This window comes from Pongo abelii, chromosome 11, assembly GCF_028885655.2.
Source record: "Pongo abelii isolate AG06213 chromosome 11, NHGRI_mPonAbe1-v2.0_pri, whole genome shotgun sequence".
Lineage (NCBI taxonomy): Eukaryota > Metazoa > Chordata > Mammalia > Primates > Hominidae > Pongo > Pongo abelii.
The window spans coordinates 19,528,905-19,672,481 of record NC_071996.2 but is presented as its reverse complement, the minus strand read 5'-3'; the positions used below and the strand labels follow the sequence as shown (position 1 = coordinate 19,672,481).

The window sequence follows — 143,577 nt, the reverse complement described above, 5'->3', positions numbered from 1 at the left end:
TTACAAGTAGTTAGACAGGCATGGGTGAGGCAGGAGAGGACTCTTTTCCCCCACCCACTAGAAATGTCAGGTGATGGTTTGACAATATTCACAATGCTTCTTTAAAAATAATTCGGCAGCCAGCACCAAAAAGAGACAATCTCCTGCTGATCCACAGCTGTTAACCTTAAAGTGTTAATTGAATGCAGGCGCTAGGGAGAAGCAAAAAGGGCTTCCAATAAAATCTCAGGGATTGGGCGAGTGAGCCTGGGCATAAGCATTAAGAGACAAGATGGCAGAGTATGACTTTCCAGGGGCCCTCTGCCAGAAAAGGGAAGAAAGCCTCAGATGGTCATGCATACAACTTGCTACTAAACCCACTGGTGAGGAGGGCACTGCATGTGGGCAGCCCACCCTGAGGGAAGAATCATGGGAAAGGGGCGCAGGATGCTGGAGGTGGGCCAGCCTATAAAGTCCCAGCTGCAAGGTTCGGCACTGCACTTGTTCTTCAAGCTGCCTGTCTGGGTCTCTTCCAAGCATACCTTCCTTTCTTTCCTGTTCTAAAGCCTTTTCAATAAACTTCCACTCCTGCTCTGAAACTTGCCTCGGTCTCTTTTTCTGCCTTATGTTCCTCAGTTGAATTCTTTCTTCTGAGGAGGCAAGAATTGAGGTTGCTGCAGACCCGTCAGGATTCGCCGTTGGTAACTCAGATACCGGCCGCCGGTAACACCACCACAGCTGGCTAATTTTTGGTATTTTTTGTAGAGATGGGGTTTGCCATGTTGCCCAGGCTTGTCTCCAATCCCTGAGCTCAAGTGAACTTCTCGTCTCAGCCTCCCAAAGTGCTGGATTACAGGCATGAGCTACTGTGCCCAGCCTTATCCAGAGATTTTTAAACCATTCACCTATTGAAGGAATTTTTGGTTGTTTTTTCGGTTTCTGAATATTATTGTTGACAAAGAAAGTCGAACTCCATAAAGTATTTGAAGACTTTTATTCTGAGCCAAATGTGAGTGACCATGGTCTGCAACACAGCCGCAGGAGATCCTGAGAACGTGGTCAGGCTACAGGTTGGTTTTATACGTTTTAGGGAGACTTCAGACATCAATTAATACATGTAAGATGTACATTGGTTGGGAAAGACGGGACAACTGGAAGTGGAGGTGGGTGGGATGGAGTGGGGTTCTGGGTCATAGGCCGATTGAAGGATTTTCTGATTGGCAATTGGTTGAGAGTTTATCTAAAGCCTTGGAATCAGTAGAAGGGAGTGACCACTGCACTCCCATGATTGCCTGAACTAGTGTTTCAGGTTTATTTTAGAAAGCCCTTGGCCGATAGGAGGGTCCATTCAGTTGGTTGAGGGGCTTAGAATTTGATTTTTGGTTTACATTATGAATAAGGTTGGAAGAACGTTCGTGCACAGGTTTTTTGTTTGTTTGAGACAGGTTCTGGCTCTGTGGCCCAGGCTGGAGTGCAACGGCATGATCACAGCTCACTACAACCTCTGCCTCCCAGGCTCAAGCAATCCTCCCACCTCAGCCCTAAGTAGCTGGGACTACAGGTGTGTGCCACCATGCCTGGCTATTTTTTTTTTTTCTTTTGTATTTTTAGTAGCGACGGGGTTTCACCATGTTGACCAGGCTGGTCTCAAACTCCTGAGCTCAAAGCGATCTGCCTACCTCGGCTTCCCAAAGTGTTGGGATTACAGGTGTGAGCCAGCACACCTGGCCCTGTGCACAGGTTTTTGTGTGAGCATGAGTTTTCATTTCTTTGGGATAAATGTCCAAGAGTGTGAGTGCTGGTTGTTTTATAGGTACATGTTTAGTTTATAATGTAAACCAAAAATAAAATTCTAAGGCCCCCAACCATCAAAGGGACTTCCTTCTCAGCCAGAGCACTCTAAAATTTAATCTGAGAGACTGGTCATGATAGGAAGTGGGAGTCAGACATGCTTCATTATACCTCTCTGGCATTCACATCAACACAGACCTTAAGTCTGATAAGAAACATTTACAATCTATTATCTCTGAAGCCTGTTAACCTGGAGACTTCATCTGTGTGATAAAACCTTGGTCTCCACAACTCCTCATCTTAACCCAGACATTCCTTTCTAGTGATAACTCTTTCAACCAATTGCTAATTAGAAAAATTTTAAATTTACCTATAACCTGGAATTCCACTTCCACACTTCACGTTGTCCTTCCTTTCTGGACCGAACCAATGTTATTTCCTAAATGTATTTGATTGAAGTTTCATGTCTCCCTAAAATGTATAAAACCAACCTACATCCCGGCTCCCTTAGGGAACATGTTCAGGACCTCCTGAGGGCCGTGTCATGGGCCATGGTCACTCATATTTGGCTCAGAATAAATCTCTTCAAACATTTTACAGAGTTTGACTCTTTGTTGACAATAAGAAACCATCGAATTATTTTGCAGACTGGCTGTACCATTTTCCATTCCAGTTTATTTGCTTCTGTGCCAGCATTTAGTATTATCCCTATTTTTTATTTGAACTATTCTAATAAATGTGTAGTGACATTTTATTCTGGTCTCCATTTGCATTTTTCTTTCTTTCTTTGTTTTTCGAGAAGAATTTCACTCTATCACCGAGGCTGGAGTGCAGTGGTGCGATCTCGGCTTACTGCAACCTCTGCCTCCTGGGTTCAAGCGATTCTCCTACCTCAGCCTTCCAGGTAGCTGGGATTGCAGGTGTGCACCACCACGCCTGGCTAATTTTTGTATTTTTAGTAGAGATGGGGGTTTTATCATGTTGGCCAGGCTGGTCTCAAACTCCTGACCTCAGGTGATCTGCCCGCCTCTGCCTCCCAAAGTGCTGGGATTACAGGCGTGAGCCACTGTGCTCAGCCTGTTCGCATTTTTCTAATGGCTGATGGTGTTGAACATCTTTTCATGTGCCTATATTCCATCTCTATCTCCCAGACTAGTCCATTTTCTGTTGCTTTAACAGTGTAGGGGAGCCAAGGGGAAACATCCCCTTTGCCCTCTGAAGGTTTGCTGAACAATCACTGATATGAGGCAGATTAATAGGAGAAAAGGCACACACATTTAATCAATGTGTATCCATGGGAGCCTTCAGAATGAAGACTCAACCTCCCAATAAGGTATAGAAGCTTTCATACCATCTTGCAGTTACAATAAGATTGGGAGCTTGGATCTTGGCAAAAACAGGTCCTGGGAGGGAGAAAGGAAGAGGCCTGGCTGGCAGAGGTGGCCTTGTTATGCCGACAAAGCCTTACAGGTAGCAGAAGTCAGAGAGAATAGATGGTAAATGGCTCTGTTCAGACCTTTAAAGGCGTCAGAGTGAATTAATCTCTCTTTGATCCAGGAAAGGGCTAGAAAGGGAAGACCTGGCATTTAGGAAGATTTTCTTTTTTTTCTTTTGTTTTCTTTTTTTTTTTGAGATGGAATTTCGCTTTTGTTGCCCAGGCTGGAGTGCAATGGCGCAAACTTGGCTCACTGCAACCTCTGCCTCCTGGGTTTATGCGATTCTCCTATCTCAGCCTCCTGAGTAGCTGGGATTACAGGTGCATACCACCGCGCCTGGCTAATTTTTGTATTTTTAGTAGAGATGGGGTTTTATCATATTGGTCAGGCTGGTCTCAAACTCCTGACCTCAGGTGATCCGCCCACCTCGGCCTCCCAAAGTGCTGGGATTACAGGCATGAGCCACTGCACCCGGCCTTAGGGAGATTTTCTACAGATGCAAGAGTTGCCCCCAAAAGACAGCTTTGCAAGGCCACCTCAGTCTGCTGGCCCTGAGGCAGCCATTTCAAAATACGGCAAACATATATATCTGGGGTAAAATATTTTGATTTCCTTCTACCTGAAACTGGGTAATTTATGAAGAAAAGGAACTTGTATCTTACATTTACAGAGACTGAGAAGTCCAAGTTCGAGGGGTTGCGTTTGGTGGGCGCCTTCTGGCTGGTGGGGGAATTTTGTGTCTAAGTTTATAAGATATTGGCCTATAGTTTTAGTTTTATTTATTTATGTTTTAGTACTGTATTTGTCTGTTTGTGATTTCAGGGTCTCATAAAATGAGTTTGGAAGTGTTCCCAACTCTTCTGTTTTCTGGAAGAAATTGTATAAAATTGGTGTTAATTCTTTAAATGTTTTGGAGAATGCTCTAGTGAAACTATCTGGACATGGAGACTGTTTTTTTTTTTTTTTTTTGAGACAAGATTTTGCTCTGTCACCCAGGCTTGAGTGCTGTGGAATGATCTTGGCTCACTGCAGCCTTGACCTCCTGGGTTCAAGTGATCCTCCCTCCTTAGCCTCCCGAGTAGTTGGGACTACAGGCACATGCCATCATGTCCAGCTAATTTTTGTATTTTTTGTAGAGATGGGGTTTTGCCATGTTGCCTAGGCTGGTCTTGGACTCTTGGGCTCAAGTGATCCACATGCCTTGGCCTCCCAAAGTGCTGGGATTATGAGCATGAGCTATTGTGCCTGGCCCCCTTTTCAACTTCATTGAATTCTGCTTTTTTTTTTTTTTTGAGACAGAGTCTTTCTCTGTCACTGAGGCTGGAGTGCAATGGGTGTGATCTTGGCTCTGCCTTGGCCTCCCAAAGTGCTGGGATTACAGGCGTGAGCCACCACGCCCAGCCTCTGCTCTTATTTTTATTTCCTTCCTTCTTCTTGCTTTGAGATTATTTTGCTCTTCTTCTCCTAGTTTCTTGAGGTTAGAGCTTAGATTATTGATATAAATCCTATCATGCTTTCTAATGTAAGCATTTAATGCTATAACTTTTCTTCTCAGCCGGGCGCAGTAGTTCACGCCTATAATCCCAGCACTTTGGGAGGCCGAGGCAGGCGGATTGCCTGAGCTCAGGAGATCGAAACCAGAATGGGCAACATGGTGAAACCCTATCTCTACTAAAAATACAAAAAATTAGCTGGGCGTGGTGATGGGTGCCTATAGTCCCAGCTACTCAGGAGGCTGAGGCAGGAGAATCACTTGAACCCAGCAGGTGGAGGTTGCAGTGAGCTGAGATCACGCCACTGCACTCCAGCCTGGGCAACAGAGTGAGACTCCATCTAAAAAAACAAAATAAAAATTTCTTCTCAGCAGTGCTTTAGAGGTATCCCACCAATTTTGATATGTTGTATTTTCATTTGCATTTAGTTCTATGTTTTTGTTTTTGTTTTTTTTTTTTTCTGAGACAGAGTCTCGCTCTGTTGCCCAGGCTGGAGTGCAATGGCACGATCTTGGCTCACTGCAACCTCCACCTCCCACGTTGAAGTGATTCTCCTGCCTCAGCCTCCTGAGTAGCTGGGATTACAGGGGCTGCCACCAAGCCCAGCTAATTTTTGTATTTTTAATAGAGATGGGGTTTCACCATGTTGGCCAGGCTGGTCGCGAACTCCTGATGTCAGGTGATCCACCCACCTCGGCCTCCCAAAGTGTTGGGATTATAGGCATGAGCCACTGTGCCCGGCTATGTATGTTTTATTTTATTTGAGGCTTTCTGTTTTACTCATGAATTATTTAGAAGTGTGTTGGTTAATTCCCAAGCATTTGGAGATTTTTCCTGTTTTTTTTCTGTTATTGATTTCTAGTTTAAGTCTATTATGGTCAGGGAATATACTCTACATGATTTTAATTATTTTAAGTTTGTTAAGGTTTGCTTTATGACCCAAGATATGTTCTATCTTGATTAATATTATATAGGCACTTAAAAAGACTGTATTCTGCTGTTGTTGGCTAGGCTGTCTGATAAACGTCAATTAAATCCTGTTTGATAGTGTTGCTCAGCTTTTCCATGTCTGATATTGTTTGGATGTTTGTTTCCTCCAAATCTCACGTTGAAACGTAATTTCCAATGTTGGAAGTGGGGTCTGGTGGGAGGCGAATTGGATCATGGGAGCAGATCCCTCATGAATGGTTTAGCACCATCCCCTTGGTGATGAGTGAGTTCTCAATTAGTTCACATGAAATCTAGTTATTTAAAAGTTTGTGGCATTGGCTGGACATGGTGGCTCATGCCTGTAATCCCAGCACTTTGGGAGGCTACGGCAGGAGGATCACTTGAGCTCAGGAGTTTGAGACCAGCCTGGGCAACATACCGAGACCTCGTCTTTACTAGAAATCAAAAACACTAGCTGGGCGTGGTGGTGTGTGCTTATAGTCCCAGCCACTTGGGAGGCTGAGGTGGGAGAATTACTTGAGCCCGGGAGGTAGAGGCTGCAATGAGCTGTGATCGTGCCACTGCACTCCAGCCTGGGCAACAGAGTGAGACCCTGTCTCAAGCAAAAAAAGTGTGTGGCATCTCCCTCCTCTCTTTCTTGCTCCTGCTCTTGCTGTGTGATACACTAGCTCCTCCTTTGCCTTCTGCCATGATTGGAAGCCTCTTGAGGCCCTTACCACAAGCAGATGCTGGCACCATGTTTCCTGTACAGCCTACAGAACTGTGAGCCAATTAAACATTTTTTAAAATAAATTACATAGTCTCAGCTATTTCTTTATAGCAATACAAAAATGGCCTAATACAATGTCCTTACTGATTTTCTATCTAATTTCTATGTATTTCCAACTGTAACTGTGGATTTGTCTACTCCTTTCAGCTCAGTTTTTGCTTCATGTATTTTGGGGCTCTGTTGTTTGGTGCGTATATATTTGGGATTGTTATCTTCCGGGTGGATTGATTCTTTTATCATTATACAATATCCCTCTTTGTTTCTAGTAATTTTTTCTCTGAAGTCTACTTTATGTGATATTAATATAGTGACTCCTGATTTTTCAAAAATTAATGTTTGTATGCTGTTATGATTTGAACGTCTCCTTCAAAACTGATGTTGAAATGTAATTCCCAATGTGGCAGTATTGAGTGGTGGGACCTTTAAGAGGTGACTGGATCATGAGGCCTCTGCCTTAATGAGTGGATTAATGGGTTAATGGATTAATGGTTTATCATGGGAGGGAAACTGGTGGCTTTACAGGAAGAGGAAGAGAAACCTGAGCAAGCACATTAGCACCTCAGCCCCTCACCATGTGATACACTGCATTGCCTTGGGGATCCATAGAGAGTCCCCACCAGCCAGAATGCTCTCACCAGATGTGTCCTCTTGACCTTGGGCTTCCCAGCCTCCAGAGCTATAAGAAATAAGTTTTATTTATTATAAATTAGTCAGTTTCAGATATCCCATTATAAGCAACAGACAATGGATCAAAATGCATATATCTTTTTTCCTCCTTTTTCAACCTACCTATGTAGTTATGTTTGAAGTCAGTAGGTAGCACATAGTTGGGTTGTGTTTTAAAAATCCCCTTTGCAATCTTTGTCTTAATTGGTGTATTTAAACTATTTACACTTAAAAATAATTACTAATAGGAGTTTTTGTTGGTTTTTTTTTTTTTTTTTTTGAGACAGAGTCTCGCTCTGTCACCCAGGCTGGAGGGCAGTGGCGCAATCTTGGCTCACTGCAACCTCTGCCTCTCAGGTTCAAGCAATTCTCCTGCCTCAGCCTCCCGAGTAGCTGGGACTACAGGCATGCACCACCATGTTCAGTTAATTTTTGTATTTTTAGTAGAGATGGGGTTTCACCACGTTGGCCAGGGTGGTCTCGAACTCCTGACTTCAGGTGATCCATCTGCCTCGGCCTCCGAAAGTGCTGAAATTCCATCTACTTTGGAGGCTGAGGCATGAGAATTGCTTGAACCCATGATACAGAGGTTGCAATGAGCCAAGATCATGCCACTGCACTCCAGCCTAAGCAACAGAGCCAGAATCAGTCTCAAAATAAATAAATAAATAAATAATAAAAATAAATAAATAAATGAAGTTTAGTGTTCAAGAAGTTTGGTCCAAAAGAGGTTATTATTATGTACATATTCGGATAAGAGAGTTAGGGATCATCTATATTTCTAATATTTCAATATTTCCAATATTTTTGTAGTTTTTTTTTCTGTGTCTTTTCCTGTTTCCTTTTCTTGCTCTCCTCTGGGCTACTTAGAGGAATGGTCTACATTACAGTTTCTCTATTTTTTTTTTTTTTTTTTTTTTAGGAGTTTGGGAGGGGAGGTTCAATAGGCAAGAGAGAGAGAAAGAAAGAGAAAGGAAAAAGAGAGAGTGGGCCGGGTGCAATGGCTCAAACCTGTAATCCCAGCACTTTGGGAGGCTGAGGTGGGCGGATCACGAGGTCAGGAGATCGAGACCATCCTGGCTAACACGGTGAAAGCCCGTCTCTACTAGAAAAAAAAAAAAAATTAGTTGGGCATGGTGGCTGGCACCTGCAGTCCCAGTTACTTGGGAGGCTGAGGCAGGAGAATGGTGTGAACCCAGGAGGCAGAGCTTGCAGTAAGCTGAGATTGTGCCACTGCACTCCAGCCTGGACGACAGAGCAAGACTCCATCTCAAACAAGAAAAAAAGAGAGAGAGGGGACTTCCAAGAGGAAAGGGCCGTATAGTTTTTTTTTTTTTAATTAGCTTTCTATGTATACTTTTTGTGTATGTGTTTGCTCTAGGTATGACAATATACATATGCAACTTATCACAGTTGACTGGTACTGATATTTTACCATTGCAAGTAAAATGTAGAAAGCTTATTCCCATTTATGTTTTTTTCCTCCTCACTTTAAAAATATAATTGTATTAGTGTCACATAATCACATTTAGGTCAACAAATGACCACATATATAACAGCTGTCCCATAAGATTATAGTACCTCTTCTATGTTTAGATATGTTTAAATAAACAAATGCTTACCATTGTGTTACAATTGCCTATAATATTCAGTATAATCACATGCCATTATACTCTATGATGTTTGCACAATGACTGAATTGCCTAATGACTCATTTCTGAGAATGTATCCCTGTCATTAAGTGACACATGACTATGTTTCCTGTACATATATTGAGCATCACGTTAGACCATTTTTAAAATCAAACATGATTTTAAAAACTATAAGGACAGCTTATTATATTTAACCCTATTTTTTAAACCAATTTCTTTGTTCTTTCTTTTCTTTTACTTTTTTTTTTTTTGAGACAGGGTCTCACTCGGTCACCTAAGTTGGAGTACAGTGGTGCAATCTCGGTTCACTGTAACCTCTGCCTCTTGGGCTCAAGCGATTCTCCCACTTCAGCCTCCCGAGTAGCTGGGACTACAGGCATGTGCCACCACATCTGGCTAACTTTTGTATTTTTTGTAGAGGTAGGGTTTTGCCAAGTTCCCCAGTCTGGTCTCAAATTCCTGACCTCAAGTGATCTGCCCGCCTTGACTTCTGAAAGTGCTGGGATTACAGGTGTGAGCCACTGTGCCCCACCTTTCTTTTCTTTTTGATGTTCCAGGATTCCTTTTGTTACACTTACTTTTTGTTCAGAAAATAACTTTTGTTGTTGTTGTTGTTGTTTTGAAATGGAGCCTCGCTCTGTTGCTCAGGCTGGAATGCAGTGGCGCGATCTTGGCTCACTGTAACCTCCGCCTCCCAAGTTCAAGCGATTCTCTTGCCTCAGCCTCCTGAGTAGCTAGGATCACAGGTGCATGCCACCACACATGGCTAAGTTTTTGTATTTCTAGTAGAGACAGGGTTTCACCATGTTAGCCAGGATGGTCTCGATCTCCTGACCTCGTGATCTGCCCACCTCAGCCTCCCAAAGTGCTGGGATTACAGGCGTGAGCCACTGTCCCATGCCCAGAGAATGGCTTTTAAGCGTTCTTTAGGAGTAGGTCAGCTGGTGACAAACTCGCTTGTGCTCCTCTGCCTGACAGACTTAATATCTCCTCATTCCTAATGGAAATTTTTATTCACCATGGAGTTGACATTGATAGTTTTTTCACTCAGCACTGGAAAATGGTTGTGCCACTTCCTCCGTGCCTCCATAGTTTCAGATAAGAAATCTGCTGTTGTTTGACTTTTTTATATTTTTTTGAGACGGAGTCTCGCTCTGTTGCCCAGGCTGGAGCGCAATGGCACAATCTCGGCTCACTGCAACCTCCGTCTCCCAGGTTCAAGCAATTCTCCTGCCTCAGCCAACTGAGTAGCTGGGATTACAGGTGCAAGCCATCACTGCGCCCAGCTAATTTTTGTATTTTTAGTAGAGACGGGGTTTCACCCTGTTGTTCAGGCTGGTCTTAAACTCCTGACCTCGTGATCCCCCCCACCCCTGCCTTGGCCTCCCAAAATGCTGGGATTACAGGCGTGAGCCACTGTACCTGGCCGATTTTTTTTTTTTTTTTTAAGACGGAGTCTTGCTCTGTTGCCCATGCTGGAGTGCAGTGGTACCTCTGCCTCCTGGGTTCAAGCAATTCTCCTGCCTCAGCCTCCCAAGTAGCTGGGATTACAGGGATGCACCACCATGTCTGGCTAATTTTTTATTTTTAGTAGAGATGGGGTTTCTCTATGTTGGTCAGGCTGGTCTCGAACTCCTGACCTCAGGTGATCTGCCCACCTCGGCCTCCCAAAGTGCTGGGATTACAGGAGTGAGCCACCACGCCCCGCTTAATTTTCTGTATTTTTAGTAGAGATGGGGTTTCACCATGTTAGCCAGAATGATCTCGATCTCGTGACTTGGCAATCTACCCACCTCGTCCTCCCAAAGTGCTGGGATTACAGGTGTGAGGGAGGTGATTTTTTGAAAGGTTGAGAAACATTGGTTTAACCTAATTATTACTTACTATTACCTGTTTTTTGAATCGTATATAACTGGAGTCCTCTGCAGCAGGCAGTTTTGAGGGTCATGCATGCCTGTGCATTCATTCCTTTTCCTTGCTGTCTACTTACCAGTTTCTTATCTGCTCCCTCCAGTGAATAGCCACTTGGATTGTTTTCAGGTTTCTGCTTTACAGATAAGGCTCCTGCACACATTCTTCTATGTGGGTCCCGGCCCACGTGTGCCGGGGTCTCCCGGGTGTATACACTCAGAGGAGTGGGCTTGCAGGGCCCTAGGAAAGCAGCTTTACTGGTTGCCCACTTTTACTGGGTCCTGCCAATCTGTGTTTCAAAGTCAGTGCACAGTTTACATTCCCGCCAGTTGTGTATGCAAGTTCCTTTTTCTCTAAGTCTTCCCCAACACTTTATGTTGACAAGAGATTTTAAATTTTGCTGATTTAGTGGGTGTGGAATAGCATGTCCTTGTTTTAATTTACATTTCCTTGATAACAAATGAGGTTGGACATCTTTTCACACATTTAATGGGCCTCCTGGTTGGTCTCTAGGAAGATCTGTTCTGGGTTTTAATTCTTTGAGTTGTGCCTTTTTCCTCTTAGTTAATAAACCAAAAACAAACAAATAAAAAATATATATTCTGGATATGATTGCTTTTCAGTTATATGTATTGCCAATAATACCTTTTTTCCAGTTTGTTGCTTTCTTTTTATTCTCTTTGTGGTGTCTTTTTTTTTTTTTTCTTTTTTTTTTGAGATGAGCCTCTCTGTGTCACCCAGGCTGGAGTGCAGTGGCGCTATCTTGGCTCACTGCAACCTCTGCCTCCTGGGTCAAGCTATTCTCCTGCCTCAGCCTCCCGAGTAGCTGGGTTTACAGGCACCCGCCACAGCACCCAGCTAATTTTTGTATTTTTAGTAGACACAGGGTTTCACCAGGTTGGCCAGGATGATCTCGATCTCCTGACCTCGTAATGTGCCCGCCTCGGCCTCCCAAAATGCTGGAATTACAGGCGTGAGCCACCACACCCGGCCTGTGGTGTCTTTTTTTTTGAAACGGAGTCTTGTTCTGTCGCCAGGCTGGAGTGCAGTGGCACGATCTTGGCTCACTGCCACCTCTGCCTCCCAGGTTCAAGCTATTCTTCTGCCTCAGCCTCCCGAGTAGCTGGGACTACAGGCTCACGCCACCAAACCCGACTAATTCTTGTATTTTTAGCAGAGACCAGGTTTCACCATATTGGCCAGGCTGGTCTCCAACCTCCTGACCTCGTGATCCGTCCGCCTAGGCCTCCCAAAGTGCTGGGATTACAGATGTTCGCCACCGTGCCCGGCCCTGTGGTATCTTTTTTTTTTTTTTTTTTTGAGATGGAGTCTCGCTTTGTCGCTCAGCCTGGAGTGCAGTGGCGTGATCTCGGCTCACTGCAACCTCCGCCTCCCGGGTTCAAGCTATTCTACCTTAGCCTCCCGAGTAGCTGGGACTACAGGCGTGCACCACCATGCCCGGCTAATTCTTGTATTTTTAGTAGAGACCGGCTTTCACCATATTGGCCAGGCTGGTCTGGAACTCCTGACCTCGTGATCCACCGGCCTTGGCCTCCCAAAGTGCTGGGATTACAAATGTGCCCCACCGCACCCGGCCCGGTGGTGTCTTTTTAAACAACAGAACTTGGGGCCAGGTGTGGTGGCTCATGCTTGTAATCTCAGGACTTTGGGAGACCGGGGCAGGAGGAATGCTTGAGCCCAGGAGTTGGAGACCAGCATGGGCGCTCTCACAGCTCACTGCAGCCTCGACCTCCTGGGCTCAAGTGATCCTCCCGCCACAGCGCCTCCCAAAGTGCTGGGATTACAGGCGTGGGCCACCGCGCCCGGCTAAAAATCAGTCTTTTCCTTTGGCTTCTGGTCTCTTCACCTCGTTTAAGAACTCCTAGCTGCGGCCTTCCGGACTCTCCCTGCTGCTGGTGGAAGTTTCTTGGGCGCACTCCCATGTTGCTGCCGGGGGAGTCTTGCACCCCACAAGTGCGCCCCTCTCCTCCAGCGTGACACTGCGGGGCCGGCTTGGTTGCACAGGGGAGAGGAGGCCCAAGGGGCTGTGCCCTGTCACCCGCGCGACCACCACGGGCAGAGGCGGGAGCGCGGCGGCGGCTGTGGCGGAGTCACCTTGCGCTCTGCCTCCCTGCTCTTCCCTTCCAGGCGAGCCTGGGGACGAGGAAGGCCGAGCCCGGCGGCGCGGCCCGAGAGACCGCTTCCTCGCCAGCGCTGGGCTCCCTGAGGGGCCGCCCTGCCCTGCGCCCGCCTCTGCAGCCTCCAGCCTTCCCGGGGAGCACAGCGGGGCGCTGGAAGCCCCACTGCCTTAGGAGGCCGTTCTCGGGAGGGCCGCCCCGTTTAGAAGATGGGAAAGGTGCAGAGAAAGAAGACCAATAGACGATGTCCCCACTCGCACACAGGGCCAGGGTCCCTGCCCGCCCTGCCCTTCGCGCTCCCGGGGGCGACGGCCGGGCGACCTTTCCGGAGACGGTCTCGGGAGTGCCATGGGGTCCCTGGGGGCTGGGATCCCGGCGCCCGCGCCTCCGCCGGGGGCGACCCCACAGCCAGGATCCTGCTTCGGCACATGACCCGCCTCGGCTGCGGGCCTCCAGCCCCCTTTCTAAATTCCTGCGGGCCTCGGGGTTCGGGTGACAGGGCCCGGGGACTGGGTGGAGGGGAGAGAGGCCAGGCTTCCTCCGGTGGGGCGGGGTGGCGCGGCTGCGCGAGGGGTTCTGTTTGGAGGGCAGCGCGGAGCCCTCTGCTGGCCGCGGTGGGGACCGCTGGCTCCCCTGCAGTTACCAGGCCGGCGACGCTGCAGCCAGCCCTTCCTCGTCCTCCTTCCTCCCTGTGCAAAGGTGGGCTCAGTACCAGGTGGAAATCACCGTGGGACAGGCACCAGGTGGGTGGGTTTGAGAAGCTGTGCAGTGTCCAACATCCTGTTACAAAGGAATTGCAGATATTTAAGAATTAAAGAAAAACGATTCTCTTTTCTACTTACGTGTATCACTTTCTCAAACGCCAGCTGAGTAATTAGCATATACGTGCTTGTTGGGTGGCTTGGACCTAACTACTTAATAAATGCACCTGCCAGGTGTCGCCTGCACCTAGGAGGCCCTGAAAATTTTTGGAGACACGGAGGGCTCCATGAACTGAAGTTGGGAACTAGAGGTTCCCAAATTTAAACATTAACATCTTCCTCAGGAGGGTGGCCACAGGTGCATTTTGGCAGTTCCCTTTGGTCAGGTGGGACACCAGAGGGGCCTGATGTCAGGCAGGAACTGGCAGGGGTGGATGTCTAAGCTTGCCCTGCTGAACCCTGATGGGCAGCATTTATTTTCTGAAAGCAAAACTCAGAAGAAGAATTCAGGCAGGGTGTGAGCTCACCCCTGTAATCCCAGCACTTTGGGAGGCCGATGCAGACAGATCACTTGAGGTCAGGAGTTCAAGACCAGCCTGTCCAACATGGTGAAACCCTGTCTCTACAAAAATACAAAAATTAGCCAGGCATGATGGCAGGTTCCTGTAATCCCAGCTACTCGGTAGGCTGTGGTGGGAGAATTGCTGGAACCCAGGAGGTGGAGGTGGCAGTGAGCTGAGATGGCGCCATTGCCCTCCAGCCTGGGCAACAGAGCAAGACTGTCTCTAAAAAAAAAAAAAAGAGGAATTCAGGTGTGCATTTTGTCTATACCCACGTGGTGTTGACCAGCCCGTGAAGGTTACTTGGGCCTGAGAAAAATTGGAGAAACAACAGGACATGGATTTGCTGAAGGCTTCACACTGAGCTGTGTTGATTGGGTGGGGACTCCATGCGGCCGGTGATAGCCTGGCACAGCTGGAAGGCCCTGTGTCCACAGCACGAAAAACCTCAGGTCTTCCAGGGCTGGACATCAGGCCATGTGGAAAGCAGCCGGGCAGCATCTGTTAAAATTTAACATGCCTCTGTCTTCGGGCCAGCAACCCCACTCTGGGCAACCAGACGTAGAAATAAAGCACAAGTGAGTGAGGCTGTGTGCAGGGACTTTACCATGGGGCCCCAAATTGGTAACAAAGTGACTGTTTTTCACTCAGGGCTGGGTGAGTGAATTAGTCACCCACAGCATGGAATATTGTGCAGCCACAAAAAGGATCCAGTGAGGCTGTGAGCAGTAGATGTCACAGGGATTTCTACAAGGCATGATTGACTGAGAAAATCATGATACAGAAAAATGTGTGAAACAAAATGCCACTGTGCAACGAATTAACCGAATACCTCTATGCATGCATATGTGTAGAGGTATATACGCATCAATATGCACATGTGTGCTTGATTATTATATATAAGGAAAAAGGAAAAATACAGAGAATAGATGGAATACAAATTAGGTTATTGACATAGGGTATCTGGGTGGTAAGACAGAACTGGGAGATTAAAGGGAAGTATACAGCCAAGAAAAGAAGGAAAAGAAGACTAATTAAAGTAAATTAAAGCAAAGTTCTTGCTTATGTATTTCTATAAGGTGTTACACACATACGCACATATATATGCACACATATATACACACTTACATGTGTATATAGATATGTTTGTGACAGAGGGAGATTACATACAGTTCTGTGGCAAGACATAGTGGCAAGAGAAAAAAACCATTATTTTTGTTTCAAAATAAATGTATGATGGCCATGGAGTCTGTGGGTCAGGCGCTGGGGAAAGGTTCAGCTGGAGTTTCCACTTGGAGTGAGATGCCATCCAAAGGCTCGCCTGTGCTGTGGACCCCCATTCCAAGGTGGAGCCTCACACAGCTGGCAGCGTGGTGTTAACTGCTGGCCTCTTCGTGGGGCTACTTGATGTCTTCGTGGCGGTGTTGGGCAGCCGCAGGTGAACCATGGTAGACAGACAGTAGCCATAGATACGGCAATCGAATGCATGCGGCTGTGGGCTGTAGTTTGCTGACCCCTGACATAGCCTTGGAGCCATGGTTAAGGCTTCGACTTTTTCTTTGAGAGACATGGAGAGGCGCTGGGGAGCTTGAGCAAAGAAATAACCTGGCTTGGCTCAGTTTTTTTTTTTTTTTTTTGAGACAGAGTTTCACTCTTGTTTCCTAGGCTGGAGTACAATGGCGCGATCTCGGCTCACTGCAGTCTGCGTCTCCTGGGTTCAAGCGATTCTCCTGCCCTAGCCTCCCGAGTAGCCGTGCACCACCACGCCCGGCTAATTTTATATTTTTAGTAGATACAGGGTTTCTTCATGTCGGTCAGGTTGGTCTCGAATTCCCGACCTCAGGTGATTCACTCGCCTCAGCCTCCCAAAGTGCTGGGATTACAGGCGTGAGCCACTGCACCTAGGCCTGGCTCAGTTTTAAGAGGGGCACTCTGGCTGCTGTGTGGGGGTCACACAGAGGGGCCAAGAGGGAAGCCAGAAGACCGGGGCGAGTGTGATCTTGCTGTGATCTTGGGGGACAAGGGTGGTGAAGATGGGGTGAGAAGGGGCTCCTGGATGTACTTTGAGGGTAGACTCGGATTGGTTGATTAATTCATTTACTCAGGAAGAAACACAAATCAAAATGCTCTGTTACAGTTGGCGCCATGTGATCATCCTGAACTCCGTGCAGATGGCCAAGAAGCTCAGGGGGTGAGTGTGAGGTGGCCGCTCGTGAGTGGGGCGGGGCAGCTGCAGCCAGGGAGATGGAGTGAGGTGGAGCAATTCTACCCAACAGGGAGGCCGGTGTCTGGGGAGAGGGCCTGCGGCCAGGCTGCCCTAGTGCTGAGGCTGGTTTGCCAGCTGTGTGGGGTCCAAGGAGCGGGCAGCCATTCTGGCAAGGGCTGGCCATCTGTGGCCATGGAGCACAGTGGCAGGGCTGTCCAGCTTGGACAAGCCACAGTTGGCTGATCCCCGACTCTTGGGCACTGCTCTGTACAAAGAAATATGTAGACACATAAATTAAAATGAAGCTGTGGGTTTTGTGATTCAAGCTGGTGATTCATATTGTGCAACTGCTGGTCAGTGCTGTGTTTAAGTAAAAATGCAGGTCCAGCATTTTTTCCCAACTTCTTATCCTGACAATTTTCTGACATGGATAAAAGTTGAGAAAATAGTTTAACACCCATACACCCACAACCTAGATTCAGCACCTAACTTTTGCCATATTTGATTCATCTATATATTTTTTAACCCAATCCCAGATATAATGAGGAGGTTGAACAAGAACTATTGCTCAACAGATGTCAGCTTTCCCTCACTTATCTAATAAAAAAAGTTATTGGTGAAAATAAGATGTGACATAGTTACTTTAGGATTTTGCTCTTGGTATTTATATAACAGTCTGAGGCCTTGATTTGAACCTTCCTGGTGAGAGATTGAATGAATATACAAACAGACAATGGCCAGGGCATGTATAAAAATAGAACTCAGACCCACAATCTGCAGCAACCAGGACGGGAAACTGACCCATTATCTGCAGGAGCCAGCCCAGGAAGCCAGCCTGCTGCCTGTATGTCAGTCTGATGGAAAGTTGGCCCACCATCTCTAGCAAACAGTCCAGGAAGCTACACAATGACACCTGTGACAATCAGCCCCAAATGGCCAGGATTAATGACTGCCTGCCTCTGTAATTTAATTTTTTTTTTTGAGATATAGTCTCATTCCGTCGCCCCAGCTATAATGCGGTGGCATGATCTTGGCTCACTGTAACCTCCACCTCCTGGGTTCAAGCAATTTTTCTGCCTCAGCCTCCCAAGTAGCCGGGATTACAGGCACACGCCACCACACCCGGGAAATTTTGTATTTTTAATAGAGATGGGGTTTCGCCATGTTGGCCAGGCTGGTCTTGAACTTCTGACCTCAAGTGATCCACCCACCTTGGCCTCCCAAAGTGCTGGGATTACAGCATGCCACCACACCTGGCTAATTTTTGTATTTTTAGTAGAGACAGGGTTTTGCTATGTTGGCCAGGCTAGTCTTGAACTCCTGACTTCAAGTGATCCACCTGCCTCGGCCTCAGCCTCTGTAACTTTTGTCCCCACTTTTAACTTAGGACCAACCAAAGAAAGCCAAGTATTTGCCCCTAACCAAAATCCCATAAAATGCCCTCTTCTAGTTAGCTGCCTCCAGTTTCTCCATGCCAGCAGCCTCCATCAGGGCACCCCTGAAGCCTCCCGTTTTCCACCACGAGGCTTCCCCTCCTCAGCCTGCCTTTGAGTCTCTGCCAAACAAAAGTGACGATGGCTAACTCCCTTGCTAGAGCAAGCTCTGAATCAATAGCCTTGCTGTTCTCATTTGGCTGGTCTTTGTATATTTCCACAATGGGATTATAATTTTCTTCTGCATGAAATTTTCTGAGTAAATCTACCTTTTAAAGCCAGGGAAAAAATGGTGGTTTCCAAATTGGATCTAGAGGCCTGGAAGATAAGCAGATGTGGGCAGGGTGGGGTGGGAAGGAACTGGATTTGGAGATGGGGGTTCAGAAGGGACCTCACTCTCCCAGGCCAGGGGCAGAGGGACGACCTGTTTGAGAGGAACATGGAGCATAGAGTCAGGTTGGGGAGGCCAGGCCCTGTGGACGCAACACTCTCCTGCATTCCAGCTTCCCACCCTCGATCCTAGCCATTCAGAGCAAACCTCAGGCTGCATGGGCACTAAAGTTAGTCTGCTCAGGCTGCCAGAACTAAGACCATAGACTGGGTGGCTTCAACAACAGGAGTTTATTTCCCCAAAGCTCTGGAGACTGGAAGTCCAAGATCAAGGCGTGAGCAGGTTTGGTTTCTCCGGCGCCCTCCTTCTTTGGCTGGTAGACAGCCATCTTCCCACTGTGTCCGCACGTGGTCTTTTCTCTGTGCACACCCCTCCCTGCTGTCTCTTTCTCTTCTTATAAGGACATCAGTCCTGTTGAATTAGGGCCCCATCTTATGACTTCATTTAACCTTAATTACCTCTTTTTTTTTTTCTTTTTTTTTAAGATGGAGTCTCGCTCTGTCGCCCAGGCTGGAGTGCAGTGGTGTGATCTTGGCTCACTGCAGGCTCTGCCTCCCGGGTTCAAGCGATTCCCCTGCCTCAGCCTCCCGAGTAGCTGGGATTACAGGCACCCACCACCACATCCGGCTAATTTTAATTACTTCTTTAAAGGCCCTATCTTTGAATGCTATTACATTCTAAAATACTGGGGAATAGAGCTTCACCACAGGAATTTTGGGGAAACAGAATTCGGTCCATAACAGGCGGTCAGAGACATCTGCCCAAGGTGTCCATGAGCAATCCCGGTTCCTTTTTTATTTCTTATTTTGAGACAGAGTCTCACTCTGTCACTTAGGTGGAGTGCCATGGTGCAATCAGGGCTCACAGCAGCCTTGAACTCCTGGGCTCAAGTGATCCTCCAGCCTCAGTCTCCTGAGTAGCTGGGCCTACGGGCGTGCGCCACCACACCTGGCTAATTTTCAAATTTTTTTGTAGAGATGAGGCCACTCTATGTTCCTCAGGCTGGTCGTGACCTTCTGGCCTCAAGTGATCCTCCCACCTGGCCTCCCAAAGTGTCAGGATTACAAACGTGAGCTACCATGACTAGCTAGCAGTCCCAGTTCTGAGGACTTGGCACTCACGGGTTTATGCTCTGCCACCTTCTAGTTAGCAGATTGTCCCACTGCCTGGAGTGGCTGCTCTCTCTCTGGTCCTAGTGGAGTGGTATACTATAGAACCAGTGTCCTTACTTTAGGTCCCTAGTGGGCTTCCTGACTATAGTGAACCCCAGGCTGTGGCATATTTTGTGGACAAGTGAGTCTATGCCTTTTGCACTTTTTGGGGAGAAGATGAACGATGTTCACTTTATTCTCCAAGGGAAAATCGATAGGGACCATTGCTCCAGGTGGCTGGGGCCGGTGAGTCGACATGAAGCCCTGGAAGGAGTAAGGCTGTGCGTATGGTCCTTTAGAACGCTGCATGGAGGACAGAATCTCTGACATGCCTGTGGTACAGAGATGTCAGAAACATACCTGGGCGTTATACACAAGGCACTTTAAAAACCATTATTTTAGGCTGGGCACAGTGGCTCACACCTGTAATCCCAGTACTTTGGTAGGCCAATGTGGGCGGATCGTTTGAGGTCAGGAGTTTAAGACCAGCCTGGCCAACATGGTGAAACCCCATCTCTACTAAAAATACAAAGACTAGCCGGGCGAGGTTGGCTCAAGCCTGTAGTCCCAGACACTTGGGAGGCTGAGGCTGGAGAATTGCTTGAACCTGGGAGGTGGAGGTTGCAGCGAGGCGAGATGGTGCCATTGCACTCCAGCCTGGGTGACAAGACGAAACTCTGTCTCAAAAAAAAAAAAAAAAAAATCCATTACTTTATATGATCCTCACAACAATCCAGGGTGAGGCAGGCAGCTGTTGTTATTGACAGACCCCTGAGACCCCTATTTCAAAGGAGGAAGTAGGCTCACAGAGGTTATAATTGGCCCAGGGTCATCCCACCAGGAGTCTAGAGCTGCTGGCTGCCGATCCCAGGGCTCCACGGCCTCACACTGCCTGTGCACTCTAAGTAAGCTGATGTGCTTGTGTGGCTGGCTCATGCCTATATTTCAAGGCATGAGTTAGGACCCATGAGTTCAATTCTATTTGTGCTTCATAAATCTCTGTATGTTGGTTCTTTTCCCACCAGAGGCCAAAGCACAGACACCTAGACCACTGTGTGCTCACACTTCCATGCCGAGAGCAGAGCATCTACTCGAAGCACCAATTCTCAACCTTGATAATCCATGTAGAGTCCCTTGGGGAGACTGAAAACTAGGAAGCCTGGACCTCCTCACTCAGGCCCAACCTGACTCAGGGCTTTCCCCAACCACTTTTTTTTTTTTTTTGAGATGGAGTTTCGCTCACAGGTGTGAGCCACTGTGCCCAACTGCTTTTCCACTTTTTATAGGCTCACTAGGTAACTGTGATGGACATGGAGGATTAAAACCCACTGATTTAGAGAAAGTTTTGAAACTGAACTGGAAACAGAAGAGTAACTAGTGAGTTTGCTAACTGATCTTTCTTTATACATCAGTTATGATTAGGTTCAGCTGTGAGGAACAAAGTCCTGAATAATAGAGGTTTACACAAGATAGAAGTTTATTCTGGTGGGGTACGGTGGCTCGCACCTGTAATCCCAACACTTTGGGAGACTGAGGCAGGCAGATCACCTGAGGTCAGGAGTTCCAGACCAGCCTGACCAATATGGTGAAACCCCGTCTCTACTAAAAATACAAAAATTAGCCAGGCATGGTGGTGCGCGCCTGTAATTCCAGCTACTCAGGAGGCTGAGGCAGGAGAATCGCTTGAACCTGGAAGGCAGAGGTGACATTGAGCCGAGATTGAGCCACTGCACTCCAGCTTGGGTGACAGAGGGAGACCTTGTCTCAAAAAAAAAAAAAAAAAAAAAAAAAAAAAAGATGTTTATTCTGTCCTATCTAAAGAAGTCTGGAAGTAGACAGTTTCAGGGCTAGTATAGCATCTTCATGATGTCTTAGGCTTCTTTGATCTTGTGACTTCTATTCCCAAGATCACCTCCTTCTCAAGGTCTAACATGGGTGCCAGTGCTCCAGCTATCATATGTGTGCTCCAGGCAGCAGGACACGGGAAAGAAGGATGAAGGGCATGCCTTTTTTTTTTTAAGGAGGCTTCCTAGAAGTATAAAAATGTTTAAAGAATTCCTACAAATGAATAAGAAAAAGCCAAATGATCCAATTTTTTAAAATGAGCAGAAGAGGAAATGGGGACTTTTTATTTCCAGTTCCTCATGTAAGGAGGTTAGAAGCCACCACTCCATCCTAGCAACAAGTACACAGTTGAACAGACTGAAGAATCAAAGAACTCTTCTTGGATGCTTAAGAAAGGTGAGGACACAGGGTAGAGCATCATCCCCAGCACTGGAGGGACTGACAGGCAGACACAGGGAGTCATAGCTGACTGGAGTGGAGACTGTGGGCAGAAACCACCACGGGAACCAATGCCGGGAGGAAACCTGAACTGCCAGTGGCCAATTGCTCGAGGCTAATGGGGATGAATCTGAGAGTTCAGAACTCCAGGGGACCCATTCACGGGATGAGGGGAAGAATATTGTGAGATTTATCTCCAGGACCTTGAACAGATTCCCACAGTGGGTATCAGAGAAAAACTTGTGTTTCTAGCAGGAGGAGGGGAAAAGGAACAATTTTGAAATAAGCCATAGCACTCTGTTCTTCTTAACAGACCTGCCATCAGGAGAACTATTTAGCCAGAGTCTGCCTGCCGGGTTATTTTATTTTCAATTTTTTTTGAGACAAGGTCTTGCTCTACTGTCCAGGCTGAAGTGCAGTGGCATGATCATGGCTCACTGTAGCCTTGGCCTCCCAGACTCAAGCAGTCCTCCTATCTCAGCCTCCCTCGTAGCTGTGACTACAGGTCACGCTTCCACATTGGACTAATTAAAAAACAAATTATTGTAGAGATATGGTTTCACTATGTTGCCCAGGCTGGTCTCGAACTCCTGTGCTCAAATGATCCTTCTGCCTTGACTTCCCAAAGTGCTGAGATTACAGGCATGAGGCACCACGCCCGGCCCTAATTTTTTTTAATGATACCTTATGTTTGTACATATTTAAGGGGTATATGTGATATTTTGTTACATGCACAGAATGTGTAATGATCAAGTCAGGGTATTTGGGGTGCCCATCACCTGGAATATTTATCATTTCTTTGTGTTGGGAACATTTCAAGTTCTCTCTTCTAGCTGTTTTGAAATACGCAACACACTGTTGTTGACTCGTCACTCTACTCTGCTATTGAACATTGAAACTTATTCCTTCTATATAACTGTATGTTTCCATGCATTAATCAACCTTTCTTCATCCCCCTCACCCACCTGCCACACACACACACACCTTCACCTGCTGGGGTATTATTAGAGCTTAACTGACTTGGAGGAAGGGAAGTAGCAACTCCAGCCCACAGTAGCTATTCTGCCCCACTTAAGGGGGAAGACAAGAACCTGTGAAGTTCATGGTACAGAGCGATAGACTCACAAAAAGTCCTAATCACAGTAGGACACGTCCTCTCCCCCCAGCATTACCACATCACTAAAGGCTGAGCAGTTCCTTTTACTCAGCACCCTGTGTACACCATCAAGAAAAATATACAAGGCATACCACAAGGCAAAAAACACAATTTGAAGAGACAGAGCATTAGAATGAGACGTGGCAGGAATGTTAGAATTATCAGACCAGGAATTTAAAACAACTATGATTAATATGCTAAGGGCTCTAATGGATAAAGCAGACAGCGTGCAAGAACAGATGAGTAATATAAGTAGAGAGACGAAAATCCTAAGAAAGAACCAAAAAGAAATGCTATAGATTAGAAAAAACAAAAACAAAAAACAAAAAACCACACCACTGTAACAGGAATGAAGAATGCCTTGATAAGCTCATTAGTAGACCAGACACAGCTGAGGAAAGAATCTCTCAGCTTAAGGATATGTCAATAGAAACTTTCTAAACTGCGAAGCAAAGAGAACAAAGACTGAAAAAAGAAAAAAAGAAAAGAAAAAAAAAAACACGCCTCAAACCAAATCAGAACAGAATATCCAAGGACTACGGGGCCAACTATAGAAAGGTGTAACATATGTGTAATGAGAATACCAGAAAGAGAAGAAAGAAGAAATATCTGAAACAATAATGACAGGATTTCCCCAGATTAATGTCAGACATCAAACCACAGATCCAGGAAGCTCAGAGAACACCAGCCAGGATAAATGCCCCCCAAACCCCTACACCTAGGCATATCATTTAGAACATACAGAAAATCAAATATAGAGGAAAATTCTTGAAAGAAGCCAGAGGAAAGTGCCATACCTACAAGGAACAAAGATAATAATTACATCTGACTTCTCTTTAAAAACAATGCAAGCAAGAGGAGAGTGGAGTGAAATATTTAAAATGTTGAGAGAAAAAAAGCACCAACCTAGAATTCTTCGTGCTGTGAAATTGTGCTTCAAAAGTAAAGGAAAAACGAAAACTTTCTCAGACAAACAAAAAGCGAAGGATTATGTTGCTGGTAGAACTGACTTGCAGAAATGTTAAAAGAAGTCTTAAGAAGAAAAATAATACAGATCAGAAACTCAAGCTCTACATAAAGAAAGGAAGAGGGCTGGGTGCAGTGGCTCATGCCTGTAATCCCAGCACTTTGGGAGATCAAGGCAGGCAGATCACCTGAGGTCAGGAGTTTGAGACCAGCCTGGCCAACATGGCAAAACCCAGTCTGGGTGACACAGCGAGATTCCATCTAAAAAAAAAAACAACCTTTAATTTTTCTTATTCTTAATTGATCTAACAGATCAATACAGCTACCTACTGTAAGTTTACATCCATAAGTAAAATGAATGACAGCAATGACACAAAGCTCAGGAGAGAAGAGTTAGTATTATTTTGTTACAAGGTACTCATGCTGACTGTGAGGTGGTACAGTGTTATTTGAAGGTAGACTTGGATTAGTTATAAATGTATATTGCAAACTGTAGGGCAACCACTAAAAAAAGTTTAAAAAGGAGATAACTGAAATGCTAACAGTCTAGAGAAAACAGAATCATATATGATCTCTTTTTTCTTTTTTTTTTGAGATGGAGTCTCACTCTGTTGCCCAGGCTGGAGTGCAATGGCGCAATCTCTGCTCACTGCAGCCTCTGCCTCCCGAATTCAAGGGATTCTCCTGCCTCAACCTCCTGAGTAGCTGGGATTACAGGCACCCACCATCATGCCTGGCTAATTTTTGTATTTTTGTAGAGACAGGGTTTCACCATGTTGGCCAGGCTGGTCTAGAACTCCTGACCTTATATGATCTGCCCACCTTGGCCTCCCAAAGTGCTGGGATTACAAGCGTGGGTCACTGCACCCAGCCTACAATCTCAATTAAAACCTCAAAAGGCAGAAAAAGAGTGGTAGACAAAAATAGGAATGAAGAACATGGCAACTAATAGAAAATAGTAAAAAATATATGGTAAATATTAATCTAACTATATCAATATTCACTTTGAACATCAGTGGTTTAAATACACCAATTAAAATATAGAGATTGTTGTCCAGGTGCAGAGGCTCATGCCTGTAATCCCAGCACTTTGGGAGGCCAAGGTGGGCGGATCACCTGAGGTCAGGAGTTCGAGACCAGCCTGATCAACATGGAGAAACCCCGTCTCTACTAAAAATACAAAATTAGCCAGGCGTGGTGGCACATGCCTGTAATCCCAGATACTAGGGAGGCTGAGGCAGGAGAATTACTTGAACCTGGGAGGTGAAGGTTGCAGTGAGCTGAGATCGTGCCATTACACTCCAGCCCGGGCAACAACAGCGAAACACTGTCTCAAAAAATATATATATATATATATACACATATATATACACATATATATACACCTATATATGTGTGTGTATATATATATATAGAGAGAGAGAGAGAGAGAGATTGTCAGAGTGGATCAAGGAACAAGATCCAGCTGTATGTTGTCTACAAGAAACTCACTTAAAACATAAAGACACACATAGATTAAAAGTAAATGGGCCGGGTGCAGTGGCTCACACCTGTAATCCTAGAACTTTGGGAGGCCGAGGTGGGTGGATCACGAGGTCAGGAGTTCGAGACCAGCCTGGCCAACATGGTGAAACCCCATCTCTACTAAAAATACAAAAATTAGCTGGGTGTGGTGGTGGGCGCCTGTAATCCCAGCTACTCAGGAGGCTGAGGCAGAAGAATTGCTTGAACCCAGGAGACGGAGGTTGCAGTGAGCCGAGATTGCGCCACTGCACTCCAGCCTGGGTGACAGAGCGAGACTCCATCTCAAAAAAAAAAAGTAAATGGATGAAGAGAAATACACCATGCTAACACTGATCAAAAGAGATCACTAGTAGCTCTATTAATTTGAGACCGAGCAGACTCAAAGCAAGGAAAGTTATCAAGGATAAAGAAGGGCAATACATAATGACAAAGGGGGTCATTTGTCCCTTGGTCATTATGTAATACCCTCTTTTATCCACTGAGGTTCTCCAATCCTTAACATGTATACAACTGACAAAGAGCAAAAACATGAGGCAGAAACTAATAAAACTGAAAGGAAAATTGATAAATCCATGAACACAGTTGAACACTTTAACCACATTTTATCAGAAATGGCCAGATCCAGCAGGCAGAAAATCAGTAAAGGTGTAGTTGAACTCAAAACACCATCAGTCATTAGATGTAATTAACATCTCTAGACTACTTCCTTCAACAACAGCAAAATACTGTCAAGCTCACATAGAACATTCAGCAAGACAGACTGCATTTCACGCCATAAAGCATTCCTTAACAACTTTAAAAGAATAGTAATCATGTAGTGTTTGCTTTCAGACCACAATGGAATCAAACTACAAATCTGTAACAGAAAGATAGCTGGAAAATGCCAAAATACATGGAAATTAAAAACAACATGCTTCCTTAGGAACCAACAAACACATGGATTAAAGGAGAAATCTCAAGATAAATTTTAAAATATTTTGAGCCAAATGAAAATGAAAATACAATTTGTCTTAGCCCGTTTTATGTTGCTATGATAGAATACCACAGACTGGGTAATTTATAATGAACAGAAATTTATTTGACTCACAATTCTGGAGACTAAGAAGTCCAAGAGTATGGTGATGGTGTCTGGCAAAGGCCTTTGTGCTGTGTCATCCCGTGGCAGAAGGTAGAAGGGCAAGAGAAGGTAAGAGCAAGAGCAAGAGAGCAAGAGGGGGGCCAAACTCACTTTTATGACAAACCTACTTTTGAGGTAACTGCTAGCCCATCCCCGTGATCATGACATTAATCCATTAATGAGAGCAGAGCCCTCAGGACCGAATCATCTCTTATTAGGCTCCAGCTCCCAAAACTGTCACATTGGGGATTGTTTCCAGCACATGACCTTTGAGGTATATATTCAAACCATTGCACAATTTATCCAAGATTGTGGGATGCAGCAAAAGCAGTACATAAAGGGAATTTATAGCATTGGATGCATACATCAGGAAAGAAGAAAAATCTAAAATCAATAATCTAAATTTCCACAGTAGAAAACTAGAGAAAGAAGAGCAAATTAATTCCAAAGTAATCAGAAGAAAAGAAATAAAATAATTCGAGCAGAAAGCAATGAAATTGAACACAGGAAATCAGTAGAGGAAATCTGCTAAAGCAAAAGTAGTTCTTTGAAGAGATTAATAATATCAATAAGTCTCTAGCCAGGCTAAGAAAAAAAGAGAGAATGTAAATTACTAACATCAGAAATGAAAGATACTATAGACATTATAAGGTTAATAAAGGAATACTATGAAGAACTCTGTCCACAAATTTGATAACACAGATGAAATGAACCAATTCATTGAAAGACACAATCTGTCAAAACTCACCAAGAAAAAAATAGACATTCTGAATAGGCCTATAGCTATTCAAGTAATTGAATCAATAATTAATAACCTTCTAAAAAATAAAGCACTAGGCCCAGATAAGTGCAACTTCTACCAAACATTTTTTTTTTTTTTTTTTTTTTTTGAGATAGAGTCTTGCTATGTCACCCAGGCTGGAGTGCAGTGGCATGATCTCGGTTCACTGCAACCTCCACCTCCCAGATTCAAATGATCCTCATGCCTCAGCCTCCTGAGTAGCTAAACTACAGGCATGTGCCACCATACCTGGCTAATATTTGTATTTTTTTTTTTTTGAGAAGGAGTTTTGCTCTTGTTGCCCAGGCTGGAGTGCAATGGCGCAATGTCGGCTCACCACAACCTCCACCTCCCGGATTCAGGTGATTCTCCTGCCTTAGCCATCTAAGTAGCTGGGATTACGGGCATGTGCCACCATGCCCGGCAAATTTTGTATTTTTAGTAGAGACGGGGTTTCTCCATGTTGATCAGGCTAGTCTCTAACTCCTGACCTCAGGTAATCCACCCGCCACGGCCTCCCAAAGTACTAGGATTACAGGTGTGAACCACTGTTCCTGGCCTTAATATTTGTATTTTTAGTAGAGATGGGGTTCTGCCATGTTGGCCAGGTTGGTCTCAAACTCCTGGCCTCAACTGATCTGCCCACCTCAACCACCCAAAGTACTGGGATGACAGGTGTAAGCCACCTCACCCAGCCTGTAACACACATTTAAGGAAGAAATTATACAGATTGTCTACAATGTCTTTCAGAGAATAGAAACAGAGAGAATACTTCCTAACTCTTTCTATGAGGACAGCATTACCACAATATCAAAACCAGACAAAGATAATACAAGAAAAGAAAACTAATATCCCTCATTAACAAAGAGGCAAAAACTCTCAACAAAATATTAGTAAATTAAATCCAACAATGTATACAAAGAATTATTTACCAAACCCACTGAGGTTTATCCTAGGTATACAAGGCTGGTTTGACATTTGAAAATTAATTAATGTAATGCATCATATCAACAGGCTAAGAAAAAATTATGATCATATCTATACAGAAAAAACATTTGACAAAATGCTGTTTATAGTAGCTTTACCTATAATTACTAAGACTTGGAAGCAACCAAGATGTCTTTCAGTAGGTGATTGGATAACATGGTGGTACATGCATAATAATGGAATATTATTTAGCACTAAAAAGATTTTAGCTATCAAGCCACAAAAGCACATAGAAAATCCTTTTTTTTTTTTGAGGTGGAGTCTGGCTCTGTCATTCAAGCTGGAGTGTAGTGGCACGATCTCGGCTCACTGCAACCTCTGCCTCCCGGGTTCAAGCGATTCTCCTGCCTCAGCCTCCGGAGTAGCTGGGATTACAGGCGCCCACCACCATGCCCAGCTAATTTTTGTACTATTAGTAGAGAAGGAGGTTTCACCATGTTGGGCAGGCTAGTCTCGAACTCCTGACCTCAGGTGATCCGCCCACCTTGGCCTCCCAAAGTGCTGGGATTACAGGCATGAGCTACCGCGCCCAGCCGAGGATCCTTAAATGCATCTTACTAAGTGAAAGAAGCTAATTTGAAAAGGCTGCCTACTGTATGATTCCAGCACCCTGCAGAAGGCAGAGCGATGGAGACAGTGAAAAGAGCAGTGGTTGTCAGGCATTAGTGGGGAGGGAAAGATGAGTAGGCAGAGCAGAGGAGATTTTTAAGGCAGTGAAAATACTCTGTGTGATGCTCTAATGGTGGATCCATGTCATTATGCATTTGTCCAACCCATAGAATATCCAACACCAAGAGTGAGCCCTCAGGTAAACCGTGAACTTTGGAGGCTAATGATGTCACCGTAGGGTCATCAACTGTAACAAATGTACCACACTGTTTGGGGATGTGGATGATGGCCAGCGTGGTGGCAGGGGTTATATGAGAAATCTCTGTGCCTTCCTCTTAATTTTGCTATGACATCCAAAGATATCCAGATGGCCCACAGCATATGAAAAAGTGTTCAATATCATTACTTATTTGAGTAATAAAAATTAAAAACTAGAATGAAATTCCACTATGAAATTAGAATGACTAAAATGGAAAAGATTGCCATCAACAAAGGTTGGCAAGGATGTGGAGCAATGGAAACTCTCATCCACTGTCTACACAGGTAAATCAGTTCCAACACTTTGGAAAACTACAAATTTGGTATAAAGTTAAAATTCACTTTTATATGGCCCAGAAATCGTATTCTTTGGTATTTACACAAAAGGAATAAAAAGATAGGTCTACAGAGAAAATTTAATATCAACTTTATTTATAAATAGGTAAAAACTCAAAACAACCCTATGTCCAATAACAGGAGAATGGGTAAACAAATTATGGTACATTCATATATGACACAGATTAAAAAAACAGCAAAGGTCCCTTGCTGCTAGCCAGGGCCTGGCCAGGCCCAGCTAGTAGCACCAGCTGTCCTGACCCCTGAAAGGCTCTGGGCCTGGCCAAGGATCTTGTAGCAGCATCTTGGCAGGCAGAGTTGAGCCCAGAGGGAGCTCAGAGTTGGAGATGGTGCAGCCTGTAGCAGCCAATGGCACCTCTTCTAGGGAGACTGGACTTAGCCAGCTAGCGTCTGTGAGGAGTCATATGTAATACACATGGTGCCCAACATGAATAGCATGAAACATATATAGCATGTAATATATACTGCATATAACATATATAGCATGCATACATGCATAGCATGTAACACACATATGTGTGCAACACTAGTACACAATATGCACAGCATATATAACACAAGCTGCATGACATGTAACAGACATAGCATGTGTACATGTATGGCATGCAACATGCATAGTAAACAACATGTATACTACATAACTCATAGCATACATATAGAATGCATAACAGACACATGCATGTTTAACATATAACACACAAGCATATAATATGTATAGCAAGTAATACACATACTGCATAATAGGTATAACATGTATATAGCGTGCACCATATGCAGCAGATACCATGTATAGCATGTCACAGATATAGCACGTATACATGGATGGCACATACCATGCATAGCATGGAACCTTGGCCTGTGGTTTGTCCGTCCACGAGGAACGTCCCCTCCCCTGGTTGGACTGGCCTGAGGGTGGGAATAGCTCTTCCCAGCAGGCATAATTAGGCTTGTTTTGCCCCACCCTTCAGCCTCCACCCTTTATTTCCTTCTTGGGACATGGCCTGAATAAGCTGGGATAAAGAAGGGGCCTTTTGTAATGTGGCTGTGAGTGGAGAACAGCCCAGGAGGCTCTTTTCTATACTGGCCCCTGGAGTCACTAGAAGAGGTCACTTGGCTGCACCAGGCCTCTGGCTGCCTTGCAGCCAGGCCCCCAGGCTGAGGGTGTGAAGAAGGCTGGCTTCCTTCTCAGTCCTGCCATGCTTCTGTCAAGGGAGAAGCAACTTGGCAAGAGGGCTTCTGGTGACTGCCCTGAAATCAGAGTGTCTTGGTTTGTGTTCCCCCAGGAGCAGACTCAGCAAGGCTTCAATTGCAGGTGGCTTATTCAGGAGGTCATCTCAGGAACCTCCAGTATGCAAACAGGGAAGTGAGGGAGGACAAAGCAGGCGTCTTATCACGCAGGCTCCACCTGGCAAGTGGGGTCAATCCCTACGGGGATCCTGGAGACTTATCCTCGTCTGTCGTGGAGCCACCAGTTCTCAAGGAGTGATCTACTCCCAGCCCTGATTTTACAGTATAAAGTTTTGATGAAAAGAGCCAAACTCAGCAGGGTGTAGCGGCTCAAGCCTGTAATCCCAGCATTTTGGGAGGCCAAGGCAGGTGGATCACCTGAGGTCAGGAGTTCAAGACCAGCCTGGCCAATATGGTGAAATCCCATCTCTACTAAAAATACAAAAATTAGCTGGGTGTGGTGGCGGGCACCTGTAATCCCAGCTACTCAGGAGGCTGAGGCAGGAGAATCACTTGAACCCAGGAGGCAGAAGTTGCAGTGAGCCGAGATTGTACCATTGCACTCCAGCTCAGGCAACAAGAGCAAAACTCCATCTCAAAAAAAAAAAAAAAAAAAAAGAGTCAAACTCTGAACTCTGTAAAATATTTGAAGACATTTATATAAGCAGAGCCAAATATGAGTGACCATGGCCCATGACACAGCCCTCAGGAGGTCCTGAGAGCATGTGCTCAAGGTGGTCGGAGCGCAGCTTGGTTTTATACATTTTAGGGAGGCATGAGACATCAATCGAATACATTTAAGAATTACATTGGTTTGGTCCAGAAAGGTGGGACAATTCCGAATGAGGGGGCTTCCAGGCTATAGGTAATTTTTTTTTTTTTTTTTTTTTTTGAGACGGAGTCTCACTCTGTCACCCAGGCTGGAGTGCTGTGGCTTGATCTTGGCTCACTGCAACCTCTGCCTCCCAGGTTCAAGCGATTCTCCTGCCTCAGCCACCCTAGCTGGGATTACAGGTGCCTGCCACCACGTCTGGCTAATTTTTGTATTTTTAGTAGAGATGGGTTTCACCATGTTGGACAGGCTGGTCTCGAACTCCTGGCCTCAAGTGATCCACCTACCTCAGCCTCCCAAAGTGCTGGGATTACAGGTGTGAGCCACTGTGCCCAGCCGGCTATAGGTAAATTTAAACATTTTCTGGATGACAATTGGTTGAGTTTGTCTAAAGACCTGGGATCAGTAGAAAGGAATGTCTGGGTTGCCATAAGAGGTGGTGGAGAGCAAAGTTTTACTATGCAAATGAGACTTTTTTTTTTTTGAGATAGAGTCTGACTGTGTCGTCCAGGCTGGAGTGCAGCGGCACGAACTCGGCTCGCTGCAACCTCCGCCTCCTCAGTTCAAGCAATTCTCCTTCCTCAGCCTCCTGAGTAGCTGGGATTAAAAGTGCGGACAACCACGCCCAGCTAATCTTTGTATTTTCAGTAGAGATGGGGTTTCACTATGTTGGCCAGGCTGGTCTTGAACTCCTGACCTCAGGTGATTCTCCCGCCTTGGCCTCCCAAAGTCCTGGGATTACAGGCGTGAGCCACCACGCCCGGCCTGTAAAATGTTTTTTATCAGACTTAAGGTCTGTATTGATGTTAATGCTGGAGAGGGGTAATGAAGTGTGTTCGGCCCCACTTGTGCCTTCACGGCCTGAACCAGTTTCTCAGGTTACATTTTAAGAGCCCTGGCTGAGGAGGAAGTTCATTCAGATGGTTGTGGGGCGGTCTTAGAATTTTATTTTTGGTTTACAAAACACATGATCAGGGAGAATAAGTGTTTTACCCACAAAGCTGGAAAGTGGAGGAGGTGGAGGTAGAATTTCCTCACATAGGTTCAGGGCTGGAGTGATTGAGGTGAGTGTGAAGGACAGCAGATAAGGGCTGGGCTCAGGCAGTGGGAACATCCATGCAGGGGCCTTTCCTTTCTGACCCATGAGAATGTGGGCAGTGGGGCCTGGGGCATCAGCCGTGGTGCCCCTGCTTCTGCTCAGTGCCACCTCCTGGAACTGGCTCCTACCTAACCTGACCCCATATGACAAGGCCCTGCAGTGTGTCAGCCCCGAAGAGAGGGCAGGCCCCCATGCAGGAGAAGCCAGTGCTTAAAAGCTCATGTGGCTTTCCAAGGAATAGGTCCTCTAAATGAGCTGAGAAAAGAAGCAAAAAGATTGTGGCAGAGGGAAGATGGTGGCATCTGGCCCCTTGCCTGATCTCAAACAGATGCCACAGTTCTCCTTGCTGGGGAAGATCGGACATGGTCAGCATATGAGGAGGGCCCGGCCAGACGGTGGGATGCTACAGCCAATGGTTGCTGCACGCGCTGTCCTGAGGCAGGGTTTGTGGACTGAAGGTGGGAGCAGCAAAGACCTGACGTTGTTTATGGCCTCACAGCCACTTTCTCAGTGACTGTGAGAAAGGGCCTTCTGAATGGAGCCTCCCTGAATTGACTGAAGGAAATGTGGATGCCTGTCCTGGGTTGAGAATAGGCATGTCCCAGGCCAGGTGCGGTGGCTCATGCCTGTAATCCCAGCACTTTGGGAGGCTGAGGCAGGTGGATCACCTGAGGCCAAGAGTTTGAGACCAGCCTGGACAACATGGCAACACCCCGTCTCTACTAAAAATACAAAAAATATTAGCCGGGTGTGGTAGCGCATGCCTGCAATCCCAGCTACTCAGGAGACTGAGGCAGGAGAATCGCTTGAACACGGGAGGCAGAGGCTGCAGTGAGCCGAGATCACACTCTAGCCTGGGCAACAAGAGCAAGACTCCGTCTCAAAAAAAAAAAAAAAAAAAAAAGCAAACAAAACAAAACAAAAAAAAACCAAAACAAACAAACAAACAAAAAAAACCAGTCATGTCCTAAAGGTGGGTTGATTAAAAGTCTTCTAGATAGGAAACTTACACCTCTGGTAATATGGGAATATGGAGTAGACAAGCTTTTCCCTCCCCCTGCTAAGTAAAACTAAAACCTCTGTCCATCATATATATACTCTGAAAGGTGGAGAGAAGACAGATCAGCTAGGGACCTTGAGACCCAAGGAATGATGTAGTAATCCATTCTCATGCTGCGAATAAAGACATACCCAAGACAGGGTCATTTACAAAGGAAAGACATTTAATTGACTCAGTTCTTCAGGGCTGGGGAGGCCTCAGGAAACTTACAATCATGGCAGAGGGGAAGCAAACACATCCTTCTTCACATGATGGTAGGAAAGAGAAGTGCTGAGCAAAAGTGGGAAAGCCCCATATATATATATATATATATATATATATATTTTTTTTTTTTTTTTTTGAGACTGAGTTTCGCTCTTGTTGAGTAGGCTGGAGTGCAATGGCGTGATCTCGGCTCACCGCAACCTCCACCTCCCATGTTCAAGTGATTCTGCTGCCTCAGCCTCCCTAGTAGCTGGGATTACAGGCATGTGCCACCACGCCCGACTAATTTTGTATTTTTAGTAGAGACGGGGTTTCTCCATGTTGGTCAGCCTGGTCTCGAACTCCCAACCTCAGGTGATCCACCTGCCTCGGCCTCCCAAAGTGCTGGGGTGACAGGCGTGAGCCACCATGCCTGGCCAAGGAAAAGCCCCTTAAATTAATAAAACCATCAGATCTCGTGAGAACTCACTATCACAAGAACAGCATGACGGTAACTGCCCCTGTGATTAAGTTACCTCCCACTGGGTCCCTCCCACAACACATGGGGATTATGGGAACTACAATTCAAGGTGAGAGTTGATGTGGACACAGAGTCAAGTCATATCAAATGAAATAATGGTGAGTCCCTGAGTTTTCTTTTTGGCCTCATGTGTCCCAGACTTGGAGGAGAAGCAGCTGGCAACCCAGAAATGCTCATGGGCATAGAAAAAACAAAAGCCCCAAGAAAGTCTGCTATCTTAGTCCAAAGACCAGGAAAGGTGTAGCTTACCAGAACAGAAAACTCTCAGGCAATAATCACTCTACCCCAGCTGAACACCACAGAAAAATCTGTGGTCCCCCTAACCCCCACCAGCAAAGGCCAAGGTGAGATCCTAAACTATAAAAAAGCACCGCAATGTCTGCTGGGATGGTGTCAGAGAAGGCCAGGTAGGGGGCTGGGACTTCTATCCCCAGTGGCTGGTTATGAGCCCCTCCCAGGTTTCAGTAACATTAAGCCCCCTCACCTCAGGTGTCAGGAGAACCAAGCGAGGAACCTGCATCTGCACCTGGAAGTGCCAGGACAGCATCAGCACCTCCCCTGCTTCCCCGCCAGAGCCATGTCAGTGACTGGAAGCTGAAACAGAAGGATTCAGTAAGACCCAGAGTCTTATACGGAAAAATGTCCATATTTCAAGAGAAAATCACTCATCGTATCAAGAACCAGGAAAATCTCAAGCTGAATGAAAAAAGACAATCAGTAGATGCCAATACCAAGATGACAGGGACGTTAGAATTATTTGAGAAGTTTGACCATAATTCTTAAAACAGCCATGATAAAAATGCTTCACTGAATAATTACAAGCACTCCTGAAACACGGGATAAAATAGAATGTCTCAGCAAAGAAATAGAAGCTATAAAGAAGAACCAGGCTGGGTGCGGTGGCTCACATCTGTAATCCCAGTGCTTTGGGAGGCCGAGGCAGGTGGATCGCTTGAGGCCAGGAGTTTGAGACCAGCCTGGGAAATACAGCAAGACCCTGTCTCTACTGAAAATACAAAAATTAGCCAGGTGTGGTGGCACATGCCGGTAGTCCCAGCTACTTGGGAGGCATGAGAATTGCTTGAAGCTGGGAGACAGGGGTTGCATGAGCCAAGATCATACCACTGCACTCCAGCTTGCACTACAGAGCAAGACTCTGTTTCTCAAAAAACAAAAACAAACAAACAAACTAGAACCAAATGGAAATTTCAGAGTTGAAAACACAATGACTGAGATAAAAATTTCAGCAGATGGTCTCAATAGCAAATGGAGGGGACAGAGGAAAGAACTAATGAACCTTTTGTTCTGGAAGCCAGAACAAAAGGAATTACCCAATCTGAAAACAGAGATAAAAAGCAGATTTAAAAAAATGAGCAGAACCTTGTGGGCCTATAACAAGATCTTACATTAATGCCATCCAAGTCCTGGAAGGAGAGAAGAAAGAGGGTGGAGCTGGCAAACTATGCGATGAAATAATGGCTGAAAACTTCTCAAATTTGGCAAGAGACATAAACTTATGTATTCAAGAAGCTGAATGAATGCCCAACAGGATAAGTTTAGAGAAATCCACTCCAACATACATCATAATTAAACTCCTGAAAATGAAAGATAAAAAAAATCTTAATAAGTAGCCAGAGAAAACAATACATTACCCCTAGAGGAAGAAACAATTGAAATGACAGTGTATTTCTCATCAGAAACCATGGAAGCCAGGAGCAAGTGGCATAATTTTTTTTCAAGTGCTGAAAGAAAGCAATTGTCAACCCAAAATCTCATTACTACCCTCGCTTCCCAAATCTTTCAGGAATAAAACAAGACATTCTCAGATGAAGGAAAACCAAGAGAGGTGGTCACGAGCACACCTACCCTAAAAGAGTGGCTAAAGGAAAGTCTCTAAACATGAAAGGAAACAATAAAATAAGGAACCCTGAAACACTAGGAAGGAAGGAAGAACATGGTAAGCAGAAATATGGGTGACTACAATAGGCTTTTCTCTTCTTGAGTTTTCCAAATTGTATCTGATGGTTGAAGCAAAAATTGTAACATTGATGTGGTTCTAAGTGTATGTAGAAGTATTTATTAAGATAATAATAAATGGGGGAGAAAAAAGGGATATAAAAAAGGGAGGTAAGTTTTCTATACTTTATGCAAACTGGTAAAATGATGACACTACTAGACTGTGATAAATTGTGTATACTTATGTAATACTAGAGCACCCACTAAAAAAGCTATATCTAGAGATACACTCAGAAACACTACAGATAAATGAAAATAGAATTCTAAAGAATTGTTCAGCCAAACCACACCAAGGCAAGAAAAAGAAAATAGAAAAATGAAAAAAGAGAGGACAAACAGAAAACAAAATATGAAATGTCAGACTTAAGCCCTACCTAACATATCAATAATTATATTAAGTGTAAGTGGTATAAATATACGAATTAAAAGACAAAAGAAAAATGGATTAAAAAACATGCCCCAATTCTATGTTGCTTACAAGAAACTAACTTCAAATAAAACAATATAGGCTGGCCAGGTGTGGTAGCTTACACCTGTAATCACAGCACTTTGGGAGGCTGAGGCAGAAGGATTGCTTGAGGCCAGGGGTTTGAGACCAGCCTTGGCAACATGGTGAAACCCCATCTCTACAAAAAATGCAAAAATTAGCCAAGTGTAGCAGCATGTGCCTGTGGTCCCACGTACTTGGGAGGCTGAGGTGGGAGGCTGAGGTGGGAGGATCACTTGAGCCCTGGAGGTAGAGGCTGCAGTGAGCTATGATTGTGCCACTGCACTCTAGCCTGGGAGAGAAAACGAGACCATGTCTCAAAAAGCAAAAAACCAACCTAACAAAACCAATCAACCAAACAAAAAAACCCCAAAACAACAACAACAAAACAATATAGGCAAGTTGAGAGTAAAAGGATGAAAAATGATATATCATGTGAAGATTAATCAAAAGAAAGCAGGAGTGACAATATTAATATCAGAAGGCAAACTTCAGAGCAAAGACAATTACCAGAGATAGTGTGGGACAGTATATAATGCTAAACTGGTCAAAATCCACCAGGAAGGCATTGTAATTTTAAATGTGTATGCACCAGACAAGACAGTTACAAAATATGTGAAACAAAACTGAGAAAGGAGAAATAGATAAATCCACAATTATAGTTAGAATCTTTAATATCCCTCTCTCAAAAATTGATAGAACAGCTAGACAGAAATTGGCAAGGATATAGAAGAATTCAACAATGAACAGACTTAATTGGCATTTATAAAACACTCCACGCAACAACAGAAGTATATATACCTTCTTTTCAAGTGTCCATGGAATATATACCAAGACAGACCATATACTGGATGATAAATCTCAACAAGTTTAAAAGAATTGAAATCATACAGAGCATGTTCTCTGACGACAATGGAATAAAACTAGAAATCAATAACAGAAAGATAACAGAAAAATCTCCTAATATTTGGGAACTGAACAATGTCGTTGTAAGTATTGCATGAGTTAAAGAGGAAGCCTTAAAGTGAAATTTAAACATTGAACTAAGAATAAAAATGTAACATTAAAATTTATAGACGGCAGCTTAAGCAGTGTTGAGAGGCAAATGTACAGCAAGAAATGTTTCCATTAGAGAAGAGGAAAAGATTCAAAACAAGAATCTAAACTCCCGGGCCAGGCACGGTGGCTCACGCCTGTAATCCCAGCACTTTGGGAGGCCAAGGTGGGTGGATCACCTGAGGTCAGGGGTTCAAGACCAGCCTGGCCAACATAGCCAAACTTTATCTCTACTAAAAATACCAAAAAAAAAAAAAAAAAAAAAAAAAAAAAATTAGCTGGGCTTGGTAGTGCACCTGTGATCCCAGCTACTTGGGAGGCTGAAGCATGAGAATTGCTTGAACCCAGGTGGTGGAGGTTGCAGAGAGCCGAGATCATGCCACAGCACTCCAGCCTGGGGGCAGACCAAGACTCCATCTGAAAAAAATAAAAATCCTAAATAAGAAATCCTGGGCAGTGATCTGATTGGTTCTGTTTGTGTCATGTGACCACAACAAGGCCACAGGGATTGGCCAGGAGGCAGGGCCCTTTCCACGAAGGTGTCCCCCTCAGCGTTGCTGTCTCAGTGGATATCCCCTCACCCAGGCAGCGCTGTGTGCGGTGGGGCTGTGGCAGCCGGTCTTGGGGGTTCTTGTGAAAGGGGACAAAACAGATGTGTGGGGGAAGGTGGCCCACCCCGGGGGAACCAGGACCGGTGTCACCATTGCTCTATGATTAATCCAGCAACATGATGTGCAACGGCTTAAAGCCCGTGTCCCTCGGCTCCCCTGACTTCATGGCACCTGGCCACCCAGGAGGTGCCAACCAGCCTGGTCCTCTGTCCATGTCTTAGGAGTGCTTGGACCTGGCTTTGGGTGCCAGGTCCCTTCCTGTTTCGGGAGCTGGTAGCCTGAGGTAGCCCAGGCTTCTGCACTGACCTCACAGGCAGGCTTGTTCAAATTATGACTTTATTTTGAGACACATAACCACACAGGAAAGTCCAAAGAACAACGTGTATCCTTAGTATGTATTTATGCTTTATTATATGTATTTATATTGTTAATATATACTATTGTTATATAAGATATATACACATTTATATGATTCAAATATTTATACATATTGATTAATAGATTTATAAATTTATAAATTTTTATATATAAATGTACCTATCACTCAGAGGTGACGATTGTTCTTCTTGTCTTATTTTCTAATGAAAATATGTAAAGTGTTACAGATAAAGTTGATGTTTCCTTATTCCTCCAGCCTGAGAAGTCCCCATTTTGCAATTTTGAGAAAATTCCTGTCACGAATTTGTGTTTATCTTCCCTTGCATTTTGCTTTTGTTTTTATTTCCAGCTATTTATGTTTTGAATGGGTAATTCATGCACGTTTCATTGTCTTCATCTTTCCTTTCCTTTTCTTTCTTTCTCTTTTCTTTTTCTTTCTTTCTTTTCTTTCTTTCTTTCCTTTCTTTCTTTCTTTTTCTTTCTTTCTTTCTCTTTCTTTCTCTTTCTCTCTCTTTTCTTTTCTTTTCCTTCTCCTCCCCCTACCCTCCCATTCTTTTCCCTTCCTTTCTTTTCTGTGAGACAGGGTCTCATTCTGTCGCCCAGGCTGGAATGAAGTGGCTCACGACTTCATTTGTGAGCCGAATGATCTCGGCTCACGACAACCTCCAACTCCTCAGCTCAATTGATCCTCCCACCTCAGCCTCCCAAGTAGCTGGGATTACAGGCATGCAGCACCACTGCTGTCTAGTTTTATTTTATTTTTTTGTAGAGACATGGTCTTGCTATGTTGCCCAGGTTGGTCTGGAACTCTTGGCTTCAAGCAATCCTCCCGCCTCAGCCTCCCAAAGTGCAGGGATTATAGGTGTGAGCCACTGCATCCGGCCTCATTCACATGTTTCAAAAATCAAAAGGTACAAAAGGAAAAAGCTCCTTTTCCCTCTCTGGGCCTTTTAACACTTCCACATAAATGAAGCCAGGAACGGCAGCAGTGTCTTGAGTAGTTGGTGGAAAGAAGGTGTTGTTACATGGGCTGCAGCCTCCAGCTATGCTCTTTGCAGGAATTTGATCTTTAGTGGCTGGACCATTGTTAGCATTAGGTTCAGTTGAGAGTGACAGAAACCCCAAGCAACAGTGGCCTTGACAAGGTACACATTTCTTTCTTTCTTTTTTTTTTTTAGACGGAGTCTCACTCTGTTACCCAGGCTGGAGTGCAGTGGCGCAATCTTGGCTTACTGCAAACTCTGCCTCCCAAGTTCAAGCGATTCTCCTGCCTCAGCCTCCTGAGTAGCTGGGACTACAGGCGCCTGCCACCACGCCCAGCTAATTTTTGTAGTTTTAGTAGAGATGGGGTTTCACCATATTGGTCAGGCTGGTCTTGAACTCCTGATCTCAGGTGATCCACCTGCCTTGGCCTCCCAAAGTGCTGGGATTACAGATGTGAGCCACTGTGCCCGGCCAGAACACACTTATTTCTATTTTACATGGATAAAGTCTTAAGGTAGGCATCCCAAAGCTATTAGGGTGGTTCCACAATCATCAAGGACCTATCTTGTTGCTCGACCACCCTCACCACATGGCATCTACTTCATGGTCCAGCATGGCTGCTTGAGCTCCAGCCATTACATCCTCATTGTAGCCATTCAGTAGGAGAAAGGGAGGAAGTTGCTTCTGTTTCGGGATTGTCTCCCAAAGCTGCAAGGAACATTTCCTCTTGCAAACTGTTGACCACAGGGTGTAGTGACAGCACATGCCATTGTAAAGGGGGCTGGGAAGTGTAGTCTTGATCCTGGCTGGCTGTGTCACCGCTGATATGTAGTGGTTCTGCTACTAAGGAAGGAGGGGAGAACAACTACCAAGGCACAGCGAGCAGGCTCTGCCACGATGCCTGAGTTTCAGATCTTCCAGGTAGAAAAACCCCTGCCCTCATGGAGTGCCCGCTGGAAAGGTACCGACTTCAGGCCACTTCCCGAGAGGCACTTCTCGGCAAATCCCAGAAGCAGCAGCCAGGCTGCACAGGGCCGCTTCCTAAGCAAGCGCATGAGTCACACAAGCGGCCTTTGTTAGCTCAGCCAGCTCTCCTGGAAGTCCTTCTCCCAGAGCGGAGGGCCCCTTCCAGCTCTTCCTGTGCCTGAGGCATCGTCAGGCGGTGCTGACCGGAGAGGACGCTGTGCAGCAGTGGGCCCACCCGCTCAGCCTTCATGAACAGCGTTGCCTGGTGCTGCCCGGTTGGGACCCGGGCCTTCGCGGCTTCTGGGGCTGGGCGGGCACCCCGGGGAACAAAGAAGCATTCCTGAGCCTGAGCCACACGGCTCCAGGCCGACTCCCTGGAGTCTTGGAGAGGCTTGTCTTGAATGCCTGGCTTTTTGTTTGAGAAAGAAAAGTGTTTTCCAAAGTCTCCAGGCTTCCTCTTGCATAGAAATCACAGGGCTCCGAGGGGCCAGAGTGGGGTGGGAGGACAGGGCAGTGAGGACGCCCTGTCGCAGGGGACAGTGAGGAGGTGCAAGGGGTGGGGAAGTCTGAGGGCACAGGTGAAAGGGAAGACACCTCAGCCCTCCATGGCTGTGGCCTCTGCTGGGACCGGGCCCTGGGAGATGGGCTGTGGCGCCCGCCTGGAATCCTGTGAGGGGCGTCTGGCAGGCCTGGCCGGGTGCAGTGCAGTAGACACGGCAGTGAGCGCTCAGACACGGTTGGGGTGCGAGGGGGACCTGGGGCTGAGGTGGGGGCTCAGAGCAGGACATCCATCAGAGGGGACAGACTGGGCCCCAGAAGGGGTCTCTGTGTCTTGCCCGAGCCAAGAGACTAGACTCTGAGTTCCTGCCGTCCTGGACACCCCTGCAGTGGAGCTGCTGAAGGCAGAGGCTGGCGGTCCTGGCGAGACCAATGATCCCTCTACAAGGCGGGGTGAGGGGGACCATGTGTGAGCGCCCTGTCCCTGCTAGGGGACGAGTGGCTTAACAGGATGTAGGTAGTTTCTTTAAAGAGGCCACGTTTTGGGCAAGTCTGGGCAGTGCTGAATGAATTCAGACCCTCCTCTGGGTCTGCCCCAGGAGCCCGGGTCCCACCTGAAGCCCGAGGCCCGGGGCTGAGCTGGGAGCGTTCGTGCAGACAGAGCTGGAGGCCAGTGAAAGGCAGCAGGGAGCAGGGCCGGCAGGAGGGAGGCAGACAGGTGTCCTCTCAGCGTGGGGCTGGGAGGAGGATGGCAGGGCTGGGCAGGGCTACATAGAAAACTGTCATGGCCCTTTGGGGGAAAGAAAGGGGAGAGAGAGGGACAGTGTGTGGGTGTGCCCACAGGAGAGGCTGGGCCCACATGGTTTTGCTTGGCATCAGGAAGGCAGTAGGTGGGGCCAGGATTCCATGCTTTCAACAAGCCCCCCAGGTGGCTCATTTGTGGTCAGTGTTTTGTCCACCTTTGTGGGCAGGTGTGGGGCCAGGCCTAGCTCCCCTGATGCAGCCGGATCCTCACAGCAGCCTTCCCATTTCTTTCTTTCTTTTTTTTTTTTTTTCTGAGACGGAGTCTGTTGCCAGGCTGGAGTGCAGTGGCATGATCTTGGCTCACTGCAACCTCCACCTCCTGGGTTCAAGTGATTCTCCTGCCTCAGCCTCCTGAGTAGCTGGTATGACAGGCACCCGCCACCACTCCTGACTAATTTTTTATATTTTTAGTAGAGACGGGGTTTTGCCATGTTGGCCAGGCTGGTTTCGAACTCCTGGCCTCAGGTGACCCGCCTGCCTCAGCCTCCCAAAGTGCTGAGATTACAGGCGTGAACCACCACACCTGGCCCAGCCTTCCCATTTCACAGAGAAGGAAATGGAGGCACAGGAGCAAACAGCAGCCAGCGGTCCACTTGGAACTCAAGACCTCATCTGACAAAGCGACTCCTGCAGGTTTCTCTGCTGCTGCTGCTACATGTCAGGGGAGTCAGACCCAGGCTCTACCCGCAGGGGTGTCCTTGGAGCCCTGAGGTGAGGCCCTCCTAGGAAGGTGTCCTCATTTCATGAATACACTGTTTGCCCCCCGAGTCCTCCTAGTCTGGAAGCTCCCCGAGTCCAGGTGTACACTCCCAGGAGAGGACTTGGGGCTCCCACCTTTGCAAGGGTGGCCTGAGGATGGGCTCCTCTCTGTGCCAAAATGAAGGGGACCAGGGGCCCCAAGCCAGGCACCTGGGAGACCACGTCTAGGTAGGGGTAGTTGGTGCCCAGCTTCCCTGAGGAAGAGAACCCAGCGCTGTGTGCAGAGGTGCCCCCAGCTGAGCAGGGTGTGAGGACTGATGCTGGCCTGATGGCTTTGGCATGAAGCCCAAGGGGAGCAGTGGGGAGCAGGCCCAGCAGGCCCATCCAGGGACGGGGCCGTGGCTGGCCATGGCTGGAGCAACTGGTGTGAAGACAGAATGCCGGACGGGAGGGATGAGGCATGTGGCGCTGGCCACGAGGCTGGGTGGTGGAGGAGCTGCCTTTGTCCAAACCCACAGGCCCGGGAGCAAGGACAGATGTGGGTTTCCCTGGCAGGATAGAAGGGGGCAGGGGACCTTGGAGGATCGGGTGAGCCTGACGCTTACAGTGGGGACTCTGTGGCAGTGAGCAGGAAGTGGGGATGAGGGCTGGGCAGGGGGCGGGCCTGAGCCTTCTGGGTCTTTGGCCCAGGTGGACCTCATTTATTTATTTATTTTTTGAGACAGAGTCTTGCTCTGTTGCCCAGGCTGGAGTGCAGTGGCAGGATCTCGGCTCACTGCAACCTCTGCCACCCGGGTTCAAGCGATTCTCCTGCCTCAGCCTCTCCAGTAGCTAGGATTACAGGCGCATGCCACCACGCCCGGCTATATATTTTTGGTTAGAGACAGGGTTTTACCATGTTGGCCAGGCTGGTCTCAAACTCCTGACCTCAAGTGATCTGCCTACCTCGGCCTCCCAAAGTGCTGGGATTACAGGCGTGAGCCACCGCACCCGGCCTCAGGTGGACTTTAATAAAGTGGCCTTCGGCCAGGTAACAGAACAAGACTCTGTCTTTAAAAAAAAAAAAAAAAAAAAAAAAAAAAAAAAAAAAAAAAAAAGGGTGGCCTTCAACTCTAAAGAGAAGCAGGAAGAGGAAAACCCCCCTTTTGGGTGAAGTATTTTCAGGTCTGATTTCACCTTTGATCATGACACTGGCCCTACAGAGCCCAGTGGTACCATCAGAAGGTGGAGGAAGCTTCCATCATGGCTCCCCCGAGGGAGGAGCCAGGCTGAGGGCTGGTCCACACCCCAAATAAACCTCCGCATGAAGTGTCCGGGAAGGACCCGGGAGTTCCTCTTGGCGTCTGGCCTCTGCTCCTCCCTTCCGCACTCTACCGAGGCATGAGCAGGTGTTGATGTGGAGTCTGAGACTGGGGTTTTAAGAAGGCAGCTACGTTCTGACTCCTGCCCTACTTGTGCCGTGACCCTCCCAGAAACACCTTGGTGACCTTTGTCACTGGGATGGTGGCAGGTAGAAGCTGTGACCCTCCCAGAAACACCCCAGTGACCTTTGTCACTGGGATGGTGGCAGGTACGAGCTGGCAGGTGACCACTATGGCTGGGTTTCCCCAGGGGCCCAGTGGGGAGGCTGGACTTCCCTCATCCAGGGAGCAGAGCCACAGGACACCTGGGCTGATGGCAGGTGCCTTGCCCGAGGGCCTTCCTACCCAATTTCACCGAATCTGACCACTAGGAAACTGACATCTGCAGACTTTTTTTTTTTTTTTTTTTTTTTAGGAATCTTGCTCTGTCGCCCAGGCTGGAGTGCAGGGGCTCAATCTCGGCTCACTGCAAGCTCCGCCTCCCACGTTCATGCCATTCTCCTGCCATTCTCCTGAGTAGCTGAGACTACAAGCACCCACCACCACGCCTGGCTAATTTTTTGTATTTTTAGTAGAGATTGGGTTTCACTGCATTAGCCAGGATGGTCTCGATCTCTTGACCTCGTGATCCGCCCGCCTCAGCCTCCCAAAGTGCCGGGATTACAGGTGTGAGCCACCACGCCCGGCCAACATCAGCAGAGGTTTCAAGACAACTGGTCTGTATTAGTCAAATATGTCAATCCTAAGACAGACGGAAAAAAGAAGGGGTGGCTGGGACCCTCTCCTCCATTCAAGGAGACAGGAGAGGCACATGGAGCACTGTGTGGTCCTGGGGCTACGAAATCCTCTGAAGACAACTCTAGGACAATCGGAGGATCTGGATATTGGAAAATACTGTATTGTTATACAATTTGGGGGCGGGGGGCGCTGGAATAACAGGGTTGAGTTTTGTGGCAGAACGTCCTTAGGAGACACGAGCTGATGGATTTAGGAGTGCAGTATTCTGATGATCACAACCTACTTTCAGATGTTTCAGAAAAGCATGCGCGTGTGTGCGTGTATGAGAAAGTGTGGGCACAGGATAAGAGAAGATGAAAAATTTAGGCCAAGAGCACGTGGGTGTCCATGAACTATTCCTCCACTGTCTTTGTCATTTGAAATCTTTCAAAATTTCCAAAGACAGGGAGGGAAGAGGTTAATGAGAATGTAACTCAGTGGCGCCTACCTCCCTTTCAACTGGTGTCATCTTCCCAAATACTATGACTAATGATTAATAAATGGTTACTCTTTATGTTGATGACAAAGTCCCATTTTTTCTTTCAGAATGCCTTACTTAATGGGACTTTCCTCACTGAGCCTCATGCACCTGTGCAAAGCACCCCGCCCTTGGGACTCGGTGTGAGACCCCACTGGGAGGGGCAGCTATGCCCGCAGAGACCACAGCACACCTGCCACTCCTTGTCAGGGTTTATTTCATCGGCTAACATTCATTCTCGACCTAGACAAAAACAATTAGATGATTATGACTTGCTTTTCCATCATCAACTCATTTTTTTTTGTATGAATAACCAAAAAATTTCTTCAACACTTTTTTTTAAGAAGAAGCTATAAATAAATAAAGCTTTAAACGATCCTGGGTTCAAGTTAAACAGTTCCAGTTCCCGAAAAGTTCACAGCCTTGTTTTGTGGGCAGTTCTGCTGTTCCTGCCTTCCCCCTCCAGGAGGGGACGTTTGCAGGTCTGGGGGTCCTGGTGACTAAGCTGTTAGCTCCACTGCCTGCCTGCTTCCATCCTTGCAGCCCTGGGAGGGCCCTGAGTGGACAGAGTCCTTACAATTTAGGAGATGCTGCTGGCAAAGGAACCATTGACCCAAAGCAGGTGGCCTGAATGGGAAGTGCCAGGCTGGACACTCAGGGTCTGAGGGCACTGCCAGCTGCCGCCGCCTCTGGACACCTCAGCCCGGCGCTGGCCCGAGAGGAGACTGCTTTCCAAATGCAGTGAAGAGACCGAGACAAGACCCGTGCTTCCGTGTGAGTCGGGATGCGGGGCATAAGTTAACACATATTCCAATATGTACAAAACAACCTGCGCTCGGGCCCGCGCACCCAGGAAGCCCATGGTGAAGGTGAGGCCACCTCGAGCCAGGCCTCTGGCTGGGTGTCCACCTCCTGCCGGGAGGCCAAGGTGCCCCACGTGGCTTGTGCAAGACCTCACGATCCCCTTAACACGTTCCTCCTCCTCCAAGGAGTGCATCCACTCCAATGTTGAGTGTCCGAGCAGATTCCCATTGACCCTGACCTCCCTTTGAAAGAACCACAGCACTAGATCCCCTTGGCACTTGCTTCCTTAGTGTGATGCATCCACCCAGGGAGGTGGCCCTGCGCGACGCTGGCACACTGTCCACCCTGCCCTGTTGACCATCCTGTCCTTCGACCCCAAAGTAAAATGGGGCCAGTGTAGGAGGCCTGAGGGTGGGGCCCTTATGCCAGACCTCCAGGGGTAGCAACCTCATCTGACCCCAGCTTTGCCTTCCTGTGCTGCAGAAGGTGCTTGCTCCCAAGCCCGTGGTGACCCATGTCTCCACCCCATGGTGGGGCAACTGTGGTGGCTGAGTGGAAGCTGGGGCAGGAGAGAGGACCCCCACCAACCCCAGCCAGGCGGCCTGCAGAGCCCACTGCCCTGCCTCTGAGTCAGCCTGCGGCCTGAGCACACCAATCTGCTCTCTGGGGGATCCAGGATGCCTATGCGGGCCCTCCTAGAGACACCAGCTTGGCCTCCTAGGGCATAAGGAATGGGGACAGGGCACGGGGCACGTGCTTACAACGGATATGCAACATGGCTTTTAGTAAGGCCATTGCAGCCAGTGGGGAAACCTGCGGGGCTGCTAGGAACAGAGCATGGCCAGCCTTTTGCAAGGGGGTGGGGAGCACAGGGAAATGCAAGGAGAGCCAGGGTGGGGAGGGCTGAGTGTCTGTTGTCAGGGAGGCCACCTACAGCTGTTTTGCCAAGGCTAGTTGAGAATCTGAAAGCTCGAGTCCCCGTTCCTGGCCATCCAGAGCCACTGTGGTCCGAGGGTACGGCTCCTGGGCGGGGGCTACGGTCCCATGCTCCAGCCGATGGAAGCCTGATGAACTTAATCCGCACACTGGTGGGAGCAGTGGTATTTGAGTACGTGTCTCGGTGATGGGGCTGGGGCAGCCTGCTAGCAAATCCCAGTGCGTCAGAAAGGAGAACAGAGGCAGGGGAGCGCTCGGTCCCCAGCCCTTCCAGTCTGAGCCAGGCCTGCCTGGATGGTCAGCTCCAAAGGCCAGCCGGGGACTCACGCACAAGTGGCAGCATCCCTGGCCAAAGCCTCCCCACTCCCGGGCTGCCAGTCAGCCCACGGAAGGCCGGCAATGCAGCTCGGGCCCACTACCCAAACCCCTCCTTGGTCTGAGGACTGTAGGGAGTGGGTGGGTCCTGAACATCAGCTTTGGCCTCCTGACCCAAAGCATGAAGCAGGACCATGGGCCAGAGAGGGGAGCAGGCTTCCTGGGGGCTGGACTCGAGTCTTCTCTGCCTCAGATGGGGTGGGCCCTGACCTTGAGGGAGCTACAGATGGGTGAGCTGGGGGCTCCCCAGACCTTGGGGCATTGGGGGCAGCCAGAAGGGGAGGGGCTACGGGATGGCCTGGAGCTGGGGCAGTTGCCAGAAGCGGGTCTCACTCCTAGTAGCCCGGACAGAGGAGCTAAGAGCGAGTGCTGTGTGCATAGTTGGTGAGGGACACACTCCCGACCTGGCAGGTCCACTTTCCCGCTGTCCTCGTCTCTTGTGCAAACCTTCCGTTTTTGCGATAAATCCAAGGAGGCCAGGAGAGCAGGCACAACACCTGCTCTGGAGGCCCTGCCCTGACCATGGCATCCTTTGAGCACGCTTTCCTCTGACCCACTGGGCTGCATCTGTTGATTCCTCAAGCCCCCATCCCCGCCCAGCCCCACTACATCCCTGCTCTGTTTATTTTCAGGACGCAGCTACCTCTGTGGAACAGGTTTGGGATGCTCATCCCGTGTGACAGTCTTGGGTGGACCTGTCGTCTGTCCTGTTTTATCCCCCACACCCCTCAAGAGGCCTCCCCGTGGCCACCACCGCCACTACCACTTCTCAATGATGTGGCTCATGTAGTCCTCAGTGGGCACGCGGCCCGGCTCGTCGGTGTCCTCCCGCGGCAGCGCCTCCTTGGCCCGGTGCAGGAGGCGCTCCTCGCGGCTCCTCAGGCGCTGCTCCCTGCGCTCCAGCTGCCGCTTGTACTGGTAGCGCTGCTGGAAGAGGTCCTTGGCGTAGTCATACAGCTGCATGTCCAGGTCGTTGAGCTCCTCGATGCGCCGGATGGTGTCCTCGTCCACCTCCACGCCGCCTGCCCGCGTGCTGTTGTACTGCATGAAGGGCCGGATGAACTTGAGGTTGAACGTCCGCTCGAACAGGTACTGCGTCTTGCGCTGGAACTCGGTCAGGCCGAAGAAGGCCATGCCCCGCAGGTTCTTCTTGGCGCTCTCGAGCAGCAGCTGGGCCCGCTTGCCCTCGGGGATGAAGGACAGGTTGTAGCAGCCCACCAGGCTCAGGTCGGCCAGCATGCGCACCTGGCGGTTGTTGGCCAGGTTGTACGGGCAGTCCATGAACTCCTGCAGCGTGCAGCCCGACCAGTCCGTGCCCTCGTAGCAGGGCGGCAGCTCCTCGGGCGTGGGTGTGCGCCCGTCACACATGTGCAACGACGTCTTCCACGTGGCACCCCTCTGCACATGCCGCCACTCGCTTAGGTAGCGGGACACGGGGTCTCGTAGCAGGGTGATGTAGTAGAACTTCCTGCAAGGAGACGGGGAGAGGAGGTGAGGGCTGTGACGCAGCATGAGGGGGGCTACCAGGGCTGCTCTGAGTCAAAGTCCCCACTACAAGAGTTTGGGCTTCACCTCTGATGCCAACCAACTCCTGCATTTAGCTCTCAAATAGCCGTTTCAAAACCCGGTATCAGAGATGCCAAGGAGCATGCCACAGTCACGTGGCTACCCAGGGTGACCACCACAGTGCCCTGCAGCGCCTGGCCTGGCTCCTCTGGAGGGACAACCTGACTTTTTCCTGCCGGTGGGTGGAGCTGCCAATACTTCATCCAGGGAAGTCCCAGAGCCACAGCCGCCTAAGACCAGCAGTGTTCACCAGGTGTTTACAGCCTGGGCATGGTGCCACCCAAAGAGCCACTCAGCAGGAGCAGAGGGTGGGCAGGGGTCAGTGAGGGTCACCTCCAGTCCCAGTCCCAGGGTCCTGCCAAGGCCCGGTGGTGGGGTGGGGGCCCCAGCGGACCAGCCAGCCCAGGACCCCAGGGGAAGCCATGACTTATATAGTCTCCAACTCGGTGGGTTGTCCCCCAAGACGCCAGCGCATTGCACAGTATGTAAGGGTGCGTGCGCAACGGAGAAATGACCCAAGGAAGGCTCCACCTCCCACCCTCCTCTGCGCGGCAGGAGCCCAGCATGAAGCATGTCCTTGCCCGGCTCGCTATGACGCTGGGCTGGGGGCGTCAGGACACCGGACAGATGGGTAAAATGTGGTGGCGGCTGTGGATGTGCCCAGTGTGTGTGTGAGGTCAGCCCTGGGGGAGGCTGCAGTCATTCTTAGAGGGCTCCTGTCCACGCTGGGGTGGGTGGGCCTCAGGCCAAGGAGAACCAGGGCTGGGCAGGCAGCCTAGGAACCCACAGGGCCCCTCACTGCCTGGGGGAGCAGCTCCAGAAGGGCCCTGACCCACCGCCAGGATTCCCCAGATGGCAACATGGAAGTGTACCCACACTGCTCCCCTCCTCCCCTCACACTGCCCTGGGCAGGGGCGGGGGTGGGGGGCATGGGGGGACCCTGGGGAGCACAAAGCGCTTCCTGGTGTCCGCTGGCAGCTGCCCTGATCTGACTGCACACCTCCCTGCGGGGAAGGAGGCGCAGTGCCTGGCAAGTGGTGCGGTGCCACTGCAGGCCACCCCCGCCTATGAAGACATGTCAGAAAGCCCCAGTGGGGGCAGCTCTGAAGCAGGCGGGGTAGCCAGTGATGGCTCCGGGGCAGGCAGCAAGGCCAGCACTACTGCATGCAGACTGCCGAGGAAGGGAGAGGCAGCTGTCATCCGCCTGGTGTTTTCTGTGGCCTGGCAGGCCCAGACCATGCCCTTGAGGAGCTCCCAGCAGATGGGGTGGAGGAAGGACCCAGTAGGACTGAGCTGACGACCCCAGGGTCAGGCACAGTTGGACTCCAGGGGGCAGACAAGCTGTGGGCAGCAGGGGCGAGAGCAGGCCTCAGCTTCCCTGCTCCAGGCTCCCACTTCACATGCCCCAAGGCACACCTGGCCCTCCCTGAGCACCCTGCACCCACCGCCTGCCTGGTACCACACATCTGTGCTGATGGCAGCAGCTCCTGGGCACTCGGGGCCTCAAGGGCCAGAGGGCGGGACCTTCTTCAGGTAGCAGATGAGACCAACGCTTTAGAACCAAAAATGACCAAGGGCCAGGGAGGAAGGGCCCGAGGTGGCCGGGGCAGGCTCTGTCTCCTGCCTCGGGCTCACAAGGCCCTGACTGCCGAAGAGAGGCTATCCATGCCCTTCCTAGCTGACCCTGTGTCCAGGGGAGGCATAGGGACGCATGGACCTCCACTCCCCACTCCTGTGGGGCCCTGACCAAATGGATGGAGACAGGCCAGTGTGGGGGGTTTCTTCCGAACACAAAAAACCACAGTGTGATGCGTCAACCAACAGAGAGGCTTGCCCTCCTAGCCCCAGCCAATGACCCTGTGAGTTACAGCCACAGGACTCTGACTGGCCGCAAGGGTGACTCTGAGGGCAAGGACACGCTGTGCATGGTGCAGCAGGCCCCGTCTGGGAAGCACAAACGGCTCAGTTCCTCTCCCATTTTCAGCGCCCCGTGCCCACAGGCGGGTCCTTCAGCCCCAGCCCCACACCCATTCAGGGACCATCCCCTGCAGCCCGAAGCATGCCTCCATCATGAGCTTCTCTGCCCATGGCCCAGAGAGGGTGTGTGACTTGCCCAGGGCCACACAGAGTCATGACACCAGCCAGAGTCCGTGCTAGCTGATTGGAAGGCCTGCAGAGCGAGCTGCCCTGTGCCTGGTTAGCAGGGGGAAGAGATTCCGTCAGAGGCCTGAGCATGCAAAGGCTTGGCACTCTGCAGATAGGGTCTCCCATGGTGTAGCCTGTGCCTGTGTATCGTGCAGGCTCCAGGAGATGCTGATGAGCCTTAGAGCCTCCTGGTCATGTCTGGAGCCACCTGGCCAGCACTGGGCCTAATGACTGAGGGAACAGGCAGGAGTGGTGTGAGGCCCCTCTGTGGAATGGCTGCTTCTGGGTGGGTGGAGGGTCCAGGTCACCTGCCTGGCTCCCACCTGGGAATGCATGCAGGCACCAGGCATGCATCCAGCCTGTTCCTGGACAAGGGCCCTGGCTCCTCAGCTCTGGGGGTGCAGAACACGGGGGAGTGCAAGGGAGGGAGCACAAAGCGGGGAGCTCGTGGCCAGGCTGTGAAGTGTTTCTGCTCAGTTCTGTCCGCCCCTGCTGTCAAAGCCTCCAGCTTCGTGGCAGGACAGACTCTACCTGCCCTCACCCTCCTGCTCACAGTGGGCGGCTGCAGCCCCAGAAGAGGCAGCACTCAAAGCTGGGGCCACCACCTGCCACAATCCTGGCCTGCAGTGACGGGTGGGCACGAGGGCCCCAATGGACCTGAGGGCTTTCCCCTCCTGGGAGGAACTCATTCCTCAGCCGCACACGGTCTGACCACACCGTGGGTCTTGGCAGCCAAGCTCGAGCGGCTGCCACTAGGGCACATAACTGCAAATGCCAGGTCAGCACCAGAGTGCAGAGGGACGGAGGTGAAGCCGGCACCTTGGGAAGGGCCAGGACACGGTCTACACCAACCCCATACCCAGGTCCCCTGGGGGTTCAGATGGTCCCTGGCCACCCGAAGGCAGGAGACTGGTGGTGAGGGCAGCCATGGGCCACAGCCACAAGGCTCCCTTCTCTAAGTCCCTTCTCCCTGGCAGCAACCTTTCTGAATGACAGCCTCCTCACCCCTGCGAAGCTCAGGGCCTCTGCCGTGGAGGGGCTGGAGCGTCCCCCTGCTGCCCTCCCGGTGTGGCCTGGTGCCCCCTCCCCTCCCCAGCACCGTCATGGTCTGCAGGTAGGAGCACACGGGTGCATCACCCCTGGTCTCTGCATGGGCCATGCCCTTCACTGGAATGCCAGCGTGAGTGACCACCCCTTGGTCAGACCTCTCCACCTTTAAGACCCAGCTCAAAAAGATAAGCGGTTGCCAGTGCAGGAGTGCGAGAAGAGCCCAGAGCACCCAGCAGGCACGTGTGGTATGCACAATGGGCCGGCTCTAGTAGCCCCAGATGGCACATGACCTACTGACCATCATGGGTCGGGGTGGCAGTAGGCTCAGTTACCATGTGTCCGACGGCAGCATCCTCTCTACGGGACACAGCTGAGGGGAACAAAGGCCTCTCTGCCTGTGCCTGCAGGGGCAGTGTCTTGAGGGGACAGTGAGACCCTGGTGCAACTGAGGCAGAGTTGGGGGCCAGAGACAGGGAGGAGAGGAGAGGGCTCGATTTTCTGGGTCCAGCCATTGAAATGACCTGGGTTTTTCATGTGTGAGCCACTTAAGAGAAGCCGTGAGCAATTTACTCTTTGGTTTCTGAAAAAGCTGGGAGGCTGAGCTGCTGAAGACAGACACTCATTTGAAAGCCATCTAAGTCTGGGGCCCTCAGAGCACTAGAGGCGAAGCTTTCTCCTTTACTGCCCCAGGCCTGGCTCTCTCCTCTGCCAAGGCCTTCCGTGCACAGGAGGCCTAGCAGGCACCAACAGGGGCAACGGCGGGGGCAAGGGGCACCTGAGCCAGCCAAAACTCCCATGCTCCCTGGAATGACCAAGCCTGTCAGCCTCACCTGTCCTTCCTGTGCCCATGTCCCACATAACCCTTCTGGACCAAGGCCTCCCGCTGCAGGGACAGCTGCTGGGGAACCACACCAGGGAGGCAGGTGTGTGCAAAGATATTAGCAGTGCTGGCCCAGCGGCTCTGCATCTTGTAATAAAATGGCGCAATGGGCACTGCGCCTGGGGGAGCCTGAGCTGACCGAGGCCCCCGCCCTAAGGCCCAATGGCTTACGCTGTCCCCATGGCTCCCTGTGTACCTTCTCTACTCAGAACATTGCCATGCCCTGGGTCCCCTGGTTCTGTCCCCTAGACACGGCCTGTGGTATAGACAAAGGGCCAGCCAGACTCTAGAAGCTGCCTGAGGCCAGCAGCCAAATGTGGCTGTTCCTGCCCCTTTCTGCAGATGTGACAGCTGATCCAGGCAGGGTGACCTGCCCTTGGCCACTGTCCAGGTCCTACCTACCCCTGCCTGAACGGTATGGAAGCCACTACCTGGCACGCCCCTCCATAGCCGGCGGGACTCTTTAGGAGCCAGAGGCGTCCAGTCCCATGCCCAACACGCAGAGCCCTCCCCTCCCCTCTGCCTTGTCCCCTTCCCTCTGCCGAACACTGCAGGCACTGCTGGTCACAGGCACGTCCTGGCCATCCTCTGGCCTGGTGCTCCAGCTGCGCCTCGCCCTGTCCCACCTCCCGTGCTCCGTCCTCTTTCCTCCATTGCACGCATTGCCAGATGCATCTGCTGTTTACTCTCCGTCTGTCATCTGCCAAAAGGCGGGGTGGAGGTGTCAAACAGAAACAGGAAGAGGGCGGGGTATGGCGAGGTGCAGAGGACTCCCCAAATGGCCCACCCCAGATCTAGGCAGCTCTCTGACATGTGCTCTCTGGAGGTGCCAAGGGGGCGGCTCACGGCTCAGAGGTTCAAGGAATGGTCTGCACACTCAAGGTGGTCCCCAGCCCCTGCCCTCAGGAGCCCAGGCTCATCTAATCCCTGCCTCGTACCCCCTGCTGAAGGGTCTGTGCCCCAGAGCAATCTTCCCTGCACTGACACCTGGGACCCCACAAAGCAGGGGCTTTGTGCCTATCACTATCCAGCAGGGTCTGTCCATCCAGGTGCTCCAAGTGCCTGCCAGCAAGGCTTCCAGAAAGAGGGGAGAGAGAAAATAGAGGAGATGATGAGAGAAATAACCAGAATTGGAGTACATCATTCACTGAGACTGAAATGGCTGACCAAGTGCCAAGCAAATGAATGTGGGGACTGAACAGAGGACTAAAAAGTTGACCCTTGAAGCATCTGGACAGAAAAAACAATACATAAATGGCATGCTTCTCCATTACAACGCCGTATGTTAGAAACCATTGGAGCACGGTCTTCAAAAGGCAGAGGGAAAATGACCAATTCAATCTCATACCCAGCCAAACTATCAGTCAAGTGTGGACAGCAGAGACGTCTTCAGACATATAAAGACTTAGGAAATTTACCTTCTGTGAATCTTATTTTAGGAAGATCCTGGAGTAGGCATCTCATTTAGCAAAAAAGGAAAAGAAAAAACAAAACAAACAAAAAAAAAGTGGGAGCCAGGAGCTCCAACCCAGGGGGCGGTTACAGGATGTCAGCAAAACATCCCACTGGGCCTGTCAGGAGCAGGGGGACAGAAGCTCTAGGAAAAAAGGGGCAAAGGCCGGGCGTGGTGGCTCACACCTGTAATCCCAGCACTTTGGGAGGCTGAGGTGGGTGGATCACTTGAGGTCAGGAGTTCGAGACTAGCCTAGCCAATGATGGCAAAACCCCGTCTCTACTAAAAATACAAAAATTAGCCGGGAGTGGTGGCACATGTCTGTGTTCCCAGCTACTTGGGAGGTTGAGGCAGGAGAATCACTTGAATGCAGGCGATAGAGGTTGAAGTGAGCTGAGATCGCACCTGGGTGACAGAGTGAGACTCCATCTCAAAAAAAAAAAAAAAAAAAAGGAGGGGGGTTGGAGGGGGAATGGACAGATGGCCTGACACAACCGAGCATTTGGTGGGAAAAAATGAATGGTAGGTGTGTGGCAGATTCTGGAATCATTTGGAAAAAATTAATCCATGAAGATAGAAAATAAAGCAAGTAAAAAGACAAGGCAATCATTAATTCCAGGAAAAACAAAAAGTTATATAGAAAAGAAAATGAAGTACACTACTTGCCTCAGCGGTAAATGATGGTTTTGAAGGCATCATCATGTAAACAGTGATTACTGATTTAATAAAAACGTGAGTTTTAACTGTATGTGGGTGATGGGTGGGGGGGGACAGACTGTGTGAGGGTGTAAGAACGCTTCACCTTCATCTATTGAAACAAAGTAAACAAAGAATATCTAAATCAATAAATTAAGAAATAGCACTATACGTTATTTAGAAATATGAAGGTAAACACCGGAAGTATACTGAGAAAGCTGCAAATGGTTCTCTGGAGAGGTTGGAAAGAGAAAGCGGATCTGCTGGCTTTCATCATAAGCCAACTGGAACTATCTATTTTTAAGTATGTGTATGAATTACTTTAAAAAAATTAGAAGAAAACAACGAGGAAACTGACCAACAAAGTGTATGGAAAGAGGCTCCACTGCATCAGTTACCAAGGCAGTGGCACAGAAAGCCACAGGCAATACCAGGAGAGTGGTGGGAAGGCAAAGCTGGGCAGCAGCAAGAGTAGGCACGAATGCAGGGTGACCCTCCTGCCATCTGCTTATGGATGTGAACGAGATGGTGAGAACAGTCATCTCCAAGTGTCTTCACTGGAAAGCAGAAGTTACACATTCCCCCAGATGCGGTGAGTCCTCTCCCAGATGCACATCGCAGAGGAACCTTGCTGTTCACACCAGGAGGTATTGGGGAGGCTGCAGCAGCATTCTGGTAACAGCTCCAAATGCCCATCATGGTGGCGTGCTCACCTCCACGGTGGCATACTTCACTCAGCAATAAAAATGAACAAATGGCAGCTACTCGCAACACCATGGGAAAGGTGACGAAGAAGGCACTGCACATCAGGACTGGATTATGATGGTAACGTGTATTTTATCAAGTTCTCAAAAATAAACAAATCCCCAGAAAACACTATTCAGGGATACACATATATATGTTGAAATTATTATTATTATTGAGACAGTCTCGCTCCATCACCCAGGCTGGAGTGCAGTGGTGTGATCTTGGCTCATTGCAACCTCCGCCTCCTGGGTTCAAGCAATTCTCCTGCCTCAGCCTCCCAAGTAGTTGGGATTACAGGTGTGCACCACCATGTCCGGCTCATTTTTTCGTATTTTTAGTAGAGATGGGATTTCGCCATGTTGGCCAGGCTGGTCTCGAACTCCTGACCTCAGGTGATTAGCCTGCCTTGGCCTCCCAAAGTGTTGGGATGACAGGCGTGAGCCACTGAGCCCGGCCTGTTTTTTAAAAAAGTGATGAGCTGAAACAGGAAAATTCAAGTCAGAGGCTAGCCCTGGGGTGTGGGGCTGGGATGGCGCTGGGTGCTCACAGTGGCTTACATGGTGCTGATCATGTCCTCATGCCTCCGGTGAGCAGCTGGGGGTACAGGTGTTCACTGTTACCATTTATTTCCTATGTACATTATGCAAGTTCTTTTGTATGTCCCAAACACTTCGTGCGAATAAAAGTTTAAAGAAAGGAAGAAAGATAAAATTGAGACTCTAGAAGGCAGCCTGAGAGGCCCAGCTGGCCTTCCAGGTGAACCAGTCTTGTCAAGCTGGAGCCTCCGTCCCCAGAGCTCCCTGCCCATCTCCACCCTTTGTTCTGCTTGCAACCCCCTGCTACCTCCACACCCAGCAAATTCCAGGCGTCTTCAGCACTTCCTCTCCCCTCTCCTCCCCTCCTATGAGCTACGCTGCTGCGGTGAGCAAGACAGGCTCCACGAAAGGGGTGGAGGGCCCCTGTGGGTATCAGTGAAGGAGGACCACCTCAAGGGTGGCCGGTTTCCAGGGCAGTGGGGGTTGCCCTGAGGTTTAGTAACTAACCATGCATTAATGAGTCTGAATGCTCTGTGGCCACGCTGGGGAGGAACCACAGGTCCTGCCCAGCCCAAGCATCCGGCTGGTGGTTGGTTCACCATCCAGGAGTAGGAGTGCCTTGGGGATGCAAACAGGGCCACTTCTCTCCTAAGGGATCTCCCTCATTGCTGCCAACCTGATGCGGGAGGCTGGGGACCCTGCCCAGTGACTTTGCTGGCAAATGAGGTTCTTTCAGGGTGGTAAACCTCTGGCATCTTCTGTGAGTACAGCCCTAAGCTGTGGTCCTGCTGCATGGCACTCACAGCACCCTGACATCCACAGCAGATCTCTGTGGACACCTATGCATGCCATGTACTGGGACAGACCCAGGGCTCCCAGCGTTCACCCCTGAATGGGGCACACACTGGTCACTCGAGGGTGACGGGAAGACCCTGTCCGCACCACTGGCTGCTCACTACCGCCATCCAGTCAGTGGGCAGCAGCTGTGATGTGAGGCCATCCCCGAGGCGCCCTATCTGCAGTGGGGGTCACCTGTGTCTGTGCAGCCAGCCTACGTCCCTCCCTCTCACAAGTGGCGGGAGGGGTCAGCCCCTGAGACCCTCTGTGGGCAACAGGGCAGCTTCTCCAAGGAGGGTGAGGACGTGGCCAGTGAGGCTAAGGCACACAGGCAGGGCCAGACCAAGGACGGTCCGGTTCACTCTATAGGAAAACGAGGTTGGATGAGTAATGGCCTTGAGTGGGAAACTCACATGGATTTCAAAGATGAAGCATGAAACATCAAAGAACTTGAAATGCGCTATGAAATAATTCTAGTCTGCACGAACTGCAGCTTCTTGTGACAGACCACACAATGATCGCCTGGATCATGCACTTTGGCATTTAACTATGCTTGGTTTAATGCCTTCTGTGACCTGAAGCTGTTCTGACATTTTTCTGGGCACTGGTTTAGTGTGCCCCACAATCAGGTAAGATCTAGGCACTGCTGTCAGGGCGTGGCCAGTTCTAAAGTCCAGAGTCTGGATTCTTATAGGACAAACTTAGAACTGGCCTGGGAGCCCCACTCAAACACAGAGCACCCCAGGAAAAATCCTGCAGGTACAGCTCATGAGCTCTGAGTGCCTTCCAGGCAGGAGGGCGGGGCAGGCAGGCAACACCTGAGGCCAGCATCAACCAGGCCGGGCACTGCAGCCCATGGTACCTGTCCCTTGCTCCTCCAGTGGGTCATGCCCATGGCTGCAGGGGGCTTCATTTTGTCTCCTCTGCCTTCTAGTGCTGATCTGACCCAAACTCATGCCTGCATATTCTTATTGCTGACTCTGCCTTCCGGAAGCTCAGGACTCCAGCCAGAAATGAGACTTCAAACCTGGTTCAGGGCATGTGGCAAGTCTGGGGCGGGCGAGGAGGGGCACAGGAGACTGGAGCCTGGTGAGGGGCTGGTGCAGTAACTCCACCTCTGGGAAGGTGCTGGCCCTGGAGGGAAGGGCTGAGACATGGCAGGGCTGCCTCAGAGGGTGTGCAGCACTGGAGTGTGAGCTGTCACAGGGAGTCATGGCCATGCAGGCAGAGGCCAACGGCAGGCACACAGTGGACAGTCCTGTGGCCCATGGCGGGGGTGCCGACAAGACCTGAAGATGTGGAGAAATGCCTGCACCAACCCCTGGAGCTGACTGTGGGGTTCCACGAGCAAGGGTCTATCCCCCTCCAATGTGCAGGACAACAGCACTCTGTGGTCATGGTTCCGTAAGATATATACATGTTCAGAAAAAACACCACCCAGGACAGGAATGGACTACTCAGTGGCTGTCTCAACAGTGAGATAATGAATTTTTTTCAACATTTTACTATAAAAATGTTTGAACTGACAGGAGTTGAGAGCTCGGTGAAAACCCATAAGCCCGAATGTGACCATAACGTTTTCTTTATATATTTCTATATTGTCTGTAATTAAACATTACATAAACAACCTAATAGGAAATATGACCCAAGAAGAAATGATTTATATGAAACAATGTAATGAAGATCACAAAAGCCTCCCTGCTGCCTGGGACAGGGTGTAGGGTGCAAATGGGCCATCAGACGGGGCCGGCCGCGCCAGTCCTGCTTGCATTGCATTGGTCCAGGGTGTGTCCTGTCTTCAGGCCCCTCCCCTCCCATGCCCGAAGCTGATGGGGGTGCGGGGGTGGGTTCCATGAAACGAGGGTCTAACCCACAAGTTTCTAAACTCAGACCCTGAAACAATGGCAATTTTTATACCAGTGCCAACAGAGGGGAAGCTCCCTAATTGTGGGTGAGGACGCTGTCATTTAGAGTCAGAATGACAGAACTATTTTTTTTTTTTTTTTTTTAAGAAATACTGTTGCATTACTTCTGACTCAGTTACTGAAAGAAAATGAATGATTTTTCCGTGGCTCAGAGGAAGAGTCCTTGAGGGGCCGGCTTCAGTGAAACAACAAGCATGCCTGTCACATTCCAGCCCCCAAGGACAAGGACATGGCGTGGTGAGGGAAGCTCTGAGAGGGGCTCCGAAAGTCCTCTATTCCAACGGTGTGCTTTGATCTCCCAGGGACCAGGGGTCCCACCATGAGGACAGAGGCCACACCATGAAGGTTGCATCTCAGTGATTAGTTTTAAAAACCCTACACCAGGCCAGGCACAGTGGTGCGCACCTCCAGGTAGTCCCGGCTACCCGGAGGCTGAGGTGGGAGGATCACTTGAGCTCAGGAGTTCAAGGCTGCAGTGAGCTGTGATTGTGCCACTGCACTCCAGCCTGGGCAACAGAGAGAGACTCTGTCTCTCAACAAAACAAAACCTGGACTCCAAGGGCACCAGAAATTCAGAGAGGCACCTGGGAGAACATTCCTCTGAGGACTGCACGAGCACCCGGCTACACTCAGCGACAGCACCCACTTCCCCAAGCCTACCCTGACTGCCAGCCTTGCCCCAGGCCCATGGGACACCACAGGGCACCAGGATGACTCTCTCCGGAAAGCGACTGGGCCTCACTGAGGCCTGGGTCCTCATTACAGGAAGGAAATGAAAACCTTTAGGAGGACGCCAAAGCTGGGAACTCACGGCATAACACACCACCGTCACCCTCATCAGCACTGCCTGCTGCCAACCCCGCCAGGGGCCCCCGGTGCCCATGCCTCTGACAGCACCAAGCAGCCCGGCTTCTGCCCAGTTTGTTAGAAAAAGTGGAAGTCTGATTTTGGCTCCAAGTCCCACTGTGGGGTGGAAGCCGCTGAGCGCCCCACTTGGGGCGGGTAGCCGCCTCCTCTTTCCTGTGGCAGGAAGTGGCCCTTGGGCGCAGCTCTCCAGGGCCACAAGGCCAGGCTGGCTGTCCATGATGTCATTCCCTCTGAGAGGGGGCACCTGCAGGTCCAGGAGGGCAGGGGTTGGGGAGACAGCCCAGAGGAGACGACCTGCTCCCAGGAGGCACAGGCATGTGAGCCACTGCCTGAGAGGGAATGGCTTCCCCACTGCTCTGGTGTGACACCTGTGCTGGTGTGCCTGCACCTGACCCAGTGCCGCAGCATCAGGCCTGGCTTGGCCCGAGGGCAGGCAGCCCCTCCCCTCTGCCTGCAGAAAAACCCAGATCATCAAGTTCTGAGCTGGTGGCAGCAGGCTGGGGAGCCCCTCTCCAAATGCAGCACAGAAAATGCTGGGCTAAGGCTGTCCCTTCTTGGTGACGTCTGCAGAAGAGTAGTCAGATTTTTTTTTCATTAACTCAATCTGCTTCCAAACATACCCAGGTCTGGAGAGAGGCCCCATGACATCAGTGGTCAGGTGCTGTGTGGGCACAGGGGGCAGTCCTCACCCATGTGCTTCCTGGGAAGGCTGTGCTGCCCACACCCCTTCCAGATGAGCCCCCTCTTGCCTCAGGACACACACAGGGCAGGCAGAGCCTGCAGCTGATGGGACCTTTGGCAGAACACCCGGATGGACAGGTAAGGCTGACCCAACCCCAGGGAGCCTCTCACCAGTGACCTCACAGCCTGGGCATGTCCCAGCTGGAGAGATGAGGAAGCAACACCAGAGAGGCCAAGGCCACCCAGCTCCTCAAGCATGGGCTGGGCTTGGAGCTGGGTCAGCTGAGGTCCAGCCTCAGCCCAGCCCCTTGGCAGGAAGGGAGCAGCAGGGCTGAGGCCCATCTCCCTGCCCTGCCCCCTCTGGCAGACAGAGGCACCTGGGTCTGGACAGGACTGGCCAGCTGGTGCCTGCTGGCCTCATGACGCTACTTCTGCTCTGCCTACCTCTAGAAAAGTGTGGCATGGGGGGTGGGGGCGCCTCCTTGGCTCACCCAGGGGAGCTGAATTCTTACAGATGGGTGGAAAGGCAGTCCAGGTGGTACAGGGCTCTGTGCTCATGTGGCCCTCAAGAGACAGGCTTAGAAAACTGCAGAAAGTCCCTGAGGAGGAAGACGCCCAGGAGATGATGTGCAGCCAGGTATGGCTGTGTGACTGTCCGGCCATCAGGATGTCCTTAGAGACAGCCTTCTTTGCCCTGTTTTCCTCCTGCTGACTGGAAAGCGGATGTGACCGCTGAGCACCAGCAGTCACCTCGGACCATGAGGCAGAAGCCCCACTTTGTAGAGCGAAGAGAAAGAGCCTGGGTTCTTGGTGTTTCCTTGGCATTCCACCAGCCTGGTCTGCTTATGCTGGGCTCCCTTCCAAAGGGAGGGAAATAAAAAATAAACTGCTGCCCCGTTTTGGCCTCTGAACCTAATCCATCTATTCAGGGAGATACACCAGGGACCTGAATGAGATGACAGGGTGGGCTCCTGGGCGGGGCCAGGGGGGCCTGGCAGCAGCCTGGGCTCAGGAGTAACTGAATTATGAATTTACTGAACTCGTGGCGCTTTACCCAGTCACCCCATAGGCATGAATTATTCTCATTTTGCAGATGAGAAAACTGAGACCCAGAGAGGTTCAATAACTAGCCCAGGCCACATGGCTGCTCAGGGCGGCACTGGGATTGGAGCCCACGTCCACCTGGACCCAGGCTGTGACTGACTGAAGAGAACTATTCACCTGCCGAGCCACAGGCTCCAGGCTGGAAGGGCAGGCTGACCTTGCCAGTCCCCGGAGGCTAGGCAGATACAATGGTCTGGCAATGCTGCTCAGGACGCCCTGCTGACTACTGCCCAAACCATGGCCAGGGTGGTGTTTTCTGACTAGGAACAAAAATCACAGCCCCTTTCCTTAGAGCACAGTGCATCAGTGAAGAGTCAGAGTGGTCTGCATAAAGAAAAAACCACCTTCAGACCTGCAATGAAGACGCGGCAGTACCAGGCTGAACCACTTTAAACAGAAACTGCGGCTGTCCAGCAGCACCAGAGGGACAGAGCCGAAGCCCTGGACTCTGGCCCAACCTGGTGGTGCCTCGCTGTGGGTCGCTGGGCGGGCCTCCCGGACAGGGTCCCTCTGGTCCCTCACAGCCCTACCCAGCCCCCACTGGCCCACAGCAGATGGTTGAAAACGCTGCGGGTGCAGAGCTGGGCTGTGGCCTGAGGAGCTGAGGGCAGCTCCGCCAGCGTCCTAACGGCACTGCCAGCCCCTGCTGGGAAGCCAGATGGGCAGAGACCCCCGAGGCAGGAGGGCATGTCGGGGGCAGGCCTGTGTGTCCCTGCAAGGCAGGAAGTGACAGAGTGAGGACAAGGCTGCTTGAGCCCCACCTCTGTGCCTCTGCAACTGCCCCGGCCCCTTCCCACTCCCGCCAGCCGGTGGAGGCCTGGAATCCAGGGAAGATGCCTGTGCCCGCCAGGATCTCCTACCTGGAGGGGAGCTGGGAACTGCAGAGGAGCAGAGGGCCCAGCCTGGAAGCCTGAGGGTGCCCAGGGCGCACAGCCCAGCCCAGCATATTGGGCTCCAGGTACTGCAGGCCACAGCTCCTAACACAGGCGGTGCTGACCACCCCACATCTGGGGCCTCTGGACCTCAGGGGACCAGACACCCTGGGGAGGGGCTTACGGATTCCATCCTCACTGCCAGGGGGCTGTCATCTCCACTTTGACTCACTCAGCTCCACCTCCAAAGTCACCTCTCCAGCAAATAAAAACAGCTGTCCTATCAGATCCAAGCACCTGGCTCCAGGCCCACAGCTGTGTGTCCTGGGCAGGCCACCCCTGCGAGCCCACTTACCTGCAGCTGAAAAAGGCCGGGACTCTCTGGCTCCCCAACACAGTGCTGGGGCAGTGTCCCTCGAGCCCAGGGTGACTGCTTAGGGGCTCCCAGGCACTGCACAGAAATCCACTCACAGCAGGGGGCACTGCAGGCCTCTGTCACTGCAACAGCTCCCAGTCTGGACAGAAGGGGCCCTGGTAGGTTTCCAGCCCCGGGGCTCAGCAGTGCTCACATCTCTGTCTCCCCACTGGCCTAGTTCTTCCTTGGTGGCAGGGACCCCAAATGATGGGAGCAATCCCTGTGACCCCCTGGCAAAGGACATGGTGGTTTAGGAGTTACTGTGCAGCTATGCTGTGAGACGGTCTGCTCCACTTGGAGCAGCCAGGGAGGCGTCCATGGAGAAGATGACCCTGGGCCAGGTCTCTCAGTTGAGGTGGTGGCCTCCAGCAGTGCCACTTACACCTGGAACTCTGTGAGAGCTGGAGGGTGTTGGGCCCCATGTCCTGGTCCTCATGAACATGCCTTCTGCAGCATCGGCCTCACCCTCGCCCCTCCCTCCCCCATTATAGGGGTGGCAGGGGTGGGCTTTGGCCAGGCTGCTAGAGTGTGGGTCGACCCCTGTGGGTGAGGTGCCTACTGGCAGGAAGACCTCAGCTCCCTCCTGAGGAAGATGCAGGGAGCTCTTGGGGGCTTCCTGAGTTCTAGAGCTATTGCCACTCCTGCCGAAACATCTCTCCCACCGCAAGCCTGGGTTAAAATGCAACTGACTCCTGGGACTGTGGAGATTTGGATATAAAAATGGCAAAAATGGACCCCACAGCTGTAAATCCCACATTCCAGGTCAAGAAACGGAGGCTGGGTGGCCCTTTCACCTGCCGAGGGACACAAGCCTGGACGGAGCTGGAGCAGGGGGGCTGAGTCAGACCCACGGGGCAGCCCCACACTCTCACCCCACTTCCAGGGCCCCACAGCCACCCTCCTGCCAGCCCTGTTCCCAGGGGCTTTCCTGCAAGGATGTAGGCTTCCTGGCTGGACCCTGCTCTCAGGCTCCCGCAGCCAAGTCTGCAACTAGGTGCTCAGACAGGGCAGGGGCACCTGGCTTAAGCATCTCGGCTCCACCCTCCGATAGCCCCTGCGCCCAGGTTGCCAACACAGGCACCTGGTCCCCTCATCCACAGGTGGCCCCCCACCCTAGGGGCCTTATCTTGCCTCCCTCCCATTGCCACCTGTCCCCAGTCACACAAGGCCCCAAGTCTCTGCCATCTCTCCCACATTACACCCACGGGCACACACCAGCCTGTGCCCCAGCTACTCATCGCTTTGCCCCAGGTGCTGTGCACACAGCAACACCTACCACACTGTGGAGGTGTCATCGTCCCTCTTTTTTTTTTTTTTTTTTGAGATGGAGTCTTGCTTTGTCTCCCAGGCTGGAATGCAGTGGCATGATCTTGGTCACTGCAACCTCTGCCTCCCGGGCTCAAGCAATTCTCCTGCCTCAGCCTTCAGAGGCTAAGGCTCCACGACACCCGGCTAATTTTTGTATTTTTAGTAGAGAAGGGGTTTTGCCATGTTGGCCAAACTGGTCTTGAACTCCTGACTTCAGGTGATCCACCTGCCTCAGCCTCCCAAAGTGCTGGGATTACAGGCGTGAGCCACTGTGCCCAGCCCCATCGTCCCTCTTAACAACAGGGCTGACTGAGCCCCTGAGAGGCTGTGACTTTCCCAGGGCCAGAGCCAGAAAGGGAGAGGGATCCCATGGCTGCAGCCTCCCGCCCCCTACCCGGTGGTTTGGGCCTAAATGCTGAGCTCAGCTTTTCTGGACCTGCCAGTGCTCCCGCTGAGCACTCCTCCCTGGAGGCTTCCAGGATGTCATCACTGTGGCCCCGCTGGCCGGCCTGGTGCCTGGGCCTCACCAGAGCACACTGTGTTGCAACCTGACCTCTGGCCTCCAGGAAACAGGCGGCATGCCAGAGAACATGCACTGATGGAGCGCCTACTGCATGCTCTAGGTCACTGACCACCAGCCAGGCCCTGGGGCAGCAGGCCCTGGGGCAGCAGTCCCCATCTAGCCTGTTTCCCAGTAAGGGAAATGAGTGTTCCACGCTCTCTGGGTTCTACCCTTCTTCTTTGTGGCCTCCCAGCCAGGGGTCTGGTGGAGGTCTGACTCCTCTGTCCAGTGCTCTTGGATGTGGTATGGAGGTGGGGAGAACAAAGCAGCCCCCAGGTTCTGGACGCACCCCACTCCCTACGTGGGAAGGGCAGGTGGCTCCCTCTCTGGCCTGCCCTGGTGGCAGGATCCGCAGACCCCACTGGGGCCCAACAACGTGAGGCCCTGCCTTGCCCTGCACTGGGCGCCTGTGTACCCAGTCTCCCAAGGCCTTGTCCCACCTCACAGCCAAGCTGCTCACCTGGATGCCTGCCGCTACGGCCCAGCTCTGCTACCCTGAGGACTCAGCTGCACTGCGCAGGGAGGGTTCTAGGACCAGGGGAAGCCTTGGGGGATGGGCAGGGCTGTCTGCCCAGCACCTGGGCCAGTCAGGCAAGAGTCAGGCAAGAGTCAGAAGGCCCGTCTGTGGCACCCCTGCCTCTGCCTCCACCCTGCCAGGCTGACTCTTGCCTGGGGGTCCATACACTGTCTCCCTTCCCATGGTGGGTGTTCCTGCCTGCCAGTTACTGCTCCCCGCTGGCTCAGGCAACCATCCCCATGGGCCAGGGCCTTTCTCCACTGATGGGTGGTGCTGGGAGCTGAGGGCCTCCACCCCACCCTCAGGCCAGCAGTGGGACAGGTGCCATCTGCCCCAAAATAGCTTTGTCCGGCAAGGGGGCTGAGGAAGTAGATGAGACAGCTAGAGGGGACACAGGTCCCAGTGTCAGATGGATGAACAGGTGGGATTCCTGCTCTGCCAGCTGTCCCCTGTGTGGCCTGGGGACAGTCACCTGGCCCCTCTGAGCCCCAGGGACTGCCTCCATAAAACACGTAGACAGCCACTTCCCAGACTGGTGATCTGGCGTGCGGCATACGTAGGGAGCCTTATAGCCTACAGCACCCTGCAGGGGTGAGGGCTCATCCAGCCCAGGACAGGAGTGGGGGACCCCAGCAGGTGCAGCAGATGTAAGCTGTGTGATCTCACCTTGTCAGTCCCTGTCCCATCCAATCTGCCATTCCTATTCCTCCCTCCCTGGGGGAATCTATTGTGGCTGAGGTCTGCAGGCTGGAGCCAGGGTCCTGCTCTCACAGCATCCCGCAGGGCCAGGAACATGGCCACTAAAGACCCAGGCAAGCAAGCGCCAGGGAGGGGTGGGTCAGGGGCCTCATCAGACTCCAGGTCAGGAGCTTGGAGGACGAGGAGGAGCAGGCCTGGCAAGGGGGCCGGGGGCTGAATTCCAGACAAACCTGCAGAGCAGCAGAGGACAGGCAGGAGGCCGGGGAGGGCCCCTGGGAGCTTGCACTGCTCGCCCAGGCTTTGCAGGCCATCCAAGTGCACGGGTTGGTCAGAAGAGGAAATGAGTTCATGGTTCCAAGGACAGGACACTGCTATTAAATGGTGGGAAAAAGGAAAACTTCTGACCTTGTGTCAAAATACTGACTTGTTAAAAAATAAAAAACAAAAGGCTTTATTAGTGTAGGTTTAGGAAATACTTCCTCAGCCCCTTCCCTAACAACGTCTGCAGGCGGGTGAAAATCTGTGCTGGCTTTACAAACAAGGTCAGCAAAGGTTTCAGAAAACAGAGCAGGCTGCTGGCCACGATATGCCTTGCCCCCTGCAAAGCTGTGCCCACCCAGATAGAGAAACCAAGGCCCCACTGGTTGCCTGGGGAACAGCATCCCCAAGGCAGGAGGCCCCTCTGAATGCCTCCTAGGAGCCTGAGACTCCCACCTTCCCCTCGGGGTGGTCCGGGAGCAAGTGACCAGGAAGCAGAGGCCCCACACTGGGGGAAGCCCAAAGCTTTTCCTTCAAAGCCCCCTGACCTGCATGATCTCACTGGGCCCTGACAAGGAACCCTCTGGGGCAGGGGGTGGCTCAGCCATCAGGTGGACACACACTGTGGGGTGCTGCGCAGGCCACACCCGCCACACCTCCACAAAGGCACAGATGGGAAGGAAGCGCGCCCAACCCCTCCTGGCCCCAGGAATGGTCACTCCCATTCCTGACCAGGGCAGTCCCCCTGCAAGAGCACCTCAGTGGATATACCCAGGGCCCAGGGTACTCCCCCAAAGAAGGTACAGGTGAGGCCCCTTCCCCTGAGATGCACTTCCCAGCTGTGGGCAGGGACAGCTGCCCTGCTACTCAGTGAGGGTGAACGAGACCCCCAGCAGGTCCCCTGACGGGCTGCTTCTCCAACAGCACTGAAGTGGGGGTGCACAGAGAACCGGGCAGAGGGCTGGGATGTGAGGCTTAGGACTGCCTCCACCTAGCAGGTGTCAGGTAAGGCTGTGACTTCTGAAGGTCCTAGAAGTCACCCCCAGGGTAGGGGCCACAAGAGGAGGTGCTGACAATGTCCTCCCAGCAGGGCCAGCTAGAGACGCCAGGTCCAGGGGTGCTCTGCACCAGCCCTCTTCAATGAGGGGAGAACAGGTGGATGGCTTTCTGGGAGCTTGACCCCGTCCAAAAGCCCAGCATGGCTGTGAGCAGCCCGGGCCCAGATGCTGCTGACTGGACACCTGGAATGGGGCTCTGCCGAGGTCTTCCATGAGCAGAAGGGGTGAGGACCACCTCCTCACCTGTGTCCCACTGCCCTTCAGACTCTCCTGCCTGCTGCTCCAAGGCAGGGCTCCAGCAAGGCCACGAGGGCCCTGCGGGGCTGCTCGCCGGGCATGAAGGCTGCCCATTCATATTTCACGCCTGCCTGCCTGGTACTTTCTGGCTTCTGACACCAGCAGGCGAGATGTCACTTTTGCCTGAACGCATACACTCATACCTTGGGGTCAGGAGAAGGTGACGGTGCCCTGCTTCTTCACAGGGCACGCAGTCGAGCAGCAGGGCAGCCGGCTAGGGGCGGGCTGGCTCGGCCTGAGACCTGTCTCCAGAGCCATGGCCTCCTCTTGTCCTGGCCAAGAGCTCTGGGGCTCACTCCTTCTGCTTCTAGGCCTTTTGCTGAGGCTACTGTGGGGACTCACATGGCCCTTCCCCTTCCTTACAGCCTGTAACTACACATCCACCATGGCTGCTTGGGCCCACCGAGAGAGACGCAGAGGCCCGAGAGGGAGGCTGGAGGCAGCGTCAGGTCCTGCCAGGGTGTGCAGTATTCGTACCCAGCTATGAAACCGTCCCTGCCAGGTGAGAAAGTACTCAGGGCCCTAAGGCCAGCCAGCACGACTTGATACATACGCCTGGTGACTCCATGGCAGTAGAAAAGCACAGCCCTTCCGGGGACTCTGCATTAACACAGGAGCTCATTTCTGCATGCACAGTGGGCAAAAGAGCCACATCAAAGCTTGTGGGTACAGCCTGATGCCAACTCTGGAAAACACATAAACTGGAGAGATGGAGCAGAAATGCAACCCGCGCCAGGTGCCCTGGGCCTAGTGCCCTGGGCCATTTTTTCTTTTACTTTTTCTGTATTTTTCCAATTTTATATAACCAAGCATGTATTAGAAAACAAACAAACAAACAAACAAAAGGATAATGTACACAATCTAATCTGACTTTCTCACAGGAGGTAGGAGAGTCAGGGAGGCCTGGGAGGCTCAGGGCCTCCCCAGCAGCCGCTCAGGACATCTCCAAAGCCACAGGATCATCACCAGTAATCAGCCTTTCTCGGGGTCAGGAGGGCGAGAGCTCATCTGAGGATCACTGGGGGTGTCCCTGGGACCCCTCCAGGCTCCACCTCCTGCTGACCCCACAGCTGGTGGCAGGCGCCACGCCCCACAGCAACTCATCTCAGGGTCCAAGGCAAAGTCCTCCTGGTTCTCACCCATGATCCCACAGAGCCTCTTTGCAGAGAAGAGGGGCCGACACCTGCTCCCTCAACCGCCGAGTCCATATAAACACAGAGGGGGCTGCGGAGAGATGGCCTTGCATGCTCTTGAATGTAGACTATTTTTCCCCAGACAGAGAAATTCAGAGCCTAAACAGCACACCCCAGAGATAAGCCATTCTGTACCCAAGCTAACTGCAGCATCCAACTCTAGACTCTCATGGCCCTGCTGACCTGGCTCTACTTACAAGGAGGGCGACAGCTCCGGGTGATGCACTGAGAAAGCTGTCACCTGAGTAGTGACCCTGGGGACTCGGGAATGTTGACTCTTCCAGAACCAGCCATTTTATGGCCCCCCATCAAGCACTTTTGTGGTTGGTTCCTCCAAAAAAGGTTAGGGCCCAGCAGGCATTTGCTCATTTTATTCCTGCAACCTCGGTACGGTCGCCACTATTAGATCCCCCCTGCAGATGGGCAAATGGAGACTCAGAGATCCTTCTGTAGCCAACGTCTCCCAGATACCAGAGGTGTCTGACTTCATAGGCCACAAGGCATGTCTGCTGCTCACCCACGTGCACGGTCCCTGAGATGAGCAGCACGGGGCTCCCAGGGGAACCCGGCGCGCCACTGGCAGCACCAGAAAACAGGTCTCCAGCTTGTTAAGGGATCTGCCATCCAGCAGCTGTGTGGCCCTGACGAGTTCCCCAAGGAATGCATCTGGCATCTGTTTCCTCCTTGCACAAGGCAAGATAATACGCCTCCTGGAGGTCACAGCATGACACTCTGCGTGAGGATGGGCCCACCCCAGCTGGCAGAGAAAAGAGAGGAAGCTGCCGGAATAGACTTACCTGCTTTCACCAACCACAGGTCAGAGGCACCAGGAGAACATGTAAGAGACAGAGAGAGGATAGCTGTCAGTCAAATTATTTGTATAAAATGTCCAAATATAAGTTACAAATAGCCCGATAATCTCAAAAAGCAAAAATCAAAGCAGTAGTTTAAAATCTTCCTAAAATATTGAGGAAATGCCTGCAGCTTACATTCCAATGTTTCTACTAAAATGCAAAAGCATGTATATAACTGCATATATAAATATACATGTAAGTACACATATATCTACAGATATACATATATGTAAACAGCAAGCGAGAGCACCCACTCACAAGCACAAATATTGCAAAATGTTAACAAGCAGTGGGTCTCGGTGAAAGGTATGAGGTTCACTTTACCACTATTTCGACGACTTTGTAAGTTGGACGTTTTTCAAGATAAAAAGTTAGGGGAAAAATTCCTACAAAGAAAGTGCTGAGCTATTTCTACCAAATTTTAAAAGAACCAGATTTTTGTAAGCAAACCCTCCTAGACAAGAGTAAAGCAGTGGACACTCCCAATTCATTCTATGAGGCCAATATAATCCTAATACCAAAGTTGGACAAACGCACAAGAGAGGAAAATTGCAGCCTGGTGGACACATCTGCTAAGCTCACTGAGTTCAAACATAGATACAAAAATTCCTGAACAAAAATCTTATCAAATCCAACCCAACTGAGCATATAAAAGATATTACGACCATACTTAGTAACCCCAGGTATGCAACGATGGCTTAACAGGAGAAAATCCATACATGTGACTCATCACAGCAACAGACTATAGAGCTCAGTAAATGTGTAAGAAGCATCTGCTAAAAACACTATTCATAATAAAAACTCTCAGGAAACTAGGAATAGATGTCCCTTAATTTGGCCAGGCGTGGTAGCTCACACCTGTAATCCCAGCACTTTGGGAGGCTGAGGCGGGCGGATCACTTGAGGTCAGGAGTTCAAGACCAGCCTTGCCAACATGGCGAAACACCGTCTCTACTAAAAATACAAAAAAAAAAAAAATTAGCATGCATGGTGGCACGCACCTATAAAGAGGCTGAGGCATAAGAATCACTTGAACCCAGGAAGTGGAGGTTGCAGTGAGCGGAGATCGTGTCATAGCACTCTGCCTGGGCAAAAGAGTGAAACTGTCTTGAATTAAAAAAAAAAAGTTCCTTAATTTGATAAAGTATCCCCAAAACCTAGAGCAAGCATGGTCCCCATGGGGAAGAGTCAGAGGCATTCCCTCTAAGATCATGAATAGGACAAAGATGTCCACTCTCTCTGAGGCAATTCTGCATGTACTGGGGATCTCAGCTGATGCAATAAAACAAGGAGGAACTAGGGACCTAACTGTCCCAGTAGAGTCCCCTTGCCTGTCCTTCTTGTCTTTACTGAGTACCCCGTGCAAGCATTACTAGGTTGGGGGCTTCACACACCCTCTCAGATAGCCGGAGTCCCGGCATGGGGGAGGGCTACTTTTCTTGCCCACTGCCCTTGCCCTGGGTCTAGAGCACCCCATAGTTAAGGCTGTGGGTTTGCGCTCAGTGAGGTGTGAGTCCTGGAGGTTTGGGGCGGCCATGGCACTAGAGCGGCAGAAGGAAACAGTGGCCTCCTCAGTCTGGATCCTCACTGTGTCTCTTGGGGGCTAGACCTCTGGCAGGGAGGGCCCCAGGCACTGGGTGAGCTCAGCAGGTGCGTCAGCGGGAGCAGCTGGCTTCTAAATGAGCTCAGCAGGGCCTGAGGGAAAGCCCCTGGCTGCAGGACCCGGGTCCTCCACAGGCTGACGCCATGCCTGGGGCAAGGAGGACCTCCAGGGAGCCAGGGCACAGGCTGTGTGCCTCACCTGGCCCGGCCTCTCCAGCCTGGGGCTCTTGTTGCCTCATACCAGTCCTGCTGCTTTCCATCACCTGACCCCTCCTCTTTCCACAGGGAGGCCCTGGACAGACCTCACAGAGGCAACCCAGCAAGGACATGGTAACAGCTGTGCAGGGGTACCGGCAGGCGTATGTCCACAGGCTCTTCCCCAAGGGCATACACAGGCTTCCCTATAGGTGCTTCTTGCCCTCCATTCCTTCCGTCCAACACCCTCCCTGCTCAGGGCTGACAAGGCTCCTCAGAATGTATACTCTTCTCGAGGCCAGGGGAGACCCTGCCAAGCTCCTCCATCCCAGGGTGGCTGTGTGGGGAATGGTCCGGCTCAGGAGAAGGCCCCTGGATGCCAGGAGAGGGGCCTGGATGGAGCCAGCAGGGGAGGCGGCACAGGGCAACAGTGAGGAGGGTGAACTGAGGCCAGGGGGCTGGGCCCAGCAAGAGTGCCAGGGATTCCTGGCCCTGCCCAGCTCTAGGCCCTCCCAGTGCCCCAGAGACCACCTGGTGAAGGTGTGGGGAGAGGGATCCCCAGAGGGTCCATGCCAGGCAGTCTGGGCCTGCTCACACCATGTGTGTCCTTCCATGGGGCCCACGCCTGGCAGGGCCCTGGCCTGGAGCAGCTTTAACTGTGGCTGGGCTCCTGAGGAGGTAAGGTGGGCCCTGTGCTCCAGGCCCAGCTACCCACACAACACCTCAGGGCAGGGACGCCCACACCAGTCTGGACACAGAACAACCCGGGGCGAGACACGTACTGGAGAAGACTGTGCTCCTCACCCCGGCGCTCTGGCACCTCGCTTCCCAGAAGCTGGAAGGAACCAGCCAGGCATCCCGGCGAGGATGTGGAGGGTGGTGGAGGGCCCACCCCTGCCTCGGAGAGGGCGGCCGGGCTCATGGGGAGGCCGTGGCATGTGGGCATGTGAGTGGGCAGGGACAGCCCAGCAAGGGCTGTGGGAAGCGGGGAGGGCAGTGCCCCGTGCAGTGGCTCCAGATTCAGGGCACTCAGTGTGCAGCAGGCCAGGCAAATGGCACGGGGGGAACGGGGCGGGGGGAGGGGAGGTGACTCACAAGGCCATGGGGGCGGGCAGAGGAACAAGGGCAGCAGGAAGGGCAGGCAGGGGTGCTATCAGCTGACGGGCTCCTGCTGGAAAAGACGGCTCGACTCACAGGAGGGCACCTGAGACATGGGGTGTGGGGGAGGGCAGCGGTCGGGGAGAGCCCAGGCAGGCCTCCCACTTGTCAGCCTCCCCAACTCTGTTGCCACTCCTACTGCAAAAGAGCCCTGGAGACCACCCTGGGTCTGGGGTCCTTGACGTGGCTGCAGCCCCCCCGCCGCCCACAGCCTGTGTGGTTCCACCCATGGGCCTGGTGGAGCTGGTCCCTGCCCTGCCCCTCCATACCAGGCCTCCCTCCCCAAAGGCTGGGCCTTGCTCTGTACACAGTGGGGCCCAAACCAGCCAGGCACTCCAGCGCCCCACCCGCACACCCTGTCTCCTGCGGAAGGGCACCGCTCCCAGGCACAGCCCACTCTGAGCCAGGGGCATGTCACACAATATGGCGCTTTTCTCCTCTTCTGGCCTGGCTCCCCATAAGCCTGCCCAAGGGCCAGGCTGGGCCTGGGCAGAGCAAGGCCTGGGATGGCTAAGGCTTTGAGGCCTGGAATGAAGCATGATCGTCACTCCCTAAAGCCATGAGTAAAGCTAGTCTGAGGAGTAACTGTGGCGGCTGCCACCACCTGCTGGGCACTTTCCTTGCGAACACTGGGGTGGCTCCAGATTTCCCAGAAATCACCGTTCCTCATACCCCAGGACGGGAGGGGACCTTCAAAGTTGGAGGGAGAGCAGCAGCAGACCATGGTCCTGAGGGGTGCTTCCCTGGGCCACAGCCTTGGGGGATGTTTAGCAAAACCAGGGGGCTGGTGTGGCCTGGAGGGTCCGGAGTCAGAGGAGGAACATGCTCCCAGATTCTTTGGGGCCCACGGGGACAGAGGGCAAAGAGAGGCCATCAGGTGGCCTCAGGTCACCAGTGAAGGAAGTAGAGTTACATTTATACCAAGCACCTGTTTTGGGGGTCTTCTGGGGGCTGAGGAAGGTGGGATTAACCACCAGCTCAGGAGGCCAGTGCTGTGTGAGCAGGGTCTGTAGCCACATAGGATCCAGTTAGTCCTGTGGTCAGCCTCTAAGTGTGGAATGGCCATGCTGAGCCAGGCAGAAGCTGACCAGTCCTGCTGAATATCCCAGGGCAATGGTTTGACCACAGGTTGGGGGTCCATGCTGAGACCACACTGCAGGGACACAGAGGCACCATGATGGCACCATTCCTGGGCCCCAAAGCCAGTAGGCTTGGCTCTGTACCTCCTTGAGGACAAGGCCCTGCCCTCTCCTCTCTGCACCTGCCCTGCTGGCCCAGATTCTCTGCTGGAAACCTGCCCCAAACTCCATGAAGCACTGTCCTTCACACCACAGCTTCTGGGCCCATGGAACCTGAGCCTGGACTTGACAGCCTCCTCCTGAGACCCCACGTGGCTCTTCTGTCATACACGCCCTGTGCCCGGCCCTGGCACTGTGCTCTGGATGGCCTGCACCAGGCCAGTGACAATTCACTGACTCTACTGCATCAGAGGGGGCACAGGGCGGGGGGGGAGGGGGGCTGTGATCGAGGGCCCCGGGCCCTGCCCATGAAGTGCCACAGCCCCCGAGGGAGGGGAGGGCTCTCCTTGCTAGTGCTTGGGTCTTCCTTTGTTCTCAGCCTGTCTACTGGGTGGGTGGGACTTGCCACCTTTAAAAACTTGTTCACCCTGGGGCAGCCTGTCAGAGGGCAACCTGTCAAGACACGCTGGCTGTCCTTAAGATGACATCAGTTTCAATAGGTTGGTGGCCCAGGCAGGATGGAGACGCCGTCACACTCCTACCTGGGAGCTGTGGCCCCTCTGAGGACAAGTGCTCTGGGGCCTGGAGAGCTGGGAGAAGAGGGTGGGCTACTGGGCAGTAAAGAGGCTCCACCGCAAAGAAGGGAGGCTTGTGGGTGTGTGCATGTGTGTGTGTGTGTGTGTGTGTGTGTGTGGAGGGGGAGACAAAAGAGGTCTTCGGACCACCCTCCCACACCCAGGCTCTGGGATTCCCTGGCTGTGGCCCACAAGGTACAGGGGTGTCAGCTTGGGTGGGCAGGCCCTGGAGCCTCCTCCTTCCTGAAACTCCTTCCTTCAGGCACATTTGTGCTGATTCTCCATGGACACAGCCCTGGCCTCCCCAGAGAGGCTCCAAGAGGAACAAGGAAAATAAGAGGCAGTTGCCAGGATACCCAAGGCTCAGTGGGTCCCATGACCTACTCCAACCCACCTCCCCCTCTTGGTTTTCCTGTGTGGCAAGGTAGAAATGCAGGAGTCTGAAGGCAGAGGGGTCTGGATGTGCCCAGTGAGGAATCAGCAGCCGAGTGACCATGCGCAGATCCAGTGCCCTCTGAGCCCTGGGTCCCTCTGTCCTGAAGGGCTACTGTGAACACCGTGAGATGTTGCCGGCTGATGGCACAGGCAGCATCCTTGCTGCCTCCCCTGTGCTGGGCACACCCATACTGGCTCATTTGGTTCTCTCCTCACTCCAGGGCAATGGGTACCATTCTTCTCTCCACTTCAGGGCAGGGGGTACCATTCCTCTCCATTTATAGTTGAGGAGTCAGGCACAGTGAGGTGAAGGCCCTTGCTCAGGGCCACACAGCCAGGCAGCTGCCTGGGTGTCCACACCCTTGACTGCCAGGCCTTGTGACTAGGCTCCCAGCACATGCTGGGACCTGAGAGGCTCTCCTGGGACTAACACAACTCTTTCCCAAACCTTTCCAAAAATCTGAAGTGAAAAGAATACTTCCTAACTCATTCTATGAGGTCAGCATTATCCTGATATCAAAGCCAGACAAAGGTACAACAAGAAAATTACACACAGATGTCCTTTATATATACTGATGAAAATATCCTCAGCAAAATACTTGCAAATTGAATTGAACAGCATATAAAAATGATTACGTATCATGACCAAGTGAGATTTATCCCTAGAATGCAAAGATGGTTCAACATATGAAGATCAATGTAGTATGCCACATTAACAGAACGAAGGAAAAAAACCATATGATCATCTCAACTGATGCAGAAACATCATTTGACAAAATTCAATGCACCTGCATAATAAAAACTTTCAACAAACTAGAACCAGAAGGAAACTACCTCAATGTAATAAAGGCCATTGCTATGGACTGAATGTGTGTGTTCCACCAAAACTCATGTTGAAGTCCTAATCTCCAATGTGATGGCATTTGGAGGTGGGGACTCTGAGAGGTAATTAGGTCATGAGGGTGGAACCATAATGAATGGGACCAGTGGCTTCATAAGAAAAGACATGAGAGATGATTTTTTCTCTCTTGGTCATGGGAAATGCAGAGGATACAAGCCAGGAAACAAGCCCTCACCAGTTCCAAATGTGCTGGCTCCTTCATCTTGGACTTGGGTCTCAAGAACTGTGAGAAATAAACACTTGCTGCTTGAGCCACCCAGCCTATAGTATTTGTTATAGAGGCTGAGCTAAGACAGCCAGATATGAAAAACTCACAGTTAACATCATATTCAATGGTGAAACACCGAAAGCTTTCCTCTACATTGGGAACAAGGCAAAGATGTCTACTTTTGCCACAGCTATTCATCAGAGTACTGGAAGTTCTAGCCTGAGCAATTAGGTAAGAAAAATTAGTAAAAGGTATTCAGATTGGAAAGAAAAAAGGAAAGTTATCTCTCTTCTCAGATGACTTAATCTTATATGTAGATAACGCTAAAAAATCTACTTCCACACACAAAAACCTGTTAGAGCTAATAAACTAACTTAACAATATTGTTAAAGTAAAAATTAAAAGAAATCAGTTGTATTTCTATTAACTAGCAACAAACAATACAAGAAGGAAATTAACAAAATAATTGTTTTTGATGGCATCAAAAAGTGTAAAATGTTTAGGAGGAGACTTAACCAATGAAGTGAAATACTTGTAAACTAAAAACTGCAAAACACTGATGAAAGAAATTAAAGACAACACCAATAAATGGAAAATCATCCCATGTCCATGAACTGAAAGACCTACTATCATTAAGATGTAAATACTACTCATGTAATCTACAGATTTAATGAAATCCCTATCACAACCCCAACAGTATTTGCTGCATAAATAAGAGTAACTTAACCTAAAATTTATATGAAATTTCAAGGGATTTTGAATAGCCAAAGTACTTAACAAAAAAGAATGGCTCATGTCTGTAATCCCAGCACTTTGGGAGGCCAGTGAGGGAGGAGTGCTTGAGCCCGGGAGGTCAAGGCTGCAGTGAGCCATGTTCACATCACTGCACCTTAGCCTGGATGACAAAGCGAGACCCTGTCTCAAAAACAAACAAACAAACAAAAACCCCAAACCAAAACAAATACAAAACAAAGTTGGACTCCCATTTCCTGATTTCAAAACTTAACTACAAAGCTACAGTAGTCAAATCAGTATGGTACTGTCATAAAGATAGGCAAATAGACCAATGGGATACAATAAAGAGCCCAGAAATCAACTCTTGCATATATGGCCAAATGGTGCCAAGACCATTCAATGGAGAAAACACAGTCTTTTCAACAAATGGTGCTGGGGAAACTGGATTTCCACATGTAAAAGAATGAAATTGGACCCTTATCTAACATTATACACAGAAATTAACTCAAAATGGATTAACGACCAATGGTAAGACCTAAAACTGTCAACTCTTAGAACATAGGAAAAAAGCTTTATGATACTAGATTTGGCAATGATCTCTTGAATATGACAGCAAAACACAGGCAACAAAAGAAAAACTAGATTAATTGGGCTTCATCAAAATTAAAAACGTTTAGGCTGGGTGTGGTGGCTTATGCCTATAATTCTAGCACTTTGGGAGGCCGAGGCAGGTGGGTCACCTGAGGTCAGGAGTTCTAGACCAGCCTGACCAACATGGAGAAACCCCGTCTCTACTAAAAATACAAAAATTAGCTGGGCATGGTGGCGCCTGCCTGTAATCCCAGTGACTCAGGAGGCTGAGGCAGGAGAATCGCTTGAACCTGGGAGGTGGAGGTTGCAGTGAGCCGAGATCCCGCCATTGCACTCCAGCCTGGGCAACAAGAGTGAAACTCCGTTTCAAAAACAAAACAAAACAAAAAAAATAAAAACATTTGTGCATCAAAGGATAGTATCAACAGAGTGAAAGGCAACCCACAGAATGGAAGAAAATATTTGCAAATCATATATCTGATAAGAGATTAATATCCAGAATATATAAAGAACTCCTATAGCTTAACAACCCAATTAAAAAATGTGCGACATTTGAGTAGACATTTCCCCAAAGAAGACAGACCAATGGCCAACAAGCAGATATAAGATGAACATCGCTAGCCATTAGGGAAATAGAAATCAATACCACAATGAGATTCCACTGCACATCCATCTGACTGGCTATTACCAAAAAACAGGAAGAAATGTTAGCAAGGATGTAGAGAAACTGGAACCCTTCTGCAGTGCTGGTGGGAAGGAAAAATGGTACAGCTACTGTGGAAAGCAGTATGGTGGTTTCTCAAAAAAAAATGAGATATAGAATTACCATATGATCTAGCAATTCCTCTTTTAGATATATTCCCAAACAATCTAAAAGCAGAGACTTAAACAGATATTTGTACACCCATGTTCCCAGCAGCATCATTCACAATAGCAAGAAGGGAGCAGCCCAAGGGTCCACTGACAGATGAAGGGATGATGAGCAAAATATGGTACATACAGACGATGGAGTATTATTCAGCCCTAAAAAGGAAGGCGATTCTGACATAGGATAAAATATGGATGAACCTTAAAGACATTATGCTAAGCCAGTCGTGAAAAGACAGTATCATATAATCCCACTTAAATCCGCTATCTAGAGTAGCCAAATTCATAGTCAGGAAGTAGGATGGACGGCGTGAGAGGCTGGAGGGAGGGGAATGAGGAGTTCATGTTTAATGGGGTCAGAGCTCAGTTTGGGAAGATGAAAAAGTTCTGGAGACGGATGATGGTGATGACTGTACAATGTGAATGTACTTCATGCCACTGAACTGTACACTTAAAAATGGTTAGAATGGTAAATTTTATGTTATGCATACTTCACCACAATAAAAAACAAAGGCTTTCCCATAACGAGTGTCCTCAAGAGCCAAGTCCCGACAGCTTCTCAGGAGTGAAAGCAGCATTTCCCTGGGTGTGGCCACCCCGGGCCCACCAGTGGGGCTGGCTCAGGCCTAACCCACCCCTCACTCCCTCTCCCTCCTGCATGAGCGTGTAGGGTACTCCTTGGCTCTTGGAATGAGAGGACCAGAGGCCAAGGGCACCAGAATCGGCTTGAGATGGGGCAGAAACACACCTGGATGTGGCCCAGGGCCCAGGTGTGACCTAGCCAAGGACCCAGTTTCTGTTCTTTGGAGGGACGGAGCAGGCTCCGCAAGTGCCTGCCTCCTGCCATGCAGCAGAGAGCACACAGCTCCCTCCTTGCTCTGCACCACAACTCCCCGACGCACCCCAACAGCATGGGAGGTGGTGTTCTGCTCTCCCATCCTCCAAAGGAGCAAAGTGAGGCTGCAGCTGCACCCTCGGACACAGGCCCATCAGCAGGAGCGAGCCCTCCACCCTGGCCGGCCCACTCTTAGCAAACTATTAAGAGGTCAACACAACACAGATTGCAAATTATGCTGCTGAGGCTCTGCTGGCCCCAGTCTCAGTGTGACATGTGGGGAGACTGAGTGGATGGCAGGTCACGCCTTGTCCTCCAGACCCCTACCCTGGACACCCCAGGCCCAGTGAGGAAGAGCCACAGCAGCAGCTGAAGGCACACTGAGGCCCAGCCCCATGTGGTGGATGAGGAAACTGAAGCAGAGAGCTTACATTCCGGTGAGGAGCACAGCGGATCTCTGTCTTTGAAGGCCACGCATGACCTGTGCCAGGCCCCTGGCAGAAAGCTGGGGCACAGAGGGTAATCACAGTGGGCCACGCCTGCCTGGAGGGACCCCAGCTGGCGAGGAGACAGAGGCACACAGGGTAGGGAGCTGTGGCTGAGAGGCTCATAACCCCTCCCCCATCCTGGCCCTGCTAACACAGCCCATCTGCCAGGCGGAGGCTGGGGGTGCAGGCGCAGGCGGCAGACCCCTGGGCTTTGAGCAGACGGAGGAAACATGGCTTGCGGCAGCACAAACACCGGCACCAGCAAGGCAGGGTGGCTCTGGTGGGCAGAGGGCTACCCCACCTCCAGGCCGGGGTCTCGCCAGCCGCTTCCCATCAGCACTCAGGTTGTCTTGTGAAGCCCAGGCTGGGGCAGCATGGGAGAGTCAGACCTGGACCTGGGTAACACTCTGCTTATACTGCTGAATTCACCAAACCAAGGACCCCAGCAGCTTCCTCTGTAAAATGGGGGGGCTTCTCCAAAGTCCCAAGCACACTCCAAGCTCCTGCAACCAGAACTACAGGCCCATCCCCAACCCATGGCATTAAGCTGAGGGCATAGCTGGCATGGACAAGGTTGTGCAGGAGGCCCACACAGGGGAGCCTGCCCTCCGGAGAGGGCCTGCAGCCCCAGGACACAGCTACCATCCCTACCTGGACCCTGGCAGGGATGGGACACTGGAGAAGAGGAGGGGACCACTCACCCTTTCCCAAACCAGTGCCACCTTGGGCCATGCTGGTGACCAGGTGTGGCTTCCAAAGTACGCCTGCCCCCAGCCCTGCACCTGGGCCATGCCAAGGGGGCCGTGTGTTCACGGAGGTGTCTACTTGGGGCACTGTGTGCACAGGGGTATCTCTGGATTCTTGGCCCCTGAAGCTGAGCAGCTCCAGTCCCTCTCCCAGCAAGCAGGGAGGGACAGCTGGGACCCCCACAGGACTGTCTGTCTAGCACCTGTTGGTAATTAATCTCTTCGGCTGAGGCTGTAACAACTAAGGGCAGGGTGGGCGGGCCACCTTGAGTTACGCAGGTGGAGGACGGGGATGCCCAGGACTGGGTCCAACTCCTGCCCGGCACCATCACCTGGCCATACTCAGGGCCCCTGCCATGCCACCTGCCCCCACAGTCAATCCATGAGGTCCCTAGTGCAGACCCTCCTCCCAGCTGCTCTAGGCATGTCTCACCCTCCAAAGCAGCTAGTTCCACACCCCGTCCGAGCCTCGGCCAGTATCTTTCTCAAGGGAGAGCTGCCACCGTGTGCTGTGTATGGTGGAGGTGGGTGCAATGGCACATGCCTAAGAAATGAGTGCCTCTGTTATTGTCATTAGCTGGGGAGGGCAAAAGAAAGGAATGGGAGCCCTGGGTCACAAAGTTTGAGGAGTCTGGGCTTTTGGGTGCTTAGGCACATGCAGCAACAGCCTCCTGAATGGTCTATAGAAACCAGCCTTCCCTCCCTCTGTGAGGGGCAGGGGTTCCTGGGGGCTGTGCAGCTCTAGCCACCCCTCTGTGTGAGGCAGGGCTGCATGGCTCCTGTACCCCTCTCTGTTGGGCAGAGATCCCTAGGTGCTGTGTGGCTCCTGCGCCCTGTGTGTCAGGCAGGGGTTCCCAGGGGCCATGTGGCTCCAGGCTACCCTTCCTGCGTCTGCAATGACAGCAGATCTTCTTTGGAAAAGCATCTCCTCTAATATCCTGGGACCATTCCGAAGACTTCTGAGGGCCCAGGATGGAAGAGCAGGCCACCTCAGAGTGGAAAATTGCTCAGTTCTTAAAGGGACCAGTGGGAAGGAATTTCAAATACGAAGAAACGTCCCCAAGTGCCAACCACTTGTAAGGAAAAAAGGAATTCTTGTTCCAGAATGTTTCTGAGTCACCACTGGCGCCAAAGCATGAGCTACTGCCGGGGATATGTGTATATGAGTGGGAGCGTGCGTGTGTGTGGGAGACCGTGGGTGCTTTGTCAGCCCCTGGTCAACCCTGGGAGTTCTCCAGCCTCTCACCCTCAGAGGGGTACATGTGTGCTGGTTTGAAGCCTGCAGCTGATCCTGCCCGCTGGACCCAGTCTCCACGGGGTCCCCGGCACTCATGGACATCGGGCAGCATGTGTCCCTGGGCCCCACTGGCTCATGCAGGCATCACGGCTGCCAGGCAGTCAGGGACACCATGCTGGCTGGTGTCTCCCGGGTGGCAACAGCTCAGAGGCTCCAGCTTGGCCTCAGGGGAGGGAAGGTAGACGACTGGGCTCTCCATGGTGCCACCAGCTCCTCTCCCTGGATAAAGTCATGCCCCAATCAGAAGACATTCCCGCCAGAGCCCTGAAGCCAGTCCCATCCCTCAGGACACCCTGAGGCAGTGGGTGTCACCGCTCAGTGTGACCAGAGTGGAGGCTGTGCATGGGGACTTCTGGCCAGGTGCTGTGCTCCGAGCTGGCGCTGCAGCCTCAGGGAGTCTGAGAGGCGTAACTAGGGGAGGACAACTGGTCTCAGGCCCCATGACTCACTGGCCACCTGCTAAACTGGGGACCCTGAGGTCAAAGAATGCCATGGGCAGCACACACGGGTCAGGCTGAGCTGGGGCTGTGCAGCCAAGGCTAGGGGTGTGTGTGTGTCTGCATGTTTACTGATGTGTACGTGGTGTGTTCACGTGTGGGAGTGCATGTGTGGGACTCTCTCACTAAGCATCCTGCTGAGGACACTCCCATCTGATCCACTCCCTCCCAGCCCCGGCCCTGTGATCATCTGCAGCTCCTCTAGGTGTAGGGCTAGCGGCTCCCCAAGGGTGGACCCAGTCCTCTCTTGGGGCCCAGGAATGGCTCTGCACGCAGGTGTTGGTGACTGAGTGGCTCCTGGACATGGTGGCTCCCTCCCAAACCCCCTGCTACTTCTGTGCCTGGTGGCTGGCTCCCCTCCCCTCACTCCCTCAAGCTGCACTTGGGATGCTCCCCACCAAGCCCCTGCCACCACTGGGCTTCAAGGCATTTCCTGATTCAGGCCCAGCCCTCGCGGCTAGGTCTCCCATCCCAACGGCTCTGTGGTGGGGCCTCTTCCACATCGGCCCCCATCTGAGTCCACCCTCCCAAGGCCTCTTTTGGGAAGAAAGCCGGCCAGGTCCCTGCTCTGTACAGGGCAAGGCCTGGCCTCTCACCAGCTCCAGCCTCTTCTCCCACGACCGCCTGCCCTTGAGGGCCTTGCTCAAGGCATCTTCTGCCTGCAACACCCTCCTGTCCTCACCCCTCCTTGTGTGTTCCTCCAAAGTGCTGACCACATGTTTCTCTGGTCCCCCACAGTCTAAACCTCGGGAGCCAGGCCCACACATCCGACCTGCTGCCCGTTCCCGGGAGGAAATGCCAGGCTTTTCCGGGGCCTGGGCCTGCCCCACCCCTGATGCCCAAGGGCGAGGCACACAGCCAGGACACCTCCACTCTCGATGTTCTCTGAAAGGATGCCCCAAGATGCAGACCAAACATGCAGCCAGGAGGTGCTTTGCAGCATCACAGAGGACAGTAAAGGCAGGGCCAGGAGGGCATGTGAAGTGCCCAGGGACACGGGGCCACGCAGAGATGCTGGGGAGCTGGGAGCAGGCTGACCCTGACCCTAACAGCACAACACCCACAGGGCCACCCTGAGGGCTGAGGACAGCTCTATGTAGCGCCTCTGTGCTTGAGAACAACTTCTAGAATCAGCATGCATTACTGTTACAGTAAGAACAAAACCGAAGAGAAGTACCTAAAACGTAGTTTCCAGATCTAACACCCAATCATGCAAAACCCTGAGCTTAAAGTCCCACCTGCACACGCACCTGTCTGGGCCCAGATGCTCCTCCATACATGGTGGGGGGACACTGGCTGGCCAACCCCGTCAAGTGGGCACTTGCCACCTGTTGGTCAACATCCTTCTTCTTCATGACATCCAGCCTGCCTGCTAAGGGGGACATCTGGGAGGTGCCTAGAAATAAACGGCTGAGGCTCCCTTGGGAGAACGCTACTGCAGCCCAGTGTGGGTGCCCAGGTCCTCACCCAAAGGTCACTGTGGTGGCTACTTTTAGGTGTCAACTTCACTGGGTTGAGAGACACCAAGATTGCTGGTAAAGCTTTGTTTCTGGGTATGTCTGTGATTGGCATTTGAATCGGTGGATTGAGAAAGGAAGACTGACTTCTCCAATGTGAGCAGAGATCTTCCAATCTACTGCACACCTGAACAGAACAGGAAGGTAGAGGAAGGGCGACTCTCCTCTCTCTTCTGGAGCTGGGACACTCATCTTCTTGCCCTTGGACATCAGAACTCCAGGTTCTTGGGCCTTTGGGCTCTGGGAGCTAACACCACAGCCCCCAGGTTCTCAGGCCTTTGGCCTTGGACTAAGCCTCCTCGCTGGCTTCCCTGGTTCTCCAGCTTGCAGATGGCAGATCTCAGGTCATCTTAGTCTCCCTAATTGCATAAGCCAATTCCCCTAATAAATCCTTCTCTCATCTGTCTCTATATATCCTATAAGTTCTGTCCCTCTGGAGAACCCTAATATAGCTCCCCCTCCCCAAACCACTATGCCGGGGGATGCTGCCAGCCGTGCTCATCCTCTTGAAGTGTGCCCGGGCCTTTAGAAACTGGGTCTCCCACTGTGTGGGTGCTCCCCAGGGACAGAGATGGTGCATGGTACGGGCCTGGTGAGAGGAGGGCCTCTAGCTCCTCAGGACCAGGACCACTGCCTGGGCACTAAGCTGTCTTTGGCTAAGGGGAAGGAGGACAAAACAAGTACCTGTCATAGACTGTAAGGCCCTGGCATCCCTTGGAGGCTGCTTTGCTAACGGACAGCTGCACAGGACTCCAGAAAGGTCCCTGGGCTGGCTGGTGCAAACCCTGCCCTGCCCGTCTGGCTGGTGACCTCTGCCCGTGGGTCCCCTCTCGGGAGAGCCCAGCACTGCAGCAATGCACACAGCTGCTATAGTCAGATGCTGGCCAAAACCCCTCTGCCACTGGGAAGATATGGAGGCACCCATGTACCAGAGGACAGTGACAGGGACACTGTGTCCCATCAGAGTGCTCACAGCAGTGCTCAATGGGTGAGAGGACCCACCCTGGAGCACTCGACATCTCATGACACTCAGGAGTGGCTACCTTCCTCTCCTGCAGCTGGGCTGGGCTGCACTGGGGAGGGCGGGTGACTGAGCACACACACTTGCAGGCCATCATCCCCTGGCTCTGTGGCAACCCATGGAACGTTGTCCCCAGGGCCTTCCTGGTGGCCCAGGGCAGTGCTTGTGATCTGTGTGGAATGCACAGGGTCAGTGTCATGCAGGAGGCAGCTCCCTGCTATGAGGGCCTCCTAAACTCTCCATTCTGGATTCTCCAGCCTTTGCTGGCCTGACCCATTGCCTGCCTGGGTCCCCATTTGACCCACTTGCTTAAGGATGGGGGTTTGCTCCTGTCCTGGAACAGCCACACCAATCCCACTACCTGCCTTTTACCCACTTGGCTGAAACCTGACACCCCTCTACTTTATAAGAATGATGTTCTCTGCTGGGAACGTTGCCAGCCCAGCTTCCAGGAAAACAGAGTAACAAACCCCTCCTTGCTGGGCCTGGCTTCCCGACGGGCCTGCTTGGACAGTTTTAAAGCATGACTTGGGAGGCCTGAACTTTTGCAGGGTTCAGGACGTGTGCCGACAAGCAGCCCTGCCTGGACTTGTGTGAGCTAAACCAACTGCTCAGACCTGCTCACCTTCCTGCCTGCCAGGACGGAACAGAGGCAGGAGAGGAGGGGCCAAGCCCCTCCAACTGGGAGCCCTGGGGTCTGCGGTGGGTGGGAAGGAAGGAGGCTGTGGCAAGGGTTGGAGCCTGGCTGGCTGAGGCCCTTGTTCTCCAGGCAGAGCTGGAACCCGCTCTCACTCTGGGGCCTACCTTCTCCCCAGCTTAGTGCCTGGGCAGGGCCTCTCCTTACCAGTGACATCACAACCCTCTCAACTCCCCCGGGAGACCATCTGCTCTGCCTGCCCTTGATCCTCTCAGGGGAGCTGAAGCATCACACCTGGTGACAGCTGCTTCCAGCAGGCGGCTACTCATTCAGCTGGACCTTGAGGAGGGTGGGCCAGCAGTCCCTCAGGACCTGCCGAGGGTCCCTGCACCATCCTGGACTCCCTGGCGAGCCCACCTGCTCGCAGAGCAGCTGCGTTACCCTCCCAGAGGCAGGCATTGTGGCAGACATGAGCCGCACGCCTGGCTGACGCCTGGCTCCCCACTCTGGGGAGTGACCTGCCTGCACCTTGTCACTTGGAGGAGTTTGGGGGAAATCCTGGAGGCACGGGCCTGTGTGTGAATCCCAGCTCTGCCACCGGTGACCTTAGGTGATCAGTTATTTAGGCTCTTTGAGTCTCAGTTCACTCATCTGCAAAACAGTGCCCCTGACAGTGAGGCCTGAGTGAGACTGTCACAGCCCCTCCCTGCTCCCAGACTGCACCCTCTGGGTAGCCCTCCTTTGTGCCTCCGCTCCTCAACAGGGCTACCACGCTGGTGTCACTCCACAGGAGAGTGCCTTCCCTGGCTTTCCCTCCATCAACTGTGGTCGGGCTGGAGGACATGGCTGCGCCGCTGCGAAGATTTCTCTGCCAGGGAATGTGGACCAGGATTCCGGGGAGAATGCAGCTGCACACTCCACAGCCCGGCTCCCTGTTCCAGGATGACACCCCCAACCCCACCCTGGCCACGATGACGCAAACAGAAAACCTCAGTGCTTACAGATCCCGATCTCCCAAGGTCACCAATGCTCCAGAGAGGTAAATATTTACACAGGAGCCTCTAAAGCTCATAACTCAGAGGGGAGATGCTCCCCCTGCCGCCTAGGGGCTGCAAACATTTGTTCCTGCAAGCCCTGCAGCAGAAGGCGCTTTCTAATTCTCAGGTGGATGATCATGTGTAGGCCCTTCTGTCCTAAGCCAGTGGGGGCACGGCAGCAGGGGTACTGCAAATATGGGGCTGGGGCCACGTGGGACGGGGGCACATTCCAAGGCTGGGATGATGAGGGGGCTACCACCCCCACGCTCCTTTCCGAGGGGGTGCGAGAAGCTTTATCCATAGAGCAGTGCCCCACAGGGACAGCCCTGGGTGCGCCCGCAGCAGACGGTGCCCAAGGGGCCTGGGGAGTGAGGGCAGGGCCAGGCACCAGGCTGGAGGCACAGACAGCAGTGTGGTCACTGTCATGGGGGGAGGCTGAGGCACAGGGCGTGGACATCCAGCTCCTTGGCCGGGCTTGGGGGGTGACACAAGCAGGCTTCACTCTGGGAAACGCCCACCCAGATTTTCACTGGGAGTTGGGGTGGGGGGGGCCCTGTGACTTCAGAGCCGTGGGTTCCAGGCTCTGGTTTTAGCTGGTTTTAGTTGGGTTTCCTTCCAACTCAATCTCAAAGGGACTCCAATACATGCAGCAAAATCGCTGTGGGGGGCCCTGGCACATGAGGAACTGTCTGCTTGTCTGGCCTTCCTGGGCTCAGGGCTGTGCAGGCGCCACCGTGGGCACTGCTGAGGATCTCCAGGGAAGGCCCTGGGGGGTGCATGCTGCAGGGAGGATGCTGGTCAGCTGCCATCTGTCCACCCGCTCACACTAACAAGCCCCCGGCTGAGCTCTCATCACCAGCAGGGTCCCATGGGGTTCAGGGGTCAGCAGGCATACCTCTTCTTGGCATGTGACTCAGCTGGAGGATGGGATGTACCCAGGCCAGCCTGGCCCTACCTGGTGCAGGCACCGGGATGCCACAGGCCCAAGCTCACACATGGAGAAATGATGAACAGGAGGAGAAAAGCGGGGAGCATGCTACCCGTAGAACCTGGCACCAGGACACATAAAGAACGCTTACAAACCAATACACAAAGCACAAACAACCCTGTAGGGGAAAATAGGCCAAAGACATGAACAGGTCGGTGGAGACCTCACTGGCTGATAAACACATGGTAAGATGCCATCTCTCTGCCATGGGGAAACACGCACTTAGAGTACAGAGGTCCCATTTCCTGGCTCCCGGCCTGGCAGAAATGAGCCAAGAGTGCCTGCCCAAACAATCGGGAACCACGGGCACAGCATGGTGGTGAGGAGAACCTCCCTCTGACACACTCCTAGGGACACATAGGGACTGTGAGCGAGCACCGTGGCCGCACCTGGACTGTGACGGCCAAAGTGAAATGCTCCCCGCAGCTGCATTAGAACCGAGCAGAGATCCGTCTGGACTACCTTGATGTTAAGTCCAGCAGTCAATGAATTAAACATGCATGTCAGGGACCAACAGGGATAAATCTCAAAACAAGGCTGAGTGAAGACAGCAAGTTGCAGAAGGTCAAGCAGAGTTTGATAAGGGTTCTGGAAAGTTAGTAACATCAAACAGCACTGTGTATCATTTAAGGAATACACACATCTACAGCGAAAGCATAAACACAAGGGCAGGAAACACGTGAAACACAGGACAGTGGTGCTGAGCGAGGCTGCAGGGAGGCAAGGGTGGGGTGGAGCACAGTGCATGAGGTCTTCACCTGCGAGCTGCACCCAGCTGAGCCTGCAGTGGGAACAGAGGTGAAACTCCACAAGGCTCCCCAGTTACACCCCTGGAGATACCATGTAGGGGGTGATAGCAGCTGGTGGGGTCCAGGGAAGGGAGGAACCACTGCATCCGAGGAACAAGGCCTGGGCCCTCAGCCAGGCGGGCCTCTGTGCAGGGCCAGCATCACGTGGCATCCACCCTTTCCTCCTCTTGACACTGAGTTCCTCTTGGTTGGGTCTCGAGGTTCTCAGGTGGCTGGGGGTGGGGTCAGGCTGCCACCCACAGGGTCTCACGACCTGGGCACCAGGACAGATGTGCACAGTCTCTACATCCTGGCTGCTGGCCAGGGAGGGCCAGAGCTTTCTGGAGATCCTGGTAGAGACAGCCTTTTGTCAAATGGGCACAGTCAGGAAGGCACTGGGTGGTCCCAAGGCCATAGCCCAAGGTGAACAGGAGACCCCCACAGCCAAAACACAGCACGCTCCAGGTCATCACCTTGGAAGGCCAGTGATGACACTTGGTGATGTCCCAGATAACAGGACCCAACCTGCACAGACTTCAGCTGCTTTGAGGGAATCTCCCTTCAAACCAACCAATTCATGGAGTGAGAACAAGAGCTGACTTCCTAGCTGGCTCTGGAGGTCTCTTCCCCGTCTCCAGGACAGATGGGTCAGATTCTAGCCTCTTACAGTACAGAGGCCACAGTGGAACTGTGGGTATAATTCCAACTGTCTACCTACTGCACAGGCACTATGAGTATGCCCATTTTACAGATGGGGAACCTGAGCTGCAGAACCCTGTGAGATGCAAAGCCAGGATTTGGCCCAGCTGGTCTGACTGCAAGCCTGGGGCCTCTCTTTTGCTCTGCTGACACCCCTGGTATGGTCCCAGGGTTCCCCAGACCCGAGGTGGGTCTTGGCCAGCCTCACCTGCCCTCCTTTTTGCTGGGTTACCCATAGAACCTTCTGTCCCTATTTGCTGTGGAGGGTGAAGGATGATGTGGAGCTTACAGAGTGGACTCTCATCTCCTACCATTCCATGGGGTGGGAAAAGAAAATGAGGTTGACTGTTCTCAACTTCTCCAGGCGGGAATGGGGACAGAGCTGGACAGAGCTAGAATACAAACTGAGCTGGCCCCAGAGATGTCCACCTGATACAGCTTCTGAGCAGCGGCCCGGGCTGACCAGTGGAGAGCCCCTCCTAGGGAACAGCTGGGATCCTGGACTAGGACCAGGCCTGCCCCAGCAGGAGGCCCTGTCACAGGGAGATAACAGGCCCCTGCCCCTGCCCATGACCAGCGGGGGCGGTCACCCACGGCCACTGACCTCTGTGGCCTTCAAGGCTTCGTAAACAATTAACTCCAGGGTTTCAATCTCTCCAGTTTGTATCTTTCCAGACAATTAGTGATTTGCTCTGATGGCCCTCCTGTTGGGCCTTTTAACGTTCTCTGTGTAAACAATCCTAGGCAGCTGCGCTGGTCACGTGTGGCCTTCAAAGGCAGGCCAGGTGCAGGCTGTCGGGAGCTGCCTCTCACTGAAGCCCTGGCCCCGCGGTCAGTCTCCCCGCAGCACGCGGACAGCTGCTGACGGCTCGCTCTCCAGATGAGGAACTGGGCCTGCACTAGACTGCAGGATGCTAAGGGGTTACGAGTGGCCATGGCTACCATAAGACATGGACACAGTCCGGGGCTGAGGGATCATGCGGTCACCGGGGTCACAGTTAATAAGTCACTGGTTCCTCTACAGAACCAAATGGCAGACTGCCACCCTTCTTTTAGAGATGGGAAGACTGAGGCTCAGACAGATATCTACCTGGGCCCATGAGACCCACCGGCTCCAGCCACAAGGTAGGAGGGGCTGCCCAGGGCACTCCTCTCTTCCTTGGACTCTCAGCAGAGCTTTCCAGAAGCCCACCCAACACATAGCCCAGGGCCTGAGCAGGCAGCTAAGTCCCTACGGATTCCCTGCCCTCCACCGCAGCCTCAGCGCCTGGTCTGCACAGAGAGGACCCAAGAGCTCCCGAGGTGGCCCTGTGGAACTTGGGGCATGTCACCCCCACAGGCATCCCCCCGCAGTGAGCTGGGCCCCAGCCCCAAAGGTCCTGCACCCTGGAGGAGTTCAGGGCAGGGGCACTGCGGCAGCAGAAGGCCACAGGCTGGCGGGGACAGGTGCAAATCCTTAGCGCAGCTCCCAGCACCCACAGAGCTGGCTCAGGAGCAACTGGTGGCATGGAAGGGGAGAGCTGTCCTGGATGGTTTTTGCTCCATGGTCAAGGAAAACAGCCCCATCTTCACACCACGGCTGGGGTAGGATGTGTGTGGTCTCTGGTGGCTGAACATCCTCCCTCCGCCCATCTGTGGATCCTAAATGTCCTCTAACAGCCTCCATCCTGGGTTGGGTGGTCTGGGATCAGCACTTGAACGCTCCTGTGTGGGCATGTACCTGCCATGTTTTTCCAAAACGACATCCCTTGCAAGCTGGGGACTTGGGACAATGCCCTATCAGTAAAGGGGCACTTTCAGGAAAGGAACAAAGAGATTAGGCCACAAGTCCCACAGTCAGAAAGCAACTGGCCTGCATGCAGGGGCCCCTCTCCACTCAAGCCATCCCATTTCCACTGCCCCCTCTTGCTGTGAGTGGCCGGGTCTCGGATGATGTGTCTAAAACCCAACTGTGCTTTCCAAGCGCTGCTTCCATTCCACACCCCTGCTCATCCTGCAAAACCCTGTGTGGGGGAGGCTTCTCCACCCCCTCAGGGCACTGCAGCCCACACCTCTTGCTACCACCAGCTCATTGTCATTTGGCTGGAGCAACCTCATCCCCTAGGTCTAGGACTATTTTTTTCAGCATAACATAACCCACCCAAACCCAAAACAGACAGCAAATCTTCATAGAAAGAGCCAACTGAGTTTCTGAAAAGGCAAGAACAACAGTCTTAAGAGATGAAAACCTTTTTGCAAACAAAATGTCACCTCACCTATAAGTGCTGCTGTGGAGTGGGCCTCAAGGAGAGGACAGCAGGTGCCAGTGAGTGTCCAGGTGGCTGCAGAGAAGTGCCCGAAAAGCGCTGGCAGGGGATGGCCCGAGTCTGCCTCCTGCCTGAATCACGCAGCCCTTCCAGTGGGGCTCCCCTCTGACTGGGCCCCACATGCTACCTACTCAGTAACTGCTCCCCAGAGCTCGGCTTCTCATGCTCTTCTCGCCTCAAACCCAAAAGACGCACCACATGCTACCACCAAGCGGGGGCTGAGCCCAGTCCTACTGCCTCCGTGATGCTTGAGGTCTGACCCAGAAACACCTCACAGTCTTTTACAGAGGGGGAACGCAGCCCCACAAAATGCCATGTGGGATAGTGATGGCACCCAGAGAGGGAAGCTGAGGGGTTGGGGAGACTCCTGGGCTTCCCACCTCCTCACCCTCCAGCATTCACTGGGGCAGAGCAAGGACACTGGAGCAGAGGGATGGCCTAGACCCACCTGCACCCACACATGCTCACAGCACTGCCTCCTGCACGGCTGATCCTCCCTGGGCCGGTGGTGGCATCGGTGGTGCAGGACCAGAGGAGTACCTGAAAACAGCCCAATCTCATGGGGGAGGTGGCAGAAGGGGTGGCCACACTGCGCCAGGAGCCAAGCACCGCCATAGGCAGTCTCTGCTGCCAGGGGCCGACTCTCAGGCAGCCTTGCCAGCACTACCTTTGCAGAGCCCAGAGGCCAGGCATGATGCCTGTCCTTCTGCTCTGAGTGAAGGCTGCCAGATGTCTTCCAGTAAACGCAACGACACAGGCCTACATGTGAAACTGTCCATGTCTGCCCAGGTCTCAGAAGCCCTAGTGTTCTACATCTGGTTGGTCTGGGCCAGCAGCAATAGTCCCCACCAGTGGACAGCCTTCCATGTGCATGCGGGGATTGCTGGGCGCAGAGGGCTGGGTGCGGCATACAGCCTTCAGGACAGACAGACAGATGTCCATATGCTAGCTCCTGGCCTTCCAGGCTGAGGGACTGACACATTCTCCACCTTCTCTGGGGCCTGACTTCCTTGTGTGGAAAATGGGGCCGATCTTCATATACTTGTCTTGGGGGAGTGTTGGGTCCAAACAAGATGACCCATTCCAAGTGCCTGCTAAGCACGCAGGGGACAAGAGTCACCCTGCCAGTCTCTCTACATGCCCCCATGGCTTGTCACAACTGTTCCTCATAGAGGCGGAATTCTGTCCCGCAAAACGCCACATGGGATGGTGATGGGCACCCAGAGAGGGTGCACCCCAGACCCCTGGGAGCTGCACCCCTCTCTCAGCAGAGGTGAAACTCAGCCACCTGTGAGCAGATGGGGACATGCGGGTGACTGGGCACGGCTGCTCCCAAGTGCCCTACATAGATGGGCCACCCCAAAGGCGTACTCATTGGGCAAGGCTTTGCAATAAAAACCATAAGATTGGCACTTTTTGGTGATTTAAGAAAATAAAATTAAAAAACATTCACAATAGGCCAGCGTGGTGGCTCACACCTGTCAGCCCAGCACTTTGGCAGGCGAAGGTGGGCAGATCACCTGAGGTCCCGAGTTCGAGACTAGCCTGGCCAACATGGTGAAACCCCGTCTCTACTAAAAATACAAAAAAAATTAGCCAGGTGTGGTGACAGGCACCTGTAATCCCAGCTACTTGGGAGGCTGAGGCAGGACAATCGCTTGAAACCAGTATGCAGAGGTTGCAGTGAGCTGAGATTGTGCCATCGTTGTCCTGACTGCACTGGACAGAGTGAGACTCCATCTCAAAAAAACATTCATATGCTATTCAGTACCAATGAGCGTGCCACTGACATGGGTGCTCACAGACCACAGGTGGGAGCACACCAGGAGTGGGTGTTCTGAAAAGGAAGGTAACATTTGTACCGAGAGCAGTAAAACATTCAGCCTATTCAACTCAGAAATTCCACTCCTAGGTATCTCCAGAGGAAATCAGAGCTATGTGGAACATTTACACACAAGAAGCATTCCTGCAGCAGTCCCCACAGAGCACAGAATGGGCAACCTGCACGCTCACCCACTGCCAGCCAGAGGTGGCACACTCAGAGCGGAGCAGCTGCAGCCACTCAAATATTAAGTTTTTAATGACAACAGACAACATTTATGGTGTAATTTATATGATGGCTTCAATTACAGTGGAAAAACCATGCATGGGGAATGGATGATTTTCCTTTTCTCCCTCTGCCTCATACTTTCCTCCCACTCATCTACCAAACAATCATTATAACCACAACAAAGCACGGTGTGAGAGCAAAAGTCTCCAAGTCCCTGAAGGACGACAAGAGCAGGCCCCTTCTCCTCCTCCCACCTGTGCCCTGGAGGACGCCAGACCCAACGTGGCCACTCCCCCGCGTGGCAGCCAGAACTCCCGCTGAGAAAGAAACCTGGATTCCCCGGCCCTAGGGACCAAGGTGGGCACTGCACTCTCTGATCCAGGAGCAGGAGCCCCCAGGGCCCAGGTTTTATGCGTGAAGTGCCTAGGACAGGAAGCTGTGGCTTGAAGACCACCAGAGCAGCATAGCAGAAATGATCCCCCAAGCCAGAGGACCATCTAAAATGATCCTGTCACCCAACCATTCGTAAGTTTGCCTTATCATGTGTTTGCTTAAAAAAAAAAAAAAGGATTTTTTACGTTTTTAGTGAAAATCTAGGAGCATCTTGACCACAGATTCCCTTCTCATCTTAACCAAAGGCCTCTCTAGGCAATGCAGGCACAGTGACACCCCCAGCCTGGTCCCCGGGTCCTTTTCATTGGCCCCAGTCACATGCTCTGGGTAACATCTGTCCCCATCACAGCAAATGTGGGTTTGTCCCTTGATCTCAAAGAAAAAAGCGATTATGAAGGTAAGGTGGAAACTGTCGTGTGCCACAGAAACAAAGGCTCTCATCCAAGCCCACCCCCACCTGGTCTGCCCCACCAAGGAGCCCCCAGGTTCTCAGGGAACACCATGACACTCAAGGCCGACTCCGTGAACCTGAGTCACAGGAAAAGAGCAGGGACAGAGCCCAGATTCTGCAGAGCCCAGGGAAAAAAAAATTCTCACGGTGCCAGCATGAGAGCAGTGCCAATGCACTGTGCAGGTGCCAGGGTGGCAGATGGGAGAGCAGTCAAGGCGCCTAAGGCCACAGGGGAGCCTAATAACAGAAAGCCAGGGAAGACTTCCTGGAGGAAGGGGCATCTGAGCAGACTGAAGGGAGGTGAGGAGCAGGCAGAACAGTGGGAGAGGAGAGCAGGCACACCAGGTGGACGGCACACAGGTCTAGCACCAGGCGGATTTCTGGAGTATGAGAAGGCTTCAGGATCACGGAGGGCAGGTCAAAGGTGAGGCTGCGGGCTCCTGTGCCATCCCTCCTGCAAGGAAGCACTGTCTTTGCAGGGCAACTTCACAGAGGCTGCGAGCCCACTAAAGGCTCCAGAGAGGCCCTGGTGCAGAGAGGATGTGAGCTGGGCCCGGGTCCCCGGCCAAGGTGGCCCAGATGCCACATTTGGGCTCCAGATGCTCTCCGTGGCCCCAAATGAAGCCTACATGATTTCAGGGACCTTTCCAGGGTGGCCCAGGCAAGACCTTGACCATACCTGCTCTTGCGTTGCCTTCAGGCAGAGGGGAAGAGGAAGGAGGGAGGTTCTGGCTCTGGAGCACCATCTGGACCCTCTGAGTGACAGCAGAGTGTGGGGTGCTGAGACATTCTAACCGAGTGGTCCCTGGAATGGCTGGCCATTTGGCTGCTGCCTGGGGATGGCCACACCTCAAGGCCAGCCAGCAAACATCCTTCCAGTGCAGTCTTACAAGCACCCTGGCTGATGTTGGCCGATGAGGCAGCCCCCATTGTGAATACAGGACCAAAGAGGGACCCGCCAATGCTCTGCTCACACTTGTTCCTCTCTACCAAGGCAGCCAAGCACTAACAGCCACTAGAAGTTCCAAACCATATTCCAGGAAGACGTCAAAAACCTGTCCATCTCCATGGATGCCCAGCTCAGAGCAGCCCAGGCTGATGCTGTGCAATGGGGAGGCTGGCAGCCGGGAAGAGCCCCACCTCTCTTACATGCACCACAGGCCCACTGAGGCCCTCCCAAACCACAGCAGGGAATGGGAGGGGCTTGGTAGAGAGGTTCCAGGAGCCAGCCTTGGGCAGGGAGGCAGGCAGAGATATAAGGAAAAGAGGGTCTCAGTCCCCAGAGAACACGGAGATGGCAGTGCAGAGCCAGAGTGAAGACATCGCAGGAGGGCCAGGGTGACACCTGAGTCTCCTGACACCAAGCCCACTTAACACCAGGCACCCCAGCAGGGATGGGCACTGCCCCGATAGAGAGTTGCTGGGTCCCTGGGCAGATGGGGGAAGCGCATCCCAACCGCCACAGCACAGCAGCTTAGCCCAGCCCCAGCCTGGGCCAGAGGACTCAGGTGGCGGGGCAGCGCTCAGCAGGTGGACCTCAGTGCAGCTCGGCCCTGCGAGCACAAAGCCAAGATTACCCCGGCCTCCTGAGGAAGCTCATAAAAAAAGCAATCTACCTAGTGCCTGCAACAGAACTGAAGGGAGTGGAGGCGAAGAAGAGAGACTCAGAGGGCGGGGTGCTGTCACCTGCCTGGTAGCACAACCCACTTCCAGAGTGGGCGGCAGAGGGGGCCTCCTGACAGCCCTGGAAGCCCCTCCCAACCCTGCCGCATGCTGCTGAGCTAGCAATTTCCAGGGTGGCAGCCCACCTCCGCCAGAGGCATCTGCATTTTCCATTCTTGCTCCACACATGCTCCCTGGGCAGGGGGAGCTGGGTCTTCCTGATGTAGCACCTGGGGCCCCATCGGCCCCACCTGGTCCTCCCACGCTCATGGACAAACTCCAGAGAAAGGAGGCCAAGGCTCTTCACCCTGGGGACCCACAGGCATGCGGGGCTGCAGGAAGAGCGTCCTGGTTGCAATCTAGGGCTGAGGTGGCCTCTGCTGAGCAGGCTTGTTTCAAAAGCTCCGGCTTCTTGGCGGCCTGAAGCTTCCACGCACTCCTCTTAGGCTGCCGAGCTAAGTCCCTCTGGCAAAGGGGGTGACCCCCATCCTTGCACCCCCCACAGGTAGGGAGGCGTCTTTTGGTATTGGTCAGTGACCAACTCTGGGAGCCTACTGCTCTGGCTGGCGGAAGGGTGGGTGGATGCATGGCTGTGGTCCCAGGCACAGCTGAGCCTAGCACAGAGCGGCTGGACCAGGGTTAGGGGGCCCTGCAGCAGGAACGTGCATCTGTGCAGAGCAGACTAAGTGCTGCGCCGGAAGCAATCCTTCAGGGGCCCTAGACAGGCAGCTCTGTGACCGCCAAGTGTAGAGGCTGTAAGGGGCTCAGAACATCACATCCCAGGCTGGGAGTTGCAGTGTGTGTGTGTGTGTGTGTGTGTGTGTATACAGTGGGGGGCGGGGGGAGAAAGGAAAGTGGGAAGATGCCCCTCCAACTCTAGGACCCTAATTTCCTGACAGTCTGAGAGAGACCACAGAGCAAGGACTGAGGTCTGTGCAGGGAAGCAGTGTCTCGGACTCTGCTCAGCTCCAGGCTGGCTGGAGCTTCCAGGCTCCCCAGGCACACCTGAGAGCCTACAGCCTCTGGACCCAAGAGTGCCAGCCAACACGCCTACAACCGCCCAGCCTCCTACCACCAGCCTGTCTGCAAACTCAGTCCTAAGGCCAATTTGGAAGAGAAACAAAAGGCAGACAAGAAGCCCTGCTCCTGGCCCTTCCCAGCCCAGACTTTGGGGAGGAAGGCCCCGCAGGGCATCCCTGCAGGACGAATGGGCACCAACAGGAACAGGAGGAAAATAATCCCAACTTTAACTGCTGGAAACCCAGCAGCAACCCAGGTTCCCCTACAAACGGCTTCCCAGAAGAGCTGCCCCGGCACCCCTCCCATGCTCTGTGTCCTTTCGCAGCTCAGCTCTGCGCTCCCCAACTCCCGCAGACATGGGGCTGGGGGACCCCAGAGAAGGGGTGTGGCAGCACAGGTTCCCTGGACCAGCTCAACTACCCCCAACCTGGCTGGTGGCTTCCCGGGGAAGGTGGTCCCCCATCGGCTGGCTTTTGTTCCTCTCTCCAGGCAAGCCTGTGCCTGGAAGAATTCGGCTGGCAGGCCCCTCTGGGAGGACAGGCGCCACTGCCTCCTCCCCGCCCCCAGCCCCAGGTCAACAGGGCCTTTGTTCTACCTGCACACACCGGCAGGCAGGCGGGCAGAGCCAGCCCCCTTCCCTGGCAGCTCCTCCACCCTCTGAAGACAGGCACTCCAGGCACAGGGGCGGCACCTCACTACTCTCACTTCCACTTTTGGGGCCACAGCACCGAAGCGGCACGGGGAAGCCAACACTAGGTAGGCCACGCACACACCCAGAAGCCCGCGTCCCCAAGTCCGGCGGGCCAGACCTCACGGCGCACAGCAGGTAAGGTGGCCCGAGGGCAGCGGGCGGGGACCCTGGAGAAAACCCGGGCGCTGCGCAGCCAAGCCGGCAGTGGGGCAGCACAAGGCAAGGAAAAGGGTGAGAGCGAGGTCAGAAAGCGCGGTGACAGCCGGCCCAACCAGAGGAGCTGGGAGCCTCGGGCGCTCGGCAGGTCGGGAGGGGTGGCGGTGAGTGGGGGCCCCCAAGAGGGCAGAAAGGGGTGGGGAAGGCAAGGCCGACCCAGTACAGCACGGCGGGCATACGGCCCGGCCTCGGGGGCGCAGCTGCGCGAGGATCCCGCCGCCCGGGCGCTCACCTGGGCGTGCGCAGCGCGGCGGAGTCGCGGCGGTCCAGCACGCCGGGCACGCAGTTGGTGAGCTCGGTCCAGTCGGCGTGCAGCCCGCAGCTCCAGCCGGTGGAGAAGCGGGAGAAGAGCCAAGTCTCGCGGCGGTTGGGCCGGTAGCAGGTGCACTTCTTCTGGCCGGGCCGGCAGTCGCACGGCACCTCGAGGCGTACGTTCTGCACGAGGTGGCGGCCGAAGGTGGTGCCACCCGTCTTCTGGATGTGCAGGAAGACGATCACGTCGTCGCCCTTCATGTCGAAGCGCAGCGAGCGCTCCAGCTCGCGGACCGGGAAGTAGTACTTCTTTTCGTAATGGGGGTCGGGCGTGGGGAACAGGTCCAGGTCGTCGGGCGGCGCGCGGCCGCCAGGCGCGCCCAGGCTCAGTCCCGGGCCCGCGTACTGGTACAAGATGAGCATGAAGCACACCGAGCCCGCCACCACCAGCACGAACTTGCTGGCGCGCTCAACCATGGTCCTGCCGCCGGCGCGCCGCCGCCGCATGTGTCACCATCGCCGGGGCCCGGGCGCGGGGCGCGGGGCCTGGGAGGGCAGGAGGCGCGGGCGCAGCTGCCTCCGCCGCCGCCCGCGCTCCGGCCCGGCCCGGCTACTCGGCGCCCAGGCCGCCCGCAGCGGCGCGGGCCCCGACCCTTCGCGACGCCATGGTTGCTCCCCGCCCGGTCCCGGCTTCCCGGGCCCGACGCCCGACTCCGCTCCCGCTCGGCCCCGCTCCCGGCCCCGGCCAGCACAGCGCGCCCCGCGACCCCAGCACCAGTCCGCTCCGCTGCGCGCCGAGAACGCTCTGCGCCGCCCCGCGCGCCGCCGCGTCTCCGCAGTCCGCCGCCGCCCCGCCCCGGCCCGCCCCTGGCCCGCCCCCGTGGCGTCTCTTGCCGTCGCCGCCCGCGCCGATCCTCGGCCCCGCCTCCGGAGTGCCGGGGTTCGCCGCGGGTGCTGGGCGCGGGACCTGAGTCTGCTGCGGTGGCGAGGCCGCTAGTAGGCGGGCAGCCAGCGACTGGGAAGTGATTCCGCCCGCAGGGGAGTGGGGGACCAACCCGCAGTGCGGAGCCCAGGCGTGGGAGGCACTCCTGGCGGGGGCCGCGGCGAGGGGGCGCGGCGGCTGGCGCCTCTGGAGCCTGGGTCCGTACCCCCTCCTCCCCAAGTCCCGGCCGCCCGCGTCTCCGCAGCCCGCACGGGAGGAAAGGCCTTGACCTTGCACGCTGGGGCGCTGAAGTTAGACGCTAGCCGACTGGGCTGCACTTCCAGGGACTAGGGCGGCGGGGGCCGCCCACCACCGGGGCCGAGAGGGAAAGCGAGGCTTTCCTTTCCTGCTCGATCCCCTCACCCCCTGCGGCTGGCTTTGGGACAGTGCCCTGCAGCCCCGCATGGAAGAGATGTTGGGCTGTCTGCAGAGGCCTGCGGACCGGCTTTATGGCTCCCTCCTTGTTTGAAAGGAATTTCAGACAAGGTGCATTTCCCCCCCTCCATGTTTATTATACCCCAATGAAAGTTATAAAACGTTGAGCCAATTCTTAAGAATCGTGAGTGCCCACCAAAGATTCTGTCTTTCGTGGGCCGGTTGGAGAGTCCAGCGGCCCGGGCCCATCCTGGCTGCGGAGGGCTCGCTCCCCGTTGGCTCACGTGTGGGCCGGGTGGTGCGGGCTCCTCACTCGCCGCCGCCCAGCCTGGCAAGCACGCGGCATTCGTGGGGCGGAGGGTCCCGCCAGGGTCCCGAGTACTGCTTGGGCTCCGGCAGTACTCGGAGGCTGCGGCCCGTCGGAACCGCAGGAGCGGGGCTGGGAACTGCCAGGATTTCACAGCTGCAGGGCTGGCCGCGGTGGGCCCTAGTGTGTTGGTTCAGGCCAGCGCGGGCTCTGGGAGCGAGTCTGGCTGCCAGGCGTGGGCTCCCAGTGTCCACATCAAGCCCTGCCGGGGGCGGGGGGGCGAGGGGGGAAGGGGAGTGGTGCCCTGCCTTTCGTTCTGTTAGGGACCGGAAGCGATCATCGGGTGTCAATTATGCCTCAGTAAAGCTGTTAAACGTAGACAACATCACACCAGAAAGCCCTCCTGGAAGCAAACCCAGAGAGCTGGAAAAACCAACACCACAAACCCAGCTGAGCGGGCGGCATGCATTTTCCAAAGGGACCGCAGGAATATCCGCTGTGGACAGGCGGGTGCAGCACCCTCAACACAGCCCAGCGCACCCTGGAGTCCATGCTGTGGGGTCCTCAGTGGGACCTAGGGCCCCGAAGCCCCTGCTCATCTCGTAGGCTGCTTTAAAACTGTCCCTGGCCCGAGGGTGCTAGGGGCAGCTTGGTCAAGCTTTTCCAGAAGTGACTCATTCCTATAGGAGTGGGGGTGCAGTCCCCTTGGGACACAGGTGGGGCCGCCCTGCAGTGTGCTTGGACCTGCCTGCTTCTGCCTGCAGCCCCTTGACGCAGTCTGTGCCTGAGCCTTGGGAAGCCTTCCTGTATGGCCTAGGAGAGCAGAGCTGCCCCGGGTCCACCCCCCAGATGTCCTTACCCAGATAAGGATCCTCGTGCTACATCATAATTAAGGCTGCTCTTTTGGAGACCTGCTGGGTGCCAGGCATTGTAGAGGTGTCATTTCCAATTCTATCAGCAAATCTGTGTGGGTAGGCTGTGATATCCATTTACAGAAGAGAAAACTGAGGTTCAAAGGGGTTAAGACCCTGGTTCCAAGGTCAACTACTCTCACCCCATGAGAGTCAGCAGAGCTGGGATCCTGATTCCTGCTGTGAGCCCCAGAACCCTGCCCTTTCCCACCTCTGCACTTGCCCCAGCTCCCCAGGCCAGGGATGAGGGCAGTGAGAGCATCTACAGGGGCCACCCCTCAGAGCCTGGTGACCGTCACTGCCACCGAGGGGGAACGTGGGCCCAGAGTGTTCAAGGGAAAGCTGGAGCAGCTCCGAAGGCCAACGAAGCCATCGGTACTTGGGCCATGGCTCCATCCTGTGATGATCTCACTGTCCCAAGGGGGAAACTGAGGCCCAGGCAGGGACCAAGTGCCCGTGATAAGGTCCCACCCTTGAATGGGAGCCAGAGCAGCCTGACCCATGGAGCAACATCTCCCAGAACAAGCTATTTAATCAAACTTCATACCTGCCACACTGGCTGATAGGGAGCACTCACATTAGCCAGGAAGCCCTTTCTTTCTAGAATTCTCTTAAGAGGAGGGAAATCTGCCTGGCTGGCTACAGGACTTTGCTCAGTCTTCCACTGTGATTGAAGCCCTGCACATGCACCTGAGACCCCAAGGCTGTAGGTGAGTTTCTGGGCTCTGAGTTAAGTCAGACGAGCCACCCATCAATGGACACTTGAGCCGAGTGGAAGGCAGATCGAGCCCTCGTTGGCGGGGCAGCTTGCATCACGCTACTCCCCACCACCTCCCGCTACTCCTCGCGATGAGTCCTCAGTGTCATGTCTTGGAAAATGGACAGAAACGCACAGTCCGGGGCTGGCGTGGGGTTCCAGGAGGTCAGCGGACACAGCCAGGGTCTCAGGAGGCGCGCTCTGCGCGCTGTTTCCTTTCTTCCCTGGGTGATCTCCTCCGCGGCCAAGGTTTGCCCCAGCCCCGAGAGTGCATATGAACTAAGCGTTTGCTATGCGCAGCTTCTAGCCCTGACTGCTTGTGGGGTCCAGGAAAAAGCACTGGCAGCTCTTTTGCTCTGTGGCTTTGTCCCCTGAAGATCCACTTCACCAATTCTTTAATGTGTGATCTCTGACTTAATGGCAAAGAAAAGTAAAACAACACGGCTAGTGGCAGGCTGTGATGATCCCAGGAAAAGCATTTAACATTCGGCTTCAGGAATGAAGCCTCATTGCCGGCCCACCGTGCGGTCTCAGAGTCTGAGAACCACGAGATCAACCGCGGCGCCCCCTCCCGGCGCACAGTCCGGCGGACGGCCGCGCGGGGGCAGCACGCGGCCCGGCCCCAGAGCGCCGGCGGTTGACTTTGCAAAAAATTGGGGGATTTTCCACACTCGCTTCCCTCGTCGTTCGTCCGGCGGCCGCCCATTGTTGTTTGCCAGGGGGTGGAGGAGGGCAGTCGCGTCTGTCCTCAGAGCCTCCCTTGGGGCTGGCCCCGCTGCCCACGCGGGGCAGAGAGAGGCGTTTCGTTGGGGGACAAACTTTTAGAGGGGACTCCGGCTCGCGCGGACCCGCGGGGCTCGGCCCCGGCCCCGGCCCCGACCCCGACCCGGCGGCAGGCTTGGGGCGCCGGGCTGCGCGTCGTGGACGCCACCTCCTCCGAGGTCGCCAGTCCCGGTCCGCAGCCGCCTCCTCCAGGGAGCCCCGCGGCCCCTTTGCCGCCCAGCGGCCCCGTGCCGGGCTGCTCCTCCAGCACCGTGGGGCGCCTGGGCTCCCACGCAGCCCGCAGACGCGGCAGGTCTTCCCAGGGCCCGAGGGACGCGCTCCGGCCGCTGCCCGGGGACAGCAGGGGTCCTGCGGTTCGGTCCGAGGACCGCCCTGGAAGAGGCCCCGGGCTTCGGAAGGGCCATTCTCTTCCCTCCACGCCCGCCTAGGGCCTCGCTGTTCTTTGTGCCCTCTCTCCAGGACCTCCAGGCCCTCTTCAGTCCTTAGGGGAAGTGGGTAGGATAAACAGAGGAGGACAACCTGAGCAATTCGGCGGGGCAGCGTGGTCCTGGGCTTCGCCGGCCCTTGCCCGCCCCCCCGCCCTGCCGGCCCGGTGACCTCCCCCTGGCTGGCCCCCTGCCCTCGCGTGTGACGTGGGGTTGTTGGCAGGTGGGGGGCTTGGCCTGCTGCCTGGCCGGGATTCCGAGTCTGTCCAGTGGAGCCCACCCTCCTCCCCGGGCAGCGGGGCTGTGGGCAGTCCTGTCGGGTTCTGCCAGCTTGGGAGGCAGGACAGGGACCTGGTAACGTTGCCCCAAGGGCATCGTCCTGGTTCTTCTGCTTGGAACTTCCCAAGGGACATGTCTTTAGACGGCTAGGGTGGAGGCGGGCTCACAGCCTGGATGGGGTGGGGGGTGACTGCTCGCAGCTTCCAGTGGCCAGTGGGTCTCCTTCCAGATGGCTGTCATTCACTGCCCAGAGGGGTTCCGACTCAGCCGGGTTGGGGGAGCCACCAGAGAGGGCACTGAGCAGCTTGACAAGCTCCACTGGTGGGGATGTTCCCTGGGGGTGGGGTGGATGGCGGCCCTTTTGAGGGTCAAATGGTCTAGTCGGAGAAAAGTCACTCTACCGTGGGGTGTTTGCTGCTCCCACCCCAGCTGCCTGAGCCACCAGGGGCCGGGGCACGGGTGGAAGAAGGTGGCCTCAGTCCCGGGCCCTGATGTCCAGAAGGGCATGGTCAGTGCCCTCCAGGCAGCCTCGCCTGACCGTTGGGGTTCGGGACCAGCTCCCACTCTGCTCCATTCTCCGCCGGCTGGACTGGCCACCCCTCTATCTGTGGAACTCACCCGGTGCCAGTGCCCTTCCTGGAGGATGATGGCCGGCCCCCATGCTCCTCGTCACCAGGTCCTGCTCTTTTTACCTCCATTCATCGCCACTGCCATTAAAGAGTCACCCTCTTGCTAGATTACAGTTGGCTTGACAAGTCAGTTGACTGTTCTGATGGAAGCTTCTTCTTGGGCAGGGCCCCAGGGCCTTGGTGGGACCCGGGCCCTGGGTGGGGGCACAGAGGTGGGACACAATGGTGGTTTTATGGAGCGGGCCCTGCCTGCCCCTGTGGCATTGTGGGGAGGGGGCTCACCTGTCCCTAGGCCAGGGCTCAGCACGGCAGCGGTAAACCTGGCTGGCCTTGACACTTCCTGGAATCTCTCAGTGACCACGTTTCTTTTTGCACCAAATAGCAATGGTTCTTGCTGTTCGTTTCTCTCCCTGCCCTCCTTTAAGAAGGAGAGTTCGTGGGAATTAGACACTCAGGGTTGGGGGGACCTCAGCTCCTGGTGGGAGGAGTCTGCGTCCTTCTCTGGGCCCAGGGCCTATGGGGCAGCAACAGCATCTCCTCTATTCTCAGATCATCCAGGGACAGGGTCACACCATGGGTGTGCGGTGCACCAGGTGGTCCACCTGACTGAAGGCCTGGGCTGGTGACAAGTGCTGTGGTGCTGTTCAGGCCAGCAGACAAGAGGGAGGCACATTGCTGTCAGCAGACGGGATGGGGTGTGGCTTACACCTGCTGGGCCGGAGGCTGCGCTCCACCCAGGGCCTCAGGCTGTGTCTTTGACAACAATAATCACCCTATGGGCAAGGTCTGCGTGCTGAGCCCTTGTCAGGTCGCATCTCTTATAATCCAACAGCAGCTCTGTTGGCCTCTCCTTACAGATGGGGAGGCTGAGCCCCAGGGACATGAGGCCACTTGCCAAGGTCACAGAGCCAGTGGGTGCTCAGCTGAGCCCGTGAGGCTGGGAGAGGCACCCGTCAGGTAAGGGGGCTGGGGGAGTCCACACCGATGCCACCCACGTCTGTACCATCGCGACTGCCATGCTGTCTTGACCAGCCTTGGGCCGGGTGAGGGCCTCCTGGTAGGTGTTTTGCCCTTGACTTTGGCTTTTGGGTGACTGGGGTTGGGACACTCCTGCTACCCTCAGGCTGGTTCCTGGAGGGACCACCTGGGCTGGGGGCCAAGGAGGAGGGTCTCAGCCTCAGTTGTAGGAAGACAAAGTTAAGCATTATCATTAGGAGTAAAGATGCTATGTTCACACCCCAGCTCTGTCTAACCAGCTGTGTGGCCTTCAGCAAGTTACTTAACCTCTCTGAGCCTTGGTTTCCTCATGTGTAAAGTGAGGATAATAATGGGACCTACTTCATAGGGCCATGGTAAGCAATAAGCAAGCAAATGCTTATTCCACAGCCGTGTCTACACCAAGGGCTAGGTATTCCTACTGTTGATTTGTGGGAAGCACCCTATCAGCATCCGCGTATTCAAAACCAGCTACGCAGCTTCTCCTGTGTGCCAGACCCTCCTGTGCACTGGCCTCCTCTGTGCATGATTGTAGTCGGTGCTCTATGGGCATAATTCCCTCATTTCTCAGGTCAGGGAGCTGAGGCTGAGCAGAGGATAGTGACTTGGCCAAGGGGACAGTGTCCCCTCCCTGGTGAGAGCCTTGGTTGGGGGTCCTCTCCACCTTCCCATTTGCCGACTGCCAGCCCTTGGGGAAACCCAAGTCCTGGGCTCCTGGGCAGAGCCCAGTCCCCAGCCTGGCCTGGACCATGTCCTCCTGCCGGGTGGGGTTGTAAGGTGCCCTGCTGCTGGGCTGTTCCTCCTGTCCTAGGGTCTTGACGTGCTTACCTTCCTCTTCCATCTTTCCACGACCTCCTTTGACTCTATCTCTGGTGCCATTTCCAGGGTTTGTAGCTGAACTTAGAAGAGGGGAGCTGGAGAAATGGGTCTATACCTCCTTGTCCAGACCAGAACTCAATCATCGCTTTTTCTTTTTATCTGCTCCCATCTCCTTGAGAGCCCATCCCACTGTGTGGCAGAGAAAACCTGTATTACTTCCATCCTGTAATCCCAGTCTGATCCAATAATTGTTAGGCTCTATTTGATTTCTTAACTTTTGTTTACGAAGAGTTTAAATTCACACAAAAGTAGAGAGGGTAGCACAGTGAGCCAATTCCTGCCCTTCCCCGGAGTCCCTGGCTTCCACGGCTGGCAGCCCGTGCCTGTCCCCGCTGCAGCCTGCCCTCCCCAGCGGAGCACCGAAAGCCAACCCAGGACAGCTCGGGCTTTCCCCGCTGGTGCTGCCCTCTGCTTTCTAGCTTCAGGTCACCCTCGGGCCCTGTCTCAAGGCTGCTTGGTCCCTACTCACACACCCCAAGAGAATGTGTGGTCTTCCGAGATCCGAATTCTTTGGGAGTCCCAGAGGGCCCCAAAGCAAGAGCAAAGGGCAAGGTTCATAGGCAGCGGCTGGCCCCGGTGTGAGCTGGCCACTGTCTAGCTAGGGAGGCTGATGGAGCCTGCTTGGCATGCCACGGGCACAGGCACCTGGCCTGCAGCTGGCAGGACTCTGGGCCTTACCACAACCCGCAGACCTGGCTGTCATGGGAAAAGCCCAGCCCTGGTGGGCCGTGGGGGGCCAGCCTGCCCCTGCCCATACCTCAGTCAAGCTCTGCATCCCCATTTGAGGCATAAGAAGCCTCTGGGCTCTATCTCTGCCACAGAGAAACCCAGGAAGGACAAACTCAGCCTCTCCGCTCCACCGTGTCTATCCTGCTGGGCCTGCCCTGCAGAGCAGCCTACACCCAGAGGCTCCTAAGGGCAGACAGCCCCCCACAGATACCTCTGTATTCCAGGACATCTACTCCTATCTTGAAATATTAAGAGATAAAAGATTTACAAAATCCTCGTCTCAACAGATTCTGCCTTTCAAGCCCGTGGGCCAGGTGCAAACTCAGAAAGCCTGGTTTTGGAATTCTAAAGCCGAGTTTTCATTCTCGAGAGTCCAGGCCGCCTGAGGCAAAAAGATGCCTCCTGCAGAAGAGGGAGGTGGCAGGACCAGGAGGTGCAAATGAGATGGGTGTATTCACATGTAATGCGATCAGGTTGTACAGAACCGAACATGCACACACCAATGAGAGCAGGCAGAACTGGGGAAATCTGAACAAGGTTGCTGCTGTCCCCATGTTATAGCCTGCTTGAAATACTGTGCTGTATTTCCACAGGATGTTAGCCACTTGCCATTGGGGGAAACTGGTGAAGGAACTCAACTGCGTGCAAATCAACAGTTATAATAAAAAGTTTAATGTGAAGAAAAGCACATCTGACCAGGTGCAGTGGCTCCCGCCTGTAATCCCAGCACTTTGGGAGGCCGAGGTGGGCGGATCACCTGAGGTTGGGAGTTTGAGACCAGCCTGACCAACATAGAGAAACCCCGTCTCTACTAAAAATGCAAAATCAGCTGGGCATGGTGGCACACGCCTGCAATCTCAGCTATTCGGGAGGCTGAGGCAGGAGAATTGCTTGAACCTGGGAGGCGGAGGTTGTGGTAAGCCGAGATTGTGCCATTGCACTCCAGCCTGGGCAACAAGAGTGAAACTCCGTCTCAAAAAAAAATAGAAAGAAAAGTACATCTGTGTCTGGAGGGAGTGGGCATCACGGTGCCAGTCTCCTGGCCCTGTGAGGCCCTACAGGGTGCATCGTGTGGGCCCTGTCCACCTGCCGTCTGATCAGTACTCATCAAAGGCGGGTATGAATGATGGAGGAGCAGTCCTCTCCAGGCACCTGCTTTGTTCGCCCGAGACTCCCTGTGACTGCAGCCCAGTGCTGGCCTGCGCCTCCCAGCCTTGGCCTGTGGGGCCTGGTCTGGCTTGCTGCCCTGGCTGGGACTGCCAATGAGAGGGGCAGTCCTGCTCCCAGGTTCAGGCAGGTGGCACAGGCCCAGTCCAAGCACCCTCTGACCATCCTCCGCCATCTCTAGCCCTCTGGTTTTTGTGCCCCTTTTACCAGGATTTTACTTCCCCAGCAGGGCTAGGCCCTGGGCAAAGAGAATCAGATGGAGAACTTTGAAATGCTGGTTCCAGGGCCAGCCAGAGTCTGTAGGGGGCCTCTTGTAGGGGGCCTGGGCACCAGGTTTGAAATGCTTGTGGGTGATTGTGACATGGAGTTAGGGCTGAGAACACCCATTCCACGTGCCCACCTGTCCCTGGAACAGGGGTGGTGGCTTGGGCCTGGCTCTATGCTGGGCTGGAATCTGTAGGAGCTAGTGGGCAAGCCTCCTTCCAGGAGCTAGGCTCAGGGGAGGAGAGTGGCCGTTTTATTCCTGCCCTGCAGCCGCGTCACCCGCCCCCTTCAGGTGCACCCATTTCCCACTATAGCACCTGGGCCTGGGCTGGGGCAGAGTGGAATAGCAAGCTGAAGCATATTTAGTTTCGAAATTTTTAACAGGTGGATTTTTTTTTGGTAATTATCAACTCTGGAAAACATTTAAACTGTAGGGAAGTAGAAAACTGTTGTAAGGAAAAAATGGCAATCATCTATACTTTAATTATTTAGAATGAACTCCTAATGATGTTTTTATTTCTTTCTGGTCTTTTTTCTTTTGCATGTTCATGTAGCAGTTCAGAGCACACCACATGTATGGTGTTGAATCCTGCTTTATTTCGCTTAATATTTTATCCCAAGCATTTTCGTAAATTACTAAGAATAACTTCATAAACATAATATTTGACTACTCAATATTTCCAATTTTGGACATATCATAATTTACTTCACCATTTCCTTAGTGTTGGGCCTTTACACTTCTTTGGTATTTCACTTTTTTGTTTCTGATTGTTCATTTTTTTCTCATTTAAAAGAATGCCGTAATGAAGACTCTTATGCACAAATTGTTGTCTGCATTTCGGGCTTTTTTGGATACTTTATTAAAGGAGCATTTGCTGGACCAAATGGGGGCTGGGGGGAGGAATCATTTGAAGAGTCTTAATTCTTAATGCCAAGCTCCTTTCCAGGATGGTTCAAGTTTGGCCTCCCATAAGCAGTAAATGGCAGTGCCGCCTCACCCCTCTTACAGCATAGAATATTGTCATTTCTTAAAATCTTTCTGAATTTGAAAAGAGCAAAAAATTTATTTATTTATTTTTTTGAAATGCAGTCTTGCTCTGTCGCCCTGGCTAGAGTGCAGTGGTGTGATCTTGGCTTGCTGCAACCTCTGCCTCCTGGGTTCAAGCAATTCTCTGCCTCAGCCTCCCAAGTAGCTGGGATTATAAGGCACCCGCCACCATGCCCTGCTAATTTTTTGTATTTTTAGTAGAGATGGGGTTTTATCATCTTGGCCAGGCTGGTCTTGAACTCCCAACCTCGTGATCCACCCGCCTCATCCTCCCAAAGTGCTGGGATTACAGGCATGAGCCACCATGCCCAGCCAAATTTAAAAATGTTTAAAAGGGTTTTCTGTTGTAGAATTAATTTTCTCAGAATCCTAATCATGGCATTTGCAGTTACTAATGTTTGTGCCAGAATAAAGGGATTTTAGAATATGAAGCTTATAATAAGCTGTTTCTCCCTCTGCCCCACCATGGGGTCTACAAAAAGAGAAACAGCAAGAAGTGGTGGATTCTACTTCTAACTCTTTTTTATAACTAAAAAAAAAAAATTATCCACTAACTCATGTTCACTTATGACCATAAGATTAGGAGATTATGCCCGGGTAGCTCAATCTTTCTTTCTTTCTTCGTTTTTTTTTTTTTTTTTCTGTGACGGAGTCTTGCTCTGTCACCCAGGCTGGAATCTCGGCTCACTGCAACCTCCACCTTCTGGGTTCAAGCAGTTCTTCTGCCTCAGCCTTCCAAGTAGCTGGGATTACAAGCACATGCCACCACGTCTGGCTAATTTTTGTGTTTTTAGTAGAGACGGGGTTTCACCATGTTGGCCAGGCTGGTCTCGAACTCCTGACTTCGTGATCCACCCACCTCGGCTTTCCAAAGTGCCGGGATTACAGGCGTGAGCCAACGCGCCCAGCCGACTTACCTTTTAAAAACGTTTTTTCCTGTCATTTAAGAATGTCTCTCATTAGCAATAGGTTAATGGGCTTTGAAATAATGTTTCTAGATTATATAAATAATATATGGGTCACTTCTTGGCCTTTTGGCTAAGATCAAGTGTAGTAAATAATACATGGTGATGGCAAGAAAATTAAGCACATAGTTTATTTTAAATAAATAAAAATTACCACAATCCTACAACCCAGTAGACTCTATGATTAATATTTTGATGTTTATACTTCCATACTTTTTCTGTCTACACAAATGCATGTGAATAAACATTTTAGCAAAAGTATAACAATAGTACACATATTCTATAATCCATTTTTAATTATTTTTTTTTGAGAGTCTCGCTCTGTTGCCCAGGCTGGAGTGCAATGGTGTGATCTTGGCTCACTGCAACCTCTGCCTCCCAGGTTTAAGTGATTTTCCTGCTTCAGCCTCCTGAGTACCTGGGATTATAGGCGCCCACCACCGCACCCAGCTAATTTTTGTATTTTTAATAGAGACAGGGTTTCACCATGTTGGCCAGGCTGGTCTTGAACTCCTGACCTCAGGTGATCCACTCACCTTCGCCTCCCAAAGTGCTGGGATTACAGGAGTGAGCCACCACGCCTGGCCTCTACTTTTTAATTTTATAACACGTTGTGAACATCTTTCCTTGTCTAGATATGTACCAGTATATCATTGTTTTTTGTTGTGTTTTGTTTTGTTTTGAGACTGAGTCTTTCTCTGTTGCCCGGGCTGGAGTGCAGTGGCGCAATCTCGGCTCACTGCAACCTCTGCCTCCTGGGTTCAAGTGACTCTCCTGCCTCAGCCTCCCGAGTAGCTGGGACTACAGGCATGTGCTACCATGCCCGTCTAATTTTTTTTGTATTTTTAGTAAAGACGGGGTTTCACCGTGTTAGCCAGGATGGTCTCCATCTCTAGACCTCGTGATCTGCCTGCCTCGGCCTCCCAAAGTGCTGGGATTACAGGCGTGAGCCACCGTGCCCAGCCCATTGTTCTTAATGGCTATATAGAATTCCGTTTCATGACTTACACCACAATTTAAATAGTCACAGATGTTGAACATTTAGGTTGTTTCCAATTGTAAATTCCTGCTATAATGGACATTCTTGTATGTACATCTTTGTGCACTGGTTATTGCATCAGAATAAATTCAGGAAATTTGAAATTTGGAGTCAAAGAGTGTGTGTGATTTAAAGCTTTTTGTAAATAGTGTTGAGTTGTCCTTCAAAAGGGGTTGCCAGTGAATATTTCCACCAGCAGTCTATGAGAGTCCTCGTTTCCAGGAATAACATAGCTCTGACTCCATTGTACGTGCTCGCCAACTCTCTCAGTTTCAGCCAGGATGACTTTCCTACTGTTTCCTCAATGTGTCAGGCATGTTCTCACCTCAGCAGCCTTTGCACGTCCTAATCCCTCTGCCTGAAATATGTTCCCCAGGACATCCAAATGGCCACACTGTCGCTTTCTTCAGGTGTCTGCTCAGATACCATTTTATCAGAATTGCCTCCCTGTTCATCCTATGTGAAAGAATTAACACCTTTTTCTCTATTGCTCCCCAACTCCCTTATTATTCCTTATCTTTCTTCCTAACACCTATCACCTTGTGTCTCTCCACACTAGAAGAGAAGGTCTTAAGGGCAGACACTGTCAATTCATTTCTGGAGTCCAGTGCCCAGGGATACATATGGATCTCCCATGTAGAACGTGCCCAACAAATATTTATTGCAGTCAAATGCTCTACCACTGAGCTATACCCCCCATATATATATATATATATATAATATATATACTTTTTTTTTTTCTTTTTTTGACATGGAGTTTCACTCTTGTTGCCCAGGCTGGAGTGCAAAGGTGCGATCTCGGCTCACTGCAACCTCCGCCTCCCAGGTTCAAGCGATTCTCCTGCCTCAGCCTCCTGAGTAGCTGGGATTATAGGCACCGGCTACCACGCCCAGCTAATTTTTTGTATTTTCAGTAGAGATGGGGCTTCACTATTTTGGCCAGGCTGGTCTCAAATTCCTGACCTCAGGCGATCCACCTGCCTTGGCCTCCCAAAGTGCTGGGAATACAGATGTGGGCCAACACCCCTGGCCCCAAACAAATATTTATGGAATAAAGGATTATTATTCTTCTCAAATTTCACTAGATCAATAAGTGAAAAATGGTATCTTACTGTGGTTTCAATTCACATCAATTTAATTGCTAATTAAAATGAATTATTTTCGTTATTTTTGGCCATTTATTTTTCTCCTTTTGCAAATTACTCATTCATTTCCTTAGTTCATTTTCTATTGAGGTGTTTGTCTTTTTATTTTTTATTTTATTTATTTATTTATTGAGATGGAGTCTCACTCTGTCGCCAGGCTGGAGTACAGTGGCGCGATCTCGGCTCACTGTAACCTCCACTTCCCAGGTTCAAGGGATTCTCCTGCCTCGAGTAGCTGGGACTACAGGCGTGAGCCACCATGCCCAGCTAATTTTTGTATTTTTAGTAGAGATGGGATTTCACCATGTTGGCCAGGATGGTTTCAATCTCTTGACCTCGTGATCTGCCAACCTTGGCCTCCCAATGTGCTGGGATTACAGGTGTGAGCCACTGTGTCTGGCCTCTTTTTATTTTTAATAGTTCTTTAAATGTTAATGGTATTAACCCCTCATCTCTCATAAATTTTAGAAATAATTTCTCACAAATTTTCATTTACATTTTAATTCTTTTATATATTTTTGCCATATACAAGTTCTAGTTTTCTGTTTAGTCAAATCCATCAATTTGCTTTGTTTTCTTTTCTTTTTTTTTTTTTTTTGAAAAGTGTGTAAGCATTGCAATTTATTGAAATCAATAGAAAAATTATTCTGCCTGATTTATCTTTATTTAAATGATATCACTAAAAGATACACACAAACATGACATAATGTATATTTTCTGACATTAATGATGATAGCTGTGTAAATTTAAATCATTTCATATCACTAAATTTAGCAATGATATTTGAGATTTAAGTGAACTGTGTGTAAAGATATGTGAAACAATTCTATGCCATTCTAAAGTTGTTTGTATATCAAAATGCCCTTTTATCTTTCTCTTACCAAATGTTAATTTTTTTTTTTTTATATTCAGATTATACATTTATATTTAAAACCTTTCTTTCCAACTTTTTATTTTACAGATTTGTTCAACTTACTTTATTTTTTTTTTTCAATATTATATGTTTATTAATTTCTATATTAATATAGACCTTATAATTTATTTTCTTTTTTTTTTTGTCTTTTTTTTTTCTTTTATTATTATTATTATTATCATTATTATACTTTAGGTTTTATGGTACATGTGCGCAATGTGCAGGTAAGTTACATATGTATACATGTGCCATGCTGGTGCGCTGCACCCACCAACTTGTCATCTAGCATTAGGTATATCTCCCAATGCTATCCCTCCCCCCTCCCCCCACCCCACAACAGTCCCCGAAGTGTGATGTTCCCCTTCCTGTGTCCATGTGTTCTCATTGTTCAATTCCCACCTATGAGTGAGAATATGCGGTGTTTGGTTTTTTGTTCTTGCGATAGTTTACTGAGAATGATGATTTCCAGTTTCATCCATGTCCCTACAAAGGACGTGAACTCATCATTTTTTATGGCTGCATAGTATTCCATGGTGTATATGTGCCACATTTTCTTAATCCAGTCTATCATTGTTGGACATTTGGGTTGGTTCCAAGTCTTTGCTATTGTGAATAATGCCGCAATAAACATACGTGTGCATGTGTCTTTATAGCAGCATGATTTATAGTCCTTTGGGTATATACCCAGTAATGGGATGGCTGGGTCGAATGGAATTTCTAGTTCTAGATCCCTGAGGAATCGCCACACTGACTTCCACAAGGGTTGAACTAGTTTACAGTCCCACCAACAGTGTAAAAGTGTTCCTATTTCTCCACATCCTCTCCAGCACCTGTTGTTTCCTGACTTTTTAATGATTGCCATTCTAACTGGTGTGAGATGGTATCTCATTGTGGTTTTGATTTGCATTTCTCTGATGGCCAGTGATGGTGAGCATTTTTTCATGTGTTTTTTGGCTGCATAAATGTCTTCTTTTGAGAAGTGTCTGTTCATGTCCTTCGCCCACTTTTTGATGGGGTTGTTTGTTTTTTTCTTGTAAATTTGTTGGAGTTCATTGTAGATTCTGGATATTAGCCCTTTGTCAGATGAGTAGGTTGCGAAAATTTTCTCCCATTTTGTAGGTTGCCTGTTCACTCTGATGGTAGTTTCCTTTGCTGTGCAGAAGCTCTTGAGTTTAATTAGATCCCATTTGTCAATTTTGGCTTTTGTTGCCATTGCTTTTGGTGTTTTAGACATGAAGTCCTTGCCCATGCCTATGTCCTGAATGGTAATGCCTAGGTTTTCTTCTAGGGTTTTTATGGTTTTAGGTCTAACATTTAAGTCTTTAATCCATCTTGAATTGATTTTTGTATAAGGTGTAAGGAAGGGATCCAGTTCCAGCTTTCTACATATGGCTAGCCAGTTTTCCCAGCACCATTTATTAAATAGGGAATCCTTTCCCCATTTCTTGTTTTTGTCAGGTTTGTCAAAGATCAGATACTTGTAGATATGTGGCATTATTTCTGACGGCTCTGTTCTGTTCCATTGATCTATATCTCTGTTTTGGTACCAGTACCATGCTGTTTTGGTTACTGTAGCCTTGTAGTATAGTTTGAAGTCAGGTAGTGTGATGCCTCCAGCTTTGTTCTTTTGGCTTAGGATTGACTTGGCGATGCGGGCTCTTTTTTGGTTCCATATGAACTTTAAAGTAGTTTTTTCCAATTCTGTGAAGAAAGTCATTGGTAGCTTGATGGGGATGGCATTGAATCTGTAAATTACCTTGGGAAGGATGGCCATTTTCATGATATTGATTCTTCCTACCCATGAGCATGGAATGTTCTTCCATTTGTTTGTATCCTCTTTTATTTCCTTGAGCAGTGGTTTGTAGTTCTCCTTGAAGAGGTCTTTCACATCCCTTGTAAGTTGGATTCCTAGGTATTTTATTCTCTTTGAAGCAATTGTGAATGGGAGTTCACTCATGATTTGGCTCTCTGTTTGTCTGTTATTGATGTATAAGAATGCTTGTGATTTTTGCACATTGATTTTGTATCCTGAGACTTTGATGAAGTTGCTTATCAGCTTAAGGAGATTTTGGGCTGAGACAATGGGGTTTTCTAGATATACTATCATGTCATCTGCAAACAAGGACAATTTGACTTCCTCTTTTCCTAATTGAATACCCTTGATTTCCTTCTCCTGCCTAATTGCCCTGGCCAGAACTTCCAACACTATGTTGAATAGAAGTGGCGAGAGAGGGCATCCCTGTCTTGTGCCAGTTTTCAAAGGGAATGCTTCCAGTTTTTGCCCATTCAGTACGATATTGGCTGTGGGTTTGTCATAAATAGCTCTTATTATTTTGAGATACGTCCCATCAATTCCTAATTTATTGAGAGTTTTTAGCATGAAGGGTTGTTGAATTTTGTCAAAGGCCTTTTCTGCATCTATTGAGATAATCATGTGGTTTTTGTCTTTGGTTCTGTTTATATGCTGGATTACATTTATTGATTTGCATATATTGAACCAGCCTTGCATCCCAGGGATGAAGCCCACTTGATCATGGTGGATAAGCTTTTTGATGTGCTGCTGGATTCTGTTTGCCAGTATCTTATTGAGGATTTTTGCATCAATGTTCATCAAGGATATTGGTCTAAAATTCTCTTTTTTTGTTGTGTCTCTGCCAGGCTTTGGTATCAGGATGATGCTGGCCTCATAAAATGAGTTAGGGAGGATTCCCTCTTTTTCTATTGATTGGAATAGTTTCAGAAGGAATGGTACCAGCTCCTCCTTGTACCTCTGGTAGAATTCGGCTGTGAACCCATCTGGTCCTGGACTTTTTTTGGTTGGTAAGCTATTGATTATTGCCACAATTTCAGCTCCTGTTATTGGTCTATTCAGAGATTCAACTTCTTCCTGGTTTAGTCTTGGGAGGGTGTATGTGTTGAGGAATTTATCCATTTCTTCTAGATTTTCTAGTTTATTTGCATAGAGGTGTTTGTAATATTCTCTGATGGTAGTTTGTATTTCTGTGGGATCGGTGGTGATATCCCCTTTATCATTTTTTATTGCATCTATTTGATTCTTCTCTCTTTTTTTCTTTATTAATCTTGCTAGCGGTCTATCAATTTTGTTGATCCTTTCAAAAAACCAGCTCCTGGATTCATTGATTTTTTGAAGGGTTTTTTGTGTCTCTATTTCCTTCAGTTCTGCTCTGATTTTAGTTATTTCTTGCCTTCTGCTAGCTTTTGAATGTGTTTGCTCTTGCTTTTCTAGTTCTTTTAATTGTGATGTTAGGGTGTCAATTTTGGATCTTTCCTGCTTTCTCTTGTGGGCATTTAGTGCTATAAATTTCCCTCTACACACTGCTTTGAATGCATCCCAGAGATTCTGGTATGTTGTGTCTTGGTTCTCGTTGGTTTCAAAGAACATCTTTATTTCTGCCTTCATTTCGTTATGTACCCAGTAGTCATTCAGGAGTAGGTTGTTCAGTTTCCATGTAGTTGAGCGGTTTTGAGTGAGATTCTTAATCCTGAGTTCTAGCTTGATTGCACTGTGATCTGAGAGATAGTTTGTTATAATTTCTGTTCTTTTACATTTATTGAGGAGAGCTTTACTTCCAAGTATATGGTCAATTTTGGAATAGGTGTGGTGTGGTGCTGAAAAAAATGTATATTCTGTTGATTTGGGGTGGAGAGTTCTGTAGATGTCTATTAGGTCTGCTTGGTGCAGAGCTGAGTTCAATTCCTGGGTATCCTTGTTGACTTTCTGTCTCGTTGATCTGTCTAATGTTGACAGTGGGGTGTTAAAGTCTCCCATTATTAATGTGTGGGAGTCTAAGTCTCTTTGTAGGTCACTCAGGACTTGCTTTATGAATCTGGGTGCTCCTGTATTGGGTGCATATATATTTAGGATAGTTAGCTCTTCTTGTTGAATTAATCCCTTTACCATTATGTAATGGCCTTCTTTGTCTCTTTTGATCTTTGTTGGTTTAAAGTCTGTTTTATCAGAGACTAGGATTGCAACCCCTGCCTTTTTTTGTTTTCCATTTGCTTGGTAGATCTTCCTCCATCCTTTTATTTTGAGCCTATGTGTGTCTCTGCACGTGAGATGGGTTTCCTGAATACAGCACACTGATGGGTCTTGAGTCTTTATCCAATTTGCCAGTCTGTGTCTTTTAATTGGAGCATTTAGTCCATTTACATTTAAAGTTAATATTGTTATGTGTGAATTTGATCCTGTCATTATGATGTTAGCTGGATATTTTGCTCGTTAGTTGATGCAGTCTCTTCCTAGTCTCGATGGTCTTTACATTTCGGTATGATTTTGCAGTGGCTGGTACCGGTTGTGCCTTTCCATGTTTAGCGCTTCCTTCAGGAGCTCTTTTAGGGCAGGCCTAGTGGTGACAAAATCTCTCAGCATTTGCTTGTCTGTAAAGTATTTTATTTCTCCTTCACTTATGAAGCTTAGTTTGGCAGGATATGAAATTCTGGGTTGAAAATTCTTTTCTTTAAGAATGTTGAATATTGGCCCCCACTCTCTTCTGGCTTGTAGGGTTTCTGCCGAGAGATCCGCTGTTAGTCTGATGGGCTTCCCTTTGATGGTAACCCGACCTTTCTCTCTGGCTGCCCTTAACATTTTTTCTTTCATTTCAACTTTGGTGAATCTGACAATTATGTGTCTTGGAGTTGCTCTTCTCGAGGAGTATCTTTGTGGCGTTCTCTGTATTTCCTGAATCTGAATGTTGGCCTGCCTTGCTAGATTGGGGAAGTTCTCCTGGATAATATCCTGCAGAGTATTTTCCAACTTGTTTCCATTCTCCCCGTCACTTTCAGGTACACCAATCAGACGTAGATTTGGTCTTTTCACATAGTCCCACATTTCTTGGAGGCTTTGCTCGTTTCTTTTTATTCTTTTTTCTCTAAACTTCCCTTCTCGCTTCATTTCATTCATTTCATCTTCCAGGGCTGGTACCCTTTCTTCCATTTGATCGCATCGGCTCCTGAGGCTTCTGCATTCTTCACGTAGTTCTCGAGCCTTGGTTTTCAGCTCCATCAGCTCCTTTAAGCACTTCTCTGTATTGGTTATTCTAGTTATATATTCTTCTAAATTTTTTTCAAAGTTTTCAACTTCTTTGCCTTTGGTTTGAATATCCTCCCGTAGCTCGGAGTAATTTGATCGTCTGAAGCCTTCTTCTCTCAGCTCGTCAAAGTCATTCTCCGTCCAGCTTTGTTCCGTTGCTGGTGAGGAACTGCGTTCCTTTGGAGGAGGAGAGGTACTCTGGTTTTTAGAGTTTCCAGTTTTTCTGCTCTGTTTTTTCCCCATCTTTATGGTTTTATCTACTTTTGGTCTTTGATGATGGTGATGTACAGATGGGTTTTTGGTGTGGATGTCCTTTCTGTTAGTTTTCCTTCCAACAGACAGAAACCTCAGCTGCAGGTCTGTTGGAGTACCTGGCCGGCCGTGTGAGGTGTCAGTCTGCCCCTGCTGGGGGATGCCTCCCAGTTAGGCTGCTCGGGGGTCAGGAATCAGGAACCCACTTGAGGAGGCAGTCAGCCGGTTCTCAGATCTCCAGCTGCGTGCTGGGAGAACCACTGCTCTCCTCACAGCTGTCAGACAGGGACATTTAAGTCTGCAGAGGTTACTGCTGTCTTTTTGTTTGTCTGTGCCCTGCCCCCAGAGGTGGAGCCTACAGAGGCAGACAGGCCTCCTTGAGCTGTGGTGGGCTCCACCCAGTTCAAGCTTCCAGGCTGCTTTGTTTACCTAAGCGAGCCTGGGCAATGGCGGGCGCCCCTCCCCCAGCCTCGCTGCCGACTTGCTGTTTGGTCTCTGACTGCTGTACTAGCAATCAGCGAGACTCCGTGGGCGTAGGACCCTCTGAGCCAGGTGCGGGCTATACTCTCCTGGGGCACCGTTTCCTAAGCCCGTCGGAAAAGCACAGTATTCGGGTGGGAGTGGCCCGATTTTCCAGGTGCCGTCTGTCACCCCTGGAAGGGGAACTCCCTGCCCCCTTGCGCTTCCCGAGTGAGGCAATGCCTCGCCCCTGCTTCGGCTGGCGCACAGTGCGCTCACCCACTGACCTGTGCCCACTGTCTGGCACTCCCTAGTGAGATGAACACGGTACCTCAGATGGAAATGCAGAAATCACCCGTCTTCTGCGTCGCTCGCGCTGGGAGCTGTAGACCGGAGCTGTTCCTATTCGGCCATCTTGGCTCCTCCCCACTGCTTTGTTTTCTTATCTTGGGGTCATGTTTAGACAATCTCTCCATACCTGAAGACTATAAGAAGGCCATCTTTAAATTCTTTTAATATCTTTAATATATCTTTTTTTAACACTTAAAATTAAAATCTGTCTGGAATTTATTTTACTATAACATATGAGATAGAGATGACTTTTTAAAAATTATGAGTCTATTTTCTTAATAACATTTACGAATTCATCCTCACAGTGAGAACAAGTAGATAAGCTACAAAAGTCATAGTTTAAAAAGCTCATCAGAGAGCTGAGATTATAAAGAAATGTAAAGTACTAAATTCCAGAGAGCAGACTAGGCATATGACTGCTTTTGTCCCTGGTAGACTGGGGAGGGAAGGGAGAATATGCTATAGGGAAAGAGGAAACAGCCAACATTTTATTGAACATTTAGTGGCCACATGTGGCCTGGCAGACTACATGTGTATCTTGTGTATCTTGAGTTCTCACATTAGTACTCACATTAGTATCTTAAAACACCCAATCACATAATGAGTCTGAACCCACCTGCCAACTGAAGCTGCACTGAAGTCAAAACCTAGGTCAACCCTCCACAGTAGTGGTTGATAAAAGAAAGGGAATGTCCTGTATGGGTATGAACATCATTAACTTTAGTCTCAACTATTATTTTACAGACAAAGTTAGATATAAAAAAATGACAAGGCACACACACAAAAAACCAAAATGTGCTCATGGTCAAGAGGAAAAATAATCAATAGAATCAGATGCAGAGATGGCCTAGATGTTGGAATTATCAGACAGAGATGTTAATATAGCTATAAAACATATGTTAAATGATCCATCCAAAAAGATAGACAACTTGTGTAAGTATATGGGGTTATTTCAACAGAGATATGAAATTACAACAAAGAACCAAATGCAAATTTTAGAAATGCAAAATACTTTATTAGAAATGCAAAATCTGTTGAGCTCATCAGCAGACTGGGAACAACAGAGGGAACAAGCAATCAGTGAATTTGAAGACAGGTTAAGAGAAATTATTCAAACTGAAACACAAAGAGAAAAGGATATAACAAAACAGAAGGGATCTCTGGGGTGATATCAAATGGTCCAATATATGTGTAAGTGGAGCACTAGAAGGAGAAGTGAGAGGTTGGAGCAGAAGATATATTTAGCAGAAATAATAGCAGAGAATTGAACAAGATTAATGAAGGAAACCCGCAGATCTAAGACTCAATGAATTTCAAATGGAATAAACACAAATAAAACCACACTTAGGTACATCATATTCAAATGGCTAAAAGCCATGGATAAAGATAAAATCTTTTTTTTTTTTTCTTTTTTGAGATGTAGTCTCACTCTGTCACCAGGCTGGAGTGCAGTGGTGCGATCTCGGCTCACTGCAACCTCTGCCTCCTGGGTTCAAGTGATTCTTGTGCCTCAGCCTCCTGAGTAGCTGGAATTACAGGGATGCATCACCACACCCAGCTAATTTTTTGTATTTTTAGTAGAGATGGGGTTTCACCATGTTGACCAGGATGGTCTCGATCTTCTGACCTCCTGATCTGCCTACCTTGGTCTCCCAAAGTGCTGGGATTACAGGCGAGAGCCACTGTGCCCGGCCAAGATAAAATCTTAAAATCAGCCAGAGAGAAAAAACACATACACAGAGGAACGATGATAAGAGTCAATTTTCATTGATTATTTTTATTAGAACCAATGGAGGGCAGATGACAATGGAACAATATTAAATTTTGAATGAAAAAATAAAAAGACAAAATTAAAAACCCTTTCCAGCAAGAAACATATATCCAGAAAAAAAGTATCTTTAAATAAAGGCAAATACAAATTTTCAAACAAAGACTGAGAGAGTTAATCACAAGTAGATCTACACTTCAAGAAATGCTAAAAGAAGGTCTTCAAGCCGAAGAGCAATGATGCCAGATGAAATCCCAGATCTGCAGGAAGGTACGAAGAGTATTAGAAAGATGTATGTATACCTCTAGACCTATGTCTACTTATAAACGTTGACCAAAGCAAAAACAATAACAAGGAATTGTGGGATTTATAGAATAAATAAAAGTAAAATATATGAAAAGAAAAGCACAAGACGGGGGAGTAAATGAAATATATTGCTCTAATAATTTAGGGGAAAATAGACAAATCCTTGATCATAGCTAGGCATTTTAACACCACTGTCTGAGTGACAGATAGAATTAACAGACAAAACCAGTCAAATGTTTTATAAAAATGTGCCTTTTAATCTCTAGAGCAAGCCTGTCCACCCATGGCCACATGTATCCCAGGATGACTTTGAATGCAGCCCAACACAAATTTGTAAATTTTCTTAAAACCTTATGAGATTTTTCTTTTTTTTTTTGAGACAGAGTCGCGCTGTGTCACCCAGGCTGGAGTGCAGTGGCGCTATCTTGGCTCACTGCAACCTCTGCCTCCCAGGCTCAAGTGATTCGCCTGCCTCAGCCTCCCGAGTAGCTGGGATTACAGGCAAACAGCACCACGCCCAGCTAATTTTTGTATTTTTAGTAGAGAGGGGGTTTTACCATGTTGGCCAGGCTGGTCTTAAACTCCTGGCCTCAAGTGATCTGCCCTGCTCGGCTTCCCGAAGTGCTGGGATTACAGGCGTGAGCCACTGTGCCCAGCACATTATGAGATTTTTTTGCGATTTTTTTTTTTTTTTTTTTTTTTTGCTCATCAGCTAAAATGTTAGTATTAGTGTATTTTATGTGTAGCCCAAGGCAATTCTTCTTCTTCCAATGTGGCCCAGAGAAGACAGAAGATTGGACACCCCTGCCTAGAACAACTAAAGTAAACCTCACTTAATGTTATCAGTAGGTTCTTGGAAAATGTGACTGAGTAAAATGACATATAACAAAACCATTTTTTCATCGTTATGAAATAATGTTGAACACAACGACATTATTCGAGAACCTGCTGTACATTGTTTCACTTAAAGTCAGTTTCCAAGAACCTATTGATGATATTAAGTGAGAGCTTACTTTACTAAAAACCAGTGTGAAGAGTTATATCTAAAAGTTCAATAGATGACATTAAAACACGCACAAAAATACTTGATTGACCCCTAAAAAACTCAAGAAAAGTGGAGCAGAGGCACCAAACAAAACAAATGTGACAAACAGAAAACATACCAAGATGGTAGACTCAAGCCAAAGCATAACAGTTACTACATTTGGTGTAAATAGAAAAACTCTCCAATTAAAATGCAGAGACTGCCAGGCTAGATAAAGAAGAAAGATCCAACTGTACATTGTTTATATAATAAGAAACAACTTAAATATAAAGACAGGTTGAAAGTAAAATGGTGGAACAAGATATACCATGAAAACCCTAACCGCAAGAAAGCTGGGGTGGCTATATCAATATCAGAAGAGGTAGCCTTCAAGATAAAGATATAAATGCCAAAAGGGACATTTCATAAATATAAAAGGGAAATTCATGAAACCGTAATAATCCTAAATGTGTATTCACTTAATAACAGCCCCAAAATACATGAAGCAAAAGCTGACAGAATTAAAGGGGAAAATGACAAATCCATGATCATACTCAGTCACTTTAACACCGCTCTCTGAGTAACTGATAGAATGAGCAGACAAAACCAGTAACGTTACAGAATATTTGAATGACATCATCAAAACGACTTTGACATTTTGAACACTATATCCAACAATAGTAGAATACTTGTTCTTTTTAAGTGCACATGGAACATTCATTGAGAAATGAAATGATGTTGGGCCGGGTGCGGTGGCTCACGCCTGTAATCCCAGCACTTTGGGAGGCCGAGGCGGGCGGAAAACTTGAGGTCAGGAGTTTGAGACCAGCCTGGCCAACATGGTGAAACCCTGTCTCTACTAAAAAATACAAAAATTAGCTGGGCATGGTGGCAGGTGCCTGTAGTCCCAGCTACTTGAGAGGTTGAGGCGGGAGAATTGCTTGAACGTGGTAAGCAGAGGTTACAGTGAGCTGAGATTGCACTATTGTACTCCAGCCTGGGTGACAAGAGTGAAACTCCATCTCAAAAAGAAAAAGAAATGATGTTGAACAAAATGACATTATTGGAGAACCTGCTTTACGTCGTTTCACTTAAAGTCACAGTTTCCAAAAACCTATTGAAGACATTAAGTGAGAGCTTACTGTACTAAAAAGTAATGTGGAGAGTTATATCTAAAAGTTCAATAGATGACATTAAAACACACAAAAATACTTGATCGACCCCTAAAAAATGTAAAGATGCCACAAAATAAGTTTCAATAAATTTAAATGTTTTGATTTTTATACAGAATCTGTTCTCTGACCACAACATTACTAAAATAGAAATCAATGACAAAAGGTTATCTAGAAAATTCATAAGTATTTGGAAATTAAATAATACACTTCTAAATAACCTATGGGTCAATAGGAAATCATAAAATAACTTAGCAAATATTTTCACCTGAATAATAATGAAAAGATACTATATTAAAATTTGTGGCTGGGAATGGTTGCCCCCAGCACTTTGGGAGGCCAAGGTGGGCAGATCACTTGAGCCCAGGAGTTCAACATCAGCCTAGGCAACATGACAAGACCCTGTCTCTACAAAAGACACAAAAATTAGTCAGGCATGGTGGCATGTGCCTATAGTCCCAGCCACTTGGGAGGTGGAGGTGGGAGGGTCACCTGAGCCTGGGATGTCGAGCTTGCAGTGAGCCAAAATTGCTCCCCTCCACTCCAGCCTGGGCAACAGAGTGAGACACTATCTCAGAAAAAAAAAAAAAAAAAATTGTGAGATGCAGCTACAGCAGTGTTTAGAGGAAACTTTATAGCTTTAAACACTTATATTAGGAAAAAAAGGTTCAAATTCACTGATCTAAACTTCTACATTAAGAAGCTAGAAAAACAAGAGTACATTAAACCCAAAGTAGAAAAGAGAGTGAAAAGTAATGAACTAGAAAACAGTAGAGAAAAACCTATTAAACCAATAGCTGCTTCTTTGAAAATATTAACAAAATGCCCTAGAAAGACTAATAAAGAAAAATATAAAAAATATAAATTATCAATATCAGGAATTAAAGAGAGGCCACCACTGCAGATTATATAGACATTAAAGTGATAATGAGGGAATATTATGGATGACTTCATGACAGTAAGTTCAACAACTTTGATGAAATCAACAAATTTCTTGAAAATTGCAAATTACCAAAACTTACACAAGAATAGAAAGTCTAAATAGCCCTATGTCTATCGAAGACATTAAACTTATAATAAAAAATCTTCTTACAAAAAATCTTCAGGCTCAAATGGCTTCTCCAGAAAATTCTATCGAATAGCTAAGGAAGAAATAATACCACAAAATAATCCTACAAAACTCTGGAGGAAACAGAGGAGGAGGGAATACTTCTCAATTTGTTTTATGAAGTCAGCATAATCCTGGTATGAAAACCTGACAAGAAAATTATAGACTAATATCCCTTAATAACATACTTGCAAAAATTCTTAATAAAATATTAGCCAATTGAATCCAGCAATACATAGAAAGAATAGTATATAATGACCAAGTGCAATTTATCCCAGGTGTGAAAAATTCATTTACTACTCCAATAGAAATCGATGTAATTCATCACTATGAGGTGGTGGCTAAAGGAGACTAAAGAACTAAAGGAGAAAAACCATACCATCATCTCAATAAATACAGAAAAAGCATCTGATAAAATTCAAACACATATATGATTAAACACTTTCAACTAACTAGAAATAAACAGGAACTTCTTCAGTCTGGTAAAGAAGGTATCCAAAAACCTACAGAAGTGAGATTAAAAATACTTTTAAAAATAGCATTAAAACCCACCAAATACCTAGGAATGTGTCTGAAGAAAGATGCACAAGACCTCCATGTTGACCACTGCACAAACATTGTTGAGAGAAATGAAATAACACCTGTGTTAATGGAGAAATATACCATGTTCATAGATTAGAGTTCTTGGATATTGAAAAGAGGTTGATTTTCTCCAAATTGGTTTGTAGATTCAACACAATCTCAAGAAAAAATGTCAGCAGTCTTTTTGAAGAAAGCTGATTCTAAATTTTTAAAAGTGGAGAACTTACACTAACTGCTTTTCAGACTTCCTATAAGGCTACAGTAATCAAGATGGTATCGTACTGACATAAGGATAGACAAATGGATCCATGGAACAGAATAGAGAGTTAGGCAATAAATCTCCACAATATGGTTAATTGATTTTTGAACAAGGAGTCAAATTAATTCAAAGCAGAAAAGAAAAACTTTTAAAGAAATGGTGCTAAAACAAACTGGATATTTATATAAAAAATAAACTTAACCCCTACAGAAAATAATTTAAGATGAATCATTGACCTAAAATGTAAACTTAGAACCTGGAATCTTTTAGAAAAAAATATAGCAGGATATTTGCAAATTTGGGGAATACAAAGACACCAACCAAATTAGCACAAAAATCTTTAACTATAAATAAAAAAATAAGAATTGGACATCATCAAGATGAACATTTCTACTCATCAAAAGATACAATTAAGAAAATGAACAAGCAAGCCACAGATGAGGAAATATTCACAGTGATAAAGAATCCATATTCATAGTATGTAAAGACTTACTAAAAATAATAAAAAGGCAGACAGCCCAGTTAAAATGGTAATAAGACTCATAGACACTTTACAATGCAAGATATGTAAATGCCAATAAGCACATGAAAAGATGTTCAACATTGTTTGTTGAAAAGCAAAGTGAAAATCATGATGAATTCCCGTTATACAAATATTAGAATGACTAAAATTAAAATAACTGACAATATCATATATCGGTGAGAGTGTGGAGGAACTGGAACTCATACTTTGTTGGTGGGCATGTAAAATGGGATGGTAACTTTGGAGGACTCTCTGACACTTCCTTATAAAGCTAAAACATACACCTACCCATCACCAAGCAATTTGACTTCTAGGTATTTACCCAGGAGTCCTTAAAAATATCTGTACATGAATGTGCATTGCAGCTTTATTCAAATAATCATAGCTAAAAACATCTTAGATCCATCCGTAGGTGAATGAATTACACAATTTTTGATACAGTCAAACAATGGCCTACTATTTAGCAATAAAACAGAATCACTTATTGATATATACAGCTATGTGGTTGAATCACAAAATTATTATGCTGTGTGAAAGAAACCAGACACAAAAGAGTTCAAACAGTGTGTTTCCATTTATATACATTTTTAGAACAAGGAAAACTAATCTCTGGTGATCGAAATCAGAACAGTGGTTGATTCTGTGGGGTATCAACAGCAAAAGAGCATGAGGGAATTTTCCGGGTGATAGACATATTCTAGATCTTGATTTGGCTGTTTGCAACTTCACAATTCATTGAACTGAGCAGTAAAGATCTGCATATTTTGTTGTATGTAAATTGTACATCAATTTATACATACAAATGAAAAAGAACAGTATTATGGAGGGAAATTTATATCTAGATATTTATTTTTATTGCTGTTATAAATATAATACTTTTTTCTATTACCTTTTCTCACTTGTCCAAGCAATTTTATAGTCAAAGTCTGTCAAACTTTTAATAAATAATTCCCTTCAAATTTCCTTGATGTCAAAACTTGATAAAGTCAGACACAAAACTGTAGACCAAGTTCATCTTTGAAAATAAATGTAAAAACACAAAATAGTAGAAAATTAAATTGGATAACACTACACCATGACAAACCAGGATTTATTCCAGATAGCAGGAGGAAAAGCATGTGATTATCTGAAAATATGCAAGAAAAGCTTTGGAAAAGGCTGTGACAGGACAGGACAGAGGCTCGCCGGACACGTTGAGGCTGAACGTCACACTGCGTGGGAATGTCGGCACCTCAGGGAAGAGCCTCTGTGTGCCCCTGACCTCCCTGTGCACTGTAGAGCAGGGCCAGTGTGTCCTAGATGCTCACGAGGCACTATGGGGTAGAGGAATGAAGTCAACAATCAGTCGCATTGGGGCCACCAGACACATGTGACCTCTGCAGCCTGTCCTCCCACAAACTCCTCTACACAGCCACATGGTCCCTTGGACCTTTCTTTTTAAAAACTCTCCTAGTGGCCAGGGGTGGTTGCTCACGCCTGTAATCCCAGCACCCTGGGAGGCTGAGGTGGGTGGATCTCCTGAGGTCAGGAGTTTGAGACCAGCCTGGCCAACATGGTGAAACCCCGTCTATACTGAAAATACAAAAAAATTAGATGGGCGTGGTGGTGGGCACCTGTAATTCCAGCTACTCAGGAGGCTGAGGCAGGAGAATCGCTTGAACCTGGTGTGGGGGTGGAGTTTGCAGTGAGCTGAGATCGTGCTACTGCACTCCAGCCTGGGCAATAAGAGTGAAACTCCATCTTAAAAAAATAATAACAATAAAAAAAAAAAATAAAAACTCTCCTAGCAGCAGCCAACAATGCTTGAACTCTTGCTCTGGGCCAGGTCCTGCTGTCAAGGTTTTGTGTGGTTCAGCTCATGAAATCCACAGAGCTGCCTGCCCAGGGTGCTGTCCCTCTCCTGACCACTGGCTGTTGGGAAGCAGAGGCAATGTTTCTAGGGTGATGGATGTTATAGTCACCCACCTGGCTGCTTCCTTTTCACTGGCTGGAGGCATTTGGTGGCAACACCACTCTGCTAGGCAAGAATTCCTGGGAGCACCCTGCTTGGAAGAACACTGGGAAAGCCTCTAAGTACTTCAGATGGAGACACAGGAGGGAAGAGAGAGGAGAGGGGAATGTGCATTGACTACCCCAGCCTGGGCGGCTGCGCTGGGCAGTCCTAGGCGCATTTGCTGATGTTGTCCTCACAGCAGCTCACTAAAGTGGCACTTCTGTTTTCCTGTTTCCAGTTTCTTGTTTCCACCAGTCCCATGCACGGCTGGTGACTGGAGTGTTGTTGCAAGGTGTTGGTCTGGGACCATCTGGTCTGTGGTGGCTTTGTGCGAGGATTTGGGCTGCAGAAGGTTGAAGACCTTAGTATGAGGGGAGCCAAGGAGTCACGGAGCAGTGGTGATGGTGATGATGTGGTGGTGGTGATGGTGGTGGTGATGGTGATGATGTGGTGGTGGTGATGGTGGTGGTGATGGTGATGATGTGGTGGTGGTGATGGTGGTGGTGATGGTGGTAGTGGTGGTGGTGGTGATGGTGGTGGTGATGGTGATGATGTGGTGGTGGTGATGATGTGGTGGTGGTGATGATGTGGTGGTGGTGATGGTGATGATGTGGTGGTGGTGATGGTGGTGGTGATGGTGGTAGTGGTGGTGGTGGTGATGGTGGTGATGGTGGTGGTGGTAGTGGTGATGATGGTGATAGTGGTGGCAGAAGTGGTGGTGATGGTGGTAGTGGTGGTGATGGTGGTAGTAGTGGTGGTGGTGATGGTGGTGGTGATGGTGATGATGTGGTGGTGGTGATGATGTGGTGGTGGTGATGATGTGGTGGTGGTGATGGTGGTAGTGGTGGTGATGGTAGTGATGGTGATGATGGTGGTGGTAGTGATGGTGGTGGTGATGGTGGTGATGGTGGTAGTGGTGGTGATGGTGATGGTGATGATGGTGGTGGTGATGGTGGTAGTGGTGGTGATGGTAGTGATGGTGATGATGGTGGTGGTAGTGATGGTGGTGGTGATGGTGGTGATGGTGGTAGTGGTGGTGATGGTGATGGTGATGATGGTGGTGGTAGTGGTGGTGGTGATGATGGTGATGATGGTGGTGGTGGAAGTGGTGATGATGGTGATAGTGGTGGTGGAAGTGGTGGTGATGGTGATGATAGTGGTCATGGTGGTGGAAATGATGATGGTGCTGGTGCTGGTGCTGGTAGTGGGGATAGTGGTAGTGGTAGTGGTGGTAGTGGTGGTGGTAGTGGAAATAATGATGATAGTGCTGGTGATGGTGGTGTTGGTAGTAGTGGTGGTGGTGATGATGGTGGTGGTGATGGTGGTGGTGATGGTGATGATGGTGGTGATGGTGATGATGGTGGTGGTGATGGTGGTGGTGATGGTGATGATGGTGGTGGTGATGGTGGTGGTGACAGTGATGATGGTGGTGATGGTGATGATGGTGGTGGTGATGGTGGTGGTGATGGTGATGATGGTGGTGATGGTGATGGTGGTGGTGATGGTGATGGTGGTGGTGATGGTGATGATGGTGGTGATGGTGATGGTGGTGGTGATGGTGGTGGTGGTGGTGATGATGGTGGTGATGGTGATGATGGTGGTGATGGTGATGGTGGTGGTGATAGTGGTGGTGATGGTGATGATGGTGGTGATGGTGATGATGGTGGTGGTGGTGATGGTGGTGGTGATGGTGATGATGGTGGTGATGGTGATGGTGGTGGTGATAGTGGTGGTGATGGTGATGATGGTGGTGATGGTGATGATGGTGGTGATGGTGATGATGGTGGTGGTGGTGATGGTGGTGGTGATGGTGGTGGTGGTGGTGATGGTGGTGGTGATGGTGATGATGGTGGTGATGGTGATGGTGGTGGTGATGGTGGTGGTGATGGTGATGATGGTGGTGATGGTGATGGTGGTGGTGATGGTGGTGGTGGTGGTGATGGTGGTGGTGATGGTGATGATGGTGGTGATGGTGATGGTGGTGGTGATAGTGGTGGTGATGGTGATGATGGTGGTGATGGTGATGGTGGTGGTGGTGGTGATGGTGGTGGTGATGGTGATGATGATGGTGATGGTGATGGTGGTGGTGATGGTGGTGGTGATGGTGATGATGGTGGTGATGGTGATGATGGTGGTGGTGGTGATGGTGGTGATGATGGTGATGATGGTGGTGGTGATGGTGGTGGTGGTGGTGATGGTGGTGGTGGTGGTGATGGTGGTGGTGGTGGTGATGGTGATGATGGTGATGATGGTGGTGGTGATGGTGGTGGTGATGGTGATGATGGTGGTGATGGTGATGGTGGTGGTGATGGTGGTGGTGATGGTGATGATGGTGGTGATGGTGATGATGGTGGTGGTGGTGATGGTGGTGGTGATGGTGATGATGGTGGTGATGATGGTGGTGGTGATGGTGATGATGGTGGTGATGATGGTGGTGGTGATGGTGATGATGGTGATGATGGTGATGATGGTGGTGGTGATGGTGGTGGTGATGGTGATGATGGTGGTGATGGTGATGGTGGTGGTGATGGTGGTGGTGATGGTGATGATGGTGGTGATGGTGATGATGGTGGTGGTGGTGATGGTGGTGATGATGGTGATGATGGTGGTGGTGATGGTGGTGGTGGTGGTGATGGTGGTGGTGGTGGTGATGGTGGTGGTGGTGGTGATGGTGATGATGGTGATGATGGTGGTGGTGATGGTGGTGGTGATGGTGATGATGGTGGTGATGGTGATGGTGGTGGTGATGGTGGTGGTGATGGTGATGATGGTGGTGATGGTGATGATGGTGGTGGTGGTGATGGTGGTGGTGATGGTGATGATGGTGATGGTGATGGTGGTGGTGGTGGTGGTGATAGTGGTAGTGGTGGTAGTTTGTTATAAGCAGGGGCATATGTAGTTGGCTCTTCATCCTTCACCTCTTCCCTTCCCACTTTTGCAGTTGCATGATATCTGAAGAGGTAGCAGTCATCCTGAAATCTTGAGGTAGCAAGGACAATCATAAAAAATGATTTACTAAAGGAGGCCAAGTACGGTGATGACAGCCTGGGCCCTAGATGCCACAGATGAATGGTTGAGCCAATGCCAACAGAAGCCCACCTCTAAACTGGTAAGTTTTGGAGAAAAATAATCTCTGCTTGTTTTAGGCACTGTTGGTCGTAGGTTTTCTGTTATTTGCAGTCAAACACGATACTGATAGAGGCATCCTCTTGGGGTGTGAGCAATGCCTGGTATCATCGCACATAGCCATGGATGTTTGCTGAGCTCCTGCTCCTCTCTTTTTACACAACACTCTGTTCTTCAATGATTTGCATTTCTTTACTTACGTATTTCATAGTTTTAGACACTTCATAGTACTTATCAGATAATCTCATTATGTGAAGAATTTGAAGGCCTAATTCTCTATTTGTTGTTTCTTTTGACTCCTCTCCTTATGGTTCACTTCCTCGACAGCTTTCTAATTTTGATGAGGGAGCTCATCTGCACTGGGGCTTTATCTGTAGGACTTCCTTGTGGCCTGGATTGAGAGGATGACTGTTACTTCTGCCAGGTGTCCAGGGGGTGTTACCAACCCAGGGATATTTCTCATGTTAATTTATTTGTTTTGTGGTACCTAGGCCATGAGGTACAATACGTTTGAACCCCAAACCCTGAACTCTAAACGATGTGGACATTGTTTGCAGAGTTTACAAATTCTCAGGAATCATTTTTCCTTTTTTTCAGCACTCAAGCTAAAACGGACAAGCTTCCTTCTTCTCTCTCTTTGTTAGGGTGCAATCTGCTCTTTTACCAAATATGGAGCTTCTTGTGGATGTCACCTTCTGCAGGGATCTCAGACACAGCTCTCCATCCTGATCTGGCCTATAAGACTTCTTCTCCTATATTTGTACGGCTATAAACCCAAGCCCCAGGGTACATAAATGGACTCCCATCTTCTTTCCACCTCTGGGTATCTGAAATGCTTACACCTATTTAGTCTACTGGTTTCCATGTTTCTTTCTGTTTTTGGCCCCTGATACCCTCATTTCTTTTTGAACTCAGTTTTGCATTTAAGAAGGCATTTATTATATTTTGTCTAGCACCTATCAGAATCACAAGTCAGGCCGATTCGGCACAAAGAGGTAGCTTTAAGATGTTCTTTGCATCACTATGTCACTATTGATAACAGCCCTGCACTCCTCCCCCGAGGCCAAGAACCTGAGTATCCCCTGGGAGACAGTGAAGGGTTAGCTCCTGAGGGCTGGGCCAGGCCTGATTTTGTCATCAATTTATCACTAGCACTAGCTCAGTGCATGGCATGTAGTAAATTCTCAGTAATTTTGTGGTTTGATTTTGAACTAGGAATTAGTAATTTAATTGCTGACATTCGTATGTGCCTTACTAAACTGCATTAAAATTATTTTGTAGGAAAACATTTAATAAAGTAGGAAAATGTTCTTGACATATTTTTAGTTAAAAGAAAAAAATAATAAGAAAGGCAAACATAGGTTGCCTGACAGCTATGTGCAGTACAAGTTCTACTTGGAAAAATAAAATGGTGCAAGAAAAATGGATGAGAAGAATACATACAAAAATATTAAAAGAGGTTATCTTTGGCGTGTGATTACAGATAATTTTTGTTATTTTCTTTATATTTTTATATGTTTTCTGATTTTTCATGGACAATATGCATGACTTTTATAATAGAATTTGTTTTAAAGAAGGCAGATAGGGCAATTGCCATCAAAGAGAGAGTGCTGCAACCGAGTCACCTCCAGAGCTGACTGCTCCTCAGAAGACCTGGCCTCACCTTTGCCCTCTGCTTCTATTGGGGAAGTGCCAACACCTTCCCTTACCACTGGCCTGGGCACTGGGGCTTATGCAGGAAACATTTTAAAAAATAACAACAGCAAAAACAACATTCATAATAATAGTTACATAGAAGAAGAACAGCATTAATGATAATAGTTAACACATACAAGGTATGCTATGTGTCAGGCACATATGTAATCATTTATATGTATTTATTCAATTAATCCTCATGACATATTACCCTATTTTATAGATGAGAAGAGTGAGGCAAATACATATTATAGTATATGTATAGAAGGTATACTGTTCTCAAATATGTCATTGTATCAGTTAGGATAGGCTAGAATTTGCTGCTGTAACAAGCATCCTTAAATCTCTGCAACTAGAAGCAACATATTTCTCCCTTATACTACATGCTCATTGTAGATCAGCTGGGGGCTGATCTTCCTGACTAAGGGAAAACCCAGGCTCTATCTCTTTGTCTCTGACTTTGTGAATGCAAGACAAAAGAGACTACGAGACTATTGTGAACTGGCTCTTATGATTTTCTCCAGGAAGTGGCATAAGTCACTTCTGCTAACTGGCAAAAGTGAGTCACATGACCATACCTACTCCAAGAGGCCTAGGGCATGGCCTCCTACCACATGTCGGCAAAGGAGACCCAGACTATTTGGAAAACAGCACAAATGACTACCACAGATATCTAAATTGACCCTCATAAAATCTTATCCTATTTTAGATTAGAATGGTTGGTTAGTGGACTCTCCAGAGATCCAGCCAGAAAAGAGGGTGGAGTGTGGCACCAGTGCCTGGGTTCCAAGGCCTTAGGACAGCTGCAGAGTTCTAGACTGTTCTAGTGTAGGAGTCATCATGAGACAGGCCCTTAACATCTTGTTCCTTCATTCCTTTCACTGTATTTTATTTATTCCAAGAAAAAGGTTCTTATTGGTCTTATCATAGGGGCAACACTTCCGCTAGTGAAGGAGCAGTGATGTTTCACAGCCCGGAAGGGATGAAAGGGCTTAGCGATGTGATAAGCCAAACCATGGTTCAGCTCCATTCTCTAGCTGTGTGACCTGGGCAAACACTCAACACTCAGAGCCTCACTTTCCTTATCTGTAAAATGGGCCATGGTACCCATCTCCACTTCTAAGGGTTCTTATGAGGATAAAATTAGAGCAGATTACTGACGCGAGTGGTCACTCACCAGTATGTTTCTTTTCTTTGTGCACTAACCCAAGTTATTTGACAATGTAACCCTCAGTTTTGTCATTTATGTAATGGAGATTTTTTTATTTTTGTTTTTCGTTTTTTTTTTTTAAAAAACCCAGTCTCCTTTGTTGCCCACGCTGGAGTGCACTGGTACAATCTTGGCTCACGGCAGCCTCTGCCTCCTGGGTTCAAGCGATTCTCCTGTCTCAGCCTCCCCAGTAGCTGGGATTACAGGCATGCACCACCCCGCCTGGCTAAGTTTCGTATTTTTAGTAAAGACGGGGTTTCGCCATGTTTGCCAGGATGGTCTCGAACTCCTGACCTCAAGTGATCCAGCCACCTCAGGCTCCCAAAGTCCTGGGATTACAGGTGTGAGCCACTGTGCCCAGCCTTATAATGGAGTTCTTAATGGTGGCTACAACTTCAGGCAGTTGTATGAACTGATGTAGGTGTGAACATTTTTAAAAGCTAAAAGCACTTTAGAAAATGCAAATTAAAGGCCAGGCATGGTGGCTCACGCCAGTAATCCCAGCACTTTGGGAGGCTGAGGCGAGCGGATCATGAGGTCAAGAGATCGAGACCATCCTGGCAAACATGGTGAAACCCCGTCTCTGCTAAAAATATAAAAATTGGGTGGGGTGGCATGCACCTATAGTCCCAGCTACTTGGGAGGCTGAGACAGGAAATCACTTGAACCCTGTAGGGGGAGGTTGCAGTGAGCCCAGATTGCGCCACTGCACTCCATGCACTCCACCTGGTAACAGTGAGATTCCATCTCAAAAAAAAAAAGGAAAGAAGAAAATGCAAATAAAAAAAAGTGTTCATGATAAATGTAAGTACGCTGAACTTTTAGAAGGTGTATCTTAATCAATGGACTACTGTTTTTAAAACAGGAGTCACATTTGGCTGGTAATTTCACCTCAAGTACAAAATCCAGGCTGGGGGTCATCCCTCACGCAGTGAAGGTGAGGGGCTCTTCTACCTGACTGGGAAGCGCTCGTTGTTCACGCTGCGGTGGGCAGCGCTGGCTTTCAGGATCACCATCCAGTAGCAGCTCCGACTTCCAGATTCCGCGGCTGAGCGGCGAGTCCCCGCGAAGCGTGCACAGGTAGGTGCCACCGGCCCAGGACGCTCTGTCACCCAAGCGCAGGAGGGAAGGGAAAGGCAGAGGGCCAGTGGGGAGGGGTGGGTGGTGTGGCCGGTGGCTCTGCCTTACTCTTCTCTTCCTGGAAGGGAACCTGTGGGGCGGAGAGGGTCCCCAACCCCGGCCCTGAGGCCGCTCTGGGGGTCCTGCAAGCAGCGAGGTGGCCTCTCTTTACTCAGGGACGCGCGCGGGGATCATCGTCTCCCGGGGGCGCGCATATAGGACGGACCCTGCCCCAGACCCCTTGCCTTCCTCCACAGGGGGATGGGAGCTAGGGCTGGGGGCGCTGAGAGGAGGGGGTCTGCACGCTGGCTTGGTGGTCCCCTCTGGCGGGGACAGTGAAGGCTTGGGGGCCTTTGAGACAGGTGCCCACGTTGCCCAAACCACGTGTTGGTGCCACGTGGTCGTGAAAGTTTTAAAATGGGGGTTGGGGTTGTGAGGCTGGGCAGGAGGGGTGAGATGGGGCTTGGGCGTCTGGCCTTGCCCGGGCGGGCGTGGGCTCCTAAGGAGGAGGCTGAACCGGTTGTGGGGGTGGCCCAGGGGGAGGAAGACGCCCAGACCCAGGAACAGCCTGGGAGGCCCCAGGGGCAGGGGCAGGTGGGCTGGAAGGAAGTCGTCCGTTGTGGTGGAGACAGGAAAGGGCTGGAAAGATGAGGACCCATTCCCGCCCCGTCCCTGCTTCTCCGCGGCCTGCAGACCCTGGGCCAGGTGGGAATCAGCCTGCTCGCGGCGCTCGGGAGGCGGGCTCCTCCGTGAGAAGCCGGCCCCTGAGGTGCCAGGAGGACCGGGCCGCCTGCTTGGCATCCATCCATTTGTTCTAATGGGAGAGGGAATGAACGGGTTGACTCTGCAGGGCTGCGCCAAGGCCGTCCGGTCCGCGGGGCTGCGGTGCGGTGTGGGGTCTGTGCGCTGAGCCCCGCCAGGGTTTCTTCTAGATGAAGCCCGCAGGCCTTCTCCCCTGTGCACGTGTCCCGCGGCAACCAGGAGTGCGAGGTCCTCACGGTTCAGCCCTCTCCCTCCGTTCCTGGAGAGCGCATCGCCCCATGGGCAGAGCGGGCAGACAGAGGGCAGAGGTAGGCTTGCCCCTGGGGTGGGTCAGGGAGGTCTCTCTGAGGAGCTGAGCTGTCTGTCAGGCAAGCCTAGAATGATGAGGACCAGCAGTAGAGAGCAGCCTTGGAAACACCCCTGCCTCACCCCGGGCCGGGGAGCGGCTGGAGCAAAGATCCTGGGACGCAGATAAGTGTGGGCTGCCCCTGTGGAGCCCTCTGAGCAGAGGGAAGCAGCGGCGGGCAGGGGGCGGGTGCCAGGGCTCCGATCCGGGAAGAGGGCCTTCTAGGCGGTGGCGAGTGGTTTGGCTTTATCCCAAGCCTGAGAGGAAGCCGCCGCGCGGGGCTAAGCAGAGGGAGGACTCCTGTACTGTGCTCTCTTGTTTTTCCCCTCTGGAAACTAGGTGGGGTGGGGAGGACAGCCATGTGGTTCGTCCTCCAGGCAGGAGCGGGCCTGGCGGGTGAGGGCAGACGTGGTGAGTGAGGAGTGCAGGCCTGGTGGTTGCCGTGGCTCAGTGGGGCCTCCTGGAGGGTGAGGCTCCTGTGGACTGGGCACACACAGGCGGCCACCACGGCGCCTCAGCTAGGCTGTCATCTCTTACCCTGGGCCTCTCCGCCTGCCCCAAGCCAGACGCTGTGTGGGGCACTGGGCCACAAGCCCTGCCTATGGTTAGCCCATGGGGGAAAATCATGGGCTTTTAGGACCATCAGCGAGGCAAGAGTCAAAGCCAGAAAAGAAGGCACAGACTCCGGCCGCTGCGGCCTACTCCCTGGCATCGCCCTGCCACCGAACTGCTGCCTCTCTGCTTGGTATTTTCAGTGACTCCTCGCCATAACCTTGTGTTACACATAAAGCAACTAAAGTTAAAGGACTAACAGAGTTTTCTAGAGACCCAGCTAACAAATGACAAAGCAGGGTTGGCCAAGCAGGGGTTGGAATCCGCAGAAGAATCAAATGCCTGTTCCCAACACCCCCTGAGGCATGGAGCCCCAGAGGCAGGCCTGCTGCACAGCCAGGCATCTCCCACACGCACCAGGGGGTCTGTTCCACATATGCACATGTACCCAAATGTGTACACACATGTGCACACACACACACACGCTCACCCTAACCCTCCTGTACGCACCCATTCATGTGCACACCCACAGTTCCCCGACATCTGTCCGATCCTGCGTCACAGGGCTGTGTTTTCTGAGCACACCTCCACACTCCCAGCCACCACCCCAGCCACAGGTGTTTGCCAGGAAGCTGGATGTGCTCTTCCCTGCAGTCTTCCTTTCTCTCCTCCTCGTTGCCTGGCTTGGCTGCCACAGGGAGAGAGGATTTGCAGTGCAGAGGTAAAGAGGTTTTTCCTAATTCGCTCCATGTCCAAACCATTGTCTGCAGATGCAGCCTCATGGCCACCGCATTTTTCACAGACAGTGGCTTGCCAAGAAAAAGAGCCTCCTCTGCCAGCCACCAAGGGGGAGGAGAAATTCCAGGGAAGCTGCACAGCCCAGTGGGCCTGGCTTCTGCAGTCCTCCTGTGAGGGCTCCTGCCAGGGCAGCTTTAGGAAGGCAGAGACTGGGAGGCGGGGCTGGCCTCCTGCCCAGGATGGGCACAGCCCCCTCTTCATGCTCCTGGGCTCTCCCGGTCCTGGCCCAGCTGGGTGGATGTGCTCCTTCAGGCCGTCTACTCCTTGTTCTTTCTTTTCTTTTTTTCTTAAAATAATTGTTTTGGTTTTGTGAACAGGCAGGCTGTTCACATGGCTCCAAAGCTAAAAGCTGCCAGAAGCTCCCAGGGAAGGGTTTCTCCTGCCCTGAACCTCCACCAGGCCTTCCTCCCTGCTAGGGCCAATATCACACAGTTTTTGCATGTCCTTTTAGAGCTATTTTCTGCACATTCAAGCAAATATGTGCATACATTTCTCTTTCCCTCCAATTTTGTAGAAAAGATGACACATGTCACATGCTGGTTTCATGTTGCTTTTTTCACTCGATGGTGTGACAGTGGGGCCCACTCTAGACCAGGATATAAGGAGGTTCCTTAGGAATTTGAGACACATAGTTCATGGTGTGGAGAAGTCACAATTTATCTAACCTGTAATGCATCCGGTTGCTCAAAACTCCTTTGGGCAGCACCCACTGCGCGCCCAGCTCTGTGCCCAGTTCCTGGGGGCTGCTGTTGGTTGTAACGTTTCATGGAAAGAACAGGGATTGCTGCTGTACAGCAGCTCAGATGACGCTGGGCCAAAGATCCCACATTTGTGCGGGTGAGGTCCAGCTGGACACAGGGAAAATGGGAACTGACAGCAGCTTAGATCACTCTTGCAGGAGTGACTGTTACAGTTATGCTGAGGGAGAGTTATTATAGGATGTTTATAGTTTTAACACATTACATTGTTTCCCTTTTATTTTAAAAGTTTTTGTGGGTACAGAGTAAGTATTTATGGGTTACATGAGATATTCTGATGCAGGCATGCATTGCATAATAATCATATCAGGGTAAATGGGGTATCCATCACCTCAAGTATTTATTATTTCTTTGTGTTGCAAACAATCCAATTATACTCTTTTAGTTATTTTGAAATGTACAACAAATTATTGTTGACTGTAGTCACTCTATTGTGCCATCAAATACTAGATATTATTCATTCTTTCTAACCACATTTTTGCACCTTTTAACCATTCTCACTCCCCCTCCACGACCCTTCCCAGCCTCTGGTAACCATCCTTCTACTCTCTAGCTCCATGGGTTCATTGTTTTAATTTTTAACTCCCACAAATGAGTGAGAACATATGAAGTCTGTCTTTCTGTGCCTGGCTTATTTCACTTAACACACCAGTCTCCAGTTCCATTCATGCTGCTGTGTAACGCTCTTCCTCTTGACCCCTCTGCCCCTATGGGATTGGGACTGTCTCTGCTCTCCTCCTCCATGCCGGTGTCTAGGTGGTATACTGAGTTCAGGTGAACATCACTTGGCCTGCGCAGTCCACATGGTGATAAGCTTCCCAACCCACCATGTTCTGATGATCAATCCCTCTACCCATCCCTCTTCAACAAAGTTGCCAGGGGCTGGGCGTGATGGCTCACACCTGTAATCCCAGCAGTTTGGGAGGCTGAAGTGGGTGGATCACCTGAGGTCAGGAGTTCGAGACCAGCCTGGCCAACATGGTGAAACCCTGTCTCTAATTAAAATACAAAAATTAGCTGAGTTTGGTGGTGGGCACTTGTAAACCCAGCTACTCGGAAGGCTGAGGCAGGAGAATCGCTTGAACCTGGGAGGTGGAGGTTGCAGTGAGCTGAGATGACGCTGTTGCACTCCAGCCTAAGCAACAAGACCAAAACTCCATCTCAAAAACAAAAACAAACCCAAATAAAACAAAACCAAAGTCACCAGGGCTTCTGGGGACCACTTCACTACCTCCTGTCTCCCCTGGCAGCTCTCCTGTAGCTCAATTCTAGGGCTTTCCCTGTTTTCCAAAGCAGAGGAAAGGGAGGACACCAAGATTTCATGAACAGCCACTCTGTATTCCACAGTGGAGGGAAAATGTGGGCTGGGCCATCGGTCAAGGCCAGTGGTAAATTGGTGTTCAGAAATCACGTCATAAATTCCAACACTGTTGAAAATGGAAAGCAAACTTGAAAACTAATTTCTTGGTGGCCAAAGCAGATCAGCTGAAAACACTCAGACTTGTGAATACCTGCACTTTTGATGTATGACAAAGCTGGCCAAGCAGTAGGAAAGGAAAGGCTTTTTAATAAATGGTGCTGGGATTATTGAGTATCTAAATAGAAGAAAACAAAACAAAATCCTTGACCCCTACCTCACACCATCCACAAAAAAAGCAACTCCAGGTAGATTTAGATTTAAATGAGAAAGGCAAAACAATGTAGCTTTAGAAGATAATATAGGAGTATCAGTGAGGGCTCAACCAGAGAAGCAGGGCCAGTCAGTGATCCTCTGTGTGTGTGTTTACATGGAATTGGCTCATACAATTGTGGGGGCAGGATAAGGACATCTGAAGTCTGATGGGCAGGCTGTCAGGGGCTCTTTGGAGTGTGGCTCAGGGAATGCCTAAACCCTTTTAACAAAGCCTTTCAATTAACTGAGTCAGGCTCATCCAGGATAATCTCTCCCCACTTTTTTTTAGATTAATCAAGTGCAGTAGTGAGAAGTGGAGGATGAGTGGAACAAGGAGTTCGATCTGTAACTGACTGTTAGCAATAATCTCCCTTTTGATTATCTTAATGTCAACTGACTTGGGACTTTAATCACATTGCAAAATCTCTTTGCAGCAGCATGAAGGCCAGGGCTCAAGTGAGTAACTGGAGAAAGTGTGTGCATGCTTGAAAGGCCACTGCTTCCCTGTGTCCTCCTGCTCTCAGTAGAGAATACCCCTTGTTGCCCATCCCATCCCTGTACCCTCCCTAACTGAATGCACACTAGAAAGGGCATTCCAGGGAAATATAGCTCAGCCTAGGCAAGGTCACACATCAGAAAGCCACCCAAATAGGAAAATAGCTTTATGACTTTGCTTCTTAAGCAAGGTATAAAAAGCACAGTCCATAAAGAAAAAGACTGATAATTTAGGCTACGCTAAAATTAAGAAAGTTTGTTTATCAAAGAGACCATTAAGAATGTACAAAAGCAATCTAGGAGTGGGAGAAAGTATTTGCAGCACATATAACTGACAAGAGACTCATATCTAGAATATAGAAAGAACTCTTACAAATCAATTAGAAAAACTAAAAAAAAAAAACAGAAAATTATGAAAGAGACTTGAGTAGGTACTGTGTGAAAGAGTTAATGGCCAGTAAACACATGAAAAAGTGTTCAACCTCATTTAGTCAGAGAAATACAAATTAAAACCATAGTGAGGTTCCTGTGGCAGTGTTAAAATATGTCCACAAATTCTTTAGTACTCTTCATTTCAAGAGGTGGAACTTAATTCCCCTCTCCTTGAGTGTGGCTGGACTTGAGTGATTCACCTTAATAAATAGGATATGGCAAAAGTAATGGTGTATCACTTGCAACACTAGGTCGTGAGACAATGTGGCCTCTCTCTCTCTTTCTCTCTCTTCCCCACACCCCTCTCTCTCACAGCACTTGCTGATGCCATGAGGCATGACTGTCATGAGGACAGTCAAGCAGACCTGCTAAGAGGTGCATATGGCAAGGAACTGAGGCCTCTTGCCATCAGATCATGTGAGTGAGCCATCTTGGAAGTGAATTCTATAGCCCCAATTGAGCCTTCAGATGGCAGCAGCCCTGGCTAACATCTTGACAGAAACCTTGTGAGAGACCAGAACCACTCAGACAAGCCACTCCTGGCTTTCTGACCCACACAAACCTTGAAATAACAAGTGTATGTTGTTTTAGGCTACTACATTTTAAGGATAATTTGTTATGCAACACTAAATAAGTAACACACTACCTTTACTCACCAGAATGGCTAATATTAAGAAGATTGATAATAACAAGTGTTGATGAGAATGTGGAGCTACTGGAACTCTCGCAGACTGCTGCTGGAAATGTAAATTGAAACAACCATTTTGGAAAACAATTTGGTATTATTTCTATTATTTTCTAAATAATTGAAGGTATGCATTTCCAATGACCCATCCCTGATGACCCGGCAATTACACTTATGGGAATATACCCAATGGAAAGGTGTATGTGTAAATGTGCATATCAGGATACATATATAGAACATTCCTAACAGCATTATTTATAATAGCCCCAAGCAAAAAATGGACCAAAATTTCATTCACAGTTCATTCATACAATGGAATACTGTAAGCTATGAAGATTAAGGAATTATGACTATACACAATACCAGGAATGGGTCTCAGAAGCATAATTTGAGTGAAAGCAGTCTGACACAGAAGAGTCCATGTTATATAATTCTATTTAAATGAAGTTACCTTTGGTGAGGTGGAGGGGCCTCAGGGAGTTGGCCTCCCACCTCACCAAATAAGACTTCATGTCTTATTCTTTACCTGGCTGGTGGTTACATGGCTGTTCACTACATGGTGTGCACATTTTTGTTTTGTGCCTTTTTGTGCAAATGTACACTTTTAAAATGAATTACAAAACCACACAACCCAACAGCATAACACCAAAAACCACAGTCCCATGAGTCTGTCTTAGCAGCCATCAGAGTGGGCTCAGCAGATCATCCTGGTGTGAGTTCAGTGAGTGCTGTTTTATCAGGGCCAAACCATGCAGTTGGCCTGTGGTGCTCTAGGGGGCATGGCCTTCAGGAGTCCATGGAATGTGTATTTCTTGGGTAATTCTCCATGAAAAATACTGCTTTAATTAAAACTGGAGAACAGAGAGTTTGAGGTAACGTTCTCTGGTGATAGCCTGACATCCTGTTCCTCAGCTCGGCTGACTCAAGGCCAATTGCTATTGTTTGAGTGTTTGTCCCCTCTAAAACTCATGTTGAGGCTGGGTGTGTTGGCTCATGCCTGTAATCCCAGCACTTTGGGAGGCTGAGGCAGGCAGATCACTTGAGGCCAGGAGTTTGAGACCAGCCTGGCCAACATGGTGAAACCCTGTCTCTACAAAAATACAAAAATTAGCCGGGCATGATGGCAGGTGCCTGTAATCCCAGCTACTTGGGAGGCTGAGGCAGGAGAATTGCTTGAACCCGGGAGGTGGAATCTACAGTGAGCCGAGATCGTGTCATGTACTCCAACCAGGGCGACAGAGTGAGACTCTGTCTCAAAACAAACAAACAAACAAAGAAACAAAAAACAAAAAACAAAAAAAAAACTCATGTTGAAACTTTGATCCCCAATGTGGCAGTATTGAGAGGTGGAGTCTTTAAGAGGTGATTGGGTCAGGAGGGTTCTGCCCTCATGAATGGATTAATCCATTCATGGATTAATGGGTTAATGGATTAATAGTTATCATGAGAGTGGGACTGGTGGCTTTACAAGAAGAGGAAGGGAGGCCTGAGTTAGCACCTCCGTCCCCTCACCATGCGATGCCCTGCATTGCCTCAGAATGCTGTAGAGTTCCCACCAGCAAGAAGGCTCTCACCATGTGCTCCCTTGGCCTTGGAGTTTCCAGCCTCCATAACTGTAGGAAATACATTTCTTTTCTTTATAAGTTACCTAGTTTCAGATATTCTGTTATAGGCAACAGAAAATAAATTAAGACACCAATCTGCCCACTTGAGAGAAGGAATGGTGTGATGGTAGAGCTGACACCCTTGAAAGAAGGCCAGGGAGTCTCAGCCTGATTCTTACCTGAACATGTAACAACATCCTTCCCTGGACTGGGGCTGCCTGTGATGTGTCTGCCAATGGGGCCATGAGTGCCTGGATTGTGCGCTGCCTCACTGTGGATGAGGGGATCCGAAAGCTGGCCACCACGGGATGTGGGCGGTGGGGATTTAGGCTGGATATTTCCAAAGCTGGAGTTACCAACTGCCCCAAGGCCCAAGAAACATCTCAACACACAGTTCTCATCATGTCTTTAATTTCAAACGGTGTAATTGGCTCTCTTTAGGATACCGCTGTGGAGTGACCAAGGTGACTGTATGGGGTCATGGCTCCAGTCACTTCCCACATCCTTCTGCTCATGGAAGCAGCCTCAGCTGTTCTGGCCCAGCGGATGCCACTGATTTTACCACTAGGTTACCTGATCCCAGGCAGCCTGGCTCCTGGCTGCCCAGTGACCCATGGAGCAGGGGATGGTGGTTCCTGAACTGCTCTGACATGATCCCTCTGTCATTCCTGGTCCTTCAGGGCCAGAGAGGCAGTAGCCTCCACCCACAGCAAGACCCCGAAAATGTGGGCAAGAGCTTGGGGCCGTGTCCTCTCTCAGAAGCTGGGGATACTCTGGTTCTACACACAGCTGTCCCCAGTATGTCCCATATTTCCTGGGTCTATAC

At 50.4% G+C, this 143,577-nt stretch overlaps 1 protein-coding gene across 1 annotated transcript; it reads right to left on the bottom strand.

The window, feature by feature from the left end:
- Positions 1–45,523: 45,523 nt before the first annotated feature.
- Positions 45,524–98,861, bottom strand: HS6ST1 (heparan sulfate 6-O-sulfotransferase 1). Its single transcript, XM_002812362.5, has 2 exons — positions 98,035–98,861; positions 45,524–48,906 (listed from the first exon to the last, which is right to left on the bottom strand). Exons 1-2 carry the CDS (start codon positions 98,559–98,561, stop codon positions 48,198–48,200), a joined length of 1,236 nt encoding a protein of 411 aa, XP_002812408.4. The 5' UTR covers positions 98,562–98,861; the 3' UTR covers positions 45,524–48,197.
- Positions 98,862–143,577: the final 44,716 nt, after the last annotated feature.

Bases quoted from the DNA above. Each gene is read 5' to 3' on its own strand.
- HS6ST1 (XM_002812362.5), bottom strand. From the start codon at position 98,561: ATGCGGCGGCGGCGCGCCGGCGGCAGGACCATGGTTGAGCGCGCCAGC. The intron at 48,907-98,034 runs GTGAGCGCCCGG...GTCTCCTTGCAG, and splicing joins GCCGCGCTGCGCACGCCCAG to GAAGTTCTACTACATCACCC.